The 111,473-nt window shown below is 41.0% G+C and overlaps 1 protein-coding gene across 4 annotated transcripts; it reads right to left on the bottom strand.

Annotated features, from left to right (window-relative positions):
• Positions 1 to 19,279: 19,279 nt before the first annotated feature.
• On the bottom strand, positions 19,280 to 79,869 carry lingo2b (leucine rich repeat and Ig domain containing 2b). 4 transcript variants are annotated; one of them, XM_033643551.2, is made up of 3 exons: positions 79,488 to 79,869; positions 77,035 to 77,080; positions 19,280 to 22,665 (listed from the first exon to the last, which is right to left on the bottom strand). In XM_033643551.2, the coding sequence occupies exon 3, from the start codon at positions 22,620 to 22,622 to the stop codon at positions 20,754 to 20,756; it is 1,869 nt and encodes a 622-aa protein (XP_033499442.1). In that variant the 5' UTR covers positions 22,623 to 22,665; positions 77,035 to 77,080; positions 79,488 to 79,869; the 3' UTR covers positions 19,280 to 20,753. The 4 variants fall into 4 exon arrangements, with proteins under 4 accessions (XP_033499442.1, XP_033499439.1, XP_033499441.1 ...); XM_033643548.2 differs by lacking the exon at positions 77,035 to 77,080 and having other exon boundaries at positions 79,488 to 79,868; XM_033643550.2 differs by lacking the exons at positions 77,035 to 77,080; positions 79,488 to 79,869 and adding an exon at positions 24,990 to 25,664.
• Between the last annotated feature and the right edge of the window lie 31,604 nt (positions 79,870 to 111,473).

A 111,473-nucleotide genomic window follows, 5' to 3' on the forward strand; every position in this document is an offset into this window, starting at 1 on the left:
TCTACTTGAAACCCGCGCCCTCAAATTTGCGGGCAAATATCATATCTCCAGTGATTTTTACCATTCAAACTGCATCTGAAAGATCTATGTACCTTCATTCTCGTGTAGTCTGAACCGCAATACTCTTACCGTCTCAGTTTATATAAAGAGCCATAGGACCCTGGGAACATAGAGATGACCCTGTGAGATGATGGATCAGCCTTACCTTGCTGTCACAATCCACAACTCTAGTTTATTTTTAACCTCTCTATGCACTCTCAGCTCCTTCGCACATCCTGTCTTACCTCCTGTATTTACTCTTCCTCTGTTAAGATTCCTTTTTACTTACTTACTCAACTTTCCAGCCTCTCTGATTTTGTCAGAAATGCGCCTTTGTCAATGTAGACTCTGTTCTCTTTGACAGTAGAAAGGCTGTATTTTAAATTTGCATGACTCCACTTTTATCCCTGCTCATCATTCAACTTTGCGAGCAGACTTTTTATGCAGTAGTACCGTTCTACTTAGCTGCCATTTGATCTACTATATGTGCCCCAAATGAGTGGGAGGTAAATCTGTCTGTGCTGCCTCCCATTCACAGTCCATTTTTCCCATTCACAGTGAGTGTGAAAAAATCATTTATTTATTAATCATTTATCTAAACTTCAGTTGCCTTGGCACCAAATTATGCCTTTTTCGTCATGATTATAACTCACTTCACTTTTACAGTTTCATATTTAGCTGTGGAGTGAATTCACCAGCTGCCTGATCTGACTTGTGCGCAGATGATGCTATAAAGAGCACACTTGACAGCAGTGACGGTATATTCATGTGGTTGACCTATTACATGAATGGAGAGTGTGTGGGTTATTTATTTATTAAAAGATGAAAGAACCCACTGATTAGTTTTACACGCAGTGTTGCAGCTCTGTGGATGGCAATGCTGGTCTATGGGTTGCTACAGACTGACATATCTCAGTCATAGACTCTATAAAATAATGAATGTAGCCACTGTGGCATCATCCACCTCGGTCGTTGCCAGCTTGGTTTGTTGGAGACAGAAGTGACCATATTTAGAATAGTGACCATATTCAAAATTCAGCCCCTGTACACCTGTCATGAATGTTTAAATTAGCTGTCGAGACCAAAACTGTTTTTTGCACCAGGCTGTAAACATGATTATTTCTGCTGTAAAGTTGGGCATTTTAACATGGGGGTCTATGGAGATTGACTCACTCGTGGAGACAACCTCTAGTGGCCATTAGAGGAACTAACGGTATAACCATTTGTCACAGTGGGCACTTGTGATCTGCCATACATGCCACTCTCTCAGTTAACCCAGTACATTTCCACTAACTCTCGTCCACACATCTCCCGCTCCTGCCTGTCCATCACACCCACCTCATTAAGCCAGCTCCCCTCACCTGTGGTTCATTACTCACTGCCACTATCAATACTCCAGCTTCACAGATTCTCGTTGCCAGATTGTTCTTTGTCTAATGCAAGACTGCTTTCTCATTGCTGACCTCACCTGCCTCTGACTTTCCTGCTTCGCCTGCTCCCTGGTAAACCACTCAGCCTTCTGTCCCAGACCAAGAGCTCTGCTTCCACGTTCCTGGTTTCTGTTTGCCTGTTCCCCGTGGCTGTGTGGAGAGACTGCCAGAGACTGTCAATTCTCCGTTGTGAGTTTACCTGTTCTGCTACCTGTGATTTCCTGTGCGGTGGATTACCTCACCACATGACTGTACATTCTGCCTTCGTGTGTGCCGCAGAATCTACTCATCGTCACCGCTGGCCCCGCGCCAAGAAAGTGACTTTCACTGTTGTTTACATGCCTGCTCATTCTGTGATTGACAAGCAGTATATTTAAGTTCATTACAAACTGTTCTGCCTGTGTTTGGTGCTGCTATTGGGTTCAAACCACACCCGTTACACTATTGGCTGGATTTCCATGAAATTTTGTACACACATTGTAACTCCCATGTGAACCATAATGTTTTTGGGAATCCTCTGACATTTCTCCTAGCACTATGATGAGGTTCCCATTTCTGATTCTGAGTGAAATGTCACTTGCACGATGAATAGCCTAACTTATCATCATTACCATCATCAGGTTTAAATTTTGATTTGTCCAAAACTTTGGTTTATGATCAATTACATCCAAAAGTATGACATTTCCATCAGCCTTAACTTAGCTACGCTACAATGGTTAACAGGGTTAATGTTATACCTGCTAAACATCAGCATGGTAGCATTGTCTTTGCATGCATGCTGATGTTAGCATATAGCTCAGTGCCCCACCTCTTGGTAGTACCCAAGGCAACCACCTCGGTTGCCTATAGGACACTAAGGCCTACCTCTTCCACTCAATTTAATATTTTCCAGCATTATTTCAAGGCTAATTAAAACTTAAATATTTTAGCGTTAACATAGCGCATTATATGTAGGCTCCTGTGTGTCATACTTACGTCATACTTTCTATGAATAGTATATTAGTATGCATTTCAAACAGATCGTCTTGTTGAATTATGGCTGTAAGATTCCAGAAGCAATTCACAAAAAGCCATAGTGGTAATTATGTGACACTGATTTGACTGCCAGCCTGCTCTTTTCTTTTGACCTGGATACAAAGGCCTTGTGGTAACACTGAATAGCATTTCAAGTTTATTTTCATTAATCATTTTGAATTCAAATTAATTACATTTCATTATTGTAAAATTAGCTTTAAGGTAAGAATGCTAATTTTCTAGTCTTGATAAAGACAGCCAAGTCACCCAATAGTATCTAACTAAGTCATTTCAAATGGATCTGTAATGTGTTTGGCACAGTAAATAGCTCATGAATTGCTAATTTAATTTGGATTAAACACGATTAAATTTGGATTTTTAAGTACAAAGAGCTGCATTGGATGACTGAGCAGTGATCTGTGCTAAAAGCTCTGAGGTTATGGAGTCTGCGGCTGTGCCTCTGTATCCACGGTTCACTTCATTAGCGTCAGTGTTTTTGCTCAGGGAGACGTGATTGAGAGAAGTGACAGCACAGCATCGCTTTTCATCTGACATTAGACAGACAGACGGGCTCCTGCTTCCGCCCCGGCCGGCAGCCTGATGCCCACCGCCAACAGCCATTAGGAACGGTTTAACATCAGTCCTTTCCCCACTAACCTACATGGCCATGAGAAATGGGGCAAAACTGCCCTCAGAACAGCCTCCAGGGCCTCCATAGCTTTCCTCATTCTGCCATCCCACTCCACTCTCTTTGTAAAATAACCTCCTATATCCCTCATGTCCCCTTAGATTAGATCTGTTAGATCTGAAAATATCACACATATTGGTGGTAAAGCTAGAAATGCTGAGTACATGCTGTTTTGGGCACAACGACTTATACGATTAGACAACATAAAACACTGACAAAAATGCACATTGCAAATAGAGAGGGAAGAAGAACAAAACAGATAAAGATGAATCAGATAAGTGTGATCACAAAGATGCAAAGTCTGTCACGCTCGTGGTCACGCTCAGCAAAGGCTGATCCTGCCAAGTCCAATTACTCCTCAAAAGGGCAAAGTATGGACAAGCTACTGGGCCATAATAAACCCGATCCCTTTGTATGGTTTCAAAGCAGGCTCCAGGTTTGAAACAAGGCATGACAACAACGATCTGTGTTGCCATTCAAAAGAGGGAACTTCAAAGAACCTAATTTTCTCTTGCCCAGCTGCACTGTGGCTCGCTGCCACAGGCCAATCATTATAATGAGTGAAAAAAAACTACTTTGAATAGACAGCTAAACTGCCTAACACTGCAAGCTACTGTATATAATCTGCCTCTAATACTGTCTCAAAGACTGATCATGCGATGTAAGGATGATCAAGAACAGGAGATTTAATGGCAGTTTATACTTGCTGTCCGAGTAGCAATACCACTAGATCTCAACGAATGTGTATTTGTCATAAGGATTATAGTAATAACTAAAAATTGGAACATAATGCACAGCATGAGGAGTCTGACTGTTACAATGTAAATGGGTTGACTTCCACCCAGGACTTTTCTGTTGGAGTTGCATGTTCAGATCTGTGTGAACTTTGAGTCATTTTAAGGTACGTCCTCACCATGTTTCTTTTCCAAAACCTAACCTCTGTAACTTTACATTAATTACGTAACTAAATAATAATAAAGCCAGGCATTAGCAGGTGTTAGCAGGTTTTTTGTGCGGTTGAAATGGGGCTATAATGTGAAAGTGGTGAAAGCAGCTGAAATGTCATTTGAAGGGCAAGAAGTGAAAACGCTTAAGTGTCAGAATATTAAAACATCTGCTCCTGTAAATGGACGTGTAACAGACGAAAGCAGTTGAAGTGTCACTGACAGTGTAAGTACTGCAAATGTCATGGAAATTAGGTTTCCATGTGAAATTACCTCCAAATTCCTCCTATCCAGCGATTACCCCAAAATGTATCGATAAATATTGCAACAATATTTAAGAAGGTCATAAATAGCTGATGATTTCTTTAGTACATTTCCAGAAAACTAATAGTCAGTTAACTGATATGCACAATAGTATGGAACTTTAATAGAAGTGTATACTTGCTCTCTAAGCAGCCATTTAGTTACTTTAAATGGTTGTACATTGAGTCAGAGATTCAATACAACATTCATCATCAGGAGCTTCTGTGTAAATAATATAAAGAATATTTAATTTCTCCATATTACTAAATTGTAAGCAATTTTAGGAATACCTAATAACTGCATCTAAAAATATAAAGAGTATTAATTGTTATATGTTATACCAATTTGGTCTTACTTCTTTCAGTGTTTCTCTAAAATCTGCCAGAACTCCAAAAACTTTAGACTGGATCAATATGAATTACCTGAGGTCTCCGTAAAGATTTCAGGGTGCCAACGTCAGGAATGTCCTTAGCAGAAAGGAATCAATAGCTGCTCCTCTAAATGGAGAATATATTAAAAGCCTAAGACCATTCCAAGCAGATTTTCATGGCAAAAAAATCAAAAGCCTTTATTCTGTGCTGAAAATCTGAATAGTTAAAACTTAATGACACGTTTCACCTTGAACAAGCCTTCATCAGGGTGATGCTGTGTCAACAGCATAGCTCCGACCTTCTTTGATTTTTAATGTATCACTTCAGGTTTGATCAAGATCCACTTCAAATGCAGTCAGAAAGGGATTTTTATTGGCTTCCTTGATATCACACATACTTGTCTCCCTTTTTATCCAAGCTGTTATTGTATTAAGACTTTTAGTGTGCTGTAGAAGTCATGAACTGCATTTCTGGTTCAGAGGCGCCAGTTATTGTCCAGTCCAGACCCACTGGCTGTGTTTGTGTTTGGATTTCATGCCCCACATGTGCTCATCATGCTTTATTTGCTCTGCTGTAAGCTGCGAGCCCTTTGAACACCTGCCTCTGCTCTACCATTTTGCTGTATATTATGTATTTATGCTGGTGTTTTCTGGTCACCCTTATGTGTAAATATGCATTGTATGCTAAGTTGACTGTCTGTGTTTATTCTATCTCATCAGATGCGGTGATGCATGATGAAAAGGCCATGTACATGGTCCTTTCAGCCGATTTCGAAGCTGCCTTCTCTGGCTTTGAATCCTGAACTCAGTGCCAACGCAACAGTAGTCTGGAAATGTATAACCCTGCAAATTCATATTACCAAAAATTCCATGGGACATCTCCTGTCTACTCTCTTTACAGCCTTCCAGCAACAGCTGCTACATTAGCTCAGCGTACTGTACCTAAGCGTCTCCCTTTCATGTGTCATTTAATACGTCTCCCCGTGGCACACAGAGCTCCACAACAAAGCTCCTCTCTCTAAGTTTTCCCAGTCTGTCCCCTGTCTGTGCTTGAGAATCTATTTTAACTCACCTTGTCGCATCCTCCTTGCAATATTCCACCTCTACTAGCAATCTGCTGTTTTCTGAGGGTGTTGCTTTGTCCCTTGCAGGTCTTCTTGGGTCAGGACCAAAGCTTCCCCAATCCCTTTGAACTTGTTTTCCAATTCCCTATGTCTAAGTGCCACTGGCACTCGGTGGGGCTGCTTAACTCAGAACTCAGACCTGAGCAGTCAGACACTGAATTCACTCATTATTTGGTAGGACTTTTGATATAGCTTTCTATAGCTGTCCATAACACTGTAGTCCTATCTCACATATAGGTTTTCAACAGCCAATATCAGAGGAGTTGAACCCTGCCAACGACTTACATCTAATGCCAGAGTAATTCTAATGTGTAGTGCCAGTGGACAGGGTGAAAAGAGTTTTTTGTAGCAAGGCAGAAGTAGAGGTGTGTAGGCATGCAACACATCTAACTTTGATGCGCCAGACAAGAGTTTGTGTGTGGTCACATTAAGCCTTTTTATTAACCCTAACCACAATCTTTCCCAACAATAACCAAGTATTTATTGTCCTAACCTTAACTTTTCCATTCTTTATTAGTTACTATGAGCAGGTATTGTAGACAATTAGAATTTTCTTTGCATTGGATGTTGACTTTTAACATATTCATGATAGTTTTGCAGAATCTTGTTCTTGTTCGGGATGGGCTTGGTTTTCATTTAGAGCAGCTACATGTTTGTAACTGGTAATGAAACAGTCTCAATTTAATAATGATGCCTCTGTACGAGCTACATAAGCAAACGAGACCATGAGTGAGAAGATTGGCTATTTCTATATATTCTTCATGCCTGTCTCTGAGTCTGATTCCTTGCTAAATCAGATGAAACGATTCACTGCAAGCAGCCTGGAAGAGCCTTACTCATTTTCCCAGTTGGGCATTGAGTAGTACGTTAGCTAGTTAAAAGGAAGCAGGAGATTTTTCTTTAGAGAATTACATGTTTTGATGTTATATTTTGTGAATATGAGGCAGTATCAGCAACGAGAAAAAGAAAAGAATGGAGCAAAGAACTAAAAACATACATATATGTAAAGAATAGTGATAAAGCAGGGGCAAAATTACTGGTCAACCATTGGTCAGTAACCAGTCCTGATTTGGCCCTCGCCCTCCTAGATGGGCATGTAATCAGAATGTTAATAACTTTAGCCTTCTCAACAAATTTACTGTTACCAAGCAACCACATCTGTTAGTTGTAGGCTTCCAAGTATGAACAATACTACTTTTTATCTCCTACCTCCTTTCCAACAGCTCTCGCATAAATACCTGAAATTACCACAAGCTCATAACACATATATTATATGGTGATGGCACGTAAAACTGGAAACATGGAAACTGTTACGATGGAAAGTCACTAAGGATGGTTTGCCATAGTGGATGTACAAATTCTGTGGTTCAAGCATGTCACACATTGGGCAATGGTTCATGTCACAACCTCAAAGGTAGCATAAAGAGCGAGAAAGTCTGTATACGGTGGAGGTCGGGCAGGTGGATGGGTCAAACAAACACAGGACTTTTACCCATGAGGCCGCTGTTCATGTCCTGTGTGAAACTAAAACTTCATGCTGACGTCTTTTAACTTCATGTACTTGTGTCTTTTATGTAGCCTTATGTGACATACATCACTTTACAATGTACTTGCATCTCCCACATTACAAATGTAGGTATTTTAACATTCTTCTTTCTTCTTTATCTATACCTAAACAAGTAGTTTCGCTGCCACCTTGTAATGTTATATTAAAAAGTCATTTCACTTATTTTTGTGATTGGAAATGCAGTCTTCATTCTGGGAAACAATGTTGCTTTTGCCCACAGGGTCCACCAAAATCAACTCAAAGGATGCTTTTGAAAATACTAGCTCTAAGTGCTGGAGCGCACCCTCGCACAATCTGGACCGTTCGTAAATTCAGAGGGCTGTTGCAATGTACCGTTCTGTTTTTCGAGAACACCACGCTCTCGGAGCAGCAGAGCGTACTCTGGGCACTCTGTCTGGGGAGACGGAGCAGCAGAGCAGCAGAGCTCTGAGCGGAGTGAATGTGTGATTAACTTAACTGTTCATTAATTCATGCAGAAATAGAATGCTCTGTTTCTTTGAACAACAGCACTCTCGTTTTAGTAAGGGGAATCAAATTTGAATTTCTGAATGCACTCAGAATTAAAGTTCCTTGTTGTTGGTTTAAGTAAACTTTTTGTTTTACAGATTATTATTTGGCATTTTGCTTCTATTTGAGAGAGGACAGAATAGCAATAGGGAGAGAGAGGGGTATGACATGCAACCAAGGTCCCAAGGCATGAATCGGACCGAGGGCATTGTGATTATACTACATGTGTTGTAAACACTCGGCTATCAAGGCGCTTTTTAAGTAATTTTTTATTCTTTTACTATCAGTGATATTTACATGACCAATTTAGCAAGCTCACTTACTTGTATGCACAAATGTTCTTTGGAGTTCATTTGTGTCCTGTTGCTCTTATTAACAATGTGCCTTCAGACACTGTTAAATGTCAACCCTAGCCTTACTCTGCAGAATGAAATTCCTCTAGACATCTTTCCTATACTGCTAAGACATTAAGGGACTCCCAGTCATATCCAAACCGTGACAGTGTTTGGAAGGAAGCCAAGCAGACAGGCGTCTGGGTTTCCCGTACGTCTTTTATCCTGGATCAAACAATCAAGCAGACAACATGAAACACACAGTACCGGCACTTCTTCTGCTTATTGCTTCCTTTTTGGGAAAGAGCTGAACAGGCTATAATGATTATTCAGGCTGCCTCTCTCTCCAGACGTGCTTGAAGTGACATCCTGCCGTCTGCAGGCTCAGTCCAACTCATCTTGCAGCACCTGCTGAGACAGGGATGTATATGTTTAGGAGCAGGTGATCCTTGTTACCCCGATACACTGCAGCTTTTTTTTAGCTCATCATTTAATTTGGCATGTAAACAAATAATTTACATAGTCACTGTAGTTGTCACATTGTCCATAAATTCCCTGGCAGAAGGGAGGTATATTCTTCCCTGCATCTAACCACGATGCACTAACAATGATCAGAGTGTGTGCTGTGTGGTAAAGAGCCAAAAGCTGTTTGTGCGACGAGTTTCCTGCTATCTCACAGCTCTACCCACCTCACACGCTGCATATATTTGATTTTAACTGCAGGTATTTCACGGCTTAAAGTTAAAAAATTTATACTTTCATCAGCGGATATCTCATGGGTTTATCTCCTCTACTTATGCCTTCCATTCTGTTGGTAATTGCATTTACCCCCTCAGGCCCCCATCATTCATTCTGTCTAATTAGCTCTCCTGACCCTCTAAGCATGGCTGTGACCTCTTCATACAGTAAAGGCGCTGACTCCTGCCTCATCACTTTGACTGCTGGCTGACACACAACCAGCACCAAACCAAGGAGGGATGCTTCTTGGGCTGATACGTGCAATTAGATCAAGGTGTTCGTAGCACTTTTGAAAGAGATTTAATTATGCTTATGTTAATTAATAAAAAGCACATTTGGTGTAGCTGTCCCATGTTAGGTCCAAACAGGCTGCACAGAGGTCACGTCTTTGTGTTTAAACAGTTGTAATACATGCATTTGGTGTGAAACTAACTGCCATTGGCCAGCCCCCCAGAATGCACCAAATTAATTGGTGACTCACTGACAAGAACACTGGCATGAAAAGACGCCTGTGTCTTGTGAGAGCGAATTTCAGTTGAACAATGGGCCTATTTAAAGCTGACTGGGAGGCTTGTTGTAAGGAGAATTAATGTTTGAATTAATCAGCACCTAGCTTTGCTTTTCTTCCTCTGTGATTTAGTATCTGCGGGAGGAAACAGGGCAGGGAGTCATAACTCACAAATTAATCATTTATAATCATTCATCTCACTTGTTGGCTAACTGCAGTGCAACCGTAAAAAAAAGAAGATGCACTGGTAAGATACACCGATATGTAAATGACATGTTTCTCACCATGGTTTATCCTTCAAAATAAAGCTATAGCTCTAGGGTTTTATAGGAGCAATGCCGCAGTGCTGCTGAGTATAAGGCAGCTCCAACACTTAGCTGCCTACAGGGTTAGTGTTCACTCGGGTTGCAAGTGAAGCCCAGAGGACACCTCTAATATGACTGTAATTCTCCACGGCCTCAGCACAAATCACGCTGCACGCCTTCAGGCACCCAGCTGTTATTCTTTATACACATGTAAAGCTCTGCAGGGAGGGCGCCTTCACAAGCCGCCGGCCCATGCTCATGCAACTCAGGGGAGAAGTCTGTAAAATGACGTCACACTGAACCCTTCACTACCCCCAGAGGTTTGGACGACGTATCAATTCAATCTACACCCCAGGGGCCGTCTACTGATGCAATGTGATGTGCCTCTTTTCTGTTATTGCTCTCATCTTTCACACTGCACCTCTCGCTGACACTTGCCACAAGCTGCGTTTTAATGGGGCAGTTCCACCGAGATGAGATGAGTGGTGCTCGACTTTGACCAGAGCAGGGTTAAATGGGGAGCTGCTGGTGAGTGTGGTCTCATCATTGCTGACAAATGAGAATAAAATTCACTGCTCTCAAGCATGAGACATCGTAGATAGGTGCACTAATGCAGGCTGTTCTCATGCACTGTTTGTATGTATACCTACAAAAAGTAATGCTCCACAATTCATACGTAACCCATGTAATCATGGGCCAGTAATTCATGTATATTCCACGTAATCTTGAAGGCTGCTATCAGGTGACCAATACTCTGATGGGAGTAAAGAAGGAAGTAGTCATTTATTCATTCATTTTCTGTTACAGCTTATCCCATGAAGCTAACATTTGGGCAAGAGCTGGGGTACACCTTAGACAGGTCGCCAGACCATCACAGGGTGAAGGAAACAGTATACAGACCAAAACTCAAGGTTGGGGTGGTCGATGAGCAAAACAAACACAGGACTTTACCCCAGAACACTGGTGTTTGTGTCCTGTGTTAAGCCAAGTGAACTCTGACTTATTTTAAGGTACATTGTCAGAATGCTTTTTTCCCTAAACCTAACCAAAGTAACTTTATTTATCTAAACCTAACCTATGTAACTGTACACAAAGTATGTGACTTTATGTTAAGTCCTTAACGTCATTGTTGGGGTGCTAATTTGTTAGATATAATATCAACTGTTGTATGTCCATTTTTGTAAGATAACAACACAGCACTCTCCCCCAGGAAACCAGTTTTCGTGTCCCATGTAAAACCAAGTGAACTTTATTTTAAAGTAAGTCATCACCATGTTTCTTTTCTCTAAACCCAACCTACATAAACACTCTCAGCACGTAACTTTACATTAAGCATGTAATGTCATTCATGGAGCGCTAATTTAATAGATATCATATTAAATGTTGTTTGTGCATTTTCATGACATTATATGAACTGTTGTTTTAGGATATGTTGACTTATGTTACATGGGTTTTTCTATAGACCTGCTTTAATTTGCATTTTTAATTTGCCTGTTAAAAAAACCTGAGTGATGATTATGAAAGTATAAAAACTGTCAGAATTTTACAAAAAATATTTTTAGGCTTGGCTGGGGTTAAAAAAAAAAGAATTAAAAAAAAAGTTTACAAAGCAAATAAAGCATGATGTACATGAAGCATGTAGCTTATTTTTCACTCAATATTTCTCTTCTGATTATTTTATGACCCTCGTACAATGGAACGAACAGAAATACCATATTCAGGTGTAGATTTTCAGGGGAAAAAAAGACATGAAAGTAGCAGAGGTTGTTTTGTGATAACATTGAAGACATTTCCACCATAAATTGATGCAGAAAGGCACAAATCAATGCAACAAATGCACCAGAATGTAGCAAATATAGTGTTTTATGTCCAAATTTTCCAGGGAGAGGACCTTAAATTCCATTCCTCCATTTCATATGAGTCCCCGGCAATGTTGAAACAAAATCTTAGCCTTCCCAAACTGGTTTCCACCCTCTGAGGCTTGATGGACAATTTTTAATTAAGTCATCTCTCTGCGCCCTCTCCTGCAATGGTTTTATGGCACCCCACTAAAGACTTAGTGCCACCAGCTGTTTTTCTTGATATGGCCAGCTCTTATATTTGCACATCAACAGTAGTGGATGAAAATCCTCACTGACTGGCATTGTCAATTACAGATTTTATGGAAATGCAGTCAAAATTTTCAAATGGAAAACTGACTACAGATTAGCACTGTTAAAACCCACATCAGTGACATCACACTGACCATTTTAGAAACTGCAAGCAATGGACTTCCACCCCCATAGGAGCCATTAAGTTACTGGTCATACTACACCAAGTGGCTGTAGTCAACCCAGTGGCCTGAATAGATGCTTGCATTGAAAATTCTGCTAACCACTGATATGTAACATTTGTACATCATTATGTAATAATATAATATAATATGTTCAATATGTTGAACCTTTATGTTTCTTTACGTTTCTACAACGTTGTAGTTAACATGGTTATGTATAGGTACAAAAAACAGTTATGGAGAAGATCATGTTTGGGCTCAATCACTGCTGGAGATGCTCACTAAAAACAACAGGTTTTGTTGTTTGTCTTGAAAAGTGATCTGCAGTTACAGTATGTGCAGCCTATGTGTTACACCATTTACCATACCACTCCATCTCCTGATGACAAAGTCAGCTCATACACATGTAATCTGAACTATGTTACTTTAAAAATGTTAATGATATGTATTAAATGTACAAATGTAACGTATCCGTGGTTTGCAGAAATGTAAAATTCTGGCGTTGGGCCTGCTGTATTGGCAAAATTGGTAAGTGCATTAAATTGTGCCAACTTGTGTTATATTGCTTCTAAATGTAACTTTCCATGTGTTAAAGAAATAATATGTTACCTTGTCTTTCAAACGTCTCATAAAAGCCTCGTGAATGTTTTCATCTATTTCATAAAATCTACTCACATCCTTCTGTTACTCACTGCTGCAGAGATATATCTGTGGATGCTTCAGATGAAGAAATTTCCAGCACAGTGAGAGATGCCAAGCTGCAATTTTAGGAGCTGTAAACACAATTATAAATCTGGGGCTCCATCTGTTTTTGCACCATTAAGTGTATGATTACTTCTGGTCTGAAAATGAGCCCTTTTTGAAAAATATGGCATTGAAAACTATCAGTGAACTAAAATGATTTTCCAGCTTTTCATTTCTATGTCGTATGTGAAGTGATAGGTCAATAACCGGAGTACTTAATCTTCTGTAGTTTTTATCAAAAGTGATGAGAAGAGTGATTAATGTACTCACTGTATCTGCAGTAATGTACTGTAAATGCAAAGTAGGCTGTACTGTGTTGATGGATGGTCGTCGGAGAATTAGTTCAACTACATGGCTGCAAAGCAGCAGCTTTTATTACAACAGCACAACACCAGCACCATCAAAACCAAAAGGCTATATAACATTACATTTTTACAGCTCCTTACTGAGGGCCTTCTGGGGTCCTGTGTGGCATGAACCTGCAGGCCAGCTCGATTAGCGACTGACCTTTCATTATCGTCTGTCCATCATCAGCAAGCCTCAGGGCACTGGGAAGAGCTAGTGCACCAAACTCCAATATTATTTATGGATTCCGGTACTGTGAAGCATGCATCAAAACAGCACAGATGTCTGGAGCAACCAGACAGTGAAATGTAGCAGTGCTAATGATTGGTAACACAAGTATAGCGGGGGCAGTTTGGAAAATGATTGGTGTCTTAATAAGCTTGTTTACAAGGCCATAATAAGGATAGAAGTGGTGATAAATTGTAACAAGCCTGGTGTTAAGTTAATTAACTCAGAAATAAAATATGAGGCTTATTGTCAAACCTGGGAAACAAATAACAGCAAAGTTAAAGTTCAGAATTAAAAACATACAGGTATTATTATTATGGGTATTATTTTTACACTCAAAAGTTAATTTGATTACAATGAATCCTGATTGTTGAAAGCACTACATCATTTTTTTCCAACTGCACATTCAGCCCAGAAATAAATATGGGCATTGTACGTTTCTGCAAACCATGTCTATGTTACATTTGTATGTTTCGTACATATCGTATCAACATTCGTATCACTAAAGTGATGTCGTTCATCCAATTTCTCATTAAAAGGAGGAGAGTATAGTGAATGGCATGATACCTAGGTGTGGTGACTGTCAAGCAGTAGAAACAGCAGACTGCTGTGTGAGTCGAAACGAAAGCCAGTGTTTTTTAAGAGGAGTTCAAGACGCGTTCAGCTGTCTATGTAGAGACAAAAGTGCAAGTTTTTCTGGAATTGTCCAGCTGTATGTGCAGCAACTAAAGCAATAGTCTCGCGTGACCAGCCTCCCTTACTTTGGAATGGGAGTCTGGGGACATTCGTCTTTCGTTTTGTAATAGAAATGGGCGGGGATATCCGGACCATGTGATGGCGTTGCCATAGGTACCGCACGTGTGTTACATGTAACAGAGACGTTGCAGCTCTGCAATATAGCTGAATCAAATGAAATCATATCCATTTTAATCTCTTCTTGCGATGCACTGAACACTTCCTTTTCTGTTGTACAACGGACAACAATTCGGGGAACAGCAATTCCAGTGTAGACGTGTGTAAGGCAAAGCTAATCAGCCACTGGTCGAGGAAGACCCAATCATATCACTGCCACTGGGAGCCAGCGCTAGTTCTATTACAACTTTCCTATGGGAATGACCACAAACGACAGATTCAGCCAGTGTGCTGACGTCATCAGCGTCTGTGTAAGAGACTACGAAAGCAAGTGTTTTTAACAAGAGTATCGGACATGTCCAGCTGTATGTGTAGCAACAAAAGCAGATGTTTTTTACAAGAGTTTGGAACATGTCCAGCTGTATGTGTAGCGACAAAAGCAGGTGTGTTATTTAACGAGAGTTCAGAACATGCCTAGCTGTATGTGCAAGAACAAAACCAGGTGTTCTTTAACAAGAGTTCGGGACATGTCCAGCAATATACGTGGCAACAAAAGCAGGTTTTTCTTAAAAGGGTTTGGGACATGTCCAGCCATATGTGTAGCTACAAAAATTGGTGTTTTTTTTTTTTTTTTTTTTTTTTTTACAAAAGTTTGGAACATTTCCAGTCGTATGTGTAGCAACACCAGCAGATGTTCTTTAACAAGAATTCGGGACATGTCCAGCTGTATGTGTAGCGACAAAAGCAGGTGTTTTTTTACATGAGTTCGTAACATGTCCAGCCATGTTTGTAACAACCAAACAGGGTGTTTTATGGCTGCACTATGCAGTAATTGTCTGTTACTGCTAGAAAACAATATCACCAGTAAAAGTGAAAGCCGACCCCAGATTCACTTTTATTTGCTATATTTGGAGTTTTTTCACCTCACCTGCGTGCTGTGCCCAGGACCTTTCAAAACACAGCAAAATATTAAAATAAGAAAATATAGGCAGAGGGCAGGGTCTCTGCAGATAAATACACTGCCACACACTTCTAGTGGATCATAAGTGATGATGGAGTGGAATTACTTTTGTATGAGTCTGCACATTGGTTTTTTCCTGCGTAGTATACCTTTAAGCCAAAACAAGATCTTTCCCTAACCTTAACCAAGTGTTTTTGTGTCTTTACCTAAACATGTTTACCCCTGCGTCACAACATGAAATTGAAAATTAAAAAATGAAGAAAGTTTCAACATAGTTGTTACATATGAAATGTGTGTGAAACCAATGAAAAGATCATAGAAGAAACACAAATCTCTTATGTGAATTAACCAACACTGCTTTAGTGTTGGCATAAAACGTGTTCTTGAAGGACCCCATTGCTCATAGTACAAAGCTGATTGAAATAAACAGTTTCAAGACCTTAAAAGAGGTTTTTGGGAGATATAAAATAGTAAAGTGAAGTTGGCTGTGGAAAGAAACTGATCTCATGAGACAGGATGACCTTATAACCCCCACTGCAAAACCAGCCAACAAATTCTTTTCATTGCAATCACTGGCCAGCGGGTCAAAGATCCCACATTAAATGGCTCGTCCACCCCCGGAATCCTGGATCTCTAGCCTGATGAAGCTCCTCTTTATCAACAAAGCTAAACTCACGTGGATGCAGCACCCAGGCTCACAGTGTGGTTCACTTTGATTCATGCTCTTTGATGAGGCTGCGAGGTCATGACGGATTCTTTATGAAGATCCTTTATGATGTGTGAAATTATTCATTTAGTGATGCATAGCCCTGAGAGTGAACACCTCTATGCCACCAAACACTCCTCAAGTGTTTTAATTCACTTAAAATCCTGGCATCGTATATATTTACTGCAATAGATGATAGTTCAGGTTTTAATCACAGGCGTAAAATGAAGCTAATAACATGGTGTTGCTTTGCCAAATCACTGAGCAAGGGAATCTTTTACATTCTATAAATTACACACTGTTAGCCGCTTATATGAGCTCAAATCATTAAAGAACTGATTCGGAAATCCTCCATCAATGAGAGATACGATGTGAAGAAGCTAGACAGATTCATTACATTTCCTCTTCATTGTTTACAGCACTCTCTCTGTAAAAGGGAAGCTGCAACGATAATAATAAAAGCCTATTGGAGAGACTTTGATCTCCTCTTCATGATGCCACAGCAGCAGCCTGAATATTCCCTGTGAGCCTTCACACACAAAAGGCTGATATTCTTTTTTATCATTAACATGATAGCATGAAGTGCTGCCTGCAAAAGTTGCTTTCTATTTGAGCAGGATGCCAAATTAGTGTTTCCTTTTATCAGATGATCAGGTGAAGCAACTGTTAAGAACTCTTTATCAGTGTAGCAGTTATCATGGGTGAGACTACTGGTATGATCATAGGTAGGTCATGCAGAGTTTCACCTTAAGTGTCAGGTAATGTAATGTGGTATGTTTCACTTTCTTAAAGGCTATTTTTGCTACATACATGCTGCAGCTCACAGTGTCCCCATTCTGATGTTTTTTTCTTCATGTGTCCCAGTTTTGATGTTTTCTGATCAGTGTGAACAGCAAAAAGCTGCAAGGAGTCACAGTTTTCCAGTTACCATCTGGACCACATGGAAGTGTGATGCACCATCAGATCAGGGTGTGCAACCTCTAGCAGCTTGAATATGAATACACAATCCAGAATTTGTCAGCACTGCCATGACTCTGTTACTGTGTGAGAAGATGCGCCAGTTAAACTCAAACCAGAGGACATACACTGGAAGTAAACAGTGTGGACATCAAGTGGGAGAAGCTTTTAAGACGGGAGGTACTTTGTTACTACAGTCTACAGCCATGCTAGCTGCTCTGTGAGACTACTTAGGCACAGTGGTGCTTTAAGCTAAATGCTAACATCAGCATGCTAACATGCTCCTGGTCACAATACTAACATGCTCATGTTTAGCTGGTGTAATGTTATCATGTCCACCATCTTAGCTTAGCGTGTTAGCATGCTAATATTTGCTAATTAGCACAAGCTGAGGCTAATGGGAGATGAGAGGAGATTTTGGCTAAGCTGCAGCCAGCAGCTAATGGTGTTAACAGTGCTTACAACATTAACAGTGATGACAGAGCTAATGGTGTTAACCAATAGATTTATGATAATACCTTGTTATCGCATGGCAAGAGGGTGCCTATTCATCTCTTGCCGTATGCGCTCATCTGGCGCATACGGCAAAAAGTTTTCTTGCTTTTGGGTTCTAACTTAACATTGTAATGATGTCACAGATTTTTGTGAATCACTTTTTCAGTAAATTTTTACAAATATAAAACCTCCTTGGAAAGAATCATAGTTGACCTTGTTTCCAGTTTGAGGTGTCCAGTTAACAGTTTTACAAATGTGTCTTTTACAATGGTGGCCTGCAGGGAAAATGCTTTTTGGGCTGCAAGGGATTTTTTTTCTGCAATACCATGAGAAGCCACTGGGAAAAAGCTGCAAGGCTTAGTGGTGTTTGAGGTGGCCTGTGTTACCAGGGGGAAACTGAAGGATTGGCGCTAACGCTTTTACAACAATGCTGTCACATTCGGCAGTAACAACTGTAGGAGCGCAGTGCAGAGCAGCAGCAATTAGCTAGCTAGTGTGATTCAAACACAGGAACTTACATGCACATAGGGCCTGTGACCACATTTTTCGTTGTCAGAAAAGCAGTGGCAGGGCAAAAGGGAGCGCTTCATAAAAAAGCACTTTCGACATTAACATTAGCTAGGTAGCTAACGTAAGATTACGTTAACAGAGGTTTGACTCCTACCTAACATTAGCTAGATAGCTAATGTAAGATTAAGTTAACAGAGGTTTGACTCCTACCTAACATTAGCTAGGTAGCTAACGTAACATTACATTAACAGAGGTTTGACTACCTAAATAACAACAAGCTTACAACATATACGGTGATAAAAGCACAACACTCACCAGCAACGCTCAGTGTCTAGCAGACACTGACAAAAAAAACAAAACACTGTGGACACAGGCACTGACATGCACGCGTGGTCTAACCATATACCACAACATAGAACACAGAAGCTCACGTTACAACACAAAGAGGTAGTCTGTCGTCATCTCTGCTCATAATGCCATTACTCCACTATATCTTTATGTAGCAAGTAGTTGTTTGCCGCTATATAATTTCATGGCAATCTCTCCAATAGTTGTTGAGAAATTTCATCTAAAACTAAAAATGCCAACCTCATGGTGGCCCTGGAGGAAAAGTCAGGGGTTCACCAAAGTCATTAGGATCTATCCTCTGGGGACTACGATTGTTTGTATTAAATTTCTTGGCAAACCATCCAAACCAAAGTAGACCAAAGTGGACCAATCAACCAAACAAGCAACAATGCCATCCCTAGAGCCATGCTGCTAGTGGCAGTAAAAGTCAGATAAGAGCCATAATTTGGCCTTGAAGATCTGTAGTGTGGATATCAGTGCCTACTTTATACATATCAGCTAATAATAGCCAGCCACTATGTTTTTACTGTTGTGTCACTGTATGTTATTCACCATGTTGGGTACTGTTCCTGATGTGAGTGGGAATGAACACAGTGTTCAAGCTTGACTAGTGCATTAACACCTTCGACAGCCAGCTGGTAGACAAGTCTGGACAGGGGACACAGACTGAGCTGTCAAAATAGCCTGTGAAATTGCAAGGAGGATACAGTAAATCACATTGCCCCTGTAGTATTATACTTAAGTAAAAATGACATAAATGTTGAGTAGTTACAACATAATGTTTACTATATGACATAATATAAATAGCAAAAGAAGCTGGAAAAAGTCATGACTGTAGATCAATACAATACTCAGCAACAGAGAAATATCATGGGTTATAGGAAAATGTAAAATATACGTGATATTGTAATTTATTCATTCATAGGACAGGATTTTAAAGGAAACAGGCTATGGAAAGCCAGGAAACAAAATTTCAACTACTGGAACTCCAATTTTTAGGGGTATGATTAAGATTTATTTCCTTTTGAAAATATACCCATAAATTTGTCATATGAAAACAATTATACAACCTTGAACAATTTATCACAACAGGATCACACAAGTTAACACCCACGTCCCTGCATTACAAAGAATTGCCCTTAATTGGTTTTTACTGTTTTTTTTTTCTTTTTCTAAACATTTAAAACATTTTCAACAAAAAAACTAAAACAATACAAGATTCCACTACGACTCTCAAATTGCTGTCTATTAAATACCCAGAACCCCTTGGTGCCCTAGGGAAGAATCCGGACACGCTAGCTTGAAGTGGTGCAATCAAAGAAAAATGTGAAAGGGGGGAAATTCAACCCATAAATCTGTGAAGCTCAACTTTGTCTTGTCCCAGAGAGGCCACCGGCCAGTAAATCTTTGCCATTGTGTCTGGCTACCGACTCTTTTATATCATATCAAGGGATTTGTCTGGCAGGAAAATCTGCCCATGATTTATTGTGTTATAAAATGGGTTTAACATGCCATTTCTGTAGCTGGAAGCTTTTCCCGAGTAATAACAACACTGACCACTGCTATTTCTCAAGAAAAGTGTCTAGTGTTGCTTGTAAGTGAGCTCTATGGTAAAAACAAAGCCCAGACTTCACATTGTAGCTACTGTGTGTGTGTGTGTTTTTTCCTTGAGTTTAGAAAAATCCCCATCTAATATTGGAGTCATTCCAAAGGGGGCAATGACCTCTCCCAAAATTTATGCAGCATTTCTCTTGAATATAATAATTGTGATTTTGCATACAAACATAGATAATCCTCTGTTTTACTCAACAGTGACAATACTGTTGTTACATGACCGAACAAGAACAAAGGCCTGGAAAAATGCTTTGGACCCTATCATTCATTTTAATTGTTCCGTTCAACGAGAAAGGCAATGCGTGCACATGCACAAAGAAACGCACAAATGCAACATGCGCACACTGATGCACTCACACATACACGCACACGCGCACACATGAACACAACGCACACCTCTCGTACTGCAGCTAAGATGGGTATTAGACAATTTAGTCCTGACATGTTGCAGCGATGATAGGTCTACTGCCACGCGAAGATGTCCCCTGTCACTCCCAGCGGCTCCCTCCTTCACCTTGATGTCACGGTGAGTCGACAACATCATTACTCATCACGTCACCACTGAAACACATGCCTAGTGCAGCACTATATCACTCCCATATTGATATGTTGGTTATAGTATTATATTCAATGTACTGTATGAGAACATTATTTCATATAAACACGTCCACGGTTTCATATATCACTTTTATATTCACATGCCCACTTTGTCACTAGATCACTGTCATATTGACACCCACTATATTAGCACGTCACTTTCATTGGTCACAAATCCACTGTGTCATAAAAAAAACTTTTTTTTCAGCTGATATGTGTGCACTTTGCTATCGTAGGCGTCAGTCTGCATCGTTTTCAAATCATTTTCATGTTAACCCGTCGTGGGCCGCTTGTTTCTGTCATGTCTGCTGATGCCCCGTTGGATTTGCGAGGGACATACTCAATATCAAAGTTGCTCTTATGGCGTCCTTTCCCTCGGCTCCAGGCAAACAGTAGCAGGAAGCAGAAGATGACCACACCCAGGAAGGACAGGCAGCCCATGGCTGTAGATATAATGATAGTCTTAATGTCTATGGGGACTGTCATGTTATACAGTACTGTCCCATTCCCCCATGTGCTGTTAGAGTCTGTCAGATAGTTTGAGCTCCTGTTGCTATAGTGGGATCTGTCTCCAATGCCCAGGCTCTTCACAGCTAAAGAGGCCGACAGGCTAGCGTTGCCAGCAGGGTTACTGGCAATACACAAATACACCCCGCTGTCATGCAGCTCCGCTGCCTTGATCTCCAGGGTTCCATCTGGTTGGACTTCCACCCTGCCGCTGCTCTTGGTTGTGATATAGCGTCTGTGAGGTGTAATCCATACCACTGAGGGCCGAGGCGCTCCCTCTGCCATGCAGCTCAGGCGGGCGGGCTGACCCTCATCAGCCATCAGTAGCTGGGTCGTGTTGGGTCCAATCCGTGGTTTGGTGCAGGTCATGTATCTAGAGACCAGAGGCTCCTTGAGGTCACGGAGAGATTTCCCCAGGAGGTGCTCAGGGGCGCTGCACTCTGGCTGCACATCCAGAATCTGCAGAGAGGGTGGCTTGTGGCTATTGAGCAGCCAAAGCAATCTGCAGTCGCACACTAATGGGTTTCCACCCAGACAGAGCCTCTGGAGGCTGTCTGGCGAGGCAAACACTCCCCTCTCCAGAGAGTCCAGGCGGTTCTGTGACACATCCAGTAGTTGCAAAGATTTGAGGCCCACAAATGCAAAAGGCTCAATAGAAATCAGCTGAGCCCCTTGGAGGTGGAGCTCCAGCAGGTGAGGGAGTTGACCCAGCTCTCCCTGATGGATGTGCTGGATGCGGCAGTAGGACAAGTTGAGATGTGTGAGGTAGGGCACGTTGCGCAGGGCTGCGCCAGGGAAGGCAGACAGGTTAGTGTTGGTTATGAACAACGTTGTGAGGTTGAGGCCATGCAGTGAGAGGGGAGGCAATGTGTCCAGCCAGGGCCAGTAATCAATCTCTAGTCGGCGGAGACGTGATAACCTCTTAAAGGAGAAAGGCTTTAGAAAACTAATGCTCAAATAGCGCATGCGCAGCTCAACCAGGCTGTGCAGATGTGCCAGAGCATCAGTAGGGACCACGGTCAGATTAGAACGCTCCAGGGTCAGACTTTGGAGTCCAAGCAATCCTGTAAAGGCCCGCTGAGAGATGAAAACCAGCTCGTTGTCACCCACTTCCAGGTACATCAACTTCCGCAGATCTTGGAAGGCATGATCCAAGAGAACCACCAGTCGGTTGTGGCTGAGATCGAGGCGAGTGAGGTTGGTCAGGCCTGACAGCACGCCAGCAGGAACTAGCTGAAGCAAGTTGCTGCGAAAGTTGAGCGAGCGGAGAGCAAGCTGGGACCGAAACGAGCTGGGTTCGACCACACTGATGAGGTTGTCGCTGAGGTCCAGGTCTTCCAGCTGCTGGAATGAAGAGAAGTTGTCTGGTGTGATGATGCGTAGCTTGTTTTTACTGAGGTCCAGGACACGCGTCTCAATGGGGATGCCTTCCGGGATGGTGGGCAGGCGCTTGCGGTGGCAGCTAACCGACTTGCTTTGGGCAGAGCACTCGCATCGGGCGGGGCAGCTCAGAGCCGGGCTGGCCAGGAGAAGCAGCAAGGCCCCGCCCAGGAAGAGGTGGCAGTGGATCAGGGCCGGGTGTTGCATGTCTCTTTTACCCACGTTGCCCTCTGTCATGCCACAGCTTCTTGTCCACACAGAGCACCATCACGAACAAGCCCTGCAAGACACAATACACGAACAAGTGTTAGAATACTCCACGCTCAGCTCAGCCTGTCATCACCTCTTTGCCTCTCACCTTCTTACATTTTCAACCTTTTATGTCTCTTTAAAGTGCCAAGTCTTTTCTCCCTTAATGAACTGTCCCTTTTTCTGGCAAGGAGGATATAATAGAATTAAACTCACAGGAGGGCGAGACACAGCAAGAGAAATATCAGCCGCAGAAAATTGTGAACCTTCATCACTGTGTTAGCACAAAAGGTTGCAGGCTAACTGGGGATGTTTCATGAGGATGGAAGATGTTTTGGCCCGGCGGCAAGAAATGACCCTCGTTAGAGTGCAGTGAGGCTAAATGCCCATGTGGATTTGGTGTTGCTACGTGTGTGTGTGACTGTGTATTTTGCATCAATGATAATGGTGTGTTTATGTGTGTGTGAATGTGGCAAGTATTCAAGCTAAAATACAAACTAAACAGAGAATGAAGTGGCAGCTTGTGTTTGCTTCTATAAGTGAATCCACAGAGTTTTGCTGCAATGTTGCCAGGCGCACATACGGCAACAAATATATGTGACTCTTTAATTAGTAATCAGCATACTGAGTCATCTCACTGGCTTGTTGTTTCAGTTTACACTGAATACACAGAGTTTCTATATTTATCACTGACATCGTGTGTTTCAACCTGCATCTATTTATGTAGAGAATACATACATCTCCCGTTTAAAAATCAATAAAAATAAAAGCAAGCAATGAGCACGAGCGCTGTGAAAAATAACACATGCATGCATTTACATAATCCCCACAACAGTTTCTATTTGCTTTATTGCTCTCGTAGTTTCTGTTTACGGCTTCTTACTGCAGATTACTGTTTCTTTATATTCTTTATTTGTTGTTGGATTGCTTTTTTTTTCTATAGCAAGTTTATCTTATGATGAAGCCATTTGATGTGTGATGTAATGTGCAGCACTTGCTCGGCTATACAGTATGGCAGAGCAACATTACTGCAGTCACATGTGCTTGTCTCTAAAGCACACACAGTCTCAGCTCATGATGATACAAAGTGGTACAATTGGTATTGAAGCACTTTCTGCTTTACATGACAGGATAAATGCACTTTACCTGTAAAAACCAAGAAATAAAATAAAAATGACTAGTATTATTTCATCTTTTAAGTTGGACGATATGTTTGAGTGGAAGGAAATTAATCTGTGAAGTTTGCAGTGATGGTTAAAATATTTCGGGATTGTTTCTGTGATTGATTGGTTTGATTTGTGAGGGTTTTTCTGGTTGTTTCTTTTACATTTTGTTGATTTATTTAACTTTTTTTTTTAACATAAATGTTACATTTTCTATATTTATTCAATGTTTTCCACATTTATGTTATATTATCTACACTTAGTTTACACTTTCTACATGGATTTTACATTTTCAACATTTAATATGTTTTCTATATTTATTTTACACCACTTTCTACATTGATGTTACATAATCTACACTTATTTTACACTTTCTACATTTATTTTACATTTTCTACACGAATTTTACATTTTCAACATTTGTTTTGTTTTCTACATTTATTTCACACTTTCTACATTTATTTTACATTCTCTACATTTATTTTGTTTTCTACATTTATTTTACATTTTCTACACTTATTTTACAGTTCTACATTTATGTTATGCTTTCTACATTTATTTTACGTTTTCTGCATTTATTTTACATTTTCATAATTTGCTCAATGAACTGTTGCTTCAAGTCCCAGCCGCCACACACAGGGGTTTTACGGAATGAGAAGATAACGGCGGGGTAATGAGGGGAAGGATTCATAGTTCAACAGTAAAAGATGATGTTCTCTGAGTGCCATGCCTCCTCACAGCCCGGAAAGACACAGACTCTGACAGAAAATCACCTTCCAGCAGCCACAGGTTGTTGAATTGACAGATGGCTATGTAGACAGTGAGGCTGACCATAATTGCCTCATTACCAGTAGTATCTGCATTCTGCTCATGGCTATCTCTGCCAATTAGGTGTGCAAAGCGTAAGACACATCTGTGAGCGACGGAAATCTGAGTGCACATCATAAAGGCAAAGAAAAATGCTAGAAATATGAAAGATGCCTTTAAAAAGCTTTAGACTGCTTGCAGAGCTCTGTCAGTCACTGCAAAGCAAAAAAATCCAGCCAAGGTAAGCAGATGATGAGCACGCAGACAGACACATACCTTACTTTGATAGTGAAGTGAGTGACATTCAGAAAATAGCCGAGATGAGGCAGAAGGAGCCGAAGAGCACACACACACACGCACACACACTCTTCCCCACAGCACTCACCCCTCCGCCCGGCTCAGCAGCTGCACTGCTCGCATCTCCATATCTCTCCTCTCTCCCTCTTCTGCCTATCGCTCTTTTATCTCTCCGTCCTCCTGTTCACACATCTTCCACCTAACTCCTTTTTCTCTCCCCGGTCCTGCCTGGCCTGGCAAAAGCCCCGGTCCGTTCATCAGTCCCTGCAGGCTGGGTTTTTATCGATCGCAGCGCAGAAACATCAGATGCCAGGAATGTAGCCTTTAACAAAGAGCAGGCCGTTGCCACAGCAACTACAAACCCTTACTCCCATCCGCTCTGTGTAGTCTGCCAATCATGTTAATGAAAAAAGGAAGAAATAGAGTAAGGAGGCTGATATGTTTTCTCATATTCCTTCAGTCCTTGCATTGAGAGAACACACAAATTGAATACATTCCTGGAAATTCGGTGTCATTGGTATAGCAGAGCCTAGTTTAAGGTGTTTCCAATCTGTCATTCTAGCCGCCTTGCTATTTGTCGACCTGTCTTGTTGCCCATCCATCTGCTGCTCTGGTAACTATCTCTGTCTGTCTACCTTATTATCCGTCCACAAGCCTGCCTCTGTCTTTGTGTATTTATCTGTCTGCCTTTACCCGTCTGCCTCTGTTCCTCTCTGCCTCTCTGTTTAATAATTACAGTCCAGTTGTCTGTTGCTGCAGTGGGGAACTGCTCTGGTGATCTGTCGGAGAGCTGTGTGTCAGGAAGCACGCAGCCTCACCACGGCAATGCTGTTGCTTGAGATGTTGCGCACATAGAAACACTAAGTTATTTAAGATCATATCAGAAAAAAAGCACATTATAAAGTAGCTGTTGTTGTGCTGGAGGTTTTTCTTTTTTTTTTTGCTTTCTCCAGAGTTAAACATTAAAAGAAACAAAGTTCAGCTTCTCTGACAGGCCACAGAAAAAAAAATCTAATGCCTTAACTCTAAATATATTCCATTTTACTGAGACTTTTCACCATTTTTAAAGCTGCAATCCTCCTAAACAAATCTGACATATTTACAGCAGATATCGTAAATCTAAATCTCTCCCGATCTAGGTTTCACGGTGCAGACATTGATAAAATAAAGATGATTTCACAAAGACTGTAAATCATGTCCTTGGATTAAAACACTATTCCAGCACTTGTACAAGTCCATAACCTTGAAAAATGATGTTGCTTTGATTCTGCTGAAGACCAGCAGTCTGTTTGATGTCCCAATCCATATCTGGCATACAGAGCTCACTGTCCTCCAACTGCTTTTGTTTTTCAGTATTTTGCCTTAAAGACATGTTTCTCCCACCACTAAGTGACTGAATGGACGGTTGATAAGGGCTGACAGAATGTAATACATATAACGATATGCGATCCTTCAAGTCTTCATGGCAGAATGTGGTTTTGAAAAATACAAAATTACGGAGAAACAAATATACAACGAAAGTAGTTTGACAAAAACTGCATCTTTAAACGGTAGCATTGTAACAAACCACGTCTTCAAACATCGGTAGGATTAAAGAAATATGTAAGGTCACTGCTGACTAAAAATGGTGGCTCCTGCAGTGTATATTTTCTTTTGTATTGTGTGGCACCTGTTCAGAGTTAGCCTGAGATTTAGTAGCTTGTTTTAACGAGGCCTCTGTTTTTCCAGTTAAATAGAGCTAAAGCTTCTCAGACTTTCTGGCAATGGCAGATGGCAGAAGGAGTGAAAGGCAGATGGAAATAAAAATTACTTCCAAAATGTTAAGGAGCAGTTCTGTCTCCTAGAAATAATGTTTATATACAACTAATCTCAAACAGCAAGTGCCTTTTTCAGAGAAATGCAATGCCAGCAAATTATCTTTTGTATTAATGAGGAGATGTTGCCAAATAATGGACCAGTCAAGTCAAAAAAATGCTGTATACTGAACGTATCAGCAAAATGTTCACTGACAACTTGTTTCTTTTGTTTTCCACCAGAAAAGACAATCTTGCAATGCACTATCCACTCATAGTGACTACAGCATTTTTTTTTTTTTTAAATTGTGAATACAGTTTTTACCCTTTAAGGTCAGAGAAAGATTGTGATTTTGGTTAAACCATAAAGGGTCAGTTTGGATTTTTTTAAGTGGGGTTTTATAGGGTACTTATCCAAAGTCAGTGTATTACATACAGTAGACAACAACCGACACGCCCCCAGTTTGGAGAGCCAGACTGGAGTCCGACATGGAAGCCAAGAAATGTACAGGTGTGGATGGGGGCCAGCGACAATATGTGTTTTAGTCACCTCAAAAAAGTCCCAACTAAAAGGTCAGTTAAAGTGTGCTCTATGTTAAGAGTATTCCCCATCCCTCCATCTGTCAGACAGCCCGTCCCAACGGGGAAGTCATTAGCATCTTCAGTTACCCATTTATGCTCTCAAAGCCACCAGATTCCATTGAGAAAAACAGTAATTTCAGCTCGCCGAGAGCATTCAGACTAACCCTTTAAACGCCAAAGTCACACAATAATACAAAGGTAGTGGTACACCAACAGCTCCTTTGTTCAGCAATGTTACATTACTATTTGCTCAATGGACTCTGGCTTTGAGGAGGATACTCTGGCTTCACTGGAAATCACTGTCTGACTGCAATGTACAGCAGTAAAAATATTCTAAAAATGGCATACACTTAAATTGTTGTATTGTTCTTTGTAGGTGGAACATTTTTAAGTGGCTGAAACACGTTTTGTCGCTGACCTCTCCACGGCTGTAGATTGCTTAGCCTCTATGTCAGACTCTAGTCTGCTTCTTTAAACTGTGGGTGTTCTGGCGGACATCTACTGTGTGTAATATACTGTTTTTGTAAGTACCCCATACTACACTACTTCAAAATATCTGAACTATTCCTTTAGCCAAAGTGCTTAAGAAGTAATGTCACATTAACTCTATGGAATGTTGTCTCTGAATATAATCCAGGCAACAGTTACATTATTAACACAACGTAATTGTGAATACTATTTAGGAATATAATTTCTAGGAACACACATAACAGAGTAGCAGAGTGCAACCATTATAATTAACTGAAGATGCTATGGTCAGTGTAGCATCTGTTCAACTCTATTTTTACGCAGTTGCTCTTTTTTTTGTCCCTGTGCACGGCTCCACTGCCCTCGTGTTCAGGTGAACACGATATAAAGCTATGTAAAGAGTGAGTACAATCTGTGAAATTATGATTACAATGAATACCTCATGGCACCAGGGGCAATGCGAAGCAGCAGAGCAGCCTTGTGGGTGTTTTTACATTTCATATTAAAATGAATCAATCAAATCGATGCATCCTGTAGTTAAAACGATCCAGTTAATTAATTCACTATATCACCTATATGCACATCCATGCCTTATGTATTTTGATTATAATAAGAGAATAAGAATCTGCTGGGTTCATAGGAAATTAAAAAACACACAAGGAACAATTCCCAGTGACATTTGAAGGATACCAAATTTGTACTCTGTGATCTCATTGATTTGTGGCCTGTAAGAAATAAATTCTTGCAGATATTTGAAACTATGACATTTATGACCATTTAAAGCAGCACTAATATTTTTATATTAACACTGAATAAAATGACTATGTGTAATGTGAAGGGTGTTGGTCCCAATGGTGTAGTGGTAGTTGATGAGGTGGGTGTACTTTTAGATAGATGGGTAGGTTATCAAGGAAGAAGTGGGTATACTCTCCTGTATATGCTTATGGCTTTTTGGCTGATAGGTGGGTATACTGTAAACAGCCAGATAAAGAGGTAGGTATATCCCATAAACCTGCATACACCCTCCACTACACCACTTGTTGCTTAAGGAACATTTTAGCGTCTTTTAGCTCATTGGTTCGGTTTTACATCTCAACCATGTTTCCACTCACAGCTCCCACAAAGGCAGCTGTTTTCTGTACACTACCTGCCTCGACGTATTCTCATTGAGTGGTTCGTATGATATCCTATGAAAAAAATGCATGCACAACAGTTTGTATGATATCCTACAAATTTGCACCCCACAAATGATGTTAAGTCCTTAGCGTACAGTTGCGTAACTGGCATAAAGTTACGGAGGTTAGGTTTAGGCAATAAAAGTAACTAAGGTTAGTTTTACGAAAAAAATCATGGTGGGGATTTACCTTAATTAAATTGACTCAAAGTTTACACAGATCCAAATACGCCGCTCAAGGGGAAAGTCTCGAGTGAAAGTCTGTTTCTTTGTGACCCATCCACCACCCCGACCTGCTACTTTACAAGCGCTCTTGACTGCTTCCTTGTTTACTGCTGTCAGCGCATTGGTCACGTTATCGCAGCCTTTCAAAATACCTGGGATATGTACGAATTTGGGTGCATTGCTTTTCATAGGAAAAGACACATAATATTTGTGAGAACAGCCTACCTGCGTAGCGCCACAGGTCAACAAAGCTAGCAGCTAATGTTAGCTGGTGAGCATAGTGAAGAATGTAGCTACTAAAGAGCCAGATATTATCCTTAGGAGGTGGTGGAGACCTAAATTGAGCTCGAAAAAGAGTGAATATTGGACTCGTGCCCAATTGAATGCTAATGTTAGTCCATGTTTGTTGGATGAGTAAAGAACATGCTTGCAATAACAACTTTATAATCTGATAATATTGGCCTCAATATATGTCACGTCTGCAAGAAATATTGATGCAAGATCAAAGAAAGAACTTACAGACTTTAAGTTATCTATAGGACATCATGACTCTATACTCTGAGTGGCCTATTTCTATACAGCTAAGTCTCTGATAGGCTGACCCAGGCTGACCTAGGTGGCACACATACAGTACTGTGGTGGCCATTTCTTGACTCCCTTCGAGCCCAGCCATATTTTTAGAATCACTTGGAGCCAACCGTGTCATGGGCAAGATGGAAAACATACAAGATCCCACAGAATTCTGGGTAAATGGTAATGGTGAGGGGGGTCATTGAGAAGGGCAGCCTACAGGGTTGAGCATTTTGGGATTTGGTTCTGAATTGGATTAGAGTCAGTGAAACTGTAGAAAATCTGACAGCTGAAAAGGAGCTGTAGGGTGATGCATGAGTCACTGTGAGAGTGAGAGTGAGAGAGAGAGAGAGGAGGGAAGAATAAAGAGAGCGGCGTATATAAAGCAGAAATACATGAAGAAATGAGGAAAGCCACGCTTACGAGATTAGATAAAACCCTTGTTTGCTCGAGTTGACTGTGATTTCTAATGTGCTTTTAACCAAGTAAAGCTTGGGAAACTGATTCAGCTCTTCCAGGAGATCTTCGTAATACTCAAGCAATGCTCGGTGCACGTGTTGATTTTAATCTGGCAAGACGAGCACCATTAAAACCCTGTTCATTATCACACTACTCTCCAAATCTGTGGCCTTTGACAAGAGCAGAGCAAAGTCTTGAGAAGGACTTAATTGGACTGTACCAATTAATTTTTAACATTACCCCAAATTGCAGTATTGATCGCCACAAAATTATTCATGAATTAATCATGACTTTTTATTGGCAGAATGTGTGTCTGACACTTTTCTTCATGCCCTTAGGTGTCCATTAAATCAGTGTTTTGTATCTTTGTACCATCTGCAGTACCGCAACTTTAATCTAATGTTATTAGCACAGTTACCTCAATATGTGTGGTTAGAGGTATAAAACATTAAAGGCATGCATGGTTTTTGTGGCGACCGCGCATAATAATCTCGACTATAAATCCTCTCTCCCGTCCGCACAGCCTTGCAAACATGAGGCTTTGAATTCACTTACATGGATGCAATTATTTTGCGACCGGCTCCTTGGAAAGGAGCCATTATTATTTTCCTCAACATAAATCTTATTCAGTACAACCTCTGCAAAGAAGCTTTAATGCACAATTTACATTTGTTTGCTCATTAAAGGAAAAAGCATGTATTGCTTTAAGATTTTACTTGTCACTTTGGATCACTGGAGTCATAAATGAACACAGTATTCATTCATCCTGCTGTTTTTCCTTGAAATATTAAACATGTGCCTGACTGTCCTGCTTTGCTCGTTTCCAGATATAATAGTGGCTTGAATAATGGAATTATTTCACATGAGAGAGTTCACATGTAGGCAATTACTGCAGCAGTGTGAGCATGTAACATGACATACTCTGCATGATAACTGACCTGAAAGGACACATCATTAAACCAATCATCCTTTATACATTTATGTGTTGATGCACAGACAAACATGCGTGCAAACTGTGTTTACCACTAGCAATGTTTCACATGTAATTTACTGCTGATTCAGAAAGGGGACCTTGCCGTGATACACTGAATTAAGAAAACATGAGATACATGTTCTATTCATCAAGTTGTCTGATGAAACAAAGAAAATCCCTGTTGATTGCCCTTTTTTATGTCCATCCCATGACACAGACCATGAACAGAAAGAGAAGCAGAGGACTTTTAAGATGTACAACAGTTGAGATGTAGGCTGTGCAAAAGCACCAGGAAGCAATACTTTGTATTGTCAGTGTAGCCTGGTCTCAGTTTAATGATAATACACTGTGTATTCACAACAAATGCTAACAAGCCAAATGCAATTTCTATTCTGGGAATTGTGGTACTCTGCACACCCACTGCCCACCCTGCAGAGTGCAAAATGTCAGCGGAGTTTTCAGGATGCTGTTGGGAATCGGAAGTTGAACCGTGTTCTTCGCGGCTAATTAGTGCTTGTGCATTCAAACTCTGCCAATTAAGCAGCTCCACTGGCCATGTTTCCTCTGAAGCGGTGCCTTGTTGAGCCATCAACAGCAGATCCTGTCTTCCACCATGTGGCTTGTTGTACGTCTGCTGTGCTGCGGGCACGCAAGAGATGTTGCTTTACCCGGCAGTCTCTGGATTTAGAAAAGTCCAGTTAATACTTAGGCAGTGTTTGCTCATACTGATAGACAGGGAGGGATGGCGTAGTGCCTCTAAACTACAGCCTCCGGAACTGAAACAAAGGCCACAAACACTCACACACACCCACAACAGAGCCTCCATGCTGTGGACATGAATAATGTGAATATTCTGTTCCTCCACCAACTGAATTATGTCACAGCAGTATGTGCCTTTCTTCCTGTTTGTCACTTTAAAAATTGTAAATTCAAATTCAATTCCCTTTAATTGCTCCGTATTACAGATATAATGCCAATTTTATGTTGGGCTTACTTCTCATACTAAAAAATATTAGTATTGTACATTTCTGCATACCACAGATATGTTACATTTATATGTTTCGTATGTTAAATTTGTACATTTCATATGTAGCGTACATGTTGAAACTAACTAACACATTAACCCCAGGATTAACGTGTGGTTAGGTGTAGGCACAAAAACCACATGGCTAGGGTTCAGAAAACCTAATGTTTTGGCTTAACATAACCAGTTTGGTAACTTAAAATACAGCTGGACATGCTCCAAATTCTCATTAAGAAATGCCTAGTGTAGTCGCAGCAAACACTGCTGGACATGTTCCATAATCTTGTTAAAAATACCTGGTTTTGCCACTACAAACACAGATGGACATGTCCCAAACTCATTAAAATCACCCAGGTTTGTCGCTACAAAAACAGCTGGACATGTCACAAACTGTCATTATAATCCACCCGTTTTTGTCGCTACAGGATGCCTCGACATGTCCCAAACCCTTGTTAGAGATACCTGATTTTGTTGCTACAAACACCATTGAACATGTTCCAAATAGTCACTAAAAAATACCCAGTTTTGTAGCTACAAAAACAGCTGGACATGTCCTGAAATGTCATTAAATGGTTTTGGGGCACCTACTTGCTCAACTGGTAGAGCACGCACCTTGTGTACAAAGGCTGTGTCTTTGCCACAGCGGCCACATTTGATTGCAACCCACAGCTCTTTGCTGCATTTCTCCTCTTTCAAGCGATATCTGTCCTATGAAATAAAGGCAAAAAAAGCCCCCAAAAATATCTGAATAAAAAAAACCCAAACAACTCAGTTTTGTCGCTACAAACACAGCTGGACAAGTCCTGAAATGTTATTAAGAAAAAAAAAAAAGTCCGGTTTTGTCGCTACAAACATGGCTGGACATGTTTTGAACCGTCATTTAAAAATAGCTAAAAATAGCTTTTGTCCGACTAACGCAGCTGGACATGTCCTGAAATGTCATTGCAAAATACCTGGTTTTGATGCTACAAACACAGCTGGACATGTCCTGAAATGTTGTTAAAAAAAAACACTGACTAACACTGCTGGACATTTCCTGAAATGTCATTAAAAATACCTGGTTTTGATGCTACAAACACAGCTGGACATGTTTCGATCCGTCATTTAAAAATAGCTAAAAATAACTTTCTGTCCTGAAATGTCATTAAAAATACCTGGTTTTGTTGCTACAAATACAGCCACCAAATATGCTGCAAGCATTATGACTGTTTCCTGTCTTGTCTGAATAAGGCCATAACACATATTTATGTAACAGACACCTACTGGATGACAAAATGCAATTACTTTCTGCTTTCAGCCACAACAAAAACTTTGGAGATGTTTTTGAGTCACTAATTTACAGTAGCACATGGATGGAAGAGCTTGCATTGATACATTAACAAGCCATTAAGCCTGCTCTTTTAAATGTTAGTAAGTAATTAATTACTGGCTTTTGCTACAGACGCCTCTTCCAGAAGTTAAAGGACCAAAAAAGTCCATTAAGGTCCTTCCTCATTAATTAATGAACTAGTTAAGTAGCTCATCCATTAACTGCTTGCCAAATTGAAATTTGGTCCCCCAAACATTAACATGCAGGCACTCAAATCTGTAGCTCACAGTACACAAAATCCTGTATCAATATTCATACTACATTGTACACTTATCCTTTATGCTATTATATATTCTACCTCAGTGCCGTTGTCATTGAAGGACAGTCACACAGTAATCACATTGTGTGAAATGATTGCTTGAAAAGACACCATTGCTTCATTTCAGTGGCTGCTTAGGTTTCCTCCAAAAGGAATAATCAGATTTTCCACGCTGTGTCAACTGGCATTACGTTTCTCTACCTATCTTGGTGAGTGTTCTGTGGAATAGCAGATTTTTCTCACCCTCTGTCTCTTGTTGTTGCTTATAAATCAGAGTGTTACTTGAAGGACACTCACCGTATTAGGTTCCTGTCTAATTTTAGTCTCGGGAGGTAGAACTCATCCATTTTTCATGGTATATGTGTACCACCACTGATTCATAGGGCTCTTTCCCATTCACCAAAATGAGATTTGTCTTAGCATACTACAGCAGTTTTTTTTTCTGCACCTGCTCTAGTAGTGTTATCATCTGCAAACAAATTCCATGTAATATGTTTCACAACGGCACTGACGTTTAGTTCCAACTTTCAGCAGTTTGTAACAGTGCCATCAAAGGCTCACTGCAGCTGGGTATAGGGGTTAGGATTATCTCCAGTTAAGCTTGTGTGAAATCCTAACAATCATATTAAAACACCAAAATAGCCCACATACAAGTTTTTACTTAACCGGAAAAATCTACACACAATGTAACACATGATTTTCTTTTCCCGTAGGTGAAGGAACTAACCCATGGCTACATTCAAAGCTCTGTCTCTTCCAATCTCAGACGACGCCAAACCACAACGGCAAAGAGGCGTCGCCACTTTTAAAAGGTCAAGTGTTAACTTACATCTATTCCTTACCTCTAAAAATAAAAAGGGAAAAGGAGCCTGCTGATATTAGATGGTCTCTTGTTGTCAGCATTTTTATGTTTGCCACAAACTCAGGGGAGGCATTTGTACAGTCCTAGTAAGGGCCTGTTGCAATTATATGGTGCCCACATCGATCCCAAGTATTGATTAAAGTCCGCCCTTGATTTTAAGATTCAACAGACGCGTCTCTGGATTTCAGAGGAAATAAGAACACTGGAAAGTGCTCTCGTTTGAAAACAGCCAGGAAGCTCATAAGTAAGACATTTTTATTAACTTAAAGAAGAAACATAAATGACTTCCATCTTGTGTCTGTGTTGTGTTCATAGGTACTGAAGCTTTGATAAGAGTCAATATAAACAGCTAGATTAAATTACCGGGAGAGATAAGCAGGTATGATGCAACAGCTTTTTTAAAATGAAATTTCAGTTTAATCCATCATAGAGTGAATACAGAGAGCAACCCTACAAGTCAAACTATAATGCTCTTGGTCCTCCTGTAGCATCACCTTTGGAGGCTCAGGGACAGCATGTCAATCTCCGCTCATTACAGGCAGTGTCAAATCAGCTTCACAGGAGTTGTACAATTCCTGCTTATTAAATGGGTTAATTAGGTTAAGGCAACAAAAGTTTGCGATTAGGTTTAGAGAAAAACATGGCTTGGTTTAAAATAACTAAACTAAATTGAAATAAGTACATCTTACCAAGTAACGTAATGTCACATATTACAAGACATACTACGCTACGCTGTTGAAATAAAACACTGTTGACTTTTGGTTTCACATGGGACATGGACAGCAGTCTCCTGGATGAAAGTCTGTTTAGCGTGCCGATGCTAAAGGGTGCCTCGTGCATCAGTAACTGATACTAAGGACCACTGACCAAGCATCGGTATTTGACAAGTTGGGAGTGAGGACATGTTGCGGCAACACATCTTACTCCCTGTATGTAGTTACTGGTACAGCGTAAGTTTCCAAGGTCCAAACCAGTGATTATTTTTCACAGTAAATGAAGTAATAGTTTTAATTTTGGGAAATATGCAGATTAACTTAATATTCTCCTATCTGTAGAGCTGTCACATTCTGTTCGGTTGGTCGATATGTTCTTGTCTGACCTAATTCTCATTTGTTGGACAGTCGCTGGTGTTACTTTAAGAAGAAGGAAAATGGTAGTTGTTATTCAGCACTTGTATTTGTCCTCTGTGATGGTTGGTCTTTGTGGTTCTCCACTGAGATTGGATGGCTGGTGACAGTGGATAAACGCAGCATTTTACCCAAAGTTAAACATTTGTAAAGTCTAATTTTTAATTGGGAAAATAGATAAATAATCACAAAAGACATTCAGTGTCAGAATTATCACTATGGATTTATTTTACTAAGTCTCTCAAAAGACACTGCAGTTCAAAGCTGGATTACAAAGCCTCTGAAAGGAATAGGATCACACCGGAGCAGCACCATAGCTAATGGTGGCTAAAAATATTAAGTCTCTTATGACATCTTTATCCACAGAATTAACTTCTATAGTGTCCAGTAGGTCAGATTTTTCTCATCTGTCCTGTTCAATGCTTAGTGCTGAGATGGACTCACACACGCAGCTCAACTGGATGCTCCCAGATACACTGCGCAGTATATTTTCAGATAATATTACATTGGACATCCCATTGATTTTTCACTTGAGGCATTCCACTTGCCCAAACATAGAGTTTACTTGCCCACCCTGGGCAAGTGTTAATGTGGAGCTTTGTGACAGGAAAAAAACACAGACAGACAAACAAACAAACAAACAAACAAGACTTTGACCCAAGAGACTGCTGTTTGTGTCACATGTGAAACTAAAAGTCAATGTTGAGTTATTTTAACTTGGGTAAAAGCTGTAAGTTACAACGCTGACTTAAGTAATGTACTTAGCTTATATCACGTAAGTATGCTATAGCTTACATCACGTAGGTACGCTGTTACATAACTAAATATAATTGAATGTAACTAAAGTTATTTTCCTAAACCTAACCATGTAGCTTTGTTGTCTAAACCTAACTGTGACTTTTTCACAATGCTAACCACTTGTTTCATACAGGTCATTTTGTGGTAAATTTGTTGTATTTAAAAATGCTCCTGGGGGTTGTACAAGAGGGCAGAAACAAATAACCTTTGTGGATGTATAGGTTGATTTTAATAATATCTTACATATGTATAAATAAATACATAATCAAAATAAAAATGTTTGTTTCTATGTTTTTAAAAACAAACAAACAAAAAATTTACCGTAAAACTTGAATTAAAAGCCTGGGCTATTATTTTCTTAAATAACTAAAATCTACGGCCCTATATTTGGGACAGGCCTTTAATTCCTTTCACACAAAAGTGTTGCTCAACAAAGATGGGAAATACAATCAAATTGTTTATTTAAACCAGTATTACTTGTATAAAACTTAGGCTTCAGATAACTTATCTTACTATGACGAAAACTCTGTCTGTGTGTGTGTGTGTGTGTGTGTGTGTGTGTGTCTGTTCCACGTTTTTCTCCTTACTGACTTGGTCAATCCATATGAAATTTGGCACAGTGGTAGAGGATCATGGGAGGATGCAAATGAAGCAATATTACACCAATTGGCCAAAGGGGGGCGCTATAGCAACCAACTGAAATTGCAAACTTTGAATGGGCATATCTCATGCCCCGTATGTCGTAGAGACATGAAACTTTGCGCAGAGATGCCTCTCCTCACGAGGAACAAATTTGTCTCAAGAACCCATAACTTCCGGTTATATAGATTTTCCGCCATTTTGAATTTTTTGAAAAACACTTCAAATCGATCTCTTCCTAGGAAGTTTGACCGATCTGCATGAAACTCGGTGAACATAATCTAGGGACCAATATCTAAAATTCCCTCTTGGCAAAAGTTGGAAAACTTACTAAAACTGAGCTTCTATAAGGCAATGAATATTGCGGAGGGCGTGGCTCATCACATAAAGGTGTATAACATCTCAAGGGTTTCACCCATCACCACGCAACTTTGTAGGCATATGACCACACATAATCTGAGGGGACCCCTCCATTATTGACCCCATCAAACAAAATGGGGGCGCTAGAGAGCTAATTTCTTATCTAGGCCTAACCGCCATATCGATTTTTACTAAACTTGGTAGATATGTAGAACAGGACGCCTCAAGGTGACTGGAGAAATTTAACTCTAATTGGCAACTGGGTGGCGCTATAACAACAGAAAAATGCTTAAAAATGGTTAAAATGCGACCGATCGCTGTGGCTCCCCCTGTGGCCGAATGTTTTTGTTTTTTTCTAATTTTTGGTGTGACTAAGTCATGGTATGGTATGCTGTACATAATCACGGAAACTGTCAGTGTGTCATTCTGTCTGTCCCACGTTTTTCTACTCACTGACGTGGTCAGTCTATGTGAAACTGCATATAGGCATTAAGGATTGGCATAAGTAGAGGGTGACAAACAGTGGCGGTTCTAGGCCAGTTTCAATGGGGGGGCAAGCTAGGGCCAGTCCTTTTGATACAGGGGCACATACAAGTAGGGTCATATATCTAAGTCTGAACAATAAGATATATATATACAGTGCAGGCCAAAAGTTTGGACACACCTTCTCATTCAATGCGTTTTCTTTATTTTCATGACTATTTACATTGTAGATTCTCACTGAAGGCATCAAAACTATGAATGAACACATGTGGAGTTATGTACTTAACAAAAAAAGGTGAAATAACTGAAAACATGTTTTATATTCTAGTTTCTTCAAAATAGCCACCCTTTGCTCTGATTACTGCTTTGCACACTCTTGGCATTCTCTCCATGAGCTTCAAGAGGTAGTCACCTGAAATGGTTTCCACTTCACAGGTGTGCCTTATCAGGGTTAATTAGTGGAATTTCTTGCTTTATCAATGGGGTTGGGACCATCAGTTGTGTTGTGCAGAAGTCAGGTTAATACACAGCCGACAGCCCTATTGGACAACTGTTAAAATTCATATTATGGCAAGAACCAATCAGCTAACTAAAGAAAAACCAGTGGCCATCATTACTCTAAGAAATGAAGGTCAGTCAGTCCGGAAAATTGCAAAAACTTTAAATGTGTCCCCAAGTGGAGTCGCAAAAACCATCAAGTGCTACAACGAAACTGGCACACATGAGGACCGACCCAGGAAAGGAAGACCAAGAGTCACCTCTGCTTCTGAGGATAAGTTCATCCGAGTCACCAGCCTCAGAAATCGCAAGTTAACAGCAGCTCAGATCAGAGACCAGATGAATGCCACACAGAGTTCTAGCAGCAGACCCATCTCTAGAACAACTGTTAAGAGGAGACTGCGCCAATCAGGCCTTCATGGTCAAATAGCTGCTAGGAAACCACTGCTAAGGAGAGGCAACAAGCAGAAGAGATTTGTTTGGGCCAAGAAACACAAGGAATGGACATTAGACCAGTGGAAATCTGTGCTTTGGCCTGATGAGTCCAAATTTGAGATCTTTGGTTCCAACCGCCGTGTCTTTGTGAGACGCAGAAAAGGTGAACGGATGGATTCCACATGCCTGGTTCCCACTGTGAAGCATGGAGGAGGAGGTGTGATGGTGTGGGGGTGTTTTGCTGGTGACACTGTTGGGGATTTATTCAAAATTGAAGGCACACTGAACCAGCATGGCTACCACAGCATCCTGCAGCGACATGCCATCCCATCCGGTTTGCGTTTAGTTGGACGATCATTTATTTTTCAACAGGACAATGACCCCAAACACACCTCCAGGCTGTGTAAGGGCTATTTGACCAAGAAGGAGAGTGATGGAGTGCTGCGGCAGATGACCTGACCTCCACAGTCACCGGACCTGAACCCAATCGAGATGGTTTGGGGTGAGCTGGACCGCAGAGTGAAGGCAAAGGGGCCAACAAGTGCTAAACACCTCTGGGAACTCCTTCAAGACTGTTGGAAAACCATTTCAGGTGACTACCTCTTAAAGTTCATCGAGAGAATGCCAAGAGTGTGCAAAGCAGTAATCAGAGCAAAGGGTGGCTATTTTGAAGAAACTAGAATATAAAACATGTTTTCAGTTATTTCACCTTTTTTTGTTAAGTACATAACTCCACATGTGTTCATTCATAGTTTTGATGCCTTCAGTGAGAATCTACAATGTAAATAGTCATGAAAATAAAGAAAACGCATTGAATGAGAAGGTGTGTCCAAACTTTTGGCCTGTACTGTATATATATATATACATTGTTCCAAATCCTGTAGGGGGGTCTGGGGGCAATCTGGTGAATTCTGAGAGCCAAGTTATGATGATGAGAACATCTTTGTGCTTTTTATGTGTGAAAAATGTTCTATTATTACTGATAAAAACACAAAGCTACCAATGGGTATGGACTAGTCAATTATGAATTATGAAATTCATTTGATCACACACTGGGCATTTTATTGGGACTAGGCTTTTAAGTGAAGTTTTACAGTAGGTAAATAAATGGCCATAAAAGTATAATTTGTGATACAAACAGAAAATCATATATGCACATTGTATTTCTATTATATATATTTTCTAATTCTGCCTAAAATCCAGTTAACACCTCATCATTTATTTTTTAATTTTCAGACAATTACTTAATGTGTCAGGCTTTCGATGGTAGACTTAGGAGATTGATTTTCTCATCTAACCCTGGGCAAGCAAGTGAATAAGCTTATGCCCCAAAATGTCCTTTAATTTTGTCCCTTTCTACGTGCGTGCTCTACTATCAAAGGATATTTTTAGACCTTTTTGTCAAATCTCTTCGGTTCATCCCCTCCCAGCTTCAGGCCTCTCATTCAGTCAGAAAAGATGATTCATCTCGGCGAATGAGAGGCCCACAGTTAACAATACTGTAGTTGCATCACAGTGCCAATAATTAGGTGATTAACTTGTGCATTTTGAATTAAAGTTTCCAATTCATTTGCAGTGCTTGGGGACATCTTACTTCTACTTTCTGCACACTATCTTGAGGTCACTGCAAACCTCACTTCCATCATTTCTTAAAAATATATTTCAAATGATAACTAACATTATCCGTAGTTAGGTTAGGTATCAGAAACCTGAGCCAGATGCTTCTGACAGCTCTATTAATTAATACTATCTCTAAAAGTCAATCATTTCCTACTAGCTGCCAAGGGATTCACGATCATCATGTGCTTTCATTCCCAATTTTTTTTTCTCTTAGAACTTACACTCCTCTCATTCCCTGGAAAGCCTCCTCCACTTACAAACTATGTCAGCATGGGACCTGATATTTCCTCTGTATTCAGCTCCACATTTCTAGGAAGTAATTTTGCCTGTTAGCAATTATTAATAACAAGAATCTGATGAAAGCCTGAATGCTGGGTAGATCTCTGGAGCAGCTAGTTTTTCAGACAGATGTTTGAACTTGTGCGGACGTTTTGTGCCAAAGCCGCAACATGTTCTCACTGGCTTCAAATCACTTTGTATTTACGAAGGGGGGTGAGAGAAATAAACTGCAGCAGCATCACAGCTTCTTTCAGGAACTACAGTTTTAAATAAGTAACACCGACTTAACAGTTTTAGAGTGAAAAATCTATTTTGACAAGTCTCAAAATTGAGTTAATCCTATATTAATGATATTTGAATATTATGCCTGCTTAAACTTGATATCATATTTAAAACTGAGTCAGTTTCTCCAATTGTAAAAATAGGAATTAAACCTGAAAACAGGTTTTTAAATCCCACAGAAGTCCATGTTCCCTCAACAGTCCTGAAAGCTATTTGACTGTGGACTAAGATGTCTTTTCATTCTGGTGTCAGTCATCACATGAATATGTTTTTGGCTTAGACCCAAATGATATTAAATACACAGAGCACCAGTAAATATTCTCAGTGTTAACATCAGTGTGTGCTGAAAGCGTGAACTTTCTCCTGTAATTTTCCTAGAGAGCCGTTTAGTTAGCGCCATCTCTTTTTACATCAGACCCTCAGCGAGGGATTAGGCAGTCCTCACTGGCACTGAATAACATGGGAGGATTAGCACTTTCGCTTGTCACCAAATCATTCTGACGGATTAGCAATCTCCACCGTCACTCCCGAGAATTCACTCCGGCTCCAAAAGAATTCAAGTCGCTGTGACAGCCAAGGTGACATTGGAGTGAAAGGGAAAGAGTCATTTTCCTCAACCCTTTCTGACAGAATGCCCTGCATGGACAGTGTTAGCATGACGGACATTTACCGGGAGCTGTAAATAGACAGCATGAGCAGCAGCAGTCAGGTGGGCTTACATACTGCTGAATGAGTAAATAGGCTACAGATCATGGATCACTTCTGTCAGCTGCACAGGTGTTTGTTTTTACTACTGACAGGTTCAGATTGTTATTCTTAGTGTCTGACAACATTATGGAAAGGATCCCTACAGAGACGGACATTTTTGTTAAAGAGCAAGAGACAGAAACAGCCCTGAAAATGCTATCTGCAAACGCACCAGACTCCATTTAAAAAAACAGTAATTTTAGCTTGTATATAGGGGAACTGCCCATTGGTTCAACAGCCCATTGATTCGACATCCCATTGTTCCGACCATATTAAACTCATTGTTCCGAAGTCCGTTCCGAAATCGTCATGATGCCCTGTGGTTAAGGTCTGGTTAGGTTTAGGCACAAAAACCACTTGGTTATGGTCAGGAAAAGATCATGGTGTGGGTTAAGATGAAAAACAAAGTGACAAACACATAAGCCGTGAGCCTGCTCCGCCTCAAGCCAGTCGCGGCGCACCATATGCCCGCCGCGAGCCGTTCAGCACCGCGGACAGTCGGACTAATGGGATGTCGAACCAATGGGCTGTCGAACCAATGACATGGACCCGTATATAGTCGGCATATTTTCAAATCTAACTGGGTGACTTAAAGGTTTATTTCAACAATACAGAGTTGGTAATTGTTGGAACAGTAGAAAAAAGAACAAAGATGTTTTTTGTGAGGTTTTATCTTGTTTCTGGCCTCTTTGAATTAAGTGTGTTTTATGATGATAAAATTACTGTTTCTTTAAATGGAGTCTGGTAGGTTTGCTGATGCCTATCTCCGAGCTGTTTTTGGTTGAACAAAAAGGCTCACTCTTTAACAAAATGTTCTCCCTCTGTAGGGAACCTTTTCATAGTGTTGTCAGACAATTAGAATAACATTTTGAGCCTGTCAGTGGCAAAAACAAGCAGTTTTCTTGAATTTCAATTTAGATTTAACAATAACCCATTAACGGTATATTGCAGTCTGTTGTCCCGCTAAATACTGGACCAATTTAAAAAAATGTCTTCATTATTTGCTTTGACCCCCCCAAAACGAGGAAAAATAGGGTCCAGGTTGAAAAATATTTATACCCTCATAGACTTCATGAAATAATGGACTCAGCTATAGTGACATCACCCAGTGGTTTGTGGACTTAAGTTTTGAAGCCTCCAGTTCAGCATTTTAGCCGTTGCCATCTTGGTTTTATGGAGCCAGAATGGACCATATTTGGACGAGAAGGCAGAGCTGAGGAGAAGTGACGGGTGGATCTGATTCACAGACTATGGCAACACTACGCAGACAGCCTGTCACTCAAGCAGCCCCACCCTTAAATATTTGTAACTTGGGCATTAATAAAATGTAAATGAGTGGGTTATACAAACATTAACACCGGGTGCACAACCTATTTTTCCTGTTTTAACAGAGCGTTTCCCCAACGCATTCCCCAACCCCAGAACAATGCTGCAAGGTTCCGTCGTTGACTGACCTGGCCAGATGCGGGTGGCTAGCTAGTGTGCTGCCACCGAGAGCTGTTAGCGAAGTCCTCTAGCAGAAGAGCTAGTAATATCTTCCTGCGAAGATCTCTCATGTTGACTGTCACTGTACCAACTGAACTGAGACGAGTTGAGTAGTGTACTATTGAAAGAGCTGATATAAAGGCGCAAAATGGGCTATGGAAATGAGCACAAAATTCTAAAATATAGTAATTATCAACTGCATAGAAATCAACCTGTGGTCAGCAATCACTTTTAATAGTGGGAAAAAAAGCTTATGCTTATTTTTCTTTTGCATAAATAAATGAGATATTGTTTGTTTACAACTGCGATTGCAATTTATTTCCTACTTCCGGCACCGTAACACTCCGTTTCTCCCATGTTGTCAATACCCGAGTAGGAAAAATCCAACGCCTCCACGGTCCGATGGTCAACGGAACCGCTGCCATGCTGCGCGCTAGTCTGTTACTATCGGTCGCCTCACCTCCATTGGAATGAATGATTTCTGGTCAGCGTCAATCCGTCGATGCGTTAGGTTGTGCACCTACCTTAACCCCCTGCACAGTTGTCATGAAATGTTGAAATTGGCTATAGAGACCAAAACTGTTTTTTGTACCAGGCTGTAAACATGTTTATTTCTGCTGTAAAGTCGGGGATTTACACATGGGGGTCAGTAGGTAGTTACTCTGTTTTCGAGCCAGCCTCAAGGGGCCATTGGATGAACTGCAGTTTTTGGGACTTCATTTTTCAGCCTAGGAGGTTGCCACTTGGTTAGGGTTAAAGATATGCAGAATTAAGGGTGGGGCTACAATGCATGACAGGCTGTCTGCAAAGCGTCACCATAGCCTATGAGTCAGATCCACCCTCTTGTCCAAATCCAATCACTTCGATGGCCGAAATGCAAACCGAAGTCCACAAATGCTCTACGTGAAACTTCATTACCATCTGCTCACTATGTTTCACTTCTTTGTACCTAACTTGATTAATTGCCAATTTGTTTAGGATTCTGCACTGCTGGCACAAAGAAATATCTAACTGGGTCCTGGCCCTTTCTTTGCTGTGTTAAATCATATTGCCTCAAACTAACTGACACAGAAAACCAAAGATCATTTAGCACTCTGTCATAGAGGTGTTGGCTGGTCTCTTGGTCTCTGTGCGCACTGTACTTGATGGAGGTGACAGGCAACAGGGGGGATAAATAGGAGCCTGACAAAACATTTTTGCTCTGGGGTCCCCTAACAGGCTCCTCCGGCCATGGCTCTACATAACACATTTCACTCCAACAGGCTTAAAAGCCTTTTTCCCTAGTCGGTAAAAAAAGCCAAATCACTTTCATTATTTAAGGATTTAGCAAGATGATTTCTTCTTAGGTTACCTCTTCACTAGATGTTTTTCTTTTTGCCTGTTTTCACAAAGCTTTGCATAGTTATCAACAAACACACGCTGGTTCCTTATGTGTTTTTCATCATTTTGTATTCTTATTTCAATTTTTTTAAACAAAATCCTCAATATTACTGAACACAGAAACACAAGACTCTCTCGGATAACATCCCATTCCTGTAGGTTTATGTTGTGGCGACCAATTTTAATTATTTCAGCTTTGTTTCTGAGAAATGTTTTGTCATTTTGGCACAGCAGTGGGTCTACAATACCCATGAGGGTCAAACGCTGTTGCTATGGGGACAAAGCCAGTTAGTGAATCAGATTCACTTTGCCATTGCATTTGTGAACAAAACACGACACCATAGTTGCTAAATTCACCCAAAGTTGACTCATAAATTAAAACTGAAAGTCGGTTTCTTCAACACCATACTCTTTGGAGGCATTGGGGACATAGGTGACAGAAGCTTCAGATCGGTGATTGGATGCACTCTGGGAGTCATTCATTTTATGTATACTGGCTTGTACCTTCAAGTTTTTATTTAAGAGCCAGATATTTTCTAATGCAGTTGTAAATCTTGGACTGATGATTCATATTGATTCAAACCGTACAAGTGCTCCAACTGTGAGTCACCTAAAACTCCATAAATCCAACTGCTTTATTTTTTTTGTACAGTAACTAAAAAAAAGCTCTGTACACACCAAACAACTGAGAGAGTTAGCAGGTAGTGATAGGTGGACGGATTCTTTTCACAGTATCGATACTATCAAGTTGATATATGTACAGTACAGGCCAAAAGTTTGCACACACCTTCTCATTCAATGCGTTTTCTTTATTTTCATGACTATTTACATTGTAGATTCTCACTGAAGGCATCAAAACTATGAATGAACACATGTGGAGTTATGTACTTAACAAAAAAAGGTGAAATAACTGAAAACATGTTTTATATTCTAGTTTCTTCAAAATAGCCACCCTTTGCTCTGATTACTGCTTTGCACACTCTTGGCATTCTCTCCATGAGCTTCAAGAGGTAGTCTCCTGAAATGGTTTCCACTTCACAGGTGTGCCTTATCAGGGTTAATTAGTGGAATTTCTTGCTTTATCAATGGGGTTGGGACCATCAGTTGTGTTGTGCAGAAGTCAGGTTAATACACAGCCGACAGCCCTATTGGACAACTGTTAAATTCATATTATGGCAAGAACCAATCAGCTAACTAAAGAAAAACGAGTGGCCATCATTACTTTAAGAAATGAAGGTCAGTCAGTCCGGAAAATTGCAAAAACTTTAAATGTGTCCCCAAGTGGAGTCGCAAAAACCATCAAGCGCTACAACGAAACTGGCACACATGAGGACCGACCCAGGAAAGGAAGACCAAGAGTCACCTCTGCTTCTGAGGATAAGTTCATCCGAGTCACCAGCCTCAGAAATCGCAAGTTAACAGCAGCTCAGATCAGAGACCAGATGAATGCCACACAGAGTTCTAGCAGCAGACCCATCTCTAGAACAACTGTTAAGAGGAGACTGCGCCAATCAGGCCTTCATGGTCAAATAGCTGCTAGGAAACCACTGCTAAGGAGAGGCAACAAGCAGAAGAGATTTGTTTGGGCCAAGAAACACAAGGAATGGACATTAGACCAGTGGAAATCTGTGCTTTGGTCTGATGAGTCCAAATTTGAGATCTTTGGTTCCAACCGCCGTGTCTTTGTGAGACGCAGAAAAGGTGAACGGATGGATTCCACATGCCTGGTTCCCACTGTGAAGCATGGAGGAGGAGGTGTGATGGTGTGGGGGTGTTTTGCTGGTGACACTGTTGGGGATTTATTCAAAATTGAAGGCACACTGAACCAGCATGGCTACCACAGCATCCTGCAGTGACATGCCATCCCATCCGGTTTGCGTTTAGTTGGACGATCATTTATTTTTCAACAGGACAATGACCCCAAACACACCTCCAGGCTGTGTAAGGGCTATTTGACCAAGAAGGAGAGTGATGGAGTGCTGCGGCAGATGACCTGGCCTCCACAGTCACCGGACCTGAACCCAATGGAGATGGTTTGGGGTGAGCTGGACCGCAGAGTGAAGGCAAAGGGGCCAACAAGTGCTAAACACCTCTGGGAGCTCCTTCAAGACTGTTGGAAAACCATTTCAGGTGACTACCTCTTGAAGCTCATGGAGAGAATGCCAAGAGTGTGCAAAGCAGTAATCAGAGCAAAGGGTGGCTATTTTGAAGAAACTAGAATATAAAACATGTTTTCAGTTATTTCACCTTTTTTTTTTAAGTACATAACTCCACATGTGTTCATTCATAGTTTTGATGCCTTCAGTGAGAATCTACAATGTAAATAGTCATGAAAATAAAGAAAACGCATTGAATGAGAAGGTGTGTCCAAACTTTTGGCCTGTACTGTACGTTTAAATTAATAAAGATAAAATATTAATCTAAATGCATTGATATAGTTTCCCACTTGTAGGTAGGTAGACTATACACTCAATATGGTGTCAAAGGAATGTCACTGACCAACAATCTCTTGCAAGTAGCAGACATCCCAGTTACGTCCACAGTTTGTGCTGCATTCATGTTGTGTTGGAATAATCTAAAAAATCAGTTTTCAGTCATATTTCATGGCTCTGATCAGCTTCCTTTGCTCTTAGTTATTAGCTTTTTGTTTAAACATTGAGCAATATAATATGACACATCTTCTTTGTAGAGCTTAAAGCTCAGAAACACACCAAAGTTGGAAGAACGTCCAAGGAGCACACGAATGCACCATTGGCCTTGGCTGGTGAGGGTCTCGACTCGAGTCCAGTTTAATTGCTTTCCCACCATAGCAGGCCCTGTGATAACAGCGAGTGGAAAAGTTAGAGATTTATGAGCACTTGAACCTGGTTCAAGTACGCTAAAAAGACTTTTGTTCATTTTCGCCCATCACTATGAGCAGTGTTATGACACTATTTTTTTTTTTTTAAGATATTTTTTTGGGCATTTTTAGCCTTTATTTGATAGGACAGACAAGTGTGAAAGGGGGGAGAGAGAGAGGGAGTGACATGCAGCAAAGGGCCACAGGCTGGAGTCGAACCCGGGCTGCTGCGGCAACAGCCTTGTACATGGGGCGTCTGCTCTACCACTAAGCCACCGACGCCCCGTTGTGACACTATTTTAATATAAAAACTAGTACAAAACTATGAATACCTGCAATGAAAGACTGCCTGAAAATGTGCGCTGTGATCCCATCATTGTACCTAGCCTCTCTCTTTTCATCCCCTCTTAGAGCGAGCCATAAACACCTTTACCTTTAAGCAAGGTTGGCATAATCATTGTACAAAACTAGTTTGTCTCCAACATATCCCCACCTTTAAGGCCTTTGCACACTGAGTCCTTTTTTAGGATGCATTTTTTAAATCCAACATCTAGAAAAATTTACACGGACACCTTGCACACTGAGGCCTGTAGTTTCCCGGTGCGGCGCAGGGTGGTGAACCCTGCGCAGAGCTAGTTTCGAGCAGCGCAACCCGAGGCGCGCTCAGTTTGGTAGTTTGGCAGACCGAGGTGCGCTGAGATGGGTGTGACGGCGCAGCAGGGGGAGGTGTCGACAGATCCAGCTTGGCGCAGTGACAGTTTCGTGCTAAAAGGCTTCGCAGAAGGTGCGCTAAAAGCTCGCCATCTGAAACCAGGTCTACTGTCAGCGCAGGCCAAGCGCAGGCCGAGCGCAGCCAGTGTAAGTGGAAGTTTGGCTGACTGGTGGACAGTGCGCACACGTCACCAAAACCTAACAGGCAGGTTTCCAGAATATCAGGCACATTAACGATGCAATAAATACCCAAAAAAACACTATTCAATGCAACTATCTGCAATCAGCACATAAATGTATCTCTATACCGACTGTCCCGTCACATCTGATGTCAGATCAAAGAGGATTGGCACCGTTTGGCAGGTTTGGCATGCGTAATGGAAACCCAACCTGATTTGATTAACACAGCTGCAAACTAATGAGTTCACATCCCTCTCAGCCAACCACAAACAGCCACAGCATCAGATAGGGAGTATATATTCAGCATCTGTCATCTTAGAAAAGTCAAAAGAAAAGAAACAGAGTGAGACTGTGAGAGAGAAAGAGAGAGCGTGCACGCACGAGAGAAACGCTGTCAACAAATTGTAAGTTATGTTCGGCGTCTTAAGGGTTTACGTGCTTCATGTGTGTGCCCTTCTTCTAACATCATTGAACCGTTTGTTGCACTGGGCAACGGTTCTCTGTGTATCCAGGCAACACTGATTTACAATTGTGGTGACCTCCTCCCAGGCTACCTTTGCATCATCAGCCCGTGGAGGTCTGCTCGCAGTTCCGTATATTCGGACACTGCGAGCTTGGACCTCCCGGACCAAAACATCAGTTTCCTCCTGGGAGAAGTTTGGCTGTCTGACGCTGCTGCTCTCTTCTGCCATGGCGAATTGAGTAAACTCTCATTACGCCTTCGCGCGGCACATTTAAGGGTGAGGAGAGAGGCTCATTTGATTGGTGTGATGTGTGTAAAACCCACTCCACGCCTTCTCTCCTCCCTCTTTCCGACTTGCACAGGTAGGAGGGACGGAGGTGGGAAAGAGGAGTAGCTGCACTAGCGTGCACGGTGTGCCAAACTTGCAAAATCCGCCTGGCCACACCCAGTTGGCGAAGTGCAGGTGCGCTGCGCTGCACCTTGCCTGGTCTGCGAAACTAGAGGCCTGAATCTTATGTGTTTTACTGTTCTATTCATTGTGGAAATTCACAATATGAGACGAAATGAAAAGACACATTTCCTCCCTTGCTCCCCTCCACTGGAGATACCTATCTGGCTGTCACCACTCTCCCCATGTCTTGCATTTGGCAGTGTGGCTACCTGAAGGGGCTGAACTATCCTCCCTCTCTGTCTCTCAGTTTCACTCTTTCCATCTGTTGAAAGTTAGCTATCTGAGTTATGAGAGGAAACTGAGTGACCCATTCCTCTGTCTTGTCGTGGATCTGTCCCACACATTGTTGTGGTCAAACAATCAAACCTGTTTTGAAAACTTAAATGGCGGGTGAAAGTTTCGGACTCAGTGTGCAAACGTGATTGAAACACCCCGGGGTCTTAATCTTTTTAGACCTGCAACAATTTCAGACAAACAAACGGACTCAATGTGCAAAGGCCTTGAGGGTTATACTCATTAGTCCAATATGCCAATTTGGTTACTTCAAAAAACAAATATATTAAGCCAAAAAAAAAAGTTAAATTTCCCCGGAGAGCAATGTGATGCCTTCAAATTGCTTGATTTATTCAACTGACAAATTAAAAAATCCAAAGATATTCAATTTATCATATATAAAACAGAGAAAAGCTGCAACTTCTCACATGTAAGAAGTTGTAACCACTTAGTGTAAATTGATTTATGAGTTTTTTTTGTCAGTCAACTAATTGAGTTGTTTAAGCACTTTTTCAAATACAAACTAGTTTCTCATATAAGATCAGGTTCCTCAGTTGGATCTTTCCTAGAAATTGTTTCTACCAGCATTGTTGCTGCAGTTTGTAATGGGGAGCAGCAACGATCAATAATTACTTAATCCTCCTAATGTATCTGTTGTTTAGGTGAAACTGTTGCTGCAATAAAAGCACTGACTGCAGTATACCGTATGTGGATTTCAAACTACAAATGTGACAGAAGCCTGAGGCTCACTGTGACTGAGACACAAGCTCTCCTCCTGTGATTTGTTTTTACGCCAGAATACGGATCCACAGACTTAATGTAACAGCATCAAATTAGAGTGTGTGTGTATATGTGAGCTTACTGGATGTTTTCACAGGATATTACCTGCCTTTTACACCTGCCGCATAATTGGCTTCCTGCAAACGTAGCCGGAGACTGAACTCTTTGGGGAATAAAGCAGGTTTGGACCACTTAAATGTGCTTAAATGCACTGAAATCCCAGGCCAACTCATATTCACATGCATGCATAAATATTCCAAAACATTATGCACAGTCTGATATCCACTTGAAAGCCTTGTGACTAAGTGAGAAGGAAAAATTCTACCACTGCACAATGACTTGAGTTCATACCGTCTCTGCTCGAAGGAAGTGTGGTTTGGAAAGAGCTTCTATTATGTGTTTAAACACAGTTTCCCTCATGAAGTCATCAAAACGACTGGTACCCTAAAAAGCAAATCTCCTGGGGAAGCTAGTTTAAAGACCATCCAGAAGAGAAAGTAGCACAAAAATCATTTAGCCCGACTCCTTTTAGACAAAGTGAAGCCACGCATTTTTATCCTTCTGCAGTCTCTGTCTATATGCAGCAGCTAAGCTGTCCCAACATTCTGAATCTTACAAATTGTATCATTCAAGAAAACCAAGCATATGCCAGAAAATCAATACACAGAAGCTGAGGACAAAGGGGCCTCTGTAGCAAAGCCCGTGTCTTACACAGGATGGAGAACTACTGGTGGCACGCATCCATTAGCACCTCATCTATTTTCTATCAATGGAACACAGAGCAGCAGAGTAAATAGTAGCAGCTGCTCCGGCTACCACAGACATTTCTCTGCAACTGATACTACCTCTTTCTAGTATGATTTCAAATCTGGACCTTAATATCTTTGTGATGCTGTTGTTTTTATATTTCCTAGGGCCCAATGCAGATCACCATACAGGTGATCATAGTCATGAAGAAGATGCGTGCAGTGGATTTCTGGGTGGGCCTTTCCTTTACAGAACCTTTGATTTTTTTTTGTCCTTCACATTAGCATTTTGGAAAACTGGATAAGGACTCTTGTCCCTTTTGTTGCCCTATACTTTAAGCCAGGCTCACATTGGATGTGGAAGGGCCACGAAGCACACTGTCTTCCGTGGAGAGCTGCCTGCTTCCCTCTGGTGTTAACCAGTTAGGCTGTTCACACTGGACGCGCCTCACCTCCGCTTATGCTAATCCCTTATGCTAATCAAAATACTCATTTTCTTAAACAATAATTATTTTATTTTGATTTAAAAGGGCTACAGAGCTGACTTGTTATGGTTGAGACACACCTGATAGCAGCTGAATTTATCATAAAATAGAAAGGTTACCAGTACTTGAGCTGCAATCCCACCTTTTTGGAAACCATGAAGCGAGACAGGAGTCCTCAGGATATAGCTAACTCATTTTATGCCTGATTGAATGATGTTTTTGTAGAAATTTGACAGAGTTGACAAAAATCTGGGACACATCTTTAAAAGGCCAACATTTTCACAAGAAATATATTTGAAAACAAGATTATAGCAGTACATTTTTACACTGATGTCATCAGTATGTAGTGTTAGTTTTAGATTTTTTCAAAAATATTTTAAATATCATCTTATTTTATATAAATAAATATTTTAAAAATAATGTTTCACCCCAAAAACAGAATTAGTGTTGATAGGTTATTATTGTAAGGCTTTCCTTGGTGGGACGTGATTTGTCTGAATTCTCAGAAATGGGTGATATTCAAATTAGGATTGAGTGGAACACTTGAAATGAAGTGAAATGAGTGTCTGGTATGACTAATGTACTTTTTAAGGGAACGAGTATCCTCCAAGTAAAATGTGTCAATATCTGAACTTGTGATGACGGAAAATTCATCTGTGTAGCTGTGTTCAGTCTCTTACTCTTGTGATCAAAAAGTTTGAAGCTCAATTCTGAGATTGTTCTGGGAATAGTTTTCTAACAAATAATCAATACAGCGACTCCTGACCAACACAATATTAACTGAGGGTTGAAAATACAAACTTTCAGTTAGGTCCAACCCATTTCTGGGTTAAACCACACCCACTCACATTCCAGCCCCGTCCACTCCAAGTACGGATATGGATATAAATAATTCAGTTGGTTGAACAGATACAGATACTGGTGTACTTGCTTATCCAAAATGTAAATGAGCTGGTTCTCATTAATTATAGAATACACATCCCTTACTTGCTTACTTATTCCACATATTTGTCAATTGTGTCTACACAGAGCAAGAGGTAAGTACGCACACACACACACACACACACACACACACACACACACACACACACACACTAGCAAACAGAGACAGAGCCCTATGTGTGATTAGAAAAGAACAGAATCGCTTGCTGACCAGAACCCAGAAATGCGCTTTTGGTGTGAATGCGACTACTTGTGCAACAATTGACAAGCAAAACACACAGCACTCACAGGTAAAAAATGTTTTGATTTTTACTTATAAAAAATGATTTGAAGAATTTGCGTATCAAAAATATATTTTGAATCTAAAGGTGAGGTTCCTGATGACATCTTTCTGTTTTCTATTCTGTTGCTTATTTCTTCCTGTCACATCTTTATGGCGGCAGTAGCTCAGTCCATAGGGACTTGGGTTGGGAACTGGAGGGTCGCCTGTTCAAGTCCCCGTCCGGACCAAAATATGGAGTGTGGACTGGTAGCTGGAGAGGTGCCAGTTCACCTCCTGGGCACTGCCGAGGTGCCCCTGAGCAAGGCACTGAACCCCCCCAACTGCTCAGAGCGCCTGTCATGGGCAGCCCACTCTGACATCTCTCCACTTAGTGCATGTATAGGTCCAGTTTGTGCGTGTGTGTTCGGACCTGTGTGTAATTGACAAACAGAGTGAAAAATTGAATTTCCCCCGGGGGATTAATAAAGTATATTAAAAACAAAAAACAAAAAACACTGAATACACTGCAGCACCAACTTGGGCACAAGATAACAACAGTACGGAGCGCAATAGAGAACAACATTGATCGCCCCCATTTTCATGCTGATTTCAGGCAAATTCAGCTATTGATTTTAGAGACATGAGTGACTTTGCAAATGATTATCCAAAACATGGCAAAGCTCAGTGATGGAGGTTCTGTCCATGTGGGAATGCTGAGTGCACTTAGCACATGTCTTGGCAACCTGAGTGCACCCTGCTTGTTCCCTCTCCTTTAATGACCCATTAAAACTGACAAATGGCCGGAAACATTACAACCACTTAGTTGCTCACAGAAATAGTATTCTTACTTTTCTGAGAGCAATCAGCAACAAATTGCCTAATTAATTTCCTCCAAGCTCTTGTAGCTCAACAAGCCATATCCTATTTGGCTTAAGTTAGAATGCAGATTTTTCCCTTTTCCTTTGGAAATTAGACTCAATAGACCACAGTGCAATGCAGCCACAAGGTATTTGATTACAGGACATGATGCTGACTTTTTTCTATGCAAGGATATTCTCCCTTCATCACACTTCTATTTTTTTTTATTAAATGCTGTGTTCTACACCGACATGTAAAACTCAGCTGGATGTGATCATGTCTGACCTCTAGAAGAAGCCAAATGGACCTCTGTGAGCTGAACTGAGAACTTACTTACTGTATGAAATATGAAGTAGGCAAGGCAGTTTAAGGGAAAGAAACGAGATAAATTACAACTTTGGTGTAATTAGAAGCGATTCTCTGGTGAAAACTCTGACTTTGGGAAAATGTAAGTGAAGGAACAGAATTATTCTTTAATAAAATACTCCGGCAATCCTTCTTCCTCTAATGAATCCCAGGGTGAGTTACTGAACAAACTATGTGTCCAGACAGAGGAGAAGAGGGGCTGTTAGCCACAACATCTTAAATATTTTCCTCAGTTTTATGAAGTTGTTGGTATTGGCAATTAGTAGCTGAAACTTTGCATGTGTTATTATATTATGTAATCCATTCAATTTACTAATATGATGGAAGGAAGGATTGGATTTTAAAGTTACAGTCCTTAAGACTGACACCATATCAAACCCAATGTTATTCCAATACGATTTATGGCTGGCATTTCCTCGGCAATTAAATGTATTTACACCCATTAGTTACCTCTCCATGTAGTAGTCTGCATCGTCAGTGGCGGAGTCCGCCATATTGGATTTCGAATGGAGTGCACATAAAGAAGGGATTTACATAAAATGACGCATGTTGGTACTGCGCAAAGTTTGAAGGACAAGAGCTGTCGAATGTGCACGTAGATTGTAGACATGTGCATATGTCCTAATGACGTATAATCTGGAAGAGCCAGTAAAACAACTTATATGCTTCAGTGTAAGCTCTGCAGCATCCTACAAATAAGACAAAATTTTCATCATGACTGACAAATTAAATGGATGACAACGAGGGAAAAGAAAGTGAATCCTCCTAAAGTCCTTTTCTTCCCCAGTATCTAATAAATGTGTCATTTCACAACCCAATCACAAGTACAAATGTTGGCATTGTACATTTCTGCAAACAACAGATATGTTACATTTGTATGATTCGCATGCGCATATGCTGAAGTTTTAATTTTCAATTTTATGTTGTATCACTGGTTAATGCTGTGGTTAGGCTTAGGCACAAAACCCCCTTGGTTTGGTTGCTACAAAGAGGGCTGAGAATTGTAATAATAGTCTGTAATGTTAGTTCAAGCCGTTTTCTCACTTGTGCATGCCCATTAAAGTAAAGAGACAACAGAAAATGGCCTAATAACAAAGTTAGATGACGCATGGTGTAAAAGTTTAAGTGACTACTATTAACAGTGTGACGTTTGGCGTGTTGATAATCCAAGTATATCATGCCCTTTGTGATGACAAGCTGTAAACAGGACAGTGCTGTCTGCAGCCGTCTTAACAAAGCAACCTGGGATGATTTTGCTTCAAATGTCTGTGTTGTACTCTTATGAGAAGTAATTTCCAATCTGTGGGCGAGATTTTTTAGCTGCAGCTCCATGCTTCCAGGGAGCACGGTCTCACTCTGAAACCAGCAAAAAAAGTTGTCCTTTAACATCGGCATGATACGTGGCTGGTTGCTATTATAGTTTAATGGTACCCGACAGCGTCAGGGGGAAACACGGCGGGACAAAGACGAAAGTTAAGGCCACAAAAGACCAAGGAGGGTGGGCAGGAGGGGTTGTGAATGGGTCCAACAAACGCCAGCCTTCACCAGAGAGGGCATGGTTCGCATCCTGTAAGATTCTAGAGCCAAACCCTGTTTTTCTTTCCTTAACCTAACCGCATTTTTTTTTGTTGCCTAAACCCATCCATGTGTGTTTGTCGTTGGAAGGAAAAAGAACATCAATTTGTGGTGTTGTACCGACGTAGTGCATTTATTTTGAAAGAGACTGTGTGTAAACGTTAAATTTCCTGTGCAAACGGAAGTGTATCTTGAAAGAGGAACTTGACATGGTGCTCCAGAACGTCAACAACCCACGCACCCAGGGTACCTTGCACGTCGTATGTGGACATGGAAAGTCCATGACCAAAACGTCAATATGGGACAAGGTTGAAGTGAGAATGTGTTGTAGTTACAGTTACAGTATTCTGTATGAACACTGAACATGTGTGAGCTGCATCAGTTCAGCGAGGTAGCCGTCACGCGCTGCTCTCACAGGTAGTATGGTCTGGGTGTTACTAAGTTGTGACGCGCTGATGCACGATTTGCAAATGGACTTATTTCTGTATTTGATGATGTCGACCACGTTAATGAATTGCCACAGCCCTTATGGATTCTTTTTACTAAGTCTCCAAAAAGGCGCCGTGATTAGGATCACCCTGGATTTTTCTCATCAGTTCCATTCAAGGCTTGGTGGTAAGGCAGACTTGCGCACGCAGTGTCAGCTGGACACTCCCATCTATAGTGTGTAGTTTATTTTCAGAAAATATTACACCGCACGCCGCATTTATTTTTCACTTAAGTGTTAATGTCAAGCCCTGTGTTAGAGGAAAAAAATGCTTTGGTGGACAACAGCGCTACCTGGTAGAGTGGCAATTTAGTTAACCTAGAGACAATGTGCAGAGTTTTTTCCACACTGACAAATCAATTGGTTGCAGAGTAGGTAGAATTTCAGTTGACCTAGATTTCTTCTTTAGTTGATTACGGCCCTATTTTATTGTTACTCTCGTTAAAAAATACCTGCTTTTGTTGGCCTCAGAGAGTGACCTGCTGCTTGGTATCCGTCTCGCCAAGGTGTCACGCCATTCTACCATCTCCTCCTCCACCTAATGAGAAACCACTCATATACATGTAATCTGAACTATACGCCATATGTATGAAACAGAAAAATGTATTATATCCATGGTTTGCAGAAACATATGATGCCAACATTTTATCCTGGCAGCTGTTCTGCATTTCAAACGGCACTTTGGAACTTGTACTCTTAGCATTTCTATCAGTAACCACAGGTATCACTAAACCAGAACTGAAATCTCAGGGATTTTTAACAATACAAGAACCTCTCGGCAAGACCCAAGATCTCCTCAAATCAATCTCAAATGTAAAACACAACCTTGAGTAGCTTGTTGCTTCTACAAAGTCAAAGCCAAGAGATAATTCAGAAAACCCAGGAGTAAAAAGCAATAATACTAACAAGCAATAAGATTGTTGCAGCAAGCAATATAACTCTGGAGCAGTTAAGTACTCGTTTCTGTACCAGTGATGAATTTCGATGAACACATATGCCTGTTAATAATTAACTGCTAACACTCTGGTTTCACCTCATAGTCAGGTGTGAAGCAGAGAACTTTAACAGGTTTATAAAGCTGTAATTAAAATGTGTTAAACTACAAAAAAAAAAAAAAAAAAATCTCAGCATTTCAATTTACACCTTCATACCTGACATTCATTGACAATAGACGCCAATTTTCCTCACTGAAATGAGGAAAAAACCCATTAGATCCTCCTGTGCAGCAACTATTTTCAGATCAAGTGAAAAGAGAGGTTACAGTATTTTATTTTACAGAAAAGTATACTACCAAGTTAACACCTTGCTGTCTCTATCTTTCAGTTTCCTGAAGCATGAGCTGTCTGTGTCTGTGTGCGTGAGCGTGATGCTGGCCCACTAACAGTGTGCGAAACAAGGGACAGTCCTTTTTCTGCAGTGGATCCATTTCCAACTCCGCTATGCTAATTAATCCCCAAAGCAGCTGACAAACAGCGAGAAGGACTGCTTGCACATTTTGCAAGATTAGCGAAATGCGACACATTCAGGATGTTCTCTCGTCAAATTGTCACTGTCCCAACAGCAGCTCTCTGTTCACCCACTCCAAAGTGTGACATTCAGATTACTACGCAATATCAGGCTTGACACTTTGTGCTCTTAGTGCAGGTTTCTACAGTCAGACGCTTTAATTCATTCCAGTGTGTTTGCCAGCTGGATTGCAAGAATCTTACAGCATTACAGCAAATGCACTTATTTTGGCAAACAAGCATAGCCTACAATTACTTAAAATTCGCAGAGCTTGCATTAATGCGCCACTCAGCAAGATGTTTATGAATAAACTCAGCCATCTTATCAGTCTAAATCTCTATGTAGAGCACATCCCATTTGCAAAACCCTATGATACTCTGAATGTTTACAGATGTCAAATTTTCCTTTAAGTGGAATATTTTATTTCTAGATTGTTCATTTGGGTTTTTTTTTATTTCAGGATCAAATAGGTTTCATTTTGGGTGTGAAAAGAAATGTTTGGATTTAGTTTGCTTCTATTTAAATTCATAACTCAGTGGCAGAATTACACAACTTTACATTTATACTCTCCACCAAGAAGGTTTTCAGTTCAGTCAGGATTATGGGAAAAACTACAGGCTCAGTTTTCATAAAATCTGTGCAAGGCTGTAGCCCGGACAAAGGACAAAGCTATTTAGTTTTGGAGCAGATCTGAATCTCTGGGCAGTTACATGAATTATTTTTCATTTTCATTAACATTGTAAAATAGGGCAGATGGCAGGTAATTCCAAGAGTCCTTCTAGCCACACTGAAAGAAATGATTTGTTTGAACTAAGATTGTGTCTAGGCTGGGTTCAAATTTTGAGTTGACTGAATTTGAGATACAAGTTGAGGTATTTTTGTAATGACTCAACACAAACACAGTTTCTTGTCAAATAAACTTAATTCAGTTGTACTTAGTTAACTTACCTAAAGGATCTAAGTACTAAAGAACCTCAACTTGACTTTTCAAATTCAGTCAACTTAAAATTTTAAGGCAGCCCAGACACTATTTTTTTTAAGTTAAAACAAATAGTTTATTTTTACAGTGACTGTTTTCAAATCCTGTTTTGCAGTTCAAATAATTAATGGTGAAATTGATTATCTTTTCTGTCCAGGGAACCTCTCTCCTTTAGTGTTCATATACCTAACTTTAAGTTCTAATTTTTGCTTAATCACCTTACAATGTTTCTGCCAACTAGATTCCTTTTAAACTTAAACATAAATATTTTAACACAAGATTAACATTTTGTTTTTGCTGACTTACAGTGATTTAACTTCTCCCCTAGCTGCAGTGATGCAGAGGTGTACTCCATTACACCATGACATCACTGCTGGGTTTGATTAAGTGCAACACACCCATTTCTGAGCACAACTGACAGAGGGTGAAACACAACCCAAATGGAAAACATGTTGGCATTGTACATATCTGCAAACCACAGATTCGATCGTACATTACTATATAGAGGATACACTGAAACTTTACATTTCAATAATCCTGTTGTTAATGTGTGGTTAGGTTTAGGCACAAAAAACACTTGGTTATGGTTAGGAAAAGATGATGTTCTGGCTTTAAATACCTGCTTTTGGGGGCACAATCCCCACTGGAAAAGCAGCACTGTCTCAGTAAAAAACAACTTTTCATGCCACTATGTCAGTAGAGAAATAGCAATGGGTCGACAGTGGTCTGCAGCTTGCAACTGTCTCCCCTTGGTAACGCACCATCCACCAACCCCTGATGATGAAGTCAGTGGATATACTATGTTGAGATGTTAATATAAAACATGCAAATGTAGCAAACGTGGTGTAGAGAAACGTACAATGTTGACATTTTCTATTGGTGATTTGGCTGTGAAACAGGCTGAAACTCTCAGTCAGATAGGGCAGTAAAACAGTTTTCAGCCTGGTGTTAAGTTACTCCTTAATGGGTCAGTTCACCCAGTTACCCCTTCCAAACAACACTAAAACTCTATCCATGACTTGGCCCCAGTTTCAGTTTAATTTGTTGAGATTTTAAGATGTCTGCTGCTGAGATTTGTGGCTGCAATGCAATGGAGGTGAATGCAATTTGAATGAAATCACTTCTACTGCGCCTTTGTCATCCTCCTCTCTGCCTGCCTTACACTAGAAATACGTGTTTTTTTTTTCTGCACAGTCGAATAAAGCGAAAATTATTGATGAAAAGTCATCTGTGGCTGCCTCCAGCATCTTTGATGTGTTCAGGCAAACAACCCACATCAATGCAAACTTTTCTGCAACCAGAGTCACATTTCTCCCTGCACGGAAATCTGAAACACTTCAGAGAATAGTACAGGTCACACCGACTGGGAAACACATTGTGATACAAAACACTCCTCTCATGTGACTTTGTCTCAAAGGAGAAAGTCACTGTCGATCTACCTCCATAATTACATAAAACTTCCCAAGTAAAATTAACTCTTAGGTCACTCACTCAGGGAATCAAAACAATGTTAGATGCCAAGGACAAATTGTTACCGCTTCTTGCCCCGAGTCCTTTGCACATGTGGCGCATGCACATTTCATCAGTGGAGATACAGTCAGTCAGTCAGTCAGTCAGTCAGTCAGCACGCACATTCTTTTGGTGTATCTGAGCAGCACACTTGGTATTCTAACCATTAACACCAATAACTTTAAGAAGAATCTTTGCATGCTACTAACAACACCTGCTTCCTTTATCTCTGCATACATAGCCCAGACTGTATCATACATTTCGTTTCATGTGTATCACATAACATTTCTTAAGTGACGTAATGTATGAGCCAACTTTGTCATCAGAAGATGGAGGTGATGGTGGACGGTGTGACACCTTGGCCTACCAAGCTGCAGACCACTGTTTGAGACCAACAAACAACAATACTGGCTGTTTATTAAGCCAGTCATTGCTGTGTTTCCTGTGACTTTTAAGGCACCAAACGTGGGTGTTTTTTAGTGACCTATCGCTTTGTCCAGTGGGGACAGTCCTTCGAAAAGTAGTTGTTCTTTATCACTACATTGCTGCGTTTCCTACCAGGAAAGTGGCACGAAAAGTGGTTGCTCTTTACCAAGACATCACTGCATTTCCAGTGAGGACTGTGCCCCCAAAACTGACTACTGTAAAACTTCAATTAATAGCCCGGACTATTATTTGCTTATATCACTGAACTCAGCAGGTGTATATTTAAGACAGGCCTTTAATTCCTTTCACATAAAACTGTTGCTCAGCAAAGATGGGAATATTATTAAATTGTTTATTAAAACCAGTACTTTTATAAAAATGAGGCTTTGAATGACATCAATTATGAATCATTCATTTGAACTAGCTTTGAGGGACAGCACTTCAGAGAGAGAAAGAGTTCTGACACTCATTTTATGGCACCCGACGATTACAGCACCCCGCATACCGACTCAACACCACTTTATCCTGTTAAAACAATACTCACTACATGGATTATTTTTGATGATAAACCATTTTGGGTCTTTTGACCAGCAGACCCTTACGGACTAAAGGAATATGACTAACTTACAGGGAAATCAAGGAATGGACACATTCTGACTTTAAGACCGCCTCAGAAGAAAGGAGTCACCACTTTTTTTCCCATCTCTCTTGTTTACCCGCTGGCAAATCTGAATGAATTACTGTCTTCTTTGGTGTTCGTAGTTTGCAGTAAAATGATCTGAACAATTGAACTGTAGAGACTTTACCGGAGCTAAAGATGTGTGGCATCTCCATATTGACAAACATTTGTATTTGTATGCACGATCTAAGCAGCTAACTAACGTTAGCGCAAGTGAGTAGCCAACAACCCCATTTTATACATCCAAAGAAAAATAACTGCTTGGCAACCAGACCAGGCTTCTAATTGAGACAGTTTATATGTCGAAATGTAGCTACACTGGGCTAGTAAAAGGGACTGGGGGTTTAATTGGGACTAGGCTTTTAACTGAAGTTTTACAGTCTCTTAAACCAAAGTATGGCCCTTTCCTAACAATAACAAGCGATTTTTGGGCCTCAGCATAACCACAGCATGAAGTTTTAACACATCTGTTACATAATAACGTTCAAATGAAACGTATCTGTGGTTTGCAGAAACATAAATTCCCAACATATTTTTATGTCATTTGGTCGGCATATACCATGCATTATGCCACTAATATGTAAATACACCAAACAGTACAAATTCATTTATAAAACCTAAGTAAAAACTGAATGGAAAAATACCAAAATTCTAATTACCCTGATTGAGCAGCAGCTCAGCACACCACCTTCGGTTCAGATGCTGAGTGTGACAGCAGCACAGACTGACCCAGCTATTCCAGGGCATGTGGCGCTGATGCTGTCATCCTAAAAAGCCACTGAAACTGTGGCTTTGGCCGTCAACCAGCCACACTGCCCCACGGCAAGGAGTGTGCTCTCAGACAGAGGATCAACCAGAGCGCTGGCGTCCATACAACAGGACAGCTGAGAGGCCACGGGCTCCGCAACTGGAACCAAACATGCAGGCCTGCGCGCTACACTGTCAGTTTAATGGCCTTTGTGTTCTTTGAAGTGCTTTATAATGATGAGGGGTTGAGTGCATTAAGACTACAGCTCGCTGGGCCAATCGTATTGACAGGGTGGTTACCAAAGTATAGCAGGTGTTCCCTGGGAGCGCTGCTCTGTTCCCTGCCTGAACAAACAACCTGTTTGTATCCCTGCTCACTGTTTTTATTTGTGCTATTACTGGGCACTCCAGCAAAGCCATCCCGCATCCTGTCACAGAGGTGAATAAAACCATATTGACCATCTTAGATTGGAACAATATTTGTTCTGAGATGTGCACCAGCCTGCCGTCTCTCCCCTTCTATCATACATGACAGGCAATCAGCAGCTGTTTTTATTATCGCGCATATGATGTCAGGAAATCAGTATGATTTGTGTTTGTCTATCACCCGGTGTCATTTATTACACTGTGGCTAGGCCAGGGAGCCTAACACGTATAGCATTTATTTATGCTGGAGTTTTATTTTGACAGTAATAAACATTTTATGTTGCATGATGACAAGGTCGTTAAAGATGTTGCCTTATCTTTACTTTACAGGGCAATGAAACGCTTAACTATATAGGTAGTGGTTTGTAATTTATCTTCATTCCTGCTGCACACACATCAGAATCCAACACACCAAATACATGATAGAGAAAAACATGAAAGCAGAAACAATCAATATGAGCCTTGCAGTTACCGCACGCTGGTATTCATTTTCAGGTTGCACTGAAACATGGCAAAATTCCAAATTTAGAACCGTAAAAGATCTCATTTGTCTTTTAAGTCAAAACATCTCATTTAGATCACGCTTCCCGCTCACCTACCACCGCTCTCACTTTCAGTTCCTGTATCAGATTTACTTTATTTTATGCTGTGCCATTCGTGCACTTTAAATGACATTCCAAAATGCCTCCCTGTTGACTTTTGGCATCATTTCCGCTCTATTATCCAATTCAGGTCTATATAACCTTTCCTTGCTCATTTCGGTCTCCCTCTGTTTTAGTTTCATAAACCCCTCTGGGCTCTCATTTCTATCACCTGCACAATGTGCAATCTATTTCTTTCTTATTCTTCTCTATCATTTTAACTATATATGCGACTAAAGTAAATTTGCTGTAGCAGAGATAGAGGGAGGCAGCGGGAGCGAGGTCGGGGGAGCTAATGATAGAATATGGGCCAGATGCAGGCAGAACTCCTGGAGATGCAGGGTTGCCTCACTGTTGAAATAAATAAATACCAAAATGGAAAGAGATGAGGGTGAGGGCGGGAGGGCCGGCAGGTACTCTGACATTCTGATATCAATAAATCTGCCTCTTGGCTTATGTCACATTTAATTCCTCACCTCTGCTGTCTGTTTCCACAATGGTTTGTCTGCTGCAAAGCCCAGTGAAACGCAAATTGTCATGCAGCATGTAATAGATTTTTTGTGGCATTATAAAATGTTTGACTCTTTCGAATGAAATATGGCCGCAGCTCTTAACTAGGATTCAACCACGGTCCTTTCTGTTATTTGTCATTTGCAATTTCCATAAGTCAAGATTTTTTTTAATAGATAGCAGTAGGTAATTATGAAACAGTGATGTATGTGGATTATCAAGAATAACCACGACACTGTTTTGGAAAAACACATTATGTTAAATGAAATATCATTTTTCAATCAGAGAAGGGATGTGTCAACTCATCGATTAAACATTGCTAAAATTATTATTATTTTATGCAATTCCATTCACTCAATGTAAATACAAATGTAACAGTCAGGTACATTTCCTTAAGATTTATTTTCCTAAAGAATGTCATCTTCAATAAATGTCACTTGTTAACCTTTATTCAGTGAATTGTCATGTTTTGTGCAGTGTTCATAATGCTCCATGCAAAGTGCTACACATTTTAAAGCCCCTACAAGGAACTTTCATTTTGAGCTGATTTTGGTGACCCTGTGGACAAAAGCGGTAGTGTTTTGCCGGAATGAAGCCTACATTTTCCATGAGCTCTAGCGCGTATTGCGCCTATTTATATTAGTCACTATTTCATTTCACTACTAGTCAAATGTAAGCAGCTAGGTAAGATGACGTGTGCCGTCTGAGTGCCGTAAATCATTTCGTCCTGGGAGCGACCTGCGGCGGACCCGGACACAGTTTCCTAAAGGTATGGATATACACTATATAGAAATAGCTTGTCTTCACACCGATGGTCTCATTTGCTGTTGTAGGTCACGCACAGACATCAGCAGAAACAAGAGACTTTTGCATATCCAGTTAAAAGTTCCTTGTAGTGGCTTTAAGCATTTTTCCAAAGTGATTCATGATTTCAAATGGCTCCTATGACAATGTTTTATACCCCTGTAGATTAAATTGTGCTCAATTTTGACTGTTGTCTGAGTGTTTTATTACTTTTAGACTCATTGAAATGTCAGGGAAATTAGTCATTAAAACATCCCTAAATCAGAGAGGGATATCTAAAATAATAGAATGCTATTATTCATCATTTGGTTGAACTGACTCTTGAAGATAATGGTGTTAAATTGTATTTTAAGGTAAAAGAAATGACTGGGTTATTACTAGAAACTGACAGCCTATAAGCAGCTAGCAAGTTTGGTGAATTAGCTAACGTGACACAACCCCCAGGCCACCATAAAGCCTCTTCTAATGTAGCTTTTTTAGATAATGCTAAAATAACTAAGATATTGGATAAAGTCAGAATTATAGTGGTCTAGAAAAACACAAGGCTGTTTTTAAGGTTGTGAAAAGGTGAAACTGTTTGGATATTCAGTTTATTAGCCACCCAGGAGAAATATAGTGCATACTAAAACTCCTCGTTAGCTAACAATGACAGAACCTGCATAAAAAGCTCAGAAAATGTAATTCAGAGGGGAGAAAACATCTTCCTTAAACTACTATGTTAATGAATGTACTGCTTAAAAAAAGGTCACCCAGCTCCTATTACCGACTGTGCTCTTAAATAATCTAAAAATAGGCTTCTAAGGAACAACTACTGTCAGCTTTCCTCTGGGTATGTGATAATGCCCACACTAACCTGAGAACACCATTGTGCTGAAAGCCTTTTCTCCTGTGTTGCTGGCGTCTCTTACAGTAGTGTGTCCTCCAGGGACCTGCCTGTTGCTACGTTTTCTCATTTCTCAATGGGAATGATGTGTGCCATTATGTGCCCTTGACACTGCTGAGAGCTGAGCATCTTTATATAACACAGCAAGACTGACAGGCACTTACAAACATTTTGACTTTTAGCACCTTAAAGGTGTTTTCAGACAGAAGCACTTTCATCTAGCACAGTATGTGCTGTACTGTACAAGACACAATAAAGATCGCCTTACATTAAAGCAACAAATAACCTTATTAGTTATTAATGTGATGTGTAGTTGCAGCGGGTCTAGACTGTACAGAGCAGCATGAACACTAATCTCTCAAGACAGATTCTGCAATCTACATAGTAGAATCTGTCGGCAGCCCTGTTTGAAAGACGACTAGAGAGGGGGGGAGGGCGGGGCTTTCAGTCTGAACGATGCTGCGCTTTAGCCAATCACAATGGAGAGGGCACGGCCAAGATGTGCAGGTGTCCCCAGGAAATGTGTACCTACAGAAACAGCAAGCTCCGCGTCCATAGCGACCGTTCCAGTAATGCCGTCTCGTCAACGTGAAAAAAAATATTTTTCCTGCGGATGTCTGAGTTACAACATGATTGAGCTAACTGGAGTATTTTCATGTCGTATCCGGCAACGGGAGGCTTTTAACAGATGACGTCCTGATGTTAGCTTTGCTAACTGTCCCTGTCAGCTGCAGCCACTGATGCTTTCTAGACATCGTGAATTCCCATAACTGAATAAATACCACACATAGCAACACAATACTGCTTTGCTAGCTCAATCATGTTGTAACTAAGATATTCACTGGAAAAAATATTTTATTCACGGACCGTTTATTGAGTTATTACCTTATTTTTATACAGTCTATGGTTATAGACAACGCTAACGGCTAACGTTAACAGCTAACGGTTAGCCCAGCTAATCTACGATAACCATATTAATTACATGCACACAGAAATAGTAACGTTTGTTCAGTCATTGTGTTTATAGACTTAACAAACATCAGATTAGTCTACACGGTGATATAACGTTAGTGACGTGAAAAATGTGATATATAGCTAAACTCTGCTGGTTTTCTACTTGAAGTATTTGTAAACAACACGGCCATTCCCTGGGGGCACCGCCGGAAGTGAAGAGCGTGAGGCCCCTTACTTCCGGTTAGTCGAAAAACTCCGGGCTGTGCCTCCAGAGGTAAAGGAAGAATTTTTTTTGTTTTTTTTTCCGATGGATTTCCAGATTGCATGAACACTGAGTTCTTAAAGACACCACATGTGGCATTTTAATGGGAATAAACTGAAAAGGCAGAAATGACTGAAAGAAACTCAATATAACAACAATATATATCTCAATGTCTAAGCCGCCCTTATCACAGTTTATTTAATAAAATATACTTAAGATGCTATATGTCCATGCCAGAATACAGTAAGTGTTGGCATTGTATGTTTCTGCAAGGCACAGATATGTCACATTGCTGTACATTTAAACCAACAGAAAGCAGAGCCTCCAAAACAGCGTAAATCATTCATTTTCAAAGAGAGCCCGGCGACATGGCCAACTTGGGTGATCTGGTCGCCAGCTGCGCATCTTGGGCGACAAAAGCAACCGCAGCGGGTCCAGAGGGGAGTTAAAACTCATTATGAGTTCTGACGCGGTTCAAGCGGAATACTGATGCTTGAAGTGGGTCCCAGAGAACAAGCCATGTAACTTTGGTTCCTACAGCACACTCTGACAATTGATATCGAGAAGTTGATTACTTGCGTTTGCGCCCACTCAGTCCTTTATAATGTGTCGTTGTTCGGTTACAGAGACCAAAATAAAAAGAATGAGGCTTGGGACCGTGTCGCGGAGGTAGTTGGTTTTTCTGTTTTCATTGACCAAACATAACTTTCTGTTGGCCAACTATGAGCTTTTTGACTGGACAACAACAAAGCAGCAACTATGCTGCTTTCAAGCCAGTAGTCTGCTTTGAGGCTCCTTTAAATTGACAAGCATGATTGAACGTTCAATGATTCACGTGATGAGCGACTAGAGCGACTAAAGCTGCCACAAATGTTTTTGACAGTCGTGCTTCTTGGGTGTCCTTGAGAGACTTTGCCTCTTTGGAAGCTTCTGGTTTGGACGTACAGTTAGTATGTAATTATGTAGCACAGGGATACGCAACTTGCTTTTCTCTGGGGGCCACTTTTGCAAAATGACAGGAGGCCAGGGGCCAAAAAACAGCTCAGGTGTACACAGGGGCATTTCTAGGATTTGAGGACCTTGTTTGGGGGGGGTCCTGGGGACCCACCTCTGGCACTTTTTCTGATGAACAAGCTCTACTTTTATGCTTTTTATGCACCCTGGCACCATATCTGCATTAAAAGTACAAAAAAAAAGTAATCAATTTATTTTCATTTTGAATTGAAAAATGGTTGGGGGGGCCACCAGGCACCTTATCACAGGCCAGATTTGGTCCAGGGGTCATAAGTTGAGTACCACTGATATAGCAGATATGATGAAATGTTTACATTATAATTTTCAATTTATATTGTGACAATCCTGTGTTAATGTATGGTTAGGTTCAGGCACTTGGGTAATGTTAGGGTGAGGAAAACTTTATGTTTTGGTCTTGTCATGGAACAAACATGACACCAAGAACTTCTTAATTTCTGTTGTGCAGCTATTATAGTTCTTAGAACGCTGTTTGGAGTTTTCTTCTGAGCTCCTATTTTAGAGTAGCACAAGAGGAACCATGAGGGATGGGCTGGAGTGAAACTCTCTCAATGGAATATTTAAAAATTTGGGTTTGTGCATTGCGTCCTTTAAGATCCAATAATCACTGTCTATGTCATCCAAGAGAAACAATAAAACACATGGAATGATCAAACTTGTCATTTTGACATATAAGGCATATTGATTGATTCACGTCGTCAACTAATGCATTGACTAACATGCTAGAAACCTAGCTGTGGGCAGTCAGCACAGTGAATTAAATGATATTTTCTCAGTCTAAAGCTGTTAGCTGTTAGCTGTTAGCTAGTAGAGATAAAGAGGCAGCAAAACATCCTTTCATCCTAGGTGTTACATCATCCACCGTCCTCTCCTCCTCCTGATGAGAAACTCAGCTCATGTACACTGCTCAAAAAAAATAAAGGGAACACATAATCATCACAGTGTAACTCAAAATCAATCAAACTCCTGGGATATCAACCTGTCCAGTTGGCAGGCAATACTGATTGTGAATCAATCTGTGCAAATTGGACAGACAACAGGTGGAAAGGAGAGGCAATTACCAAGACAACCCCTATTTAGGAATGGTTTTGAAGTTGGTCTGCCTTTCTGGTTGATTCTTGGCTAGTTTTGCATTTTTCCAGTGCCCTCACCACTAGTGGTATCATGAGGCGGTATCTGCAGCCCACAGAAGTTGCTCAGGTAGTGTAACTACTCCAGGATGGCACATCCATACGCGCAGTGGCCAGAAGGTTTGCTGTGTCTCCCAGCACAGTGTCAAGAGCATGGAGGAGATACCAGGAGACAGGCCAGTACACCAGGAGAGGTGGAGGGGGCTGTAGGAGGGCATCAACCTAGCAGAAGGACCGCTATCTGCTTCTTTGTGCAAGGAGGAACAGGAGGAGCGCTGCCAGAGCCCTCCAAAATGACCTCCAGCAGGCCACTTGTGTGCATGTTTCTGCCCAAACTGTCAGAAACAGACTCCATGAGGGTGACATGAGGGCCTGTGCTCACACTCTGGCACCGTGCAGCCAGATTTGCCAGAGAACACCACAATTGGCAGATTTCCAACTGGCGTCCTGTTCTCTTCACAGATGAGAGCAGGTTCACACTGAGCACATGTGACAGACGTGACACGAGTCTGGAGATGCCATAGAGAATGTTTTGCTGCCTGCAGCATCCTCCAGCATGACCGGTTTGGTGGTGGGTCAGTGATGGTCTGGGGAGGCATATCCTTGTAGGGCCGCACAGACCTCCACGTGCTAGCCAGAGGTACCCTGACTTCTGTTAGTTGAGATCCTCAGACCCATTGTCAGACCATATGCTGGTGCAGTGGGCCCTGGGTTCCTTCTGATGCATGACAATACCCGGCCTCATGTGGCTGGAGCAGTTCCTGGATGACAAAGGCATAGATGCTATTGACTGGCCCGCCCGTTCCCCAGACCTGAATCCAATTGAGCACCTTTGGGACATCGTGTATTGTAGCATCCACCGCCACCACATCGCATCACAGACTGTCCAGGAGCTGACTGATGCCCTGATCCAGGTCTGAGAGGAGATCCTTCAAGAAACCATCCCCCGACTCATCAGGAGCGTGCCCAGACGTTGTAAGGAATGTATACAGGCACGTGGAGGCCATACACACTACTGAGCCACATTATGAGTTGTCCTGAGGAAATTCACAGAAGTTGGATCAGCCTGTGATCTGATTCTTCCACTTTGATTTTGGGTATGATTCTGAATCCAGTCCTAAATGAGTTAATGATTTTGGTTTCCATGGATTGTTCTTACATTATTTTGTTCTCAACGAATTACGCTATGTAATCAATAAAGATTTTCATCTGGAATATTTCACTCATAGAGATCTGGGATGTGCGATTTAAGTGTTCCCTTTACTTTTTTGAGCAGTGTACATATAATCGGAACCATGTCACTTTAGAAATATTGGTATGATGTGTTTGAAATGTGCAAACCTGACGTATTTGTGGTTTGCAGAAATGTACAATGCCAACATTTTTTCTGGTAACTGGGCTGTACATGTAGCTCTTCTTCTATTAGGAAAATATAACACCAACATCAAGCCATGTTCCTGCATGTGTGTCTCTGTAAGTTCGATGTATACAGTCGGCTGACACCAATACAGTATATTGATTTTCTGATAAATGGCCCCGATACTTACAGGCTTTCATTAAGAATCAGCTTCTTACTGTTGTCTACAGCAATGGATATGATGCAGTTTGATTGATCACATACTTATTTTTAAATGGATCAATACTACGCTGGTTGTCTGTGTGAGGACCATGACCTAATTTAGTCTGATGGAACATGTCAGTAAGATTGCATAACCATGTATACAGTATTATTATCATTATGCAATGAGCATGTGTGTTATTATAATTATGACAAGGTTTATTTTTGACTTTGAATTTAGTGCAGTCTCATGATTATTTGAAAGCTTTCAGCAGTGCTCCTCTTTTAAAGTTGTTTCCACGCTGCCAATTATTGTCTTTGCCCTCTGTGTTTCTAGGAAATTCACATGACTCTCATTTCCAGAAATGTCCTCCTTCCCATTCACGCATTAATTTTTGATATTGAATATCTGCAGAAAATAATAGCTGCTGGCAGCTTTGAGACGATTTGGGCTCCGCCGCTGAAAAACCGATGTGGGTCGAGCCCTTGTGTGTATTTATGTTCGAGAGAAAGAGCAAGAGAGCGTGTGCAAGAGGAGGTGCAACATACCTGAGCAAAAAATAGGCTCTGTGAGTGTCGGAGCATAATTCTACTCTTGTGAATTTCCCACGCATAACTGTTACATTTTAATCATGCACTGGAGACGGGGGGAACCTTGAGTTTGTTGAAACTGACGCCTACAGAAACTTGCATCTGCAATGCTAATCACACTCCAGCAAAGAGCCCCACAGACTAGCCTTGTCTTCCCTGTCAAACTAAAAATTCGTCTCCAATAACAACCGAGCACTCCATAGCTCACTGCATCGCTAATGTGTTGCGGGGCTACATCTGGAGAGAGTCTTCACTGTCCTGTTACTTTGGCCAAATCTGTATTCAGAACAAGAGCACGGAGATTAAAAGAGCCAGCATACTGTCTGCTACATTGACTGTAGGCATGCTGTATCACTTTTATCCCCTGATGACTGCATGTGTGTTGTTGAGTGTGAATGTTCTTGGTGCTTTCATTTTAAAGGGATAGTTCACCCCAAAATCAAATCTACATATTTTTCCTCTTATCTGTGGTGCCTTTTATCAGACTGTTTTGTTGGGAATTTTCGACAGCTGGAGATACTGACCATAGAGTCTGTCTTCTCTCCAATGTAGCAGAACTAGATGGCACTCCGCTTATGGTACTCAAAGTGCCTGATTTTTATTTTTTTTTTTAAAACTCAACAGCAATGTTAATGAACTTTTTTGTGAACAGTTTCATGTAGGAACTATTTTTTTCTACCTAACTACACCATATCAGTGCAAAATGAAGTTCGTATTGAGATGCACACTTCTGTCTGCTTGGTGATATGGTTGGCGTTTGTAGTTTAGTAGGAAGAAAATAGTCCCTACTAGGGCTACCCCCGACTAAGAATTTCCCTAGATGACCAATAGTCGTCATTCAGGGCCATTAGTTGACTAGTAACTCATATGCTTACGATATTAATCTAATTATAAAATTGTATATTTTGGGCGAACAACACAATGGTTTGAGTTCAAGGTCTGAGAAAGAATAGTATCAGTAACATTATTAACACTGTGCTACATTACAGAGAAATACAAAACTGCACTAATGAACCTTCATTAATATAGGCCTATATTTTATCTACAAGTGCACGTCACACACTGAGCGAGCCGGCTGTTAATTGCGCTGTCAGCAAAGCGGTAATGTCTGTGCCAAGTGGCTAATGGGCATGTAGTTACTTACATGTTTACACACACTTACACACTTTGGGTTTTCTGAATGACATGTTATTAACTAGCCCTGTGAATTAACACGACTCCTGTCTGACTGCTGAGGGTGAACACTTCCCGTGTTTGCCCTTTCAAATTAAATTCCTTCATGGACCAGTCATATAGATTTTGATTTATTTTGACAAGCTGCAGCTCCTATGAAGTCTTGCCAATTAATGACCTCTCTGGTCGACTGTTTGGTTGACTATTAGGGGGCAGCCCTAGTTCCTACGTGAAACTGCTCACAACAAGGTGTGGAGTAACCAGGTCATGTGTTTTTTAAATGTATTTTTTGTCTCTTTGAGCTCCACAAGCCGAGTGCCATCAGTTTAATTATATTGGAGAGAAGGCAGACATTTGTACAGCCAATATCTCAAACACTCGTCAACTCATCCAGTTCTAGATTGATAAGTAGCATTACAGGTAAGAGGCAAAGTATGTTATTATGATTTTGGGGTCAACTGTCCCTTTAAATCAGACATCTGTGAACCTGCCACCCCCTTTACATAACTGTTCAGTTAAAATTCAGTGCATACACAACCTTGCCAAGATTTGTAGATTTTTTATGGAGAGTTGTCTTTTAGCTTCTCAGCCATTCTGGCAGAGCACCTAGTATTGGAAGACTGAGATGCACCCTGTTTTTGTGACTATTTTGAGAATACTCTCAGAGAGCTCTTAACGTCACCTAAAGAGCAGTTCCAGTTTAGGAGTGGTTCCATCCCTGCAATTTGAAGCACGTCTGTGTAATTCGGCATTCGGATGACTTTTCTTGTCTTGTTGCAGTAACCTCTTCCTTTGCTTAAGAAATCTATGAGCTACATAAAAGTCCTCCTCCATACTGCACCTTACACTGACATCTGCACATTCTGGATAGCTTGTTTTTTTTACTGTGATGTAATCCTGTATGGGAAAAGCCTGAGAACTTGACAGCTTTGTAAATATGTAATATGTTTTTGCTGAGAATATACCTTTGAATGGAAGTGAAGCTTTCTGTCTCATGCTTTTCTACTGCAATACATTTGGCATTGCTTTACTGTCTAGACTGCTTTGGGGAAGGCACATTGAAACAGTTAATTCTCCACTAATTTTGCCACTGCTGTCCATTAACAGTAAAAGAGAGAAAGACTCTCTGCACTGACTCGTACACACAATGAGCGTGTTGGATGCTTCACTGCTTTAAGATCTGAGGTTCAATTACCACAATCTACACAGGAACACACAGGAAAGGGCCTGAATTAAAACTCTCAAGGAATGTTACTGATTGTGAAAGCAATACACTGCAAAGCACAAAAAGAGCTGTTGTCCACTGAAAATTGCTTTTCTCTTGTTTGTCTGTCAAGAATAAACTGATGTTTTTCAGATATTCTTAGTCAGATATTCTTTTTGCAGCACATGGGTGTGTTGCAAGCAGTTGAATGTGTTTCATCTAATCAGCCACTTGTTTTTAGGTAATCTCAGTACACTATAAAATAAACTTTAAGAGACTGTCCTATTCTATGAATGATCTGGGTCCAGAAGCCAGTCGCTTCCCATAGACCCCAATATTAAAATGCCCAAATTTACAGCAGAGATAAACATGTTTACAGCCTGGTGCACAAATTGGTTTTGCTCTCTATAGCTAATTTCTCCCTTTATATCAACTGTATGGGAAGTGAATTTTTATATAACTTACCGGTTAACATTTTATAAAGTCTTAAAGTTATGCATAATTAAGGGCGGGCTGCTTTAGGTGACAGGCTGCGTGCAGATAGGGTCACATCTGGCTCCAAAAAAAACAAGGTGGTGACAGTCAAAATGCTAAACTCAAGGCTTCAAAAACTATTGCACAAACCTATAGGTTATGTCATAGTGGCTATGCCCATTATTTTTACAGTCTGTGGCCCTGACATACCAAGCCAACAGTTGGCTGTCTGTCAATGTCAGGCCATCGGTAAGCGTCTGTTGCCCTAGTTTTTGTGCTGTGTCCCTTACCATTGGCATTAGTCGGCCATGTATGGTGTTTTTCGGTTGACTCCGCCTGTTGAATCAGCGTTGGAGCCAGTGGAGCCCATCCATGAGTAAAATAATAATAATAGTAATGATTAGCTATTCAACTCAGTGAACGAAAAATTCATTCAACATCGGGTTGTATTGTTAATGTGCAAACTGGCTAAATAGCTTATTCAACCCAAAACCAGATTCTATTTTTTAATGACGAATACATAAAGAGTTATTTCCTCTCATGCAGTCACAGAATGTACACGCTCGTTGGCTGTTGGATGTAGTCTTTTCGATGTGTTCAAGTGCAACTTTCAAGCCAAGACAGTGGCATGAGGCAGAGTGACAGTTAGCCTTTGTCGCAACTAGTTCTTTGATGTTAGTTGTTGTCAACATTAAATTTGTCTGTAACGCAATAATGTAATGCATTACTGGTCCTAAATTCAGTAATCAAATATAGTTTACAAATCAAACAATTATGCTGTTACTTGCATTAAATAAATAAGAATGGGTGGATAGAAAACAAAAAAATCGAATGTGCCGAGTCTGCCGACAACAGTGATACCGCCCAGCGTGCCTGTGGAGAGGCCCTGTGCCTGGGCAGCCTCGTGCTGACTCCGTGGGGGATCGTGTTGTCTGACAAATGATTTGAGAGACTCTTCATCATGAGGTATAATCACCGCTTAAGTGATAAACATGTTGGATAAGGCTGGCTAGTCTGTCATGAAGCCATCTAATGGGGTTCTTCCTTATTAGAACAGGTATTTGCGCTGATACGTGGGCATATGTACAGTGTAAAGTGGCAATTACGTGCAGTGATGTTGCCGAGTAACACAAAAGTAATGTAACAAGTAGTGTAACAAACTACTTTGTACTGTGAGTAATTAAGTACAGTAATCCATTAGTTTTTTGAAAGTAACAATACAATTCTTTTTTTGAGTGACAATCCCAACACTGATCATTCCAGTAATGCGATTAAAAGTGTGTCATATTGTTGGTCTAGTGCAGTTTTATTAGTATGTTCATGTGCTGGAGGGAGGCTCCAACATCTGGGATATTATGGTGTAGAAAAAAGGATCATTATTAAAGCAATTAAAGTTGTGTGTGTAAATTTGCCAAGTCCTTGCATTAATAATGGTGCTGTTCAGCAGCCAGCTGTTGTTTTATTGTGGTTATGAAGGTTGATTGCAGAACAATGACTTAAATGCGTGCACTAATAGCAGAACGGGGGTGTAAGAGATAAAAAAAAAATAAAAAAATAACACACAGCTCTAATTTGTCTGGATACAAATAATTTGACTTTCTAATTTAGCTGATTAATGCCAATCTTACTTTAGCAAGCACAGTAAAACAGGCACTGGGTGACTGACAGCTGATCATTAACTCTTACTAAAATTATCTGGGAGCAGCTGCGCTTAAACACAGTGGACTACTGCTTTGGCCTCAGCAATATGTCAGTGCTAAGAACCGGTTCCAGTTGAGACCTGGTTCCAAATTGTCTGATCCATCAGAACCGTATGCCTCCCAACTAATCAGTTCCAGTTTTTCCTAGCAGTTGTGCTCTGCAAAACAATGATGTACAACTTGTGTGTCACTAATGAAACTTGCAAGAAAGAAGTCACGGCAGAGGGGAAGACACAGTCCAACATATGGCATGACAACAGTGTAATTTCAAATAAGGTTGGAAACAGCAGCAATACAGTGAAGCATCTTTCCACACAGCATGGGCTTAAAGGTTCAGTGTGTAGGATGTAGGGGGATATGTCAGCAGCAATGGATTATGTTTTTTTTAGTGTATAATGACCTGAAAATAAAAATCATGTTTTCATTACCTTAGAATGAGCCATTTATATCTACATAGGGAGCAGGTCCTAATCTACGGAGATCGCCATGTTCACCAGGCGACGGGACAAGAACAAGTTAAGGTGTCGAAAGTTTGAGTAGGGTGGGCATGAGGGGTGGTGGATGGGTCCAACAAACACTGACTTTCACCCAGGAGAGCAGTTTTTGCGTCCCATTAGATTATACTTTTTTCCTAAACCCAACCACATATCCAACCACGTGTTTTTGTTGCCTAAACCCAACTAAGTGCGTTAGTTGTTGAGCAAAAAAAATGTCAATCTGCAGTGTTGTACCGACGTGGTGTGTTTGTTTTGAAAGAGACTCTATGTCAACAGTAAATTTTCTGTGAAAGTGTAATTTGAAACAGGCAGAACTTGACTGTCCCAGAACGTCAGTAACCAATGCACCCAGGGTACCTTGCATGTCGTATCTGGACTTGAAAAAAATCCATGACCAAATGTCAATACGTGACGTGGTCACAGTGACAATGTGTTGAAATCACCAGGCTCGTTTGTTTCAGAGAGGAGGAGACCTCTGCCGATAATTCGGCTCTTGGTAAAAACCTCCTGGATCAGAAAAGAGGTGAGTTCACATCAGCAGGTGCTGGGCTAGTGGCCCATCTATAATCTGCCAAACAGCATAGGAAAAACATTTCTAACATGACACTGCTTTATTCAGTGATTTTACCAGTTTAAATCACCGTGTTCCTTTGTGTTCTAGAGAGGAGGAGACCTCCGCAGATAATTCAGCTCCCAGTAAAAACCTGAGCAATTAACACTGTAGGAATTCTAACCAGGAGACGTTTCAGCTGGTGTCAATTTGCAATCCTCACCACTAGATGCCACCAAATTCCCATAAATCTTACACACTGTTCATTTAAATTCCAGGAATGATGTGTATTTTACACACCACTGCTTTCAAACCATTCAGCACGAGGACATTTAACATCAATGTCATGCCATCAGGCCTGAAGGAAAACAAATGCTGTGTATCCTCTCGTTTCACACTGCACTCGTACTCAGAGATGATATACAGCTGGGTTGGCGCTAAAAACCTGTGCACGCCTACTTTTTTCCACACAGAAAATTGATCAGGAATCATTCGATAAAGACTCGATAAAGACTTGGACCGATAAGCAGAAGCAATAATGGTATTGGCCTCAATAAAATCTTATCAGTTCCCTATCAGTGCAACTCACCTTGCATTTCTCAGCCTCCATTATGTTACCTCATCCTGCTCTCACACTGCATTGGAAAGACAGGTACAAGTTAATGTATATGTTCTCCTTATGCATACATTTCACAGGACTATAAACAATTTGAATTCATGAAGGCATAACATGCTTAACTTCTGTCTAAGAATCTGGATCTCTAGGTCACACTTGTTGCTGCAACATGTGGCATTTGTCCTTTTACAATAAGGATTAAGGAGATATTTTACATCATCAGTTCCAGAGCTTTAATGTGCATGGCTTCATTCTTACATTCGGCATCAGTGATTTTTTTAAATGTTAATTTACTGTGGGTGGGTGGTTGTGTCCAGATGTGCACTGTATTGTGCCTGTTGAGTCAAAGCTAAAAGCCACCGATCATGGACGTCCTAGCAATACCAATGAAGGTAATCAGTAGAAGTAAACAGAGCTAAACACTCAGCAGATAAAGCCCAAACACTGGCATTGCTTCTCCACATTATTGGCACCATCTGACGGAAATAGAAGTGCCAAGAAGCAACCAGCTGGTTGGTGCGCAGCCACATGGGTGGGATGTTAACTCATTAGTTAGCTCATCAAGAGGAGTGATAAAAGCAGGGCTCTGAACTTGACCAACAAAGGCTGCGGAGGTCAAGATTTTGGTCAGGGTTAGCGTGACTCACTGAAGACACATCAAGGAAGCGTTCAAAGAAAAGAAAGTGCAATCAAAGTCAAAAGAAATCCATCAGGAGGCAGAACGAGTTGAAACACTCTCACGCACTTGATGATAACCGTGAAAGCCCTCCCATATGACACAAACGCAGGCATGACGAGCCCTGCCAGTTACTTCCAAATGAACAGAGAAGGTGGCGTGAGGAAGAAGAAGAGGAAGCCCAGGAGGGAGAGCAAAACACGGGAAAGGAGGAAAAGCAAACAATAGGAGGTGGGGGAGACAAACCCGCCTTCCCCTCTTCCCTCCATTATCTCCTTTCCCATCCCCCTCTCACCCTTAACGAGGGATAGTTTTCTCCTCGCTTCTCATCTCTCTCCTCCCCTCCTTTCCTCACCGTCTCCAGGGACCAAACACACCCCTGACAGGTTGCCATGGAAACACCTCACACACACTCTCTCTCACAGACTCACTCTCACTCTCTCCCTCTCTCTTGCAGCGGTAACGCCTGTATCCTCTCTCTCCTCCATTAGCATCCCTCTTGCTTAGAGACAGCAGGGGCGGCAGTTGTCGAAAAACCCTGACGTACGGCGAAGTCCCCGCGCCTGAATCCATTTGTCATGAGAAAACTTACTTTGATATTCCATATTCATGGGCACAAGATGTAGAAATCTGGTGATGAATTATTTGACACAGCTCAACAAACTGTTATTCCTGAACGCCCCCTTTTTTTATTTTTAGATATGGTTTACAGATGCATATCTGGCAATTTCCCCCTGAACTTTGCTCCCCGTTAGAAAGATAAGAACAAGCAGATTTAATTACCTTAGGCATGCCATACTCAATTAATGCCTGCTGAAGTCAGACGAGAGACAGTAGCTGAATCCCTTGGCTGGAGCATAACTCATTTATAATTCAGTCCTATTTCTCATACTTAAGGTCAGGATAGAAGTGTGTAAAGTAAGGTTCTTTTTTTTTTTCTCAGGCACTCATCCGCATGAAAGAATATATCTACACTATATCTCACCCCCGCAGGCTTTTAGAGATCCTGGTCCACTCTGGGGGGTACAAAAAAGGACTGTGTTCCTCTGCTGCAGGGCCACTTTGACTCACAGCAGAGCACCAGCCGCCAACTTCATACAGTGCATGTGTCATCCCCCGCTGTGCAGCTCGGGGAGGGTTTTATCCACCTTGTGAAGTGTGTTGGTGTCATCATGTCGTCCAGGGCACAGATACAATCTCTTTGCTGCATCAGTGGAAGAAAAAAAACTACAGTCCCATCCACAGGCGACACCACACCATTGACACATTTTTTTTTTTTTTTTTTTTTTACATGTAACATCACTTAATTGACTCCCTTTTCAACCCACAATGCTGGAGGGAGGCAAGTGTCGTCATCCACCCAAACTCACACACTGAATGCACCACATTCTTCTCCCCTCAACACCTACATCACTCCCAAACTGAGGCTTGAGCTTTTATCTCCATCCCCATTCATCCCAGACGTCATGGGCTCCTCATCACTTCTCTTGTTTGTTTATTTATTTATTAAATTACTTGCATCCAACCCCAAAATGCTCACACCTCGTGCCCAGATAGGGACTACGCCTACAGCCTGCTGATGAAACCAAGTGTCAATATCTTTTTTCCTGCGAGTTAACAGTCAGTTATTAGCTACTGAGTCGTGCAAGGAAAAGATTTTCATTCATCCTGGCAACAGATTGGAGCCAACAGAGCTCCAAACTGGAGTGTGAGAGCTGTTCAGTGCTCAGCGGAGTGTCATGAGTCTTACCTTTTACCTGCTCCTCCACATGCCAAAAAATCCACCTTCACGTTTTACATCACTGAGCGGGGAGTCCGAGGCACACACACACACACACACACACACATACACACACACACACTCTGACTGACACACTCACACACTTGCACACACTGGGGATGCAATCCTCTCACTGAGTTGGTCTCCTTCCACTCTGTCTTCCATCAAAAACTACCTTCTTAAAAAAAAATCCGGTTTTTCTTTTTAATTTTTTCTCTTCTTTTTTTTTTCTCAGATGTGGTTTTGTCTCCGGTAACCGGGCAGGCTCATCCTTCCTGGCGGCGGCTCCGGGTTTAACGAGGCATCGGCACAGCGCTGGGTGACGGCGGGTAGAGAGAGGTAGAGGGAGGCAGAGGAGAGAGACAGAGATGCGTAAAGCCCGCAGCTGCAGCCACACAGAGACTCAGCTATTCCTGCCTTCACAATAAAAGCCTGACAGAGAATATAAAATAACAGATGAAAACATTAAATAACCAAAGACAAGGTGGCTGATGTCACTGTGCACTGCAAATGTTAGCACAAAGGATCACAGAAAAAAACCCTGCAGGACACTGGTTATCCAGAGATCTTTAATTGCAAGTCAGGCTGTGTGCCTGCTGCTGTCTTACACAGGAGTGAATAAATGCACTGAAGAAATTATTTTATTGGTAAATACATTAAGAAACTAAAAGATAAAATATACAGATATATGATGGAACGTGTCTCATGTGGATTCATTTTTCTTTCAGCAGGATCCTCCTTTTTTAATATGGTTTGCAGTACAGATTTTTTTTTTAAAAAAATGCTCAAATGATTCCAACCAAGCACATCAAATTAGTGTCATCCATTTTCATCCACTCACCCGGGGCCAGGTTGTGGGGACAGCAGGCCAAGCAAAGCATTCCAGGCCAGATGAAATATGTAATCCCACCAGCATGTTCTGGGTTTGCCCCGGGGCCTCCTACCAGTGGGACATGCCCACTCCATCTCCAGTGGGAGGCACCCAGGCAGTATCCTGATCAGATACCAGAACCACCTCAACTGACCCCTTTCGACACGAAGGAGCAACGGCTCTACTCCGAGCTCCCTCCAGATGTCCGAGCTCCTCACTCTACCTCTAAGACTGAGCCCAGCCACCTCACGGAAGAAACTCATTTCGGCCGCTTGTATCTGCGATCTTATTCTTTAGGTCACTACCCAGAGCTCACAACCATAGTTGAGGGTTGGGATGTAGATGGACCAGTAATTCGAAAGCTTCGCCTTCCGGCTCTGTTCCGTCTTCACAGACTGGCACAGCGGCCACATCACTGCAGAAGCCACACCAAACCGCCACACCATCTCACACTCCATTTTATCCTCACTCGTGAACAAGACCCCGAGATACTTGAACTCCCTCGCTTGAAGCAGTAACTCATTTATTGTCATATAAACCTTTTATGTTCAAAAGTAGTCCGATCACTTGTATAGCGCTTTTCTAGTCTTCTAACCACTCAAAGTGCTTTTACACTATATTTACAACAGGAGCAATTTGGGGTTCAATATCTTGCCCAAGGATACTTCGATATTCAGGAGGAGCTGTGGATCGAATAATCAATCTTCCGATTGGTGGACAACCCGCCCTATCTTCTGTGCCCCATATAGCATGTTTGAGTAGTATGCATAGTCAGATGGACTTTGTATCACCCATGGTACAAAAATGAAGCCAAAATATTCTGGATACAGCCGCGGCCATCCTGCGCTGGTGACCTCATTTGGAGCCAAACTTATCAGAAACACTTGGACCTACATCAGTGTGATAAGAAGTACTTAATATGACAAAAAATTATTAAATGAATTGATTTGATGAGTACATTTAGTTTGTCCCATGTCCTATCTGCTATCATAGAGTGGGTGAGGTTTACAACCTGTACTGCAGCCAGCCACCAGGGGGCGATCGAGATGTTTTGGCTTCACTTTTGGGAAGCTGTAATGTCGTCCATCTTAATATATGCAGTCTATGACCCAGACACAAACACAGGGAGACACATAGGACTGGTTTAAAAAGTCATTATTTGTAAAGCACTGGAGGGTTAGGGGACAAGAGGCTGAGGAAGGTAAAGATAGATGAAGATCAGCAGGGTGTAGAGGGGTTCAGATTGCAGAGTTGGAGGTGCTGGCTAACTGCTGGGGAAAAGTAAAGGCTACCGGTGAGTAATGGCTGACAACAAAAAAGACTGGCAAGAGATAAAGGTAGTTAGGGTCAATAGGTGGGACCCAACAGTAGAGGTCTTCATAGTTCCGAGTAAAGGAGTCGGAAGCTATCCAAACTATATTTATCTTCCTGAGACCCGAACTTTTGTGTAGTATGCATTTTTAATTCCTCCTAGCTATTTGGGATCAGTAGGACCCGATAAGTATGATAAACTACACATTGTCAACAATAATTAAATCCCAATGTCCTCAAATGAATACTTCCTAATCAACAGCGTCTTAGCTTATTACTGTTGTTAAAATAGATCAAATTTGTTGCTGTATTGAACTACAAACATTACTAATCATAGATAAACAAGTTTTAACCATAACATTTGATCAAGTTCTGGACCTTGTTCACTTTTGTGTTGGGATCAGCTGCAGACTGACTTGGCAGAGATGGCTGCCATCTTGTTTTTATATGGTTTACTGTATTGTGCTCTTACTATCACTAGATGGCACAAAAAAAGTGTCCATGAATGAGGACAGGTCTAAGTTAAGTAGAATGAAGTATAAGGTCAAGTAAACCCAAAATGTGATGTCCATATACGAGGACAGGGGGTCTAGGAGGTTATAGGGCTTTTTCATTGGTACTTTAGAGTATGTGGAGCCAAACCTTGTTGCGTTTCCATTATCAGTTTAAACACGCCAAGTTGTGCAGAGTCACACCTAAGATAGACCATCTCCAGAGTCAGGCGAAATCGCCCCCAACCACTTCCAAGTGGGTGATGTCAGATGGGCTTCTTCATCATTATAATTAATGCAAATAAATGAACCCTCAGAAGAGTGATGCATATTTCATGCTGTATGCATGCACATAATTTCATTCACTGCTTCTCTAAGGCTACCAGCAGCTCTCGGGGAACTTTTAAAATAGAATGTTTTCTTGCACATTACTCAGTACTTGAGTTGATGTTATGAATCAATCAGCACACCTTAAATGTCAATATGACAACTCTGACTTTTCCATTTGTTTTTGTTGGTGTTCTTGCATGACATATGCTTTAGTGAGAATTGTATCTTCACACACTTAAAAATGTACATGCATTTCAACTGGATTACGCAAAGTGTGTTTGATAAAAGGTGACTAGTCTAACCTGGTCCAGGTAGGGTTTCCTTTTTACCGCTTTTTCAATATGTCCAAAACCCAAGTGGATCCTGGCATCTTGCTATCAGCCCTGATCACATAGTGTGTGAATTTATCTATCGATTTTTTTCCTCTGGTCATTTTAGTGATCTATTTCCTCATTTCTTCGTCTGTTCTTGTACTATTATCAGTTTGTCATGTACCATGTTATTGATTGCCTAACATATTTTACCATTTATTCATCTTTTCCATCCATCCATCCATCCATCCATCCATCATTCATTTTCAAAGTCACTATCGGTCCTCTGTGCAGTACGTTTGACCAAAGTGGAGCAAATTACCAACACACTAGCCCTATTATGACTATTTGCATGCAAACAAAAGTCATTCACTTTGACACTAAGCTTCTTATGTCAATCCCAAATTTAGAATAATGAGAGGCACAAGAAGGAAGAAGACATGATAATGATGGTGAGCACTCATGCTTTTGTGTGTAGAATCGGATCAAAATGTCACATTAGCATCAACTGAAAGGCTTCTCATAGACAACTGGCATCGATCAATTCTCCAATCAATTTCTGTTGAAACAAATGAATCATTACAATCAGAGGTGGACAACACTGGCTTCAAGATAAGCTTATCTGGGTTTTAAGAACAGATCAATACCAATGGCTCACATAGCCAATCACTCAAACCCTGATCACATCTCTCCTGAGCAGGATTTGCTTTCACGTTTAAATATAGACAGTAGCAACTACTTTACAACTAGAGTGTCCAGGGAAAACATGAATAACCAGAAAATATATCAGAGTGATTTTAGATGGTTTGTCTGAAATGAATTTTGCAAAAAGCACTTGTGTTTAATGTTTTATTTTGAAATCTTTCACAGGAAGTCCTATTTCATATTCTGGCTGGCTTGCTGCTGGGGTGGTGGGAATCCAGTCTTCCAAGTTAATCAGTCTGCTGTTAACAGTGAACAGCAGCTCACAGCATGAGGCAAAAAAGAGAGGTGCATCTATGGGATCTATTTTGTTTCTACCTCCCCTTCCTCTTTTTTATTTCTTGTTTCTTCCTAAGTCTGCTCTGTGCGACTCTTATTCTGAGATCGGCTTTTATCCATTCTTACCCTTTATCCTCGTTACTCATACACACCACACTTCCCTTTATCTGTTGCCTATTTTAATCTCCTGTGACATACCCCCATACTGTGAGTCACAGGGGACCCTCGACTCACACGTGGCATAATGAAGACATGAAATGTGTGTAAGAGGGTTTCTTACACTTCTATTTCTGTGAGGACCAATGTCCTCACAACGACAGCAAGATATGAGAAAAAATCTTCCAAAGTATGGCATATTATATAGGTTTGTATCGAGGAAGGGATTTAGGTTATGGAGCAGTAAATGCTTGGCATAGGTATTTACACATTTTACATCTGGTTTGTTTAATCCACACAAAAATCTAGGAGAGAAAAGCTGCCACGGCTTTATGGGGAGTTTTACAAGATATAGGGTGTGAATTAGCATACTTTAGAGGTGCTGGTAGGTGTGTTTTTGAACTTTGGGGAGCCAGGCTAGCTGTTTCTAGTCTTTTTAGCTAAGCTAACCATTTCCTGGCTGTAGCTTGAAATGTAACTAGCGTTGCCAGATGAGAAATGTTAAACCATGGCACCAGAGGTTTAAAATTATTGTACTTTGAGGAGTCATAGCCACAGAACAAATATTCATAAATATGTAATTTTACAACACACATATTAAAACAACTTTTGATACGCCCAGAAATCCATCCACATTTGTTTTGTTTTTTTTGTTTTTTTTTAAGCAAGCTGAAGTAACTATGACACGTGGAAGGGGGTATGAGTCCTTAAGTCCAGTCTGACAGTTTTTGTGATAGCCTATAATTACAAAATTTCAAAAATTACAAGACAGCATGACTGGCAGCCTGTTCATATTCTGCATGAAAACAGTTAAGGCCATAGAACTAAGAAAATTAAATAAATAACTAGGCACACGAATGCATTCAAACAACTTTAACAAAGCCTACCTTAGTGAGCAAAATAAGTTCATCCCTACTCGTTATATTTTGGCGCTTAGGCAGAAGCCCATGGCACCATTACAGTGCTGCAGGATAAGTGGGTAAGTGGTTAGGTGAAGGCAACAAAGCGACTTGGTAATGGTTACGAAATGACTGTGGTTGATGTTTGCTGCATGAGTCAACTCACATGACTGAAAGGGGGTCCAGGGTTAGGTTAAAGCAACAAGGTGTAGGTGGTTATGTGCAAGAAACAAAACTACTTGGTTAAGGTTACAAAATTAGAATTTATATTAGATGCATGACTCAACTCACATGACAAAAAAGGTTAAGGCAACAAAACTACTTGGTTAGAGTTACACAGACATTGGGATAGTGTATGAGTTTACTCGTGACTAAGAAGGACTCGGCAGGAGACAAAAGTACTTGGACAGGGTTAGGAAAAGATTATGGTTGATGTAATTATCAATTAATATGACTAACAAATGACTAACGAGTGACTAATGGCTCACCTGGTTAACAACTGATATGAAAGAATAATTTAACTTTGACTTTTAGTTTTACATGGGACACAAACACCAGTGTCCTGGTAAAAGTCCTGTGCTTCTTGTCCCCATCCATCTCGCCTCCCATCCATCCTAAGCAGACTTTCATGCTTTTTATACTATGTCTGTTGCTCTGAATGTCTGATAATGAAAAGGGTTTACACTGAAGGTTCTTGAAAGCCCATTGCATCTCATACGGACACTGGTGGTCAGGAACTACCAAATCTTTGAGAGCTTGTACCCTATTTTCTCACTGGAATTGTACCCCACACACATACTGTGACTGGGTAAACCAACCTCGTCACATATTGATGTTTTGGTCATGGATTATCCATTTCCACACACGACGTGCAAGATAGGTTTTTGACGTTCTGGGACATCATGGCAAGTTGTCTTCTTTCAACATACACTTCCATTTTCATAGGAAATTTAATGTTTACATACAGACTCTTTCAAAATAAACACACTATTTCAGTACAACACTGCGAATTGACAGGTCACTACCCAGAGCTCACAAATTGACAAGAAAAACACATGGTTAGGCTTAGGAAAATAGAACAGGGTTTGGCTTTAGAATCTTACAGGACGCAAAAAGAAGGTGAAAGTCCGAGTTAAACTACAACGGCAACTAGTTGTGTATCATGCCGACGTTTAAGGGCGCCTTTTTCATTGGTTTCTGACGCTGCAAGTCACTGCCCAAGTGCCGGATTTCGACGACTTCGGAGTGAGACCATGCTCATATATGATGTGGATGTGTTTGTCACATCACATAACAGTCTTTGTCGGAGGGGCATATGGCTGCCTTTTGTGTATATTCTTTTTGGTGACTTCTAGAGGGAGATCCGACCGATGTCTTTTTATGTCTTTTCGTGTCATTCTGGTAATTGTATAGAGCTTGTGGATGCAAGACAAATTTCTGTTAGAATGGGCAATAAAGTCTTGTCTTCTCTTGTCTTGTCTTGTCTTGTCTTAGAACTCTATGCTCCAAGAATGCACCTGTGGTTCCTAGAGTCTCCAAAAGTAGAATGGGAGCCAGAGCCCTTAGCTATCAGACTCCACTTTCATGGATCCATCTCCCAGTTTCAGCCCAGGGGGGTAAACACTATCCCCACATTGAAGACTAGACTTAAGACTTTCCTCTTTGATAAACCTTATAATTAGGGCTGGTTCAGGCTTGCCTTGGACCAGCCCCTAGTTAGGCTGCTATAGGCTTAGTCTGCTGGGTGACTTCCTGTGATACACTGAGTGGCTCTCTCCTTCGGTCTCTTCGTTTGGATAAATTCATGTCCCTTTACTGCATGTTACTAACCTGGCATCTTTCCCAGAGATTTTGTGCTTTTTAGTCTGGTGGGTTCACACGATTCAGGGTTGTACCTGGATCGTGAGTCATGGTTGTGATGTCTGATGCCCACTGCTACTGCAATTATACTGAAGATTACTGTTATTATACACATGATTATTATTATTATTACATACATATACTATCATAAGTCAATATATACATAGGATATATAAGTGTTACTATATATGCTGTTGTTGCTATGCATCTTTCTTTTGTCTTTCTTTATGTATCATTTTGTCATATGGATTGTCTGTACTCCAATTTTATCATGTTGGTCTGTTTTCTGTACACAGGACATCTATTGCACGTTTGTCCAACCTTAGAGAGGGATCCTTCCTCAGTTGCTCCTCCTGAGGTTTCTACCATTTTTTCCCCTGTTAAAGAAGGTTTCTCTTCTATGGCTATCAGAGGTATAAATTCCTCTCGTTTAATGTAATTGTTTTGTTTTTGCTTGTTTTAATTGAGGTGTTTCAGTATTGTTCAATCCATCAAATTAATGTTTTTACAGAGACTCATCCAAGTTAATGTAATTAAAATTGCTTTATAGCTGAAAAGCTGAGACGAGGACAATGCATCAAACTAGGAGAGGAAATATTTGATGTTAACATCATGAGTAATGGGAGTGTAATAAATTACAGAGCGATAAAAAGTGTGAAGAGCTACAGACATTTTCAGTTAGGCTTTAATTCCTCCTCAGCTTGGTTGCCATAGATGCCAGAACCGTGTTCCTCTTTGGTCTCTAGTTCTGTCTTTACTGCTTCTATTTTGGTCTCCCTCTCAGTCCAAAGTGTCAGGCGGTGCAGGAGGGGAGTGGCAAGTCAGTCTTTCACCACAGGGACAGAAGCGCAGTGTTAGGTTGTCTAGCCAGAACCCCATAGAGACATTAGCCCCACAGGTACATGCTAATGAAGACAGTGGAATCAATATTCCTGCCATCCCCCCCACAGCGACTCACTCACACACACACACACACACACACACACACACACACACACACACATTTGGTTTTTTCCATACTTGTGAGGACCTACCACTGCCTACACTAAGTCCTCAATCCCACACCCGACAGGTAAGGTACAGCCTCACTTATACTGGTAAATATCATTCATTAATTGTAGTCACTACTTTTTGGCAATCACAATTTGCTTTAAACTGCGCACTATACATGCATGTGAAGAGACCAATAATATTAAAGCCGCATTTTATGCCAAAACCTAGAGAAAACTGTCAATACCACTGTCATGTCTGTTTGTTACATACAGCCAGTGCCTGAAATTATCTTCTTGACACACCAACCAAAGGGACTGGTAGATTAAAAAAATCCACTGGCCAATCATATTTTTTACCAGCCAAAATCATAAATTGCCCTTTTTTCACACGCATACATTTGTTCAGTACATAAAGTTAAGAAGGAATTATGTTTAATACAAACTTATAGAAGAGACCAGAGCAAAATTTGACCAAACATTATTATTGCTCATCACCACAGCTTCAGCATGTTCCCTCTAAGCAGTGATGCAGTGTATATGGCTGGGGCTTTTATTGTGAATGGTAAGAACACAGAGAGTGAAGCAGTTGTGCAGCTGTTGATAATGTGGCAACAAGGAGTTTGCCGTCTTGATTTAGAACACAAAGCCTCTGTGTTATTACGCTATTTATTATCTTCATTAGCATGGGAACAAATCACCTGAAATCCTTGGCTTCACATATCGGTGGTAGCCAATGGATGGCAAGTGACAGTTTAGCAGTTCAGCTGATGTCCTGTACAGTAAACAGTGCCTCAAAACTCAGAGTTGTTGTTGTTGTTGTTGTTGTTGGCTGTCATTACAATTTTTTCACGTTTTCCTACAAAAAGTAATGCAACCAAATTCATACATATCCCATGTATTTTGAAAGGCTGCGATCACGGAACCAATGTGCTGACTGCAGTAAACAAGGAGGCTGTCCTGAGTGCTTGTAAGGAGGCATGTTGGGGTTGGAGTGGTGGATGGGGGACTTCTCCCTGGAGTTGCATGTTCAGATCTGTGTGAAGTTTGAATGAACTTTGAGTCATTTTGAGGTGCATCCCTGCCATGTTTCTTTTCCTAAACCTAACCTCAGTAACTTGCCTAAACCTAAAGACACCAAACCATGATTCTTTTCCTAAACCTAACTACATAACTTTTATTGCCCAAGCCTCACTTCCGTAATTTTACGTCAATTACGTAACTGTACATTAAGGACGTAACATCATTCGTAGGGCGCAAATTCGTAGGATATCATACGAACTGTTGTTCATACATTTTTAGTAGGATATTATACAAACTGTTCTATGAGAATATGTTGGTGTGTGTATGTGTGTGTGTGTGTTAAACCCTGACACTGCAGCAGAGGAGCAGCAGAGCAGTGCGCCTGTAAATGACACCAAAACATGGTAGATGTTCAACACATTACATGACTATTTTAGAACAAACCTGCCAGTGATGTGGATAGTTTGCCGAATTTGCAAAAAATCCACCCGCATTTGGTGCTTAGCAGGTGTTAACTACATAAAACATTGCCAGATGTTTGATAACTTTGCAATCTCTACAATGTATGATCAATAATGCCATAATTTTTTAAATATTTTTTGGGGGCGTTTTTGCCTTTAATTGATAGGAGAGCTAAGTGTGAAAGGAGAGAGAGAGAGAGAGAGAGGGAATGGCATGCAGCAAAAGGCCACAGGCTGGAGTCGAACCCAGGCCATTGTGGCAACAGCCTTGTACATGGGGCACCTGCTCTATCCACTAAGCCACCGACGCCCCCATAATTTATGATAATTTGACCATTTTGTGATGCTTACAATTAGCAGGTTTTTAGTCTGCACTGTCTCATTTTAATTCATTTCCTGACATAAACAGGATAGCAAAATATGGATCCTACGTCTGCGTTTACGCATCTCTTTTCAGCCAATCATGCTTGGAGTAGGCTATAGGTGGATTTATACTTGTGCGTCAGCTCTACGCAGAGCCTATGCCACAGCCCTATGCACATGGCCTATGCTGTAGTGAGCATTTATGCTTGTGTGCTGGTGTGTCTGTGTCACTTTGCAGTTACACCTCCAAAACACTAGCTGGCGGTGGGATTTCTGTGAAGTGCTGTAAAGTTTAGTTGATTCAAAACAGCATGGTTTATTGTCAATCTGAATCTGAATCTGAATATTCTACCCATTAATGTTTATAGTGTATGATCGCTATATAATATAAAATTCGTTTTCGTAGCCTTATAATTATGCTTTTATATATATGTATATATATCAAGGGCCTTGCTTTAGAGAGGTCACCATCTTGCGCCGCCATGTATGTACGGCAGACCGAGTGGACAATCCAGCCAGCCAGAGAACGCGTTTCGCGTGTATAAATGAACCAACGAAGACAGTGGAAGGAAGGAAGAAGGAGGAGGAAACAGCAGAGAGTGTTAGTAGTTCGTCAATAGAAAAGTTTTTTTAGTTATAAAGTTTGCGAATGGACCACACTTACCACGCAACAGGAGAGAATGAACCCGAACCGTCATCTGCGAGGAAAAGAAGACACAACTTCACTCCTTGTGATGCACTCTCTGCGGCGCTTTTCCTCCTGATGATATATCTCCCCAACGATGGTAACAGTAGCACCGAATCCCATTCTGTGCATTCAGCCTCTCTTCTCACCCACTCAGCATCAAACACATGGAGTTCCTCGTCTGTGTGCTCCGGCTCAAACAGGTATGGCTCTGGGTCTGTGTCCGCTACAAGAAACTCTTCAAAATCGCATTCAAAGTCGTCCATTGCAGCTGCTATAGTCCGGAGATATTGCTAGGCTAAATAAACAGCTGAGCTCTGTTACCGGCTACGCTGTCAGTCAGTGTGTGGGCTGGAGATTGGCGGAGCAGAGAGGGGTCCCCACTTAGTATGGCAAACGAGTATGTGTGTAAAGTTATGAAGTGTGTGTTATGCTAGAAGAGTCAGAGTTTGGGACGGAGTCTTTTACCCCCTGGAGTGTTACCAGAGTTTCTGGAGTGCTCAAATAAACGGGCCTTTTTCCCGAACGCTCCTCTGGTCTCCTGCTCGTGAGGGATTCATTACAATATCGTAACATGGTTTAGATTTCTAAATAAACATTCACCTCGTCGCTAGATAGACCTACTCCTGAAAAAGTCGTGCGCAAGGCTTTTTGTCCCTACGAGGCCACCGTCATTTACCCGACGGGAGGGGTGAGCGGGTGAGCCCTGCAATCTAGAATTTGACCACTGATGTCACTGTTTTCAACCCATTTTACACACTGGGCCTTTAAACACACATTAAACATGGCTTAATAACAACAATTTCAATTACAATCACACAAGTTGCCTTCATTATAACTCGCAGGATTTAGAGACAAAGCACTTGTCTTTTGCTGGACAAGCCTATGGCATTTTACATTTTACAAATCAGTCTAGTGCCTAGTAGACTCATAAAAATAGACAGGGAGTCTAGTGTAGTTACATTTCTAGGGAGGTGCATGTCAGGCTATGGCGTAGGCTCTGCATTGACAGCGTAGGTATGGTGTTGATTCAGTGCAGAAGTATAAATCCCACCTAAGACGAATGCCACTTGCCAGCACAACTGTCGTAGCAGCTTTATCTTTCTCACTACAGCCTCATCTTACTTCCAGGGCACCAAAAATGGTCACTGTTGTAAACCTAGCTAATGTGCAATACAAACAGGAGAACAAGGAAAAGCAGCATCTAGAGCACACACCCCTGGCTACACAGAGGCAAAAACCCACCTGTAGTTCTTTCTTCTTCCAACTACGTCCCTGGTACATCAAATGATGGCGCTGGATGCAGAAAGAAAAGATTTTGCAGCTGCAAACTTCGCTTTCTTGGTCAGTGCACTGAGGAATTTATTTCTTCAATCAAGTACCACCAATTGGACTTCCACGTAAAAGGCAGTGAATTTTCCCTTTAAATTCACCTGCTGTACCAGATGGAAATAAGCCCTGAATAAAAGCTACAATAAAAAACAGCTGGATCCTGAGAACTATGGTGACAGATACCCTAGTGGAACAAATATAACTAAGTGAATAAATATCTAATATTATTCCACTCATGTCTGCACAATTGCAGACTCCTACCAAAACTGAGAAAACGTTTTCTTGATTGATGGCAGATAATGACAGCGGCAAGGCTATAAATAAATCCGAGGTTCATTTTTGACATTTCAGATTGATAAACAGGAAAAATTATTTCACTGTATTAATACCCCGAGTGATTAAAACATAGGGTACATGACATTTCAATTTTCTTTTTCTAATCTAACTGAAAAGGTCAGATGAGGAGACTGTAAACTTAATTTGAGACTGACAGCCCTTTCAGAAACAAGGAGCACACACTGCCAGATCTGGGTGACAGTAATTATGCCTTATGAAGTAAAAGTCACTTTTGCAATCATTTAATTTGTCCTGAATTTAATACCTGTGATAATTAATAACTGTTTGCCTCACCCACTCCTCCCAGCAGACTCGTTATTAGGGACACGGGCCAGGGAGAAAAAAACACACAAAGACAAGAAATGGGAGAATGTAACAAAATATAAAACTTGACAATACATTGTCATATTTAAACAGAAGCTAACTGTGTAAAATGCCAAAAAGAAAGACAGCAAAGAAAGCGATAAACCTAATTTGAAAGATCTAAGGGGCAAAGTGACAGGCTGCAGGTCAGCCTACTTCCCAACACGACTTGCTTCCACTGTCTTAGAGCCTGGTGACGGTGCAGCCTCAGGATCACAAGCATCTGGCTTACATTGTAAATGTCGCCTGTACTCACGCAGAGGTTGTGCAGAAAGGCAGAAACAACAGAGACAGAAGGCACACCATTTGGTCTCACCTCCAAGGCCTTGAAGAAAACAATCGTGCCATCTTGACTTTATCATTCCAAAGGTGCTTTGTGCCTGAGTGAGCCTTGAGTTATGTCATCAAGGTGTACCCAGTTCATGTATATCCTCTGCTTTACAAGGCAATGCTTGCACACACCAGTAATGTAGACAGGTCTTTGTTCGTGCCCAAAAACCTCAGGGGGACAGCACATGAACCCACATTGTTTCTGTCCAAGCCCGAACTAAGCAAGAACCACGGCAGCAGTTTTGGGCCCAAGCCTGGTTAATAACCTGGATTTTCATTTGTAAATTAAACATTTACATGCTAAAGCCAATTAAAGTCTTTCAGTCTTTCAGGGCTGACATTTGTAACACAGGGTGCATTCATAAATAGTCACAATGTGCGCTCGAGTGCACAATACATTCCATGTATTTCCATGTATTTCTGTGAGACCAGGTTGGAAACAAAGCTCTAATCTTGGGTAGCTCATTCATTCCTTCCCCTGCAGACAGAAACTGTCTATATTCATCACAAACTGTATGCATTGAGGCAAAAAGTTACATAACACCTACACCTTCCCCAAGTCCATAGTGGCATGTCCCTCGCTGATGCCTGACCAGCCTCCTGGTGATCTCGTGAACCACAGTGGGGTTGCATAAGGTCTTGCATGTTAGGCTGTGTGACAGCTCGCCTTTAACCAAACAGCAGCACCTCCAGCTGATGTGCTCTGCTCTGCGTCCAGCCGTTGAGTCAGGTTGTTTACTGCCACTCTGAGCAGTCAGAAATCTGCTTAAAGGTCACGCTTCGAAGTAAATACACAACACAGAGATGTTTGGTTTGCGCTGGCTTACTTCTTGGCAAAAAGTCAAGTGTTATTTGACATTTAGTAATTGCTGAATGCTGTAGACTCAAATCATTTTCATGGGTGTGGAGAGGACTTTGTGGTCAGGATGTTTTTAATAATACTAATAAATAAGAAGAATAATTTTGGATGTATTTGTTCTCTTGCAGAGGTTTGGATGAGAGTATTGATACCAGTTTTATGTCTGTACTTTAAATATGAAGCTAGAGCCCGGTATGAAGGCAACAAGGGGAACAGGTAGTCTGGCGCTGTCCACAGAAAATGATAAGTAGCACCTCTAAAGCTCCCTCATTAACATGTTATCCACCTTGTTTGTTTAATCTCTTCAAAAGTGCTAAAATGACAAGTTGTGGTTTTACATGGGATTACATGCTGGCACTATTTCTTGGGCCAAATGCAGTGACTTTCTGGCCGTCACAGGGAGGTTGCCAGGCAACCAGACTCAGGTCGTCACTGATCCTGATAAAATATGATCAAATTTTCTACCTTTGGACAGAGATAGACTAGGTGTGTCCCCCTTCACATAAACATGATTAGGTTTATAATCTGTAACAGGACATTAATCATAGAATAAAGAAAAAGAGACTAATATGAGGGAAACTTCTACCTCTACACTCATAGAAATAGAGCTGAGGTTCTACTCAGAACCATTTTCTTCTTAAGAACCCCATTTTTTAAGAAAGGATTCCCTGAGGCCTCTTTGTAAGACAAAGGCCTCTAGTTTTGCAGACCGGGCGAGGCAGGGGCGCAGCACACCTGTGCTTCGTCAACTGGGTGTGGCCAGACGGATTTTGCAAGTTTGGCGCACTGTGCATGCTGGCGCAGCTACTCCTCTTTCCAACCACCGTCCCTTCTACCTGTGCAAGTCGGAAAGAGGGAGGAGAGAAGGCGTGGAGTGGGTTTTACACACATCACACCAATCAAATGAGCCCCTCTCCTCGCCCTTAAAAGCGCCGCCCAAAGGCATAATGAAAGTTTGCTCAATTTGCCATGGCAGAAGAGAGCAGCAGCGTCAGACTGTGACGGTTTGACTTGATTTCCTTTCTTTTGAAATCTGTTTCGGGGTGCCAGCCAGGTTTCTCTCCTGGCATTTAAGATTAGTCAGTCAGTTTGTCTGTTTGTTTGAAAACGTCACACAAGGATGAACACTTGAAATGAACACCCTTACATTGAATGAATGTGAAAACCACAACACAAATAATTTTCAAACCTAATTCTAATGTATATTTCAAACACCGGCAAAAATAAACAATTCTCAAAGTTCACCACACAAAGAACAAGCCACACAAAATTCCACTTCGGGTTTTTCCTTTTACTCAGTCTCTTGTTCAAAGAATCAAAATTAAAAAAAAAATCAAATTCAGTTCATCAACGAAGTTACTTTCAGTACAGTTCAAAAAATATCAGCAACCTTTAACAAAAAAAACTCCTTGAGCAAAAAATAGTCACGTTACCCCCCACCCCCACTTACTGACACCGTCAGTCCAGTCCGGTTTGGGGATACTCCAGTCCGGGTTTTGCAGCAAGGGTGACGTGGTTGCAGGATTGTGTGCAAGGGATCAGCTGTTTGGGAGATGTGTACGGGGAAATCCGGAGATCGCTACGGCAGTAATGATGAGGATGATAAAGATGATGGCCCCGGCGGGTGAAGAACGAGGGTTTAAACGACCTCACTTTTAATATTACTCGCGCTATGAGCTGTTTGCTCTGGACAATCGTCACACCATGCTTTCTCTGCCTGTCTCATTCTCCTGCTCCTCTCTCCTGCTGAATGAATGGCGAGTGAAAATCAGCTGTTCCAAAAGGGAATGAATGGGAGTGCTTGAATGGAAGCGGGAACCGGGAACAAATCCCTGCGCAGCTGGGTGTGTTCGGGGCGTGAACAGGTGACAAGGCAGATCAGTAAAAAAAACAGCTGTCACAAGACGGCCAAACTTCTCCCAGGAGAAAACTGATGTTTTGGTCTGCTCGCAGTTCCGTATATTCGGACACTGCGAGCAGACCTCCACGGGCTGATGATGCAAAGGTAGCCTGGGAGGAGGTCACCACAATCGTAAATCAATGTTGCGTTTCTCTCGTGCGTGCGCGCTCTCTCTTTCTCTCTCACAGTCTCACTCTGTTTCTTTTCTTTTGACTTTTCTAAGATGACAGATGCTGAATATATACTCCCTATCTGATGCTGTGGCTGTTTGTGGTTGGCTGAGAGGGATGTGAACACATTAGTTTGCAGCTGTGTTAATCAAATCAGGTTGGGTTTCCATTACGCGTGCCAAACGGTGCCAAACGGTGCCAATCTCCTTTGATCTGACATCAGATGTGACGGGACAGTCGGTATAGAGATACATTTATGTGCTGATTGCAGATAGTTGCATTGAACAGTGGTTTTTGGGTATTTATTGCATTATTAATGTGCCTGACATTCTGGAAACCTGCCTGTGGGGTTTTGGTGACGTGTGCGCACTGTCTGTTAGGATTGCACCTGGTTTTTCCTTTCCCTCTTCCCTTCCCCCCTCCTTTCTGTGTGAGTGTGAGCAGGTGAGGCAGGTTGCAGCAATCATCTCCACACCTGCAATCATTCAGCAATCCACCCGGAGTATTTGAGACTGGCTCTTCTCTGCAGTCGTCGCCAGTTCGTTGTTAACCTTTGTATGGTAAAGCTCTTGGCACCTGTCTTGCACCAGGTTTTGTGCATGTTTGCTTTTTGGCCATTTACTTCGCTCCTAACTCTGATCTCCTCGGTTTCCAGTTTGCATCTCCGGAACTTCAGCTGCTGACCTGCCTCACCTGCCTTGAATGCAGAAGACCCAGGTTCAAAACCCACTCTGGACTACTAGTATAATTCTCTCAGTGGAGCAAATAAACCCTTTTGAACTGAGCTCTGTGGTTGTCTGCATTATTTTGTCCACCTGTCGATCTTTAACTTAACACTGTCTTCCACTTACACGAGCTGTGCTCCGCCTGTGCTGACAGTAGACCTGGTTTCAGCTGCTGAGCTTTTAGCGCACCTTCAGCGAAGCCTTTTGGCACGAAACTGTCAGTGCGCCAAGCTGGATCTGTCGACACCTCCCCCTGCTGCGCCGCCACACCCATCTCAGCGCACCTCGGCCTGCCAAACTACCAAACTGAGCACGCCTCGGGTTGCGCTGCTCGAAACTAGCTCTGTGCGTCACCCTGCGACGCGCCGGGAAACTAGAGCCCTAAGAGTTCCCTTTATAGAGGTTAGAGTTCTTCAAGGATTGTTGAAAGCATGGGTGTTAAAAGATCCTCACTCTCAAATATTCAAACGTTGACTTATGTTTCAAATGGTATGTTTAAATGTAGATTTACCTGGAATCTCCTTAATTCATTTATTTTATCTGTGTTCTGCCATAGTTGATTTTTGAAACCAAGTTTTGGTTCCCAACCCCACTGCACCATTAAGATAGTTAAAAAAAGATTATTGTGAACCATGAGTGTTGTTGGTTGCCCTGGCCTTTTACGAGTCTCATGAAGTCCAAAGTTCCTGGAAATGGTTCCCTTGAACCAAGACTAACCTGTAAAACTAAACGCATCATTGGTGTGAGGGAGATCTATAGGTAATGTATTCAGATACTTCTGAACCCTTGGAATTTGAAAGGGTTCCCAGCAGAATCACCTGAGTAGGTTTTAGATGAAACCCTTGGTATATAAAAGGTCTCTTGGTAGAACTCCCTGGGTGGGTTTGAGATGAAACCCTTGGAATTTTAAAAGTATGTCTCGTAGAATCCCCTGCGTAGGTTTTAGATGAAACCCTTAGTATATAAAAGGTTCCTCAGAAGAACTTCTCGGGTGGGTTCTAAATGAAACCTTAGGTAAAACCTTTGGAATATAAAAGGTTTTCTGGTAGAATCATGAATATTAGCCCCAGACAGGGCTCTGGGTGGAACCATTTCACCATAGAATGGTTCTCTGTTGAACCTCTCATAGGGTGCTCTGGGGCAAATCTTTAAGGAAGGTCCTACCAGGAACTAAAAAGGGTTCTCCTATAGGGACAAGCCAAATAACCCCATATGGCTCTAGTTAGCACCTTTATTTACAAGAGTGTACAGCACAAGAGAACAAACATTAAACTGTGCACTGTATGTTTTATTAAAGGCAGAGTTTGCAATGACCCTAAAGCTTAAAATATTTCTGTTTAGCCCACCGTGGTGTGGCTTTTTTCACTATCTGCACAATTTTCAGACTTAGCCTATAGGGATGTAGATGCTGGATGTTAGAAAGTAGAGGATAAAGTGTCTGGTTAGCATAAGAGGCAGCAGTATTAACTACTTTATCACTGGTCAAGCGCCTTGTGACTTCACAGCATCCAGCAAGGAATACTGCAGCATCTATTCCTTTTCATTGTGCTGTGGGAGGCAAAGTGTTCATGAGAGAGCAGAAAAACCCGGTGAGCGCCTGTAATAATAAGCGGCTGGGTGTTCAAGACGTGTAATGAAATCATTTTACCACCAATAGCTGGTAAATGAGAACATGGAGGCAGTGATCAGAGGATGAGGATTCAGACCACAGAGCTATAAACAGGTTGTTAATGGAATGACATGGGAGACAGAGACTGAGCCTAATGTCAATAAAATATCCAGCATATTGTGATAACTTCAAGATAACTGGCAAATTTAAAGCTTTTAAATGTTTTGTCTGCACAGAGAAAATGTGTTTATAGAACAACAACATACTAAAATGAGTATCAAAGACAAAATAACCCTTATTTAACCTTCCTTCCTTATTGCAGCCCTCTACAGCAGTGTTTATAATTACTTTAAATGTTCATTATTCTGAGTTAGGCTCAAAATATAGTATCAGTTCAGCTGTACTCATGGAACTCAAGCGAAAAATACTGTACAGTATATGCCTCAGAGGAGCAATTAAACGAAAAGCAAAGCCAATTTATTGTGCACATTAAATTCACACAGGCCAACCCTATAACAGTCTTGCACAAATGCACTTGTTTGGAGAATTACTGAGATAACAACCATGAAAAAGTGACAAGTGGCTCCGAGGTGGGCGTTGAATAGTTGGAGGCTGCATCAGTTGGTGAATGCAAGCCAAGTGCACAAAGGCAGCAGCTGACTGCAAAGCACTTGAGGCATTAAAAACAAGCAAAAAAAAAAAGATGTGGTTGTCATCAAACGCATCTAGCTGTAACTTACTGGGAAACACTAGGTTTAAAAGGTGGCAAGAATTTCGGTTTATAAATAGTCACTATATCTCACCAGACTCAATTAAAGACAACTCTGTTTAGATAAGTATTATGAATGTCCGCTGATTTAAAGGAGTAATTTCTTTCATTTATTCCAATAAAAGGCCAACAAAGCTCAGCATACCAATACAATTGTGTTAAGGTTAGGGCTTCCCTCTGGGGACACCCATTATAACTATGTAGTCTGTGTGAGTCTCTGTACTCCTTGACATACTGGTACTGGAAATAAAAAACATGTATCTACAGAAAGAAGGCTACATTTTGAAGGACATCCGTGCTTTTTCCACAACAGCAGCAATAATGTTGCCGAAGTCCTTATAGGGCAGCAGTGGCCTTGAGGATAGATCATCCATAAGACCGTGGCAGACGACATAATATGCTTTCCCCCTTTTTATTACATGCATACAGTGCAGTCTTAGTGCCTGAAGTACAACATAATTTCTTAATTCTCTACAAGCTGTTACAATGTTCTGTTTATTTTCTGTAAATGTCTTGTTATACACCAACTGTATGAGGAGGAAATCGCTCTCTGAAGTGCATCCCAGAGGGTTTCCTCTATTATTTTTTATTTTCTACTGGAATAATAGTCATGTTCCAATTCTTTGATAGGCTAGATACTAACTGTATACTCTATGCACCATATGCTAATTGTTAATGCATGGTGTTTTGCAGTTGGTATACACACACACACAAAAAAAATCAATGTTCTTTACAGTTTTGTACCGACAGAAATTAATGGATACAATCCATCAAACTGCGGCTGTCAATTAATCTTCAAAAAGGGGAGGCAGATGTTTTTCAAAGATTTAACACTTATCTTTTGTTTTCCTAGATATTTATGCAGCTGTCTCACCACCACCAGCAATTAGTTTAATTTTTGTTCAGCTGTGAGCCACTTATTTATTTCCTTTGTGTATTGGATTGTGGGACAAAAGTGCACTCAAAGGAATTTTTTTTGTTTGTTTGTTTAGAAAATCCAGTATGAACAAACCACACACACAAAACTTGATTAGAACTAGTATGCAGTATGGAACTGAGACACACTTATTGTATGTATTAGCAGGCTACACAAATAATCGTGGCTTGATTTGTACAGTTAGAGGAACAAGCAAACATGAGCTACAGAGGGATTGGACCTTTAATTTCAACCACTGACATCCAGGTGGTTTTAGCGATTAGTTAATTGTTGTTCTAATTAGTCAAATTACCTGTAAGCTACACTTTACATGTTAGCTGCACTAACACAACAATAGATCAAATGACTATGTTTATGTAAAAAGGGGTTGCTCGTAGTGACAAACCTTTAGATACCTATCATCCTACTCTCATCAAATTTCTCTGCAGCGAAATATGGAGTACCTCAGGGCTCTGTTCTTGGCCCTCTACTTTTCTCTCTCTATGTTTCACCTCTTGGCCAAGTGATATGCATACTCATCTGTATGTTTTTGTTGTGTCCAACAAACTATCATAGTTCTTACCACACCATTTTGTAAAATTTGTTTAGCCTCTACTCAAGAGTAGGTACATTCCCGCCACAAGAGGAACCATGAGTGAAATAGGTGTATGTCAACTGGTCAAACACGGCCAATGCAGCACCAGCAAATGCCATTTATAAGAACCCATTAGACATGTATAGAAAAGACAAGGCAAAACACAAACAACAGTTCATAATGACACAATGGAAGAAAACTGATAAATAGAACAACAGTGACACCCAGCTCCTCAGTGAGCAGTTCCTCTCAGGGAGTCCCCAGAGCTGCTTGGTCCAAAAACACCTATAGACACCAGATGATCAAGTAACAGTAACTCTTGCCAACAGTGTGATATCCCAAACTCAGACCGCCAAGAATCTTGGTGTTGTCTTTGATACTATCAGCACATTAAAGAAATCACCAAGCCTGCCTTCACAACATACTGTTGCTAAAATTTTGATATCTCTCTCCATGGTGATGCAGAGATCCTACTTTACGCTTTTGTATCATCCAGACTTGATTATTGTAACGTTTGTCGTCAGGCCTGTCACATGCTAGTACTAAAGGTCTTCAAATGGGTCTGAATGCTTCAGCTACAATTTTAACTAAAACTGCAACATCTGACCATATTATACCAATTTATCTTCCCTTCAGTGAATCAATATCCATGTCAAATCAGACTTTAAGGTGCCCCTTCATATCTGTCTCATCTCCTTAGACTTTATATTTCATTCTGAGCTTTCTGTTCAGAATACAAGACGCCTGTCTGTCCACAGTTTTAAAAAGAAGTCAAAAGGTGGCGGGGCCTTTACCCACTGGGTCCCTTCCCAGCCCATTCTCATTCCCAGCTCATCATATACGATGCTTTGTCATGCCCCTTGGCATGTGATACAGATGCCAAAAGCATCCTTTAGTGTCTTTATGAGAGTCATTGGGGCAAGTAGGAAGAGTGGTGTGGTGGATGGGTCAAAGAAACACAGGACTGCTACCCAGGATGTGTGAAGCCAAAAGTCAACCTTGTTTAATGTAAGGTTATGAATCTTATGTTTTGGTGTCACGTTATTGATGTGACCTGACATTACATCCGACCACAACCCCCAAACAACAATACTTATTTTGAGCCTAACCATGACATTTTTTTTCTTAACCTAACCAAGTAGTTTTGTTGTTGTTGTTTCAAAAATGTAAGGATGCCTTTGGCACTGGTATGAGATGCAGAGGGGCATAACAAAGTGTTGGTAATTGACGACCTATGAATGAGAATGGGTTGCCTTTTTCTTTACCTGAATCAAGGGTCAGAGGACAGAGGTGTCGTACAGATTGTAAAACCCCTTGAGGTAAATTTATGATTTGCTATATTGCGCTGTACAAATAAAATTGATTAGTCTGCTTTATGTGTAAATGGGACATTGCTACCATGTTTGCCATAACAACTTATAAGCTTACAAAATATCAGTGTTCATCTTGATATGCTGCTCTCAAGTGACCTAAACTGATTAATTCAACCATAAGACTTTGGTAATAATGAAAATCTGCAGATCCACCTCAGCTCAACAAACTAGGTTTGAAATAATTTAGAAACACTGTCACCATTACATAGCTAACTTTTCAACTGTAAAATGTCCTGCTTGGTATGCATCTTGGTCACAATTAATTAAATAAATACATTTTTACATTGCCAGTGCAGGTGGGACATAACAAAATAGTATGAAATTAAATGTTAGGAAAATATTCACTTCAGTGAATCGAGACAACAAATTAAATATGTCTACTGAATCTCTTGAGCTCATTTGTCACAGATGAATGATGCCGGGAGTGCACATGGGGTTATTATTACCAGCCAATTTAATACATAACTGCGAGTGCAAACACCGTGAAACGTCACAAAAGGCTACGCTAATTATCTCCAGTTTGTTTGAACCCTGCCAGTTGTGACCTCACCATCCTTTGAATGTTAGATGAATGCACAGCTCAAATGAATGAGAAATTCTATTGACTGAATATCTTCAAGCTGCTTCGAAAGTGCTCAAACTCATTGACTGACCCAGTTGTTTTAGCAGAAACAACCTTTTAAGTTTTTCTTTTTCCTTTCGCATTCTTTTCAAAACAGCAGTTTTCCATCCTGTGGTTTCACAGTCCTGCTGGTTTTTATTCCAGACATCTAATGCGGGACTAATTGACGCCTGCAATGCTAGGTGAATATGATTAACTGCAATTAACCACCTGGTAAGATACATAAACAGCAGGACAGGACTGAGAATGACTGTATTAAAGAAACAAATCACTGTGCTAATTAACACAATGCATACTAAATGTTATTTTTTCTATGAACAAAGGATTGAGGAAAAGGGCAAAGAGGTTTGTAGCAATGATTACATGTGCAAAAGTCAGATTCTGAAAGTCACAAAATGACCACACACCAAAGCAGCTTGGATAATAGAAATGGCTTTAAGGAATAGTTTGACATTTTGGAAAGTGCAGTTATTAATTTTCTTCTCGTGTCTGTCCATTTACAATAATATGAAGCTAGGAGCCGGCTGGCATAAAGACTGGACCCTTCAAACCCAACCAAATGACAAGAAAAAGTTTGACATTGTACATTTTGAAAACCAGGGATATGCCAGATTTGCACGTTTCAACAACAGTGTGGTTAACATGTGGTTAGGTTTAGGCACAACAGCTATTTGGTTATGGTTAGAAAGGCCATGCTTTGGCTTAAAAGACCCAGTTTTGGGGGGCACAATCCTGGCAGGAAAAGCAACAATGTCTCTGTAAAATCAACCTTTTTTCTTGGCACTATGGTGGTGGTGGGTCGCTACAAAACAGCCACATTTGGAGCCCAAAAAGCCACTGGATAAACAGCAACAGGTCACTACAAAACACCCACACTTTAAGTCTTAATAGCTGCTGAATAAACAGGGACAGGTTGCTACAAAACACCTGCGTTTGGAGCCTATAAAGCTACTGGATAAACAGTGAAGGTTGCTGCGAAACACCCATGTTTAAAGTCTTAAAAGCTGCTGGATAAACAGCAATAGGTCACTATAAAACACCCATGTTTGGTGCCTTAAATGCCAATGCAAAAACAGCGACAGGTTGCTACAAAACACCCACATTTGGAGCCGCCGGATAAACAGCGACTGGTTGCTACAAAACACCTATGTTTGGAGCTTAAAAAGCCACTGGAAAAATAGGGATGGGTTGCAACAAAACACCAACATTTGGAACCTAAAAAGCTGCTGGATAAACAGTTACCATTCACCACAAAACACTCACATTTGGAGCTGAAATAGCTGCTGGATAAACAGTGACTGGTTGCTACAAAACACTTGTGTTTGGAGCTTAAAAAGCCACTGGAAAAATAGGGATGGGTTGCAACAAAACACCGTTTGGAACCTAATAAGCTGCTGGATAAACAGTTACTGTTCACCACAAAACACCCACATTTGGAGCCGAAATAGCTGCTGGATAAACAGTGACTGGTTGCTACAAAACACCCGTGTTTAGAGCTTAAAAAGCCACTGGAAAAATAGGGATGGGTTGCAACAAAACACCAAAGTTTGGAACCTAAAAAGCTGCTGGATAAACATTTACTGGTCACCACAAACCACCCATGTTTGCTATGAAACACCCACATTTGGGACCTAAAAACCCACTGGAAACACAGTAATGACTTGCTAAAACACAGCCAGTTTTGTTATTTGTTGGTCTTGAGCAGTGGTCTGCAGTCTGGCAGGTGTCTTACCTGGGTGACACGCCATCCAACATCCCCCTCCCAATGACAAATGTGGAATTGTAACATATTTGTGATTTGCAAAAATGTACAATGCCAACATTTTCCTCTGGCAGCTGGGCTGTTAAAACCGTGTTGTTTTCGCACTTTGGCTTTAGTATGAAGTAAACAATGAAAATGTTAATTGGTGAGCTTTAGAGGTGCTGGTGGGCATTTTGTTTTTAGCTTTGGACGGAGCCAGACTAGTTTTGTCCCTCCTGCTCTATCTTTGTGCTAATAACATCTCCTGGCTTTAGCCTCATATTAACGGACAGAGTGGTATTGATCCTTTCATCTAACTCTTGGCAAGAAAGCAAATAAGCACATTTCCCAAAATGTCAAACAACTCCTTGGCCAGGCACTAAAGTTTCAGGCTTTCCGAATTCCATACCTTTTTCAAGAGTGTGCATTAAAGCAGGACACAAAGTTGGAAAGTTGCCCAAGGGACCAGAAAGCTTCCTCATCTCCTCACAAACAGTAGAAAGTTAAGAGAAAAAACTTGGCGCTCCAAGATGTGCTTTAAATGTGACCAATAAAATGATAAAATCAATCCCACACTGCACTGGGGGCCAGCAATGAGAAGCTAAAATGGGGATAATTCTGTGTTTCTTCACTTGGCTGTCAGGAGTAGGGCTTTATATACAGTACATAGACTGGCTCAGACAGGTGGAGAGGGAATTTGGATCAATACTGAAACCCCCACTATGTGTACAATGACTGCTTTACACTGCATGTAGTGATTGTGTCTCATGGGCCCCTCTGCCGTATGTATGTTAAATATATGTCACTGGGCTTTAAATGTAATCCAAGCATTCTTGATCACAAGGCTGTAAAGTATAGGCTAACTGCCTCTCTGATTACCCTTTTCGTTCATTTAATCTGGGTTAGCAAATCCAGCCATTGATCCTGAAACTACTGGGAGAAAAATGAACGCCAGAACATACCCTGGGGAAATTGATCAGCCATGTAAGACAATAAAGCATTAAGCTTCACAAATGGCCATGACTTATATGCTTTAGCTGTTCGGGTATTGCACAGTGTAATATCCAAGTTAGCTGCTGGCAAAATACACATTTCTTTGCTGTTGAATATGTGATTTAGGGATGTGCCCAATCCAAATACATTATTTGGGAGAGCACAAATAATATGACACAGATATATCACAATGCTCTATATAGCACAAAACAGATATTTACTCCACCTTAAGTTGGTTGTTATTATTCAGGTAAAAAATTGAGATGCTTGTGCATTATGTTTCGTCAGATTGATTTGTATCATTGCTGATGGTCTCTAGATAAAAATGCCTGTTCTGTTTGCATCACAGGACTCTGATTTCACTGACTAGTCGACTACCAATTGTGATCACTATATCTTGATCGTCCCAGCTGAGTCAGCGCACAGTGGGCTTAGAGTGCATTCAAGAAGGAGGCGTCATGCGCAGAAGTAGTGAGACAAAAGCTTGCTGGGACAGCTGGATTTCTTTCAAACCCCCATATGTTATACATCAAAATGAAGCTTAGAACCTAGCTGTATGTGTTCATTTCCTCCATTGTATTTCAATCAGTATTCATCCATTTGAGATGTATGCATCGGTCATAGGTTTCATGGGATTTTGACTTAGCATCCACTAACATCCTACCAAGTATTTCATGGATATTTAAACATATGGAAATAAAGACAGCTGGGAAATAAATGTGGCTTTAGATACGGAAGCGTCTCACTGCCACGCCAGAAAGTAAAAATGGATCAGTGTCATGTTTTAATATGAAAAGTATCTTGTTATGACAAGATGTTTTCATGTTATAACAAGGAACCTTTAATGTTATAACAATACACTACTTATCTTGTTACAATGCAAAACATTTCATGTAAAAATGCGATAATTTATAGTTAGAAAATGTTTCATATTATAAAGATAAATTGTATTTTTTATAACAGTAAAGGTTTCTTCTTACAATGTGGTAAGTTTCTCTGTTGTTACAACATGAACATATCTTGTTAAAACATGAAAAATATAGGAAAATAGGAAAAAAGAACAGGGTTTGGCTTTAGAATCTTATGAGAAGAGGAAGCTGGCCTCTGGGGGAAAGTCGGTGGTTGTTGGATGCATCCATCACCCCTCCCTCCTGCCCCGCTGCATTTCACTGTTATACAATAACAGTGACTGGCTGCGTATCATGCCAAAGCTGTTTTTTGTTGGTGTCTGACACTGGAAGTCACTGCCCAAGCACCAATATTCCAGTGAGTGAGACTGGGTTGGCCAGTTTGACTTGAAAACACTGGTTCGGGTTCAGCCCTGGAGGTCATGCCCATAATTCACACCAGGTATCACGGGGGCTGGGAATAAGGCAGATTTATTTATATTTACATCTATTCATATATATTTATTTCCTTATTTATTTAGTTCAGGATTTATTTCAAAGGCATATAGGCAGCTCATAAAACTAGTAGTAGTGTAGAAATATGACGTGGCTTCCTGTATAAACCACACCCACTTCCCATCTTCTATCCGAATATAGATACAGAGACAGTTAAATGTGTTGCGGAAAGGCCTACAGATAATTTAATGAAATCTCATTCACTGTATACCCTGCTATTTGACATTAGTATCCACCCATTACACTGCCACACATACTAACACACAGAAAAGCTCCTTTTTGATGGTTTATGCTTTTGCAGATTGTCTGAAATTCCCTCCTCACCTCAGCACACAAACAATACATTTTTCAGCTCGTGTTGCTGCCTAACTTAATTTCTTTCCCTCTGAATTGTGAGCTGCCACCATCAAAGCCCCAGATAGGAAACACCCAGGCAGACAGACAAGACCACAGTGTAATCCACACAACACTGAGCCCCTAAATCACTGCCTTTTAAGATGAAAGCCTGCAGGATGTAGACTTACGGCTGTAAACAGATCCATCCCCTGTACTGCCTACTGGCCTTACAATCACCAGTTTAAAGTGAAATGGGGTTGCAGCTCCCTCCAGTGTAAAGTGATGGACAGCAGTGAAATGATTACCTATTAAAACCTGCCTGGAGCCACATAGCTCCAACACGAATGCCCCAATTCAGCCCTAAAACAAGTCAGCTGGATAAATATTCCACAGTAATAATATTTTGTTGAGGCTCTTTGTGCTTTTCTGCTGGATTTGGGTCAGAGTTATAGCTCTAAATCAAATTGCTCCAGCAATACTTTTTCTTTTCGGAAGTCTGTTCGGAATTAGCCTTCATTTCATATTTCCCCTGCTGGATTACGTCCTTGTGCCCGATTGATTTGACCGCTTATCTCACATCGGAGGGTCTGGGATCTCGATAAGTGCCTCTGATTGGAAAACAAGGAGGTCCTGCGGCAACTGGGGCCGACTGGAGACTGAGAAACTGTGCTCAATTCAATTTACCACATTGATTGCATTCATTGCTGCCAAGGTTAGTCTGTAACCCCATTTAATAAAGTGACCGTGTCACTGGCCTTGTGTTTACCTGTCTGCATGCACTGGGCCATTTGATTTTATTACTATTCACAACACAAACATGAAACATATTTTATTCATCCGTGTTGGTGGGCAGTTTTCAATAAATGCAAAATGTGGACAAACCTGCAGTTATTACCACATGCCATAACTTTACAAATAATACTCTGTATGTACTCTCTCTCTCTGTACTCTTTTATGTCAGTGACTGACTGTCAGTGACTTTATTGCACTGTTCAGATAAATAATTGAATATTTTGTCCACTCCATTTATACCAGAACATAGACTAAATACTTTAACACCTCTCGGTGCGACGCAATTCAACATCACCACAAGTTACAGCCTCCAAAATGATAATAAAGTTGAATAAACACCTCTCACCAAAAAATTACCCACACCCTTTTACACATCAAATTGAAGGGCTTTTCAAGGACTTTCCAGGCCTAATTCCCTCAGACTAAAAGGCCCAACACAGCATAGTTTGGGATATTGATCAAGGTTAATTATTGTTACAACAGTGAGAATTTTATAATGAGGAGTAGCAGGCTTTACAGAAGCTCCCCGACAACAATTAAGAAAAGAGAGCAGCTTGAATGTGTGAACGCTTCTCAGTTGTGCTGTGTAGGTGGTGGCAGGTGGTGCATGAAACAATGACATAACTGTGGGAGACACGCGTGCAAACAGCTGAACGTGGCATATAAAAATGTCAAAAGAATTTCACTTTCTACAGAAGTGTAACGCATTCACTTGTGAAAAAAAAAATCTGCTGATGTTTTTTTGAATTAAGAAGATAATAACCTTGGTAATTCAAGAAGATTAGAGTCCTCTTTTTTTTTCTACATGCATACTTGTCTCAGAATTCTGAGATAACAATCTTGTTAATTCAGAGAAGAAACAAGCAATGTTCTTCCCAGTGAGTGCATTACGCTTCTTTAATGTAGAGTGCTGCAGAGGATGACGTTTTTCTTTCTTTCTTTCTTTCTCTTTTTTTGTAGCCTGACTTAGAAGTCAGCGTTGCCCTGGTTCCCTTATCACAAATTTGCGTTTCCTTGGAGAGCAAAGGACTGATCCACCCTACTCTGCCTTACTCTGCATTTGATTGGCTTACCCTGACATTCTTACCCTAACCCTAACCAATATAATTGCTGCTTTTGCCTAAACCTAACCAATTCAACGAATGAAGGCAACAACTACTGGCCAATCGTAGAGAGAGTTGGGTGGTTCATGCCCTTCACCATCCTAGGAAACACAAATTTTGCGGCAGTAGCTCAGTCCATAGGGACTTGGGTTGGCAACTAGAAGGTTGCCAACTCAAGTCACCGTCTGGACCAAATATGGAGTGTGGACTGGTAGCTGGAGATGTGCATATCTGCCTCTTGGGCACTTGCCCTTGAGTAAGGCACCACAACTGCCCAAGGCGCCTGTTCATGGGCAGCCCCCTTCACTCTGACACCTCTCCATTTAATGCATGTATAGGTCCTGTTCGTGCATGTGTGTGTATTTCTAGCCTGTGTGTACATGACAACAGAGTGAAAAGAATGTATTTCCCCTCGGAGAGTAATACAGTATATCTTCCTCCTCTTCTTCTTCAACAAAACACCAAGGGGATTTTTCTATTGGATTTTGGATTATTGAAGAAAATCAGCTTTGTGGCAAACAAACGCATATAATACTTCCATGTTTTGTTCAGCAAAATAATCCTCACAGACACCACTTTAATGGCTTTTGAAGCCTAAATGCAATCACAGAAGTACCATTAGGCTATACACGAACTACACTGTGGTCACATGACTTTTGCATCATCACCACAAGGCTTTAAATCCTCCTTCAGTGTGATGACACTCTGTAGTCTCATTTAGCCACTTGAAAGCAAACGCCTTTTTTTAAGACACATAAAAAGTTTAAAATCCACAAGTGGGGTATTTACAGACGTACTTTATGTCATAGTACAAAATGTGGAAGTCTCTTCCGCTTGTGTTAATCACACACCTCTCAGGCATCTAACCAAAATCCCATTCAAAAAACCCTATGACCCTATGACGAGGGAACCTGGGAGTGCTAAAATGCTAACTCATTCTGGGTTTTTGGACTCATTCTTGCACATATATAAAAATTCAAGCCTTGATCCAAATAATGAAGCAGATGAGTTCTTAGATATTTCTCATGGTTTTGTATACTTTCACTATAAATGTAATAAAACATTATGATGACTGAGAGATACCATAACATTAGAACATCTGAAAAATGTAATTTATTGAATTAAAACTAAAATGTTCTGGAAATATATTAATGTTAAATTTAGAGTGTTTTTTTTTTTTTTACCTTTTTACCTATAGCTAATCATCTTGGTAATAAGTTACATATTACAGGCATTAATTATCATTGTGGCGGGAGTCAACTCTTGTGGGATAAGGACCAGCTTCAGTGTCATGTTTGGTGCAGCAGGCTGGTGTAGTCAGCCCTTCCAGGAGGTTACCATGTCGCAATCGCAATGTCAATCAATCCTCCAATGGATTCTGTGCAACCTTGCAATTTTGTCCAATCACTGGCACTTTTCTACAAGTTTGAACAATCATTGTTTCCCGCAAGTCACCAAACTTCCTTGGACCTGATTTTGCAACATGAACATCTCACATTTACCAACAAAAGTCACTGCTAAAGACTGTGATGTTCTCTAGGAAAATGGGGATAAACTGTTTTCCCCAGTGTACAACATTATGGTGGAACACAGACATCAAATGACAAAATGGCTGAAACAAGTGGACAACAGACAAGACAAATCGCCATGACAGAGGCTGCTGTGAAGTACTAAGATCAGTTAGATAAGATACGCATGGTTAGTGCTAAGTGTAGTGTAAATCACAAAGTGAAAGAGGCCTGTTTGCGTAACTGTGTGTGTGTGTGTGTGTGTGTGATAAGGAAAATAGTATAGGAATAAAATGGTTACTTAAAACACCCAGAATAGTTTTATTTTCACAGGAACCAGTAACCTGTGGTTTTTAATGAATTATACCCCCAAAAAAGGCAGTTATTTTTCAGTCCCTGCAGGATGTAGTGATATTGCAATCAGAAAAAATGCAAATTCAGCCAATCCCCGTGAATTTATGGCAAATTTTACTATTTAAAACTGGTAGGATCTATTGTCGTGGCAGAGCTGCATGCAGTGCATTGATTCACTCAGCTCTTTCTCTCTGTTTATCATGAGACTGCAGCTGTGGGACTGAGTCACACACAAACACAATGACAGAGCTAACTGTTAGCATCACATGGCTAACGTTTCCTAAAGGTTACTAACCGGTTTAATGTCAGAGTCGAGCCGTTTTGGTGTCGGTGTGAGATTAACGGCTTGGTGTCTGATGTTTTCTGCTGAGAGGCTTCTGCCCAAGTGGCAAAATATGACGAGTAGGGGTGAAATCACGTTATGCCATGTTAGCTCATGCTATCCAGGAAGAGACCAGGAGAAGAGCAGCTCATAGATATGGTCCTTAAGCAGTGTCTTAGAACAGATGTCCCCTCCACAATCCCCACCGTCACAGCTAGATTCTAACTCTGTGGGAAACACTGACTGCTCATAATACTAAGCTCAGAATCTGAGACAGCATCACAACTATTCTTGCAGTTTTCACTTACCCCGATTTTTCGTTGCCAAAAATGCCTATAAATCTGCAAGATGCATCGCAATTATTTAGAAGAGCTGCCATGCTGCAACAATGCCCAAAACAGCCAGTAAAATCCTGGAGGCACTGTTTAGAACAGTGGCATGAGTTTGTAGGACGGTTTGACTTTCTGACCCCTCCCACCCATCACAATGCTCTATATAGCACAGTGGATGTGGGATGCTCATAGGGACGACTTATGTTCTCTCACGTTGCCTTTATTGCGATGCTCTTTGTGATGTCAGCTCTACCAAGGTGCTATAAACATACGTATTACTCACTACTGTTTATCATTTGAGTGCATGCTTGTGTCTTACATGATGGATCAGCTGGCCTTTAAAGGTTACTACCACAAGCATGCCGTAACTTCAACAAGGCCCTAATGAAGCTCCGACAGTCACTTAACGCTTCATCAGATCAAGAAAGGATCTTGTAGGAGA

This window comes from Epinephelus lanceolatus, chromosome 15 (genome assembly GCF_041903045.1).
Source record: "Epinephelus lanceolatus isolate andai-2023 chromosome 15, ASM4190304v1, whole genome shotgun sequence".
NCBI classification, from domain to species: domain Eukaryota; kingdom Metazoa; phylum Chordata; class Actinopteri; order Perciformes; family Serranidae; genus Epinephelus; species Epinephelus lanceolatus.

Excerpts from the sequence above, each read along its gene's own strand:
- lingo2b (XM_033643551.2), bottom strand. The coding sequence starts at position 22,622 with ATGACAGAGGGCAACGTGGGTAAAAGAGACATGCAACACCCGGCCCTG.